Raw genomic sequence first — 144,179 nt, 5'->3', positions numbered from 1 at the left:
CCTATAACACCTTTTCAAGTTGCAATCTTTCTGTACTGGGTGGTCCACCAGCCCCTCATGATCCAGTTTTATGCAACTTGCCACTTTTGCTACAATTCTGAAACACATTGGTCCCTCTCCTAAACCAAGTAATATAACGAGATGTGTGGTTACGGGCTATAAGACTGCAAGAATCATGAGTGCCACTATTAATTCATTATGGGTACCTTGAATGAACTGTGAAACAAGCACAGATACAAAGAACATGTTGTACCTTACAACAGGAGGTGGATACACAGACCAGGAGCAGGTATTGCGGATAGGCTAAGAATTGTGCCCTGCATGTCAAGCCTCACAGTAGCTCATATGGCAAGGTGGGAGCTGTGATAATGGACAGTGTTCAAAGATTTGAATGCCATACAAATGTTTTTTCTAAACACCAATTGTGTGGGATGTGGTAACGTTGCATACTTCATAGCTTCCACAGACTGATTTGTTTATTTGGCCTGATAAAGAGACATATGTCTTGTGGCATAGGGTATGGAGCCAGAGTGGATGAGGATAAGGAAGTGATGGACTATGGCTAGGACACAGGCAACCAGTTAACTACATCGTACGTGTTCCAAGCTTCATAGACCACAGGTGGGGCAAAATGTGCCTCATTGGAATAATAAATACATGCGATGGCAGGTAGGTATATAGCTGCATGAACTCCCCCCTTTGAGGCAAGTCACACCACAACACAAAACTTACTCACTGCCTCAGGATGTTTTCCAGTAATGAGTATGTGGATATGTTACTCATCTATGGAGAAGCTAGACAAATAGCACACCAGGCACAATGTCTGTATCTAGAATGCTGTCTGAATAGACGACAACCATAAGGTATTACATTTCAGAGTGTGGAAAGACATCTGGGGGCTAATGCATCCCTGGGAAGGACACGACTGTTCAAGATCATCCTGTGATGTCTGCTCACAATGAAGAGGACTTGGACGCTATCCAGCATAACCGTACACTAGCACATTGGCCATTGCACAGGAGATGAACATCACCCAGGCATCTGTTATTCAGATATTGCATACCCAGCGGTTTTATCCATACTATTTGTACTTTATACCAGGAGCTCCATGGTCATGATTTCGAAGTCTGAGTGGCGTTTTGACAATGGATCCTACATGTGGACACTGATAATGCCTTTATGGCAACCATCTTATTTAGAGATGAAGCATGGTTCCACAAGTGGAACCATTAATTGCCATAATATACATTACTGGAGTGTGAATAATTCCCACTGGGTATGACAGGTACAGTAGGGCATGAACGTATTGTGTAGCATCATGGATGATCACCTCATTAATCCCCATTTGTTCGAGGGACCTCTGATGGGAAAACGCTATCTGCGGTTTCTTCAAGATGAACTATCACCGTTCTTGGAACGTGTTGCCACTCCTTAATCGCTGCATGAGTTTCAACATGACAGAGCTCCAGTTCACACAACAGTGCTTGTCTAGCACCATCTCCAAGTGACATATCCTCATAAACAGAGAGGAAGGGGAGGGCCTAACCCCTGGCCCATCAGATTTTTTCTGGTTTTTTTTCTGTGTAAAAGCAAAGCAAAGTCACCTTCGTACAGGCCATGAGGGCCCTTGGAGGAGTGGAAGGTAAAGGCTTCCACCATTGTTAACCTCGGCACATGATGGGGTAGAGTGGTTAGCTCTACGCCCGGCCGCCTTTGCCCCCAGGAATTAACCTGGTACTCATTTTTGGTGTAGGCTGAGTGAACCTCAGGGCCATATGCACCTCCGGAAGTGGAAATCTCGATTCTTAAATTTTACAACTTCCTGACGGGGATTCGAACCCATGTCCTTCCGGGCGAACTGAGCACGCCTTTACCGCCTCGGCCAGGCAGCCCCCTTTTTTTTTCTGTGTGGCCATGTAAAACAACTGGTGTATGCACAGGAGCTGGCTAATCCTGGTCACCATAGACAGATCATCATTGAAGCGTGCCAATACGTTACACCAGAAATGTTGCAATGTGCCAGATGGTACTTGCATCATCATGTGCAGCTCTGTATCAACCACGGAGATCATCAGTTCCAGCAGGTGCTGTATTAAACAATGTAGGTAACTGCAATCCTGTCACATGTTTCCTAACCTCTTCCAACCGAGCTCCAAACCGCATGCCACCGCACCAATGGCCCTTTTCAGGACCAGATAAACAAATCAGTCTGTGGAAACTATTAAGTATGCAACCTTGCCACATTCCAGGCAACTGGCTGTACAAAACAAAAAGAAAACTGTGCAGGATTCGAACCTCCTGACCCTTGAGCACTGTTCACTTTCAGATCTCCTCCAACTGCACCCATGCCTAGTGAGCTATTGCGAGGCTTGACAAGCAGCAGGCAGTTCCCAACCAATACAGTACCTGTTCCTGATCTGTGTGTGCATCTCCTATTGTAAGGTATATATTGTTCATATCTGTGCTTATTTTACGGGTTCATTCAGGCTACTCATAATGAATTAATAGTGATGCTCATGATTCCTGCTATTTTCTAGCCCATAACCACAGATCTCGTTATATTATCCCGGTTTGGGGAGAGGGACTGATGTACACTGACTGACAGAGCAAATGCAACACCAAGAAGGAGTGGTCAGAACTTTATGCCAATTGCAGGGTAGACTGACGTCACTGAGGTATGCTCATGATGTGAAATGCGCCGCTGTGCTGCGCATGTAGCGAACGATAAATGGGACACGGCGTTGGCGAATGGCCCACTTCGTACCGTGATTTCTCAGCCGTCAGTCTTTGTAGAACGTGTTGTCGTGTGCCACAGGACACGTGTATAGCTAAGAATGCCAGGCCGCCGTCAACGGAGGCATTTCCAGCAGACAGACGACTTTACGAGGGGTATGGTGATCGGGCTGAGAAGGGCAGGTTGGTCGCTTCGTCAAATCGCAGCCGATACCCATAGGGATGTGTCCACGGTGCAGTGCCTGTGGCGAAGATGGTTGGCGCAGGGACATGTGGCACGTGCGAGGGGTCCAGGCGCAGCCCGAGTGACGTCAGCACGCGAGGATCGGCGCATCCGCCGCCAAGCGGTGGCAGCCCCGCACGCCACGTCAACCGCCATTCTTCAGCATGTGCAAGACACCCTGGCTGTTCCAATATCGACCAGAACAATTTCCCGTCCCGTCGATTGGTTGAAGGAGGCCTGCACTCCCGGCGTCCGCTCAGAAGACTACCATTGACTCCACAGCATAGACGTGCACGCCTGGCATGGTGCCGGGCTAGAGCGACTTGGATGAGGGAATGGCGGAACGTCGTGTTCTCCGATGAGTCACGCTTCTGTTCTGTCAGTGATAGTCACCGCAGACGAGTGTGGCGTCGGCGTGGAGAAAGGTCAAATCCGGCAGTAACTGTGGAGCGCCCTACCGCTAGACAACGCGTCATGGTTTGGAGCGCTATTGCATATGATTCCACGTCACCTCTAGTGCGTATTCAAGGCACGTTAAATGTCCACCGCTACGTGCAGCATGTGCTGCGGCCGGTGGCACTCCCGTACCTTCAGGGGCTGCCCAATGCTCTGTTTCAGCAGGATAATGCCCGCCCACACACTGCTCGCATCTCCCAACAGGCTCTACGAGGTGTACAGATGCTTCCGTGGCCAGCGTACTCTCCGGATCTCTCACCAATCGAACACGTGTGGGATCTCATTGGACGCCGTTTGCAAACTCTGCCCCAGCCTCGTACAGACGACCAACTGTGGCAAATGGTTGACAGAGAATGGAGAACCATCCCTCAGGACACCATCCGCACTCTTATTGACTCTGTACCTCGACATGTTTCTGCGCGCATCGCCGCTCGCGGTGGTCCTACATCCTACTGAGTCGATGCCGTGCGCATTGTGTAACCTGCATATCAGTTTGAAATAAACATCAATTATTCGTCCGTGCCGTCTCTGTTTTTTCCCCAACTTTCATCCCTTTCGAACCACTCCTTTTTGGTGTTGCATTTGCTCTGTCAGTCAGTGTATTTCAGAATTGTAGTGAATCCAGCAGGTTGCATAAAACTAGATCGCAAGGGGCGGGTGAACCACCCAGTATATGATTTGTTTGGTTTTAGAGAGTCATTAGTCAAGAATACAGAATTCATTGCATCTTGAATATTATATTTTCTTCAGTACTACTGTACAAGCAAAAATATGTAGAATATAAGACATCAATAGTCAATCCTATAGTATTCCAAACATTTGTGAAGGTGTGTACTTTTAATTAAATTGGTTATTAATCAATCTTAATGCTATACTTATCCCATTCTGTTCCAGGGGCAGTGCTGAGATACCGATATATGGAGAAAATAAAAACTTTTCCCAGTTTTCCAGATTTACCAAACCCTATCTACTCAAAAATGAGTGACTATGGATACTTTGGTATGTAGGCCTATGGTAAATTACTGCAGTTGTTTGTGATATTTCATTTAGTACTTAATAACACTGTGGTGATCAGGCCTTCTATTTCTTCCAAGCCCACTTTTCCAGCTGGATGCCTTTCCTGTTGCCTATCTTATGTGGAGAGATGTATTCACTATTTAAGTGGTCCTCAAACAGTGGCCTTTGGTTCAGAGGGCTCCAAATTCAATTCTTGGCTGGTTTAGGGATTTTAGCTATGGTGTGTACTTTTAATTAAATTGATTATTAATTAATCTTAATGCTATACTTCTCACATTCTATTCCAGGGGCAGTGCTGAGATACTGATATATGGAGATATGGAAATGTTGCATTATTTTAATATCATTTTCAATGATGCAGACACAGCTATTGCATTTCTTGTGATTTGTTTTAAAAATTGTATTTCATTTCATGATCTTGTTTTATATATTCTGTGCATTAAAAAGAATGGTTTTCAATCAATTAAAATTGCCTGAATAATTAGGCAATACTGTACTCATATTTTTTAAACCTATCATCATCATAATTAAAGAAGAAAGCAGATGATATATTCTGACCCTTCAAAGTGTAGAGTTATCTGAGTAGGTAAAGAAAGGACCAATGTTGCTTAAAGTTAATTTTAAATTTAAAAATAATGACATGTTATTGAGGCTAACATTTAACATTCAGTGAAACTTCATACAAACAGGAAATGCTGTGTTATGGATGCAGACATAAACTATTACATTTCTTGTGATTTGTTATAAAAATTGTATTTCATTTCATGATCTTGTCTTATACATTCTGTGCATTTAAAAGAACAGTTTACAATCAGTTAAAATGGCCTTAATAATTAGGATACCTAGGGGTACATCTGAGACTTTTAATGGTGTATGTGAGCAGCCTTCAAGGGAAGTTTTGAAGAAAAATTAAAATATGGAAAGAAATACGAATAAAGTTAAGTATATATACTTTAAAAAGTCATTATATCACTGACCGTGCCATCAAATTTATGATCCGTTTTTCAATAACGTATCCACGCAAGGGCGGGTTTTCATCCATGCTGTACCGGTATCTAAACAATAAGTACAGTGCCACCCATCCGAAAACTGTCACGCCATGCAGGTACACCCATCCCACTAACATTTTGATTATTTGTAATCTCTGAATTCCAGTGTTAAGGTTAGTTATTCATTCTTAGTTATTATTTTGGTATTGAGGATAACGTCTAATGTTTAATCATGAATGAGGGGTAAAATTTTATAGAAGTTTGAGAACCTCTGCACTATTGCATGTCTGTGTGGGGGTTTGTAGTGCAATGTCTTTATCTAAATGAAGATTTGTATGAAGATGAAAACAAAAACCCAGTCCTGAGCTAGAAGAATTAACCATATTTCGCTAAAATCCCTACACCAGCCAGGAATTGAATTTGGAGCCCTTTGAACCGAAGGCCACTATGCTAACCATTCAGCCAAAAAGCCAAACCAGATCGTTTTACTTACTGCAGACTATATCTGAGTTATGTAGGGTGTATCTGGGATTATGTTACAAGTTTTCCAGGATGATAGAGGAGATCAGTATGGACAGTTTTCATAGAGGAACCCATGTTTGGAAATACCTTGTTTTTATAGGTTGTTTTTTTTTTTTTTTTTTTTGCAAGTTGCTTTACATCGCACCGACATAGATAGTGACGATGGGACAGGGGTGGGAAGGAAGCGTCCATGGCCTTAATTCAGTTACAGCCCCAGCATTTGCCTGTTGTGAAAATGGGAAACCACGGAAAACCATCTTCAGGGCTGCCGACAGTGGGGTTCAAACCCACTATCTCCCAAATACTGGATACTGGCCGCACTTAAGCAACTGCAGCTATCGAGCTTGGTATTTGGTAGTTAAGGGCCTTTCCAAATATCATTATGAATTTCTAATTACTAATGCAAAATACACTGAATTAACATTACCGCCGGTCACCACTGATCTGTATATAGGGCAGTCACCCATATGGCAGATTCCCTATCAGTTGATTTCCTTAAGTAATTTCAAAGAATTTGCAAGTTTATCAAACACCTTCATTGGTAAATTATTCCATTCCCTAGCTCCTCTTCCTATAAACAAATATTTGCCCCAATTTATCCTCTTGAATTGAAACATTATTTTCATATTATGATTTCCTTAAGATTGGCGTTCTTTGAAGTTGAACATGTTGAAAAAGTAATTTGTCACAATTTTTCAGAGGGCTGATACTAGACACAATGCGGAGATGTTAACTTCATTTTTTGAAAGTTTTGTATTTCTAGTATAGCTGGTTTCAGTGGATATTCTTACTTTTCTCTTTCAAAAATATTAGCAATTCAATGGTATGTTGTTCTAGGGTACTCGGTGGGATCTGGCGAGTTTGAAAAGAACAGACAACTGTATGTGAGTGGAGCCCCCAGAGCAGCAGGTCTCAAAGGCAAGGTCAGTTGTTCTTTTGATCTGAGGTATTTTAGTATCACATTTGACTCTGACATCCTTGGATCCTTAATCCACTGAAATCTTGTTAAATGATTTGTATGGAGACCTATGAATCTTACTAATATAATAAGAATGCAGGTTTGTCCGTACATTTGTTCTTTAGTCTGTGATCACTTGCATGTATTTTTGTCACACCATCACTCCTGTGTTAGATTTTATCTAACATATTCTGGTCAGAATTGTTTTTGTTTATGTGAGATGAACAATTGTATGGAGCCCATTAAAAACTTCATATTAGAGCCTGTATTGTCAAAATATCAACTTGTGAAAATTTGAATTTATAATTCCACCTTTACAATACTTTAATTGTCTTTATTAAAAAGACTACATTAAATTATACTTGTGATTTAATGTAGTCTTTTTAATAAGACAATACAATTAAAGTATTGTAAAGGTGGAATTATAAATTCAAATTTTCACAAATTGTATGGAGCATTCCTAGGTGTACTATGTGGGACATCTGAATCGGAATTCCTGTCACCACCTGAATAATTGCCCTCGGCATCTTCTTCTAACCACTTCAAAATAAGTGCTTCCAACATAATTCTGTAACACACGAAAGAAAAACATTGCTGTATTACTGCTTATTGTTGCCATCAAGAACATACCTAGAGGGGGATTTTTCATCCCCCTCCCCCATATGGGAGGTTCTGGAGCAAATTGCCACATAAGGCAGTCTATACTTACAACCCCCATCACCCCTCACTGATATTATTTCCTGGGTATGCACCTGGTCGCCATCATTATAATCACTATAATTATCTACGGATGGAAACAACACATCATTAGACTTAAAATTATGTGGACCTACCTCTCACACACAATATGGATTGGAAGGTACAGTCAACACAATACGACCATACTGATAAACAACTTATATCATACTCATAAGGAAACAGTAACTAGAAATTGATTGTATACAGCACAGCACAGCACACCACAGATTAACTTCAACTTGCACCAGACAGTGATTGTTGCAATATAAGCAGCATGAGCAGAAACTGACACCATCACTCCCACAGTAGATTTTATCTAACAAGCCACGCAGTTGTTAGGAAATATTCCTGTTGGCAGCCTAATGACTTCCTGCTATGTCTTGAACCGATAACATACACTAACATACAGGTCAAAGAAAGTATATCAATTACATGAAGGAGGTTTGGCATCAATACACCAATTACTACTAGAAATACACCATTGTTAGATCTTTTCTAACAGCTTAAACAGTCGTGGGTTAGTCACAATTTTTTCAGAGGGTTGATACTAAACACAATGATATCTGTCATTGTTTGAAAGTTTTATATTTCTGTCTCTCATTTTGTTTAGATTTTAAACTCAAAAACTGCTAATCCATTTTTTTATGAAACTTACCAATATTAAAGTAGGCACATGACCTGTATTTCCCTACACTTGATTTTATCTCAATCCATTTAGTAGGAACTGGGGGAAGATTTTCAACTTTGAGAATATCACCTCTCAACCAGTGAGAAGTGAACGATGAGTTAAATGATTTTCCATGCAGCCCTCCGGTATCATGGTTAGGTCCACTGTTGGTTTCTTGCTAACAGCAGCAGATTTCTTTAGTACTGTCTTGCCTTCTACTTGCTGTGTAGAATGCAGAGCCATTTGAACTAAGCTCTTCATTATCTTTTACATGTGCACTGACTGTGAGATGGTGTCTGCTTTACACGCAGAAGGTCTCCAGTTCAATCCCGGGTGGAACCACTTTTGAGATTTTTATACGGTGTTAATAATAAAATATTAGTCCTGATTTCATGTTGTATTTATTGTGTTGTAGTAGTTTGGACCTGGAGAAATAAATAAATCATAATATCATTCAGTTTACAATTTAAGTTTGGAACATTTTATTCCCAAAATGAGCATTATAAGTTTAAAAAATTAATACTGAAGAGCTCAGGGGACCATTTAAATTTCACCTCAGAAAAATGAATAACATTTACAAAGGTATTCTTATAAAAGTAAACTATTTATCATGATATTTGCCATTAACGATAGCCAAACAGTTTTAGTTGATCTCAATAGGAGGAAGAAGAAATATATTCATTTCATATATAGAAAGCTTACATCTCTAAACTTGCATGGAATATTACTGCTATGAGACTTGTTGATAACTTCTCACTATAACACCTGCGGTTTGAATTTCAGTCGATCCTTACGAGTTCTTTTTTATCACTATTTCACTGAGATCTTTGATGGTAATTTGCTTATACTCATACCTACAAAAACTCTAGCGCCGCACAATTTGTGACTTCAGTTTTAATGGTATGCCAGTGAGGCTCCAGTACGTAGCATTCCAATCAATCAATCAATCAATCAATCAATCAATCAATCAATCAATCAATCAATCAATCAATCAAACAATCAATCAATTTCCATTTAGGGCAGTCACCCAGGTGGCAGATTACCTGTCGGTGGTGTATCTAGTCCTTTCTTAAATAATTTCAAAGAATTTGGAATTTTATCGAACATTTACCTTGGTAAATTATTCCAAACCCTAACTCCTTTTCCTATAAACAAATATTTTCCCCAATTTGTCCTCTTGAATTCCAACTTTATCTTCATATTAGGATCTATAGTACCTTTAAAAACACCACTCAAGCTTATTTGTAGACTAATGTCATTCCATATCATCTCCCCACCTACAACTTGGAACATACCACTTAGTCAAGCAGCTCGTCTCCTTTCTCCCGAGTCTTCCCAACCCTAAGTTTGCAATATTTTTATAACACTACTCTTTCATGAGAAAATTCTCTCCTGCATCCCACCCCTTTCCAAACCACAGGATTATTATTGCCATTATAGACCATGTCAAGTAACTGGAATTAAATTTCTGAAAGTTTTTTTCTTTTTCTTTTTTTTTTCCAGCTTAGAATTCCTACATTCTTTCTCTGGTAGTCTGTCCCGTTTTGTCAATTCAGTATGTTAGAAAAAGCATGGCATAACTAGGGCCTAGTGTTAATAACCTCACTTCTTACCTTGCCTAGTTTTCTTTTAGCCACATAACCTTCAGTGATTCTGCTTGAGGATCCAACCTGCCTCTTGCTCTCCACACTACTCCACTTCTGTGCACAACTACTTACTAAGCAACTTAATGCTGAAGTGCATGCGTAGAAACAAAATGAACCTACCTTTACCAACCTTGTGCTGTTTGTAATGAAATTTGTAGCCTTTCTGTTGCCACTGAAATTAAGGTGCGTGAGTATCTGTTCATATATATTTTGTTTCATTGTTTTGGAGCATATTAGGTTTTCTGTGAGAGGGTAAGTTGACCAGTAGCCCAACATGACAATTTTACCTGTGCCATCAATATGAAAAAATGCAAGAAGTTTCTCCATCTCATTACTAGTTACAAAAGTTCACATCATGTTCTTAAGGGATGTTTTAGAAAGGTGGACCATTACTACATTAATTTAATAATTACTTATATTTACCCACTCCTAGACTATGATATATTTAAGGTTCATTTTCCTTTACACACCTGCATAGGAAAATTAACTCAACAAAAAAAATTCTAATGGATGGCTGAGAGGTGTGACTATAGTCTTAAGAGAAATAATGGATAGGAAAAGCTTTGTCTCATTCACGGTTTTGGCACAGCAGTGATGGTATGCAATTAAATTTACTCATCTGTGTTTTATACTTCGTTGTTACAGGTGTTCATATTTGACTTCGTGCAGAAGGTGAAGGGTGATGATTGGAACTACAGTGTGGTACATACATGGAAAGGCCGTCAGTTTGGAGAGTATTTCGGAGCGGCGCTGTGTGTAGTGGATCTCAACAATGATGGACTGGATGACCTATTAGTGGGCGCCCCACAACATTCAGTATATTCACGATCCTTGAGAGAGGTTGTGGGTGATGAGGGGCGTGTGTATGTCTTCATCAATAATCCACAGGTAATTGCTGTTTGTTGTGGAGTTGAGATAATGTGACAACTCTATGAATTCAAATTAACCTTCTGATTTTTAGGCAGGTATTAGAGCAGCCTTTGTTAGCTCAAAGATTACTTAGAACACAAATTTTCTAGCATTGCTTAGCTATAATTCTAAATAGCTAGCATTTTCAGTTAGTCAGCCTGTATTATGATGCACATACCTCACAACAGTAAAATGTCATTCATCTTCCTTTAACTAGAGGCTGCCCGGCAGACAAAGTATTCCAACCAAACATGTCCAATAACAGAGATGGTAAGAGAGAAATATTTTCTACAAGAGAAAAGTCATTTGTTCCACATGTCAGTCATAACTAGACATCGGATTTGTATGCAAATGTATATTTTGTTTTCCGATATGTAGACCTCCAAAACCAGCAAGGACATTCATTTGAAGGTATAAAATTAGATGAATTGTTAAGTTTAATAGTGCATACGTTTCAAATTTCGAATTTATTGTGTATGTTTTTGGACTTCTGTTGTGCATATTTTAACATGTTTTGCAAACAGTCTTCAAGAAAATGTAAAGGTGCCTAATTAATGCCACGAACTCTTTTGGCAGTGAAACGGTTCAAAGAGAACTGGCCCTTATCAAGACACACTTCCAAATCATACCAGAATCAGTCAAGATGTTAGAAACACATGGGTTGAGTCTTTGTGATTCCCTGGACATTATGGAGAACGTGAGGCATGAGCTGGAAACCTTCGACGTGTCCTTACGAAATCCAGGCTACAACATCATGGTAGCTATAAGCGAATATTTGGCTGGTACTGTTAATGTGGATCTACCAGAATGTTTAACACCTACACTCGCTCCTGAATTCAAGTACTATCCTATCACATCTGTAGATGTAGAGAGAGATCATTCTCAGCATTGAAGCTAGTTTTAATGGACAAACGCCACAGATTTATACCAGAAAACTTGGAGAAGACTGTTGTTGTATACTGCAAAGCAAATTATGGGCCAGAAAAGTAGGGTGTGCAGTGTAAAATGAAAGAGGAATGTGTATTTAATCCAAAATTTGAAATGGTTTTCTTTTCGACGGATTTCTTGTAACCTTACTAATTGACTTATCATGTGTATTAAATAACACACTGTGTCTTATCTAGGAGACGTGTACATATTGTTTTAACAGCGAACACTGATAGATTGATATGTGTCACTAAATATGTACGGGTTGTCTGTACTAGTGGTTTAGCCGCAGCTGTAAGTAGTGTGATTTTTTGTTTTTTATCCATTTGTTTATTCATGATAATGTTTTTATGCATTGAAGTCTAGTAAATTGATTTTAACCATGTTGGTTAAATCTTGTCCGTATTGACCTATATTCAATTTCTATGAAACACTTTTCCATCATGTCAATACTTTACATTTTAATATAATTATCTACCGTACATGTTTCGAGAGGTTGTTTATTTTAAAAGGAATTTGACGCTTAAAAATGGCTCGCATGGTTGCATGGGATTAAGAGGAGAAATTCTGATATATATGAAAGGTCTCAGAACTATAGCAGTAAGTTAATTGACAATTTTTTATTGGAATAAATAAGATATTTTAAGGAGAAGTTCAAGAACAGAGCAGAAAGTATTTTAAATTTTAACATATAGTGACTAACTTAATAGGTTTGATTCATTTTATGAATGCTTTCACATGAAATACTCGATCAAATGAAAACCCACACATTTTCTCACTTTTAGTGAACAGTAATACGCTTCCAATCTAACAGTCCAAAGTTGCAGAGCTGGAATGACCAGGCCACAGACAGCCGTGATCCGTGAACTCTTCGTCCTTTTTCGCGGGGTGGGGGGAGAGGCGTCGAATAGTGGAGAGTCGCAGGGCAAAAACTATGCCCTTTTACTAATCTGTTTCCTAGGAGTACCTGATGAGTCGGAAAATCTCAATTCGCTACACTGGCGGTGGAAAAATCTATCTGAATTGGAGGCAAATTTTTCCTCCAAGTCAGAGGAGAAATCCCCTCTTCACTAATAATTTGGAATAAAATGAATGTAGAATTTAATAAAAGTGAAAAGGAAGAAGCTCTTTTTAAGAAACGGCACTTTTCAGGGTTGAATTTTGAGTTATTTAGTGAATTGTGGTGCTATAATTTGGAATATGCCAAAATTGTAATTCAAGACCAGGTCATACTATTACTAAGTGAGCCTCTGCCTAAAGTCTGCATACTGCTCATTCAAAACAGTGCGTCAGAGTAGGGATCGAATAGCTGGAATACTATGATGAACCAGTGTGTTACGTACCAGCAGTACGGTATCAGAAAATGTATGAACCAGAGGAATGACATGCTAAAGAAGAAAGTTTTCTAACTCCCCAGCTATTTCCCGCCAATATTCAGTCAGGCTATTATACTCGTTACGCAGCAGTAATCCCATCTATCGGAGTTGAGTGACAGCATAATAGACAAAGAATATCACAACAAATAATGGTCAATGTAATGTTATTGTTCATCAATGTTATGCGCTTTCGATGTTGTAGGCCTTCGCATTTAGTTTTCTTCCGACTCTGAAATATCAGTCTTATCATACTCGGTAGGTCGCCTACGGGCGTCAAATCAAAAGACCTGCACCTGGCGAGCTGAACCCGTCCTGGGATCTCCCGGCACTGAAAGCCATACGCCATTTCATTCCATGGTCGGTATGTTTGAAGTGAACAAAAAACATAAATGGTCAGAAATTGTATTCTCTATAACTTTTTTATGTAGTACTTTTCGATAGGACCAATACATAGGTATTTAAAAATTAAATTTTTGGCTCCTTCCCTTACACTACAATTTCATCCAGGGTGAATAAAATTGTTCATAACTTAGAGTGTACTTTCTTATTCCCCGGCTCTATACAGGCCTACCGATTTTCATTAAATTCTGTTAACCCATTTTCTTGTGGCTCGGTGATGATATGGACTTAGCAACAAAAATTCAAATTCTTGAATATCTGTGTTATCAAAGCCAGTACGGTAACAATGTATGACACAAATGATCGGAAATTTAATTCTGTATAACTTTACTGTAGTTATGTAGTATTTATCGACAGGACCATTTATAATATAAATATTTGAGAATTAAATTTTAAGTCTTCCCCTAAACTACCATTCTACTCAGCATGAGTAAAATTATTTACAGCCTAGATTGTAGTGGCTCATCCCCGACTTCACATACCGATTTTCATTAAATTCTCTTCAGCCGTTTCCTCGTGATGCGTGTACATACAGACAGACAGACAGACAGACAGACAGACAGACAGACAGACAGACAGACAGACAGACAGACAGACAGACAGACAGACAGACAGACAGACAGACAGACAGACAGACAGACAGAAATTACGGAAAAGTAAAAAGTGCATTTCCTTGTTACTGTGGACATACCAATACAGAAATACCATCCTTTGCAAATTCTGAGCAATGTACAGACAAAACTCTTATTTTATATATATATATATATTTCTTCTGTTGACGACTGTATTGTACAAATGTATAAGTCCAAGAATTTAGTTTGATGTTTTGGCACCACTGAAGAAGAGAGTATTAGCTCTTGAAACAAGTACCCTACAGTAGATAATTATAATAAAAGGTAAAGTACTGACAAGGCGGAAAAGTGTTTCATAGAAAGGAAAGGAATGTTATGTCTGCATCGTATACAAGTGTTTAACAGCATGAAAATAAGTGCATACTTTAATCCACTTTTTTTGTGCATAGTTGCATGCTTATTTTGGTGATATATACAGCATGTAAATCTGATGTCTACTCATAACTGATGTGCAACTTGTTCCTCAGAAGTGAAACTGAATCCTTCACAACCACCAAGGCCACCATGTCCATAAACTTGTTATCCTATCTAAACAGCGTACAGAACTGTACAAAACTGGTTGTTATTGTGCCTCTAGCTCCAACCATAAGATGCACTACTATTGTAGATGCTCAGGTAAGAAAGCACATAGGAAACACGTGGAGAACAGTGACTTACTTCATAAGCACTCATGGATAGAGTACACCTGAAAGAAACGTATGGATACAAAATATTCAGCTGCAGCAGTCGGTGGATGCATAGTGGGTCTCGGCTCCAAGGTGACCACAGCTGGTCCATGGTCCAGCATCTCTGTGCTCCGACCAACCACCCAAGCAGAGGAGGGGTGGTCGTGGCTCTGCCGTGGTTCTACACCTCTGTATTCGGGAGTCGGGAAAGGCTGGACTTCATGGCTGGCCCCAACCGTCGGCTCTTCTGAGAATGGTTTTCCATGATTTTCCATTCTCCTACAGTAAGGTGAATGCCGGGATAGTTCCTCACATAGGTCATGGCCACCAGCCCCCTCACCTTCTCCGAGCATCTCCTTAATCGTAACAAATCTCCCGACCTGAGAGATGGCTCAGCGTCTAAGAGGCCCGCCTCCCCACCTCAGGGGAGGAATGAAATCATTTTAGTAGTAGTACTAGTAGTAGTAGCCTTCATCAGTGAAGGATAAATAAGAATGGTGGTTATCATTGTTGACTGGTAGACAGTGTTGTGAGGTAAAGGAAGTGAGAAAGAGAATAAGAAAATATAAATATTTATCTAATTTTCATAAATTTGTTATGCAATCTGAACAGCTTACCAACCTGTGCAAATTTGGCTCTTATTATGTCTCTAACTCCAACTCTCTTGGATCCAGTTCGTTCGTTCGTTCGTTCGTTCGTTCGTTCGTTCGTTCGTTCGTTCGTTCGTTCGTTCGTTCGTTCGTTCGTTCGTTCGTTCGTTCGTTCGTTCGTTCGTTCGTTCGTTCGTTCGTTCGTTCGTTCGTTCGTTCGTTCGTTCGTTCGTTCGTTCGTTCGTTCGTTCGTTCGTTCGTTCGTTCGTTCGTTCGTTCGTTCGTTCGTTCGTTCGTTCGTTCGTTCGTTCGTTCGTTCGTTCGTTCGTTCGTTCGTTCGTTCGTTCGTTCGTTCGTTCGTTCGTTCGTTCGTTCGTTCGTTCGTTCGTTCGTTCGTTCGTTCGTTCGTTCGTTCGTTCGTTCGTTCGTTCGTTCGTTCGTTCGTTCGTTCGTTCGTTCGTTCGTTCGTTCGTTCGTTCGTTCGTTCGTTCGTTCGTTCGTTCGTTCGTTCGTTCGTTCGTTCGTTCGTTCGTTCGTTCGTTCGTTCGTTCGTTCGTTCGTTCGTTCGTTCGTTCGTTCGTTCGTTCGTTCGTTCGTTCGTTCGTTCGTTCGTTCGTTCGTTCGTTCGTTCGTTCGTTCGTTCGTTCGTTCGTTCGTTCGTTCGTTCGTTCGTTCGTTCGTTCGTTCGTTCGTTCGTTCGTTCGTTCGTTCGTTCGTTCGTTCGTTCGTTCGTTCGTTCGTTCGTTCGTTCGTTCGTTCGTTCGTTCGTTCGTTCGTTCGTTCGTTCGTTCGTTCGTTCGTTCGTTCGTTCGTTCGTTCGTTCGTTCGTTCGTTCGTTCGTTCGTTCGTTCGTTCGTTCGTTCGTTCGTTCGTTCGTTCGTTCGTTCGTTCGTTCGTTCGTTCGTTCGTTCGTTCGTTCGTTCGTTCGTTCGTTCGTTCGTTCGTTCGTTCGTTCGTTCGTTCGTTCGTTCGTTCGTTCGTTCGTTCGTTCGTTCGTTCGTTCGTTCGTTCGTTCGTTCGTTCGTTCGTTCGTTCGTTCGTTCGTTCGTTCGTTCGTTCGTTCGTTCGTTCGTTCGTTCGTTCGTTCGTTCGTTCGTTCGTTCGTTCGTTCGTTCGTTCGTTCGTTCGTTCGTTCGTTCGTTCGTTCGTTCGTTCGTTCGTTCGTTCGTTCGTTCGTTCGTTCGTTCGTTCGTTCGTTCGTTCGTTCGTTCGTTCGTTCGTTCGTTCGTTCGTTCGTTCGTTCGTTCGTTCGTTCGTTCGTTCGTTCGTTCGTTCGTTCGTTCGTTCGTTCGTTCGTTCGTTCGTTCGTTCGTTCGTTCGTTCGTTCGTTCGTTCGTTCGTTCGTTCGTTCGTTCGTTCGTTCGTTCGTTCGTTCGTTCGTTCGTTCGTTCGTTCGTTCGTTCGTTCGTTCGTTCGTTCGTTCGTTCGTTCGTTCGTTCGTTCGTTCGTTCGTTCGTTCGTTCGTTCGTTCGTTCGTTCGTTCGTTCGTTCGTTCGTTCGTTCGTTCGTTCGTTCGTTCGTTCGTTCGTTCGTTCGTTCGTTCGTTCGTTCGTTCGTTCGTTCGTTCGTTCGTTCGTTCGTTCGTTCGTTCGTTCGTTCGTTCGTTCGTTCGTTCGTTCGTTCGTTCGTTCGTTCGTTCGTTCGTTCGTTCGTTCGTTCGTTCGTTCGTTCGTTCGTTCGTTCGTTCGTTCGTTCGTTCGTTCGTTCGTTCGTTCGTTCGTTCGTTCGTTCGTTCGTTCGTTCGTTCGTTCGTTCGTTCGTTCGTTCGTTCGTTCGTTCGTTCGTTCGTTCGTTCGTTCGTTCGTTCGTTCGTTCGTTCGTTCGTTCGTTCGTTCGTTCGTTCGTTCGTTCGTTCGTTCGTTCGTTCGTTCGTTCGTTCGTTCGTTCGTTCGTTCGTTCGTTCGTTCGTTCGTTCGTTCGTTCGTTCGTTCGTTCGTTCGTTCGTTCGTTCGTTCGTTCGTTCGTTCGTTCGTTCGTTCGTTCGTTCGTTCGTTCGTTCGTTCGTTCGTTCGTTCGTTCGTTCGTTCGTTCGTTCGTTCGTTCGTTCGTTCGTTCGTTCGTTCGTTCGTTCGTTCGTTCGTTCGTTCGTTCGTTCGTTCGTTCGTTCGTTCGTTCGTTCGTTCGTTCGTTCGTTCGTTCGTTCGTTCGTTCGTTCGTTCGTTCGTTCGTTCGTTCGTTCGTTCGTTCGTTCGTTCGTTCGTTCGTTCGTTCGTTCGTTCACATCCGCTGGCTGGGTTTCATAAGCTTCAGTTCTAACAGTAGCATTGTTCTACTCCATGGCTAAATGGTTAGCATTCTGGCCTTTTTGCAAGGGGTCCTGGATTTGATTCATGGCCGGGTTGAAGTTTATGTCCACTGATAACCAGGGGTTACCCCCAAACAACTGCTTGACCACCAGATCTCCTGAAACATGAACTCCTAGATATCGAAAAGGCATACCAAGTGTACCAAGGGAGTGTATCTGGGAATGCCTAAAAGAGCTGGGAGTTCGTAATAGTCTTATTGTAAAAATGAAGATGCTGTATGAAAAACAAAAGGTTGTGTGCAAGTGGGTTGCAGAATGTCCAAATGGTTTGAAATGAAGAGAGGAGTACAGCAATGCAGTGTTTTTGTCACCCCTCCTATTTATCACTGTGATGGATACCTAATAAAAGCACTAATCAGGAAGGAACAGCAGAACTTGCAAGCTTTCATCTTTGCAGACGAAGTGGTCATCTTGGGTGAAACCGAAAATGATGTTGAGGAAAAGCTGCAGAATTAAAGTCAAGATTTTAAGAAATATGATTTAAATATCAACAAGGCTAAGACAGTGGTGATGAAGTTACAGAGGGGAGATGACAAACCACAAATCAGAATAAATGACACCAAACTGGACAGCGTTCCAACGTTTAAGTACTTTGTCCGACGTTTAAGTAGTTGGGTAGTATAGTATCAAACGACAACCTTGCAAAATATGAGGTAGAAAGGCAAATTAGCGAGGCAACTCAATTTTGCCACCAAGTAAAACAACTGCTGTGGGATAAACAAGTACCATTGAAGGCTAAGATGACATTATATAAATCATATTATACACCCATCCTCACATGTAGCTTGGAAACTACCACGTTAATGAGACAAGACGACTCAAAACTCCAAGCTGCAGAAATGAAGTTCCTATGCATCATGATACAGAAGACCAGGAAAGACAGTTCAGGAGTGAAAAAGTCCGAGAGAAGGTGGGAATAGGAGACACTCTACTACAGAGGATCTAGAAAGCAAGGCTGAAGTGGTTTGGCCATGTAAGAAGGATAATAATAATAATAATTTCATGTGGCTATTTCTAGCCGAGTGCAGTCCTTGTAAGGCAGACCCTCCAATGAGGGTGGACGTCATCTGCCATGTGTAGGTAACTGCGTGTTATTGTGGTGGAGGATTTGTGGACAACACAAACACCCAGTCCCTGAGCCATTGGAATTAACTAATGAAGGTTAAAATCCCTGACCCGGCCGGGAGTCGAACCCCGGACCCTCTGAACTGTAGGCCAGTACGCTGACCATTCAGCCAATGAGTCGGTCATGTAAGAAGGATGAATGCAAGGACTGCAAGATGAGAATATGAAGGAAGAGTAAAAATAAAAAGACCAGTGAGCAGACCCAGAGGAAATGAAATGAAATGTCGTATGGCTTTTAGTGCCGGGATATCCCAGGACGGGTTCGGCTTGCCAGGTGCAGGTCTTTCTAATTGACGCCTGTAGGCGACCTGCGCGTCGTGATGAGGATGAAATGATGATGAAGACAACACATACACCCAGCCCCCGTGCCATTGGAATTAACCAATTAAGTTAAAATCCCCGACCCGGCCGGGAATCAAACCCGGGACCCTCTGAACCGAAGGCCAGTACGCTGACCGTTCAGCCAACGAGTCGGACACCCAGAGGAAAATGGACTGATCTGGTGAAGAAAGATGTCGAGGAGAGAGGACAAGATTGGGAGAAGATTACAAGAGAACAGTGGTTCATGGACAGACAAAGACGGAAGGGGCTCGTACACCACATCCGGGCAACTGGAGATGGTCAACAATGATGATGATGGATTCCACCTAGGAATGTTAGACGGAGGTTGCTGTGACGAAGTTCTGGGGTGATTTATAACAGCAACATCAGCAGAACTTTCCTTATATCTAATAATGTACTGCTGTTGTTGCAAGCTGTCAGCCTGCCTTGCCAATGATGATGATGATGATGATGATGATGAACAAGAAAACAATTTCATATCAAAATGTCAGCTCTTTCATCCACTCTAACACTGCCTCTGATTGTATAAAGAAATCAGCCCAGCTACCTGAGTAAAAGTAGCTTGCAGCTGCCAACGATGTGAGCGATGGTTTGCCGTGGGGCACCACAGTCGCAATCCGATGATGTTATGCTGTTCCACTTGTAGAGTAAATTCCTGCATTTTCTATGACCTATCCAAACTCTATTAAGAGTAGCCCACTGTCTGTGTGGAAGATGAAATTCTCTAATAATATGCACACCAGAAAATGTTGTGAAGGGACAGGTCTGTTGAAAATTCCCAGCAGTCTTTCCAAACTTTCAGAGTGTGAAAGTTGGTGAGGGCCATGTCAGCAGCATCACGCAAAGGTGGATGGCGTGACTTCAACCTTCGAAGACTGAGCACAGGGATGTCTTCTTGTACCAGTAGTTGGGGGTTTTTTGTAGATTGTACGGTACTCTCTTAACTCTTTCACTGCACTATTTTTAAACAGAACACTTACAGAAAAAATGTAATATTTTCGTATTTTCCAAATGACCTGAAACTTAAGTTTTTTAAAGGTTAGTGACATTCAACACCATTGCACCATTTTTAACTCAACTTTGGCAAACTAGCAGTGACATCTGACCTTGAAACACCCATTACTGTGATACATCTCAAAACATGGAACTGGACACACTGCAGGCTGTCCTGGGCAATTCTTACACAAAAATATAGTCTGGTTTCTCTTTCACAGTCCCTTTCCTTTATTTGAACATTTTGCTGGTAATGTGGAAAAAACAACACAATTAGGTTTGTGACTCTTGTCCTGCTGCTCCCCAAGAAAGTGCCTCTTTGTCAAGCATGCTTGAGGTATGTAATCAGAAGGTCTTCCTCGTTTCGCTGGTGGACTGCGCTGATACTCTCGTAGAAGTCTCATTACGACAGAATTTCTAAAGTCAGGAGCACTAATTGCCCTGTCACATAATTTCATTTTTTTAATTCTTATGTCATCACTAATATCCCACCAGTCCGATACAAAATGAAGATCTTCCTCGTTGGCTCTTTTTTCCGAACAATCGCTGTGCACATCCTCACTTGTTTCATTGTCCAAATTTACTGAGCAGTCTGAATCAGAATCAGCCACTAAAAGATTGAAAATTTCTTCGCTGTCATTACTAATGTTGTTCCGCGTGCTCATAGCTGCTGAGTAAAGCCTGCTATTAGCCAGACAGCTGGCAGGAATGTTGGCGGGCGGGTGGGTGAAAGATAACAAATAAACATAGGTCCAGTATTGGCGGCAACGTTTTCAAACAATGCTTAGTACATAGTCAGCACATGACTATAGATGTTTGTATTATTAACTGCGCCTTTATTAAAGAAGCATGCGGAAACTATAGCAGGAAAGTACCAAGTCGACAAAAGTCGATTACCGCAGCAAATGTTATAGGGCAGTAAGTCGATAAAAGTTGACTTCCGCAGCGAAAGAGTTAAGAGGGCTTTCAATCTGCGCAGATCAGATCAGGTGACATTATTCCCATGAGCAGCAAGAGCCAATAGATTGACATGGATCTGATCGTGCCCGAAATAAGGCGCATGCTGTTTTTCAGCTGTATATGGGCATATGGGCTACTAAGTCATACAGGAGAACAATACTCTGCATTGGAATAAACCAATTCTGGCAGCCAGTCCATCTAAAAAGATCTCCTGGCTATCACATGATGTCAAGAACATCTACTGGTCCACAAGTCAATGGAAGCACCCAGCCAGAGCATTGGGTAACCACTTTCTTCCTATTCTCTTGTATGTATGTCTGTCTCCGCACACCCTTTCCCTCACACAGTGTCTACTTGTCAATACTAATCTCTACTATTATTACTTTATCTTCCACTGACAAAAGCTGCAACAGAAAATTTTGGACCCATGTCTTTCTTTTGTGTGTATTCTATCCACACATTCTAACACTGTAATCAGACACTGTTCTCCATCTGTTACCTAGATGTATATCAATTCCTTCTAGATTTCACTTTCACTTTGAATTTAAAGTATTCTACTGTGACGTGTAAAGGAACCTTGTCAAGCTCTGCAGGAATTTTAACTTTTCTCTTTCACATCTAGATGGAATGGAGAGAGTTAAGTGATCACACTCCCATCATGGGTTCATTAAAGCCCGGTGCGAGGTTTGGGACAGCTATATCTACCATCGGGGACATCAACATGGATGGCTATCCTGGTAAGAGCTGCAATGAAAACAAAACATATTCTATTTGAGATAGTATCCATTTTCATCTGCTTCTTGAAGGGTCGTCATCATCATCATCATCATCATCATCATCATCATCATCATCATCATCATTTTCCTTATGTAGATGTTGCTGAATCTGGGAAAATATATATTCTTTACCTTATCTCTCCACCACTGTGCTCCACTCCAAATCCCACTGTCTTATGCTATACTTCAGCATGTCCAGTCTTTATAATCTGCCAGTCCCATGGTGTAGAAATAGCATGCCTGTTTCTTGCCTGGAGGCCCTGGTTTCAATTTCCAGCCAGTGCAGCCATCTGATACAAGAGATCATGAAAGCAGTAATTATTTGTTCCTTTTTTTTTTGGGTACCTTTTCTCCTTTTGTGTTTGAGTGGTGTTCTTAGCCTTCTACCACCTGAATTCTTCTTTACCTTTTTGTCTCTTTCCTTTTCCTGTATTTATTTAGCTTCCTTAATTATCCCACACCTCTCAAAGTGACCCTGCCCTCCTCGTGAAGCTGGGAAGCAGAAACAAGCTTGTCAGGGCTGAGAAGAGATGGACATAGAAGAACTGGAACTGATGAGGAGAGAGCCTATCTATTTGAACACAGCAGTTTGTGAAGATGAGGAAATTGTCCTTGTTCTTTTATTATCTTGTCTTCTCGGCTCTCTTTACACAATGACCTTTCATTGTGTTTATTCTATTATGGCTCCTATCCATTGTTCCTATCTTTCTCTAAATACAGTACAATCCCGGTAATCTGAACCCCGCAAAACCCAAACTTTCAGATAATTCATGGGAGAGAAAAAAATTTAAATCCCACATGCAAATGTACAAACAAACAAACAAAAAAATTTAATCATAGTAATGTACTTAAAACTCATTATATTATTTAAGCTAGCGTATAGCAGAATAGAATCCAAATAAACTTACTGTACAGTACATTGTTAATTAAATTCTAGTATACTGTAGTTGATAGAAGTCTTCTTTTCTTCTTAATCCGTTTACCCTCTACAATTGGTTTTTTCCTCAGACTCAGCGAGGGATCCCACCTCTACCTCTGCCTCAAGGGCAGTGTCTTGGAGTGTGAGACTTTGGGTTGGGGTATACAACTGGGGAGGGTGACCAGTACCTCGCCCAGGCGGCCTCACCTGTTATGCTGAACAGGGACCTTGTGAGGGGATGTGATGATTGGGAGGGATAGACAAGGAAGAGGGAAGGAAGTGGCCATGGTCTTAAATTAGGTACCATCCCGGCATTTGCCAGCAGGAGAAGTGAGAAACTACGGAAGGCCACTTCGAGAATGGATGAGGTGGGAATCGAACCTCCCCGTACTCAGTTGACCTCCCGAGGCTAAGTGGACCCCGTTCCAGCCCTCACACCACTTTTCACATTTCGTGGCAGAGCCGGGAATCGAACCTGGGGCAGCTAATCACACTAACCACTTCATCACAGAGGCAGATATAGATAACAGTCAAGCTTTTAAAAACCGGAATGGCAAATACTGTAAGCAATTTTGTATTGTATTCTGTACTGTGAATAATATATAAGTAATAATAATAACAACGTAAACGTTTCCACCTTTTCAATACTACAATATATTCACAAAATTACAAATTACACGGTACTAGTTTCGACCCATCTAGGGGTCATCATCAGCCGTATTGGAGCAAAGATCATTTGTGGCAAAATCCTAAGAAAATGTTATTTTAAAGAATAACAAGTGAAATGAGATGTTATGGTAATAGTTAATAATACAAGGAATATATATACTAAGAGGTTTTTAACAAAGAATAAAGTATAAATGGGGTGTTGTAAAAATTATAATCATGGAAATCAGTAAGTTCTTGTATTGAAATGAAATATGGCTTAGGAAGAGGGCTTAAGGTGGGGATGAAGGGTGCGGGAGAAAGTGTAATTGTCTTGGAAAAGTACCTTTGATTAAATTTAGGATTGAGTTTAGGTTGGCTGCATTATTGTTTCTGAGGAAAGTGATAAATAGATTGAAGAGTATGTTGGGTTTCTCTGAGATTTCATTGAGATTGTGACTGGCATTAAAGTATTGGTCTAGGTGTATGTAGTAATTTTCCATTATGTTGAGTAAAGGGCCCTTGTTTGCTAATACGAGGATGTCCATGTCTTGTTCAATATTGGTGAAATTATGGTTATAATCTTGCATGTGTTGGCCGATGGCTGAAAACCTGTTGTATTTTATTGCGTTAGTGTGCTCGTGGTATCTGATAATGAAGTTTCTCCCGGTTTGCCCGATGTAGGTTTTTTTACAGGTGGTACATTTGATCCTATACCAGATACCACGAGCACACTAACGCAATAAAATACAACAGGTTTTCAGCCATCGGCCAACACATGCAAGATTATAACCATAATTTCACCAATATTGAACAAGACATGGACATCCTCGTATTAGCAAACAAGGGCCCTTTACTCAACATAATGGAAAATTACTACATACACCTAGACCAATACTTTAATGCCAGTCACAATCTCAATGAAATCTCAGAGAAACCCAACATACTCTTCGATCTATTTATCACTTCCAACCTAAACTCAATCCTAAATTTAATCAAAGGTACTTTTCCAAGACAATTACACTTTCTCCCGCACCCTTCAGCCCCACCTTAAGCCCTCTTCCTAAGCCATATTTCATTTCAATACAAGAACTTACTGATTTCCATGATTATAATTTTTACAACACCCCATTTATACTTTATTCTTTGTTAAAAACCTCTTAGTATGTATATTCCTTGTATTATTAACTATTACCATAACATCTCATTTCACTTGTTATTCTTTAAAATAACATTTTCTTAGGATTTTGCCACAAATGATCTTTGTTCCAATACGGCTGATGATGACCCCTAGATGGGTCGAAACTAGTACCGTGTAATTTGTAATTTTGTGAATATATTGTAGTATTGAAAAGGTGGAAACGTTTACGTTGTTATTATTATTACTTATATATTATTCTCAGTTCAATACGGACCAAAAACATGAAATTCATAATCATCAATTCTGTACTGTGTTTTCAAAATATGTTTGTTGCATAAAAATGTAATTACTGTGTTTTATTATATTCTGTAATGCACTGTTTAACAAAATGCCTACTATTTTTCTGTCAGTTAACTTGCACATATATGTATATGAAAACACTTTCATTCAACTAAACAAAATTGGTGATCTTCTTTCGGCATGTGACATGTGCCTGCTGATACTATAGCTGTAACTGTAAAATGCAGAGAGAGAGAGAAATATGATGTATTAAACTATCAACTTAACGCATGTATGAGCTGCCAACAATGGACAAAGTGTACAATAGGCAAATGAAAAATGCAAAGCTACAAGGCTGAGAACTACTATGCATTATGTGTATGCTGATTGAAAGGAGGACAAAAAAACAAAAATGGGATTATAAATGACATTCACAGGTTGTAGATGTGAGACCGCACTCTTCCCACTGAACCGTGTATTATAGATATGAGGAGGTCCAAAATCCTGTCCTTTGGTAAAATGAGCTTTTTCCAGAACTTAATGAAGAAATCTGACACAATACCACAAGTTCCAAGCATTACCCCTATTACCTCCATCTCATCAAGGTGGTATTTCCCTTTATGGTAAGGTATTGTTGGGTTATATATGTCTCCTTTCTCAGTGTTAACTTCTACAGGCTGGCTGAGATGATTTTCAAACCTGATAGTCGGGTCTATTATGCAGCCTTGCTTGTTCTCATACGCAATCATGTCTGTTCGCTTAGAACTGCCATACAGTATAACATACTTTTTGTGGATAATCCAAACATATTTGAATCAAAACAGACCACAGTCCCAATTAGTTCAGATTACCAGGGCTCTACTCTACATAATTCTTCTAATTACTAAAAACTTAATTTCTTATGAACCCAAGTATACTTATTTTCTGGAGGCCTCCATGCTTCTAGGGTGGTAAAACTAACTACTGCATGTTGCTGAGCTACACAATTTATTGAACATTATATGTGTTTGCTTGATTTGTTATAAAACTGCCCAATAACACAATGAGTTCTTAACATTTTCTCTTCTTCTAGATGTGGTAATAGGTGCTCCATATGAGGATGGCCAAGGAGCAGTGTACCTGTACCATGGTAGGAAAGATGGCCTCAACCCTCAATACAGCCAGAAAATAATAGCAAAGGAGATCAGACCATTCCTAAGGGGGTTTGGAATGAGCATATCTAGAGGTCTAGATGTGGATGGCAACTATTATAATGGTATGTAATGTGCATCAGAAGATTTATGGGTATAAACCTAAAGTGTCGTCTCTTTCTGTTTGACCTTTGGGGTTACATTTCCATATGTATTACAAACTATGGTGTACACTTCTGTTCTGTTCTATTCTTCCTATTCTATTCTCTTCTACTCTATTCTATAGACTTCTTGAGAGCACCTTCTCAGTGTTATGCTCTTACCTTCTTATTAATAGTTTCCAAATTTGAACCTTCAGAGGTGCTATTGACAAAAATTTTTGCCATGAGGACTGTCGCGTGGTAATGCTGTTGATGAAATAGTTTGTCACTATGCGCACACCTGTTTTGTTCTAGATTTCAGCTGGTTTGAGGTGCTGTCATTCATTCTCATATCCTCAGTCATATACACTGATCTATTTTAGGGCTGTCAATCAGGTGTTAGATTCCCTATACTGTACAGCTTCTATGATGATGCAAAATGTAAAGTAAATGGTTCTATCACAAGACAGCAGGTAAGTCTATTTTCAAATAACAGTACCTCAAAGAGCAGGAATGTGGAACTAAAAAGGTGCACACATAATGACAAACCATTTCATCAATAAATGGTAGTAGTCATGATGAACCATTTCATCAATGGCATTCAAAGTTCATGTGTGAGGAATGTGATGTGGGTTTGTGCATCAAAAATTGTTTTTAGCAGTACCACATGCTTCTAAATTACTAAATATGAAGGAAACTAATCTGAGTACATGTACCGGTATATAAAATGCAACCTAATATATTGAGACCTGTGCAGAATCTCTTTAGGGAATGTTTACTGTATGATGTGGAATGTTGTTGTAGAATATTTTATTTGTAAATCTTTTTTAAGGAGTGTTTACTGTATGATGTGGAATGTTGTGGTACAATATTTTATTTGTATTCCATTTAGCTACCTAACCTGTATGGTGTAAAAGTACATTGCAGTATATTTTAATTGTATTCCCTTTATCTACTTAAGTAACCACTAGATTGTTCTGTGATATTTGGTAGGACTTTTGAAACAGGGGGTGTTGGCCCCTGTCGATTCTAGAAGTATGTCCTTATTAATTCTGGAAGATGGAAAATTTGCAATTAGTGTCTGTCAATGTTCTGGAACATAGTGAAAACATTGCGACTGGAGAAAGGGTTATGATTGGTGGATCTGGGTGGCGATAGGCAAGCTCCTGTGCTCTGATTGGTCACTCGGTAATCACACTAAGGCTAGACTTCCCTTTTTAAGTGAACGAGGCAGGATTTTGTGGTCTTTCATTCTCTCATCAGTCCAGCGATCAGACACATGTCAGCGAATCCTCGCCCCCGAGATGGGCTACCTTGGGGTAAGTACTGTTGATTTCAGTGCCATGTTAATTCACTTTGGATGTTTGCTTGTATTTCCACATAGGAGTTTGCCCTACTCGCCCAGACTCGCCATTCAATTTCTCAGATGTCTTAGAAAGCACGTTAACTTTAATTTAATATTGTATTTGTATCTTGTGTTTCCTTTTTCCCTCAATATTGTATTGTAGAACTTTGATTATGCTAAGATATATTTAGTTAACCTCTTGACCTAATAGCAAAGCTCTTGGGAAGTACATCTAATTTGTATTACGTAAATTGTGTAACTGGATGGTGTGGATAGATGAATTTTGTTCAGAATTTACCTTGTAATGTTTATTCTGGAAAATAATATCTTGAATCAAGGGATCACCATTGATTTTTCTGGAAACCTGCAATTTTCGTATCTCTATGGCCTTGGTAGGTTTCCCAGACCAGTTCCATGTTCCTTAATTGTAGTCGTCACGTTGCCCAACTTGATATTTATTTGTGTATTGGTGCAGTTCATCTGATGTTTGTTGTGTGTTAAGGTCTTTAAGTGCCGTGTAATTTGATTTATTTTCCTCTTTACTTAATTGTGTACCATGTAACCGCTGGAAACCGGTTACAATATAACATGGAACGAGTAGGAGGAGAGCGAATGTGTTCAATTTAAAGACAACTTGGCCATTTTCTGCTTATTATGAAATAGGACCTGCCTAAACTTCCTCCCATGGCAACAATGTTAACCATTCTGCAAGAATTCTTCAAGAATGGGTGTTTCCGCTATTGTAATCAGTACTCCCCACATCGACTTTGACTGGCAGTGGGCATGAAGTCCTTTAAGAGTGCCCGCCATTATAAACAAATGTACCCATCTAAAATGTGACTGGCATTAGGCATAGTGGCCTGCTATTTTAATGGAAACTCACCAACTTGGTGTGACTGGCAGTAAGCTGGCTGGCATTAAGAAAAGGGGCCCATCATTATAATGATAACAGCACAATGGCAGTAGAGAAGTTGCCAGCCATTATAATAAAATCTCCAACTGTAATCTGTCTGGAAGTAGAAAAGGGGGCCTGCGATTGTAACAAAAACTTTCCAAATCGATTGTGACCCCGCATTAGGCAATGGGGCCTACCATTATAATGTAAACTTCCCAACTCCATTGTGAATGGCAGTAGGCAAGTGAGCCTGCCGTTATCATCACAACACTGCAATTCACACTTTACATTGGAAACAACATATGGGGCCTTCCCATGCTTTCTCTCGGATAACGCTAAGAGAAATGCAATTTAGAAAAATATCTTATTCACTGCATGTACAGTAATTAACTTTGATATCCATATACAATGCAGAATACCATAGTGAAGCACAGGTACATTTGCTAGTATATATAAGAAAACATAAAGGTCCCATGACACTGACTTGAGGAATTCCCTTCTTAATTATTACAGGGATAGATATAGCCTCACCTACTCTAATTCTCTGAGTTCTGTTTTCTAGAAATATAGCCATTCAGTCACTCTTTTTTCTAGTCCAATTGCACTCATTTTTTGTCAGTAGTCTCCCATGATCTACCCTATCAAATGCTTCAGATAGGTCAATCGCAATACAGTCCATTTGACCTCCTGAATCCAGGATATCTGCTATATCTTGCTGGAATCCTACAAGTGGAATAACCTTCCCTAAACCCAAGTGGTAAAATGTTTACAAGGGGATATAGAAGATGCATTAAGATTTCACAGAGGTAAACTACATGCTTTCCTTATAGACTACACTAAGGCCTTCGATCTCGTGAATAGAAATATAGCAATCGATAAACTGGAAAAACTCATTGGGAAAAATTACATCACGAGGATTTTAAGGAACATTCTGAACAAAAATTTCATACAAATAGATGACAATGTTGATATATCAGATCTGATAGAACAAACAAACGGAGTTTTGCAAGGTGATCCACTTAGTCCGCTCCTATTTAACATAGTAACTGCGGACATAACTCAGAGCATTAGAACAGAAAAAGTCAAATTGTACGCATATGCGGACGAGATGGTGCTTGTATCCACTGAGTTAGCAAATCTCCAGGAGGCTTTCAACAAACTTACAGTATTGGCAACCGAGAACAAACTTCAATTAAATGAAAATAAAACTGTGTCAATGACTTTCAGGAAAGGAGGTAAACCGGCAGCTAACGATGTTATAATTTATAAATAAGACACACTATCGATCGTAACACATTACAAATATTTGAGAATCACATTAGAGACTCATGGAAACGTATACAGTATCCATGTTTGGGAGAGAGTTATCGCCGCTTTATCAACTATGAACAGTATACCAAATTTACGGAAGTTATCATTAAATACCGCGTTAAAAAATTTTCAAGAAAAAAATCACCCCAGTAGTGACATATGGTTTGACATTAATCTGGGACCAATTAAGTAAGAAGAATCTGAAGGAAATCGAAAAATTAAAAGCAAGATTCCGGAAAAAGGCCTTGTGTATTTCAAAGTATACACCTTCACGTCTGGCATATGTTCTCACCAGAGAATCCTTCTACATTGAGGATTTGAGATACGACCTATGCCTGCCAACAACAGAAACATACCAGAGCTACTCTGTGAACTGCAAGGAAAAAGAGAAGAAATATTTCCAGAATTTTATGCTACAGATGCTATGGTCAACAGAGAATGGATAAAAGCCAATTCGTGATGCATTTTGCTGTTCATGGTTTTCACCACCACATCTGCACGAGAGACATCTACCACCAACCGGATGAACTATGCGTATGCAAACTTTATGATAACCCATGTGACAGATATCACGTAATGACACGTAAGCGCAGAGAAATATCTCTGACAAAATTCTGTAAAAATGCTTAAGAGTATGTCCTATAATTATGCATATTATGCGAAATAAAATAAAATAAAATAAATAAACCCAAACTGTCTTCTATGAAACCAGTTAATAATTTTGCAAACATATCTAATATAATCAGAAAGAATGCTTTCCCAAAGCTTACATGCAGTGCATGTCAAACTGACTGGCCTGTAATTTTCAGCTTTATGTCTATCACCCTTTCCTTTATACACAGGGGCTACTATAGCAGCTCCCAATTCATTTGGTATAGCTCCTTCATGCAAAAAATAATTATATAAGGACTTCAGATATAGTACTAAATCCCAACCCATTGTCTTTAGTATATCCCCAGAAATCTTATCAATTCCAGCCAATTTTCTAGTTTTCAACTTTTGTATCTTACTGTCAATGTCATTGTTATCACAGGTAAATTTTAATACTTATTTAGTGTTGGTCACCTCCTCTATCTGGACATTATCCTTATAACCAACCAGCTATCCCTTGGAATCTGGAAAGGAAAATCCGCAAGGCTATCAAAATCAAGAAACATCCGAACAACATAAATTTAGAAAAAGGATATAAAATCAGTAATTCTTGGATGCCTATCATTCATAGTTTAAGACTTTCAGACCACAACATAAACACACAGGCCGCAACCCCATTATATAACAGCACGGGCAAGTCCCCACTACCTGGCTGTGACACATACTTTCCAGAATACTCACGAGACAGCCAGGGCTTACGTCAGCCAGAAAGGCTAGGAAAAAAAGGCCAAGGTCTGGGCCACTCTAGTAGTGTAATTTCTGCCTGGGAGACTGATTACCTCGGATCGAGTAGCGGTATTTCAGTCGCCTTGACAAAGAATACTGCAATGTATTCGAAACGTCAGCAAACTGTACGTGATGTGCGTACAAGTACAACACGGTTCAACCCGGAAATTAAATTAAATAAATCTTTACATACTGCTGACTGAATACTTCTGCCTCTTGAAGATCCTCGCAAACACACTCCCCTTTTTCATTAATGATTCCTGGAATGTCCTTCTTGGAACCTGTTTCTACCTTAAAGTACCTATACATACTCTTCCATTTTGCACTAAAATTTGTATGACCACCAATTATGCTTGCCATCATGTTATCCTTAGCTGACTTCTTTGCTAGATTCAATTTCCAAATAAGTTGGAGCATTGGAGCAGGCATTTTTCTTTCCTCTGCCATGATTCTTTGCTTACAGAATGGATTTCTTCTAACCCTCTCCTCGACAGCCTTGATGGTTTCTGGTGCCCTTTGTCTTGCATAGCCCTATCACCAACAGAGGAAGTCTCGAATTGTTTAATAGTTCATTATACAAATTTGCTTGTTATTTACAGAAATCACAAGTCAAATATCTTCATCAGATAGTTGTTTCACATGTGTTACATAATCACAGCAATGTGGTTCTCTTTCAACTCCCACTCCATGTAGAGTGCACAATGACTGACTGTCAACAGCTTATTTTTCCCGGCCCGCAGAATATAATGTTGTCTTTTCTTGCTCCCGCCATTGCGGGTATCCCAACTTAACATATTATATAGATCTCTGTAAACTAGAGCCAGAACTCATGGCACAACTAGCTACTGCAGAATGGTGTGGCTTATTCTTGGAGTAAATGAAATACTGGTATAAGATTAAGGAATTGACAGCATCTGTCCTCAACATCTAAAAGATCTTACCTCTAAATCAGCTGGAGATGCCAGAAGAAGACTTATTCAATCTATCACAAAATTATGCAATTTAATTTTAAGAGGGCAACTCATTTCTGAAGTTTGCCCAAACTTTTATGGGGCTGTATTAATGGCTCTTCAGAAGCCTGACGGAGGCATTCGACCTATCGCTATTGGAAACACCTTTCGAAGGCTGGTTGCTAAATTATCTTGCATGGCAGTAAAGTGGACAATTAGCCAGTATTTATATCCTCACCAACTTAGCTTTGGTATTTCTGCACAAACTTTCCTACATTTCAATGCTACATCGAATAAAATTTTAGTAAAAATTGACTTCAGAAATACCGAGCTCAATAGCTGCAGTCGCTTAAGTGTGGCCAGTATCCAGTAATCGGGAGATAGTGAGTTCAAGCCCCACTGTCGGCAGCCCTGAAGATGGTTTTCCATGGTTTCCCATTTTCACACCAGGCAAATGCTGGAGCTGTACCTTAATTAAGGCCACAGCTGCTTCCTTCCAATTCCTGGGCCTTTCCTCTCCCATCGTCGCCATAAGACTTATCTGTGTTGGTGCAACGTAAAGCAAATAGAAAGAAAAAAAATACTTCAGAAATGCATAGAATTCCAGAACTTTATGCTTTCCTGTGGCAAGCATATGGATACCCTTCTAACTTATATTTCGTGTTTCATATTATTTCATCACAGTCTGGGGTACAGCAAGGTGATCCAACAGGACCATTACTCTTTAGTCTTGTACTCCAGCCTGTCATCGCAGACTTGAAAAGTCCTCTTAACATATTTTATTTCGATTATGGAACCATCGGCAGTGATCCTGATACGGTTGGTATCGATCAGAAGAAAATTGTCACTGGTTGTAAAAATATCGGTTTGGAAGTAAATCCGCATAAATGTGAAATCTACTTCTGTTCTGCGAGAGATGAGGCAACAGTTTCTGCATTTCAGGACATTATTCCTGGTATTCATGTTACAACAAATTCCAGTCTATCCTTGCTTGGATCACCACTTACAGTTGAGGCCGTGGAGGAAGATGCGAAGCAAAAGCTAACAGAATTAATGAAGCTGTATGATGGTTTACGAGTGATCAGTTCTCACATGGCGAAGAACTGTATTTTTATTCCTAAATTGAATTACTTTCTGCGGACCGCACCTCTATGGTTATTTCCTTCGTTCCTTGCTCAAGCTGATGATTTGACAAGAAGTTGCCTTAAGTCTCTACTAAATATACCATTTGAGGAAAATATCTGGATCCTGGCGTGTTTACCAATAAGATTTGGAGGCTTTGGAATTCATAGATTAACTGATATTTCCATTCCTGCTTTTCTTGCTTCCGCTTATGGAGTATCTGATTTTATCAAGTCTCTGTTCTCTGATTACGGTGATAATGTTGAGATATGCCATATGACAGATGCAACATATCACTGGAATGACATGACCAATAATTTGAGTCCTCCAGCATCCTTGGATTCACAAGGAAGTTGGGATATAGTAAACACCTGTCAAATTTTTGACTATTTGATTCTGTCACGTCCAGCAGAAATTACTCGAGCACATCTCGCTCTTCAAGAAAAGGATGCAGGCTCATGGCTTAAGACTTTTCCGTTGGCCAATATGGGCACACTTATAGATAACATGACATTTAAAATTGCAAGCAGCTTACATCTTGGTTGCAAAATATGCCAATCACGTAAGTGCATATATGGAGCGGAAGTCGACGTTTATGTCCACCATGCTTTAAGTTGCCCTAAAAGTGCTGGTAGATTTTCAAGGCACTGTTCAGTTAGTGACATTATCAAAAGAGCTTTGACATCTATCAATGTCCCTTCTGTCCTAGAACCGAGTAGAATTAGTCGCACAGACAGAAAACGCCCAGATGGTCTGACTTTAATCCCATGGAGCAAAGGCAGATCTCTCCTGTGGGATGCCATGTGTGTCAATACCTTAGCACCATCTCATTTCCCTTGCACTTACAAGGCTGCTGGTTCTGCTGCGGAACTGGCCATGCACAATAAAAGGGCGAAATACAGAGCAGTAACGGACAACATCTTTGTGTTATTCACAGTCGAAATGATGGGGATATGGTGCCAAGAGGCTAAAAGTCTGATTTCAGATATTGAAAAACAGTTATCTGCAATCACTAGACACTCCTCTTCAACAGAATTCCTGAGGCAGTGGATAGGAATTGCTATCCCATGAGGAAATGCTGCCAGCGTTATGGGCTCGTTTCTGGATAACGCTCCACTGGACAAAGTCTTTTATCTTACATCTTAGACTTTCAAGCCAGAGCGAAGCACTAAGGAAATCTTGTTTGAATTATCTCATTTTATAATTAGTTTTCAGTAAAATAAATTACTAGACTCACCACAAGATGTTGTTGTTTGAGTCATCAGTCCATAGACTGGTTTGATGCAGCTCTCCATGCCACCCTATCCTGTGCTAACCTTTTCATTTCTACGTAACTATTGCATCCTACATCTGCTCTAATCTGTTTATCATATTCATACCTTGGTCTACCCCTACTGTTCTTGCCACCTACACTTCCTTCAAAAACCAACTGAACAAGTCCTGGGTGTCTTAAGATGTGTCCTATCATTCTATCTCTTCTTCTCGTCAAATTTAGCCAAATCGATCTCCTCTCACCAATTCGATTCAGTATCTCTTCATTCGTGATTCGATCTATCCATCTCACCTTCAGCATTCTTCTATAACACCACATTTCAAAAGCTTCTATTCTCTTTCTTTCTGAGCTAGTTATCGTCCATGTTTCACTTCCATACAATGCCACGCTCCACACAAAAGTCTTCAAAAACATCTTTCTAATTCCGATATCAATGTTTGAAGTGAGCAAATTTCTTTTCTTAAGAAAGCTCTTCCTTGCTTGTGCTAGTCTGCATTTTATGTCTTCCTTACTTCTGCCATCGTTGGTTATTTTACTACCCAAGTAACAATATTCATCTACTTCCTTTAAGACTTTGTTTCCTAATCTAATATTTCCTATATCACCTGCCTTCGTTCGACTGCACTCCATTACTTTTGTTTTGGACTTATTTATTTTCATCTTGTACTCCTTACCTAAGACTTCATTCACCACAAGATATAAATGTCATATTTCATTGTTGACAGCTGATCACTATGACATTAATTTATTGTTAAAGCAATCCTCCTAATCAGTACACAATAGCATAATGTGAATTTAAAATTTAAAACTCACTTTTGTCACATGGTAGCATTTGTCACAGGATAGCTTTAACAACAAATTGTTGTCATACTGGTATAAGACTCGGTCCTATTTTTCTCATGTCATCACTGTAGATGTTAGTCACAATCAAGTATATCAAATTCAACACAGATTTTTCTCCAGTACTAAGGAAGTTGTTTCATTCGTCATGGCAGCTGTGTTATATTGACCAATAATACTGTAACGTGGTAAATTCGCAATGTACGTTTGAAGGCCAAAGCAATGTGTGTCTCAGTGTTAGCATCAAATGGAGTCAAGGTGCAGGCACTAACTGCAGGGAAGCAATTGAAAGATACACAGTATTGTGGACATAAACATGAGTTACAAACAGGTAAAATTATTCAAAATAATCCCCCACGGCATCAACACACTACTGCCAATGATGGTGAAGGTATTAATACCATTGACAGTGTTAGTTACATCAATGTGTACCATCTGTCACCAATATGCCATTACATGCAAAGCACTTCATCAGTTCTGGAAGGAAATTGAAGTCACATGGACTGAAATCTAGTGAACAGGGAGGGTTCATAGACTTTCCACTTTCACCACCGTATAAGGTCACCGATGAGAGCAGCATTGTGGGCTGTAGTATTATTGTAGAGGAGTGTGGCGTTGTCCAGCAGTGCCAAAGATTTCTGCCAAAGTGTACAAAGCTGATGGCCCTACAGAAATGTACTATGCTGGGCATTGACAGTATGGCTTTCACAAACAGGATGGCACTCAAGAACAGCTTGGTGATCACATGCCAAAATGAGCATGACTTTCAGTGGCAGTGCATTCTGTCACAAACTGTGTAGTTGTGGTGGCCCTGGATGTCACCAGCAGGCATTTATACCATGCAGAACTACAATTTTCATGTATGATCTCTGTCCCACTCTACTTACATTCATCTTGGAGCAGAGCCAGATGCATGCTGATTGTGTCGAGCACTGGTACCTGCTACCCGTTTCCATAGTCATGATTTGTTGGTGGTCTTCAGTAGCCTGTGCCATTGGATTTATAAATTTCTAACGTAAAACTGGCCTTATTATGGTGCCGTATTTTAAACAACACAACACCACTGCAATTACTTACAAAATGACCTCCATATTGACAAAAATATGTCTTATGGCTGGTGGTCATCTGAAATTAGCAGCTGTTGATGGACGGCCATGACCGAGAGACATATTTATGATCATTTGATTTTCGCAAAAGAAAAAGTGGTTTCTTTTAACACAAAAGCTTTTTGTTTTCAGATGTAGCTGTTGGTGCGTACCTCTCAGGCCATGCTGTTCTGCTGAAGACCTCTCCTGTAGTAAATGTTCATCCACGCCTTTTCACCAATGTCCGCAAGGTGAACATCAATGACTCCTTGTTTGAAATTGCTGCATGTCTCTGGTACTCAGGAAAATATGTACCTTCCAGACTGAGTGAGTAATTTTTTTTTTTCAAATGAACTTGAGATACAAATTCATGCTTGAACTTTCTTGATAGCATTGATTTTCACATTTACGATATTATCCTCTAAATTCCTCTTCAGTAGTAATTACATTTTATTGTAGCATTTGGAAATTAAATATCACAGGCAGCAAGGGATTAGTACCTAATTTTCCCACATTACTGTCTTCAAACACAATGCATTTTACACATAATACTCACCAATTAATTTAGATCTATTACAGCACCAAAGTGTCCAGTCTTAAAATCTTTGTGACCTTAGTCAGTGGTAGTGTTGTCAGATGTACGGTTTTGCCTGGAACAATATGGTATTATATTGTCTATTTTACTAATTGATGTATTCTGAGCATTCTCAACACTTTAGAAATAGAAGAACATAAAATTACTTGATTTTGCCATTAGTAACAACTACTTTAAATTCCATGATACTGTTTACCAGCAACAAGGCCTACCGATGGGGTCTCCAGCCTCTGGTATACTCGCTGAAATTTACATAGACCATTTAGAGCACACATCAATTAATAAAATAGACAATATATTTTTTTGGTGTAGATTTGTTGATGATCATCGATAACAGGTTCACAAATGAAACCACTATACTAGACAAACTCAACACAATAGACCCCCACATAAAATTTACTACAGAAACCAAAAACAATCGCACCCTGAACTATTTGGACATAACAACAACCATACATGAAGACCACCTATCTTACAAAATATTTCGAAAACCCACGCACACCTCAAACACAATTAAAATAGATTCCGTCACCCCAACACACATAAAAGAGCAGCATACTACAGCATGATACACAGAGCAATGAATATACTGTTAACAAAAGATTTAAACAAAGAATTACAACTAATTCATGACATAGCTAAAAACAATCTATACAAGAAAGAAGTGGTTAACAAAATTATTCACAAAATAAAATCCCAACCCAAAACTAAATTAACAAAAATAGACAAACCCAAGAAAGATTACACACTATTTACTTTCAATAATGCACACATATACCCCATAACTAATGTTTTAAAAAAACACAACTAAAGAATAGCATTTAAAACTACACACAACAGTACCAATATCATACACAACGTCAGGACATTCAATAGTAATAATAAATACAACCACTCATGGGTATACCGTATTAAATGCAATAATTGTGAGACAAGCTACGTCGGACACACCTGTAAGATCTTTCTAACCCGTTATAATGAACACATAAATGCTGTAAAACACAGTCATTATTCCTCAGTAGTCCAACATATCGAAGACCATAAACACAGTTCAACGAACATCGAGAACGATATGCAAATTCAGAACATAAACCCCAAGGGCCCCCTGCTCAACATAACAGAAGAATTTTACATTTCTCTGGATCACTATACCAATCCAAATTTCAACATAAGGGAAATTACAGAAAAAACTAACATCATCTTCAATACAGTCATCCCCACCCTAAAAATGGTTACCTTAAGATAATCAATAAACAAAACATGACACGCGACAGAGAAACATCAAACAACACACCTAGCTCCACCCCTACTCCCACAACAGCAACTCTCCCTACCCCTTCTTCCCTTCCCCTCACAGCAGCTGGTATGAGCCCAAGACGAACACGAAGCAGTACACAGCAAGCTCACATGTCAAACGCAACTCAACCACACCAATAACAGTAGGTACATATTCAAATTAGCACACTTAATCCTTAGACATTCCTCCAATATAAAATATCACTCACAGCTCAATCTTATCTTCCACAACATCACTGCACAGCTACAGATGGGAAAGGAGCCACCATTTTGAGTCTAATGCCACTCAAATTTAACAAATGTCACAGGACAACATGATTCAGTCAGTTTTAACATAAAACAACAAGATTCAACACACAGCAGAGCTGAATATACACATTTTATCCTAATTATATCTACACGCCTGGTACTTTTTTAAATTTGGAAAGCGTTTTATTCTATGTACATATATGAAGACAAAATCTTTAATACAAAAAAAGGATAATTTTACAAGTAAATCATATTATTCAAGCTCCAGATCATCAACCAAGTGTCCAACTATGAAAAAAGATTTGAGCAAAGAAGTCAACCAATGAACTGAATAATACGCAAGACACGAATGTTCATGTGCATGAAGTGTTCCTACATATATTGTTTTGTTACATATACTTATAAGTTAGTTTTAAGTGGAGATAGTGTTTTATAAAATATTTTAAGATCTAAAGCACATTATTATAGACATATAATTGCATTGTCACACATAGTGGCATACATGCCAGTTCTCATTTTGACATGCTCCATTTGGACGTAACCAAACATTTGTTATCATATGGTATTCCCCAGACAAAGTCATTTCAATCATTATTTCATGATCTATATGTGAATGTATTGTTCAGCTGAAGATGACCCAAAAAAAAAAAACAGGGTCAAAACTGGTACTGTAGTATAATAATTACAATAAACAAGTATTGATGAGGTGGAAGTCCTTTCCTATTTATAATTCTTTTTTAAGGTACTCGAATATGCCAATCTCGTGTTGGTAAATTTACTGGTACCTATGTAAAGGTACTTCTGCAAGACAATATTCTGGCACCTTGGCATCTCTGAAAACCATAAAAATAGTACTTGGTGGAATGCAAAATCAATGACAGTAGTAGTAGTAGTAGTAGTAGTAGTAGTAGTAGTAGTAGTAGTAGTAGTAGTAGTAGTAGTAGTAGTAGTAGTAGTAGTAGTAGTAGTAGTAGTAGTAGTAGTAGTAGTAGTAGTAGTAGTAGTAGTAGTAGTAGTAGTAGTAGTAGTAGTAGTAGTAGTAGTAGTAGTAGTAGTAGTAGTAGTAGTAGTAGTAGTAGTAGTAGTAGTAGTAGTAGTAGTAGTAGTAGTAGTAGTAGTAGTAGTAGTAGTAGTAGTAGTAGTAGTAGTAGTAGTAGTAGTTTTTTTTTTTTTTTTTTTTTTTTTTTTTTTTGTTATGGCAGGGGAAAATCTTTTAAAGACACCACTCTGTGTGGGAGTTGGATTTCCACCAACTAAAAACCCCTGCCCTCTTCACTCAGACCATTCTGGAACTGCTTGTCGGCATGACATCAGAATGGAGTGATGTATGTAATTAAGTTCTTCCTTTCTCTTCTTTCTCCTTCATCCCCATAATGCTTGTCGCCATTGCCTTTACTGTGTTCCAGGCAAACGGGCTCTCTAACATAATCTGAACCAGATTCCCTGGCGTGAGTTGTCGGCCAAGTTGTTGGCAGGCTTTTCTTCGTTCTTCTTCCCATCGAACACAGTAGAAAAAGGTGTGTTCTACTGTATCCCTTTCAGAACAGTACCAACAACCATCTCCCTGCGTCTTTCCCATCTTCATGGCGTATACGCCGAATCTTCCATGTCCTGTCAGGATCTGCGACAGATAGTAATCTACCTGCCGATGTCTACATTTAAGCCAGTCTCCTATGTTGGGTATTAGCTTTTTTGTCCATTGGCCAACATCGGTTGTGCCATCCCATCGGTCTTGCCAGTCTAGTAAGAGTTGGTTCCTCGAGGCTTTCTTTTCCTCAGCAGATATAGTTGCACCCCTTTCATGCCAAAGTTTTCTCTCTGCAACGAGGAGGTCAATGGGAATACTGGCAGCTACAACTTGTAAAGCTGCTGTCGAAACAGTTCGATATGCACAGGTAACTCTGAGCAGCATTTTCCTCTGTACTCTTTCCATAGCTCTTCGGTGAATCTTCCTCCTGAGTGCATTGTGCCAGATAGGTGCAGCATAAAGTAAAATGGAATATACTGCAGAGCACATAATCTGTCTCTTAACTGTTCTTGGTCCCCCGATGTTAGGCATAAGTCTGGCTAATGCCGATGCCTTCTTCTCTGCCTTTTGGGTTACTGCCTTCACATGTGCACCAAATGTGCAATTCCTGTCAATAAGAACCCCAAGGTATCGTACAGACTTTCCTGGGATAATCACTGTATCATTTAATAAGAAACGGACATTTTTCCAATTCCTGGAACCTTTCAAAATTACAGCCTCAGTCTTATGTGGAGCCAATCTCAACTTATTATTTACCATCCAAAGGTTAACTCGTCTCAGTGATTCATTTACTCGGAAGGTCAGTTCTTCTACATTCTCTGCTATTACCACTATTGCAAGGTCATCTGCATAACCAATAGATGTTGTCCCTTTTGTCAGCTGCAGGCGTAAGACACCATCATATAGAATGTTCCACAAGGTGGGTCCTAGGACAGATCCCTGTGGAACGCCAGCACTCATTTCAAGATCTTCTAAATCATGAAATCGTATTCTTCGTCCTTTGAAGTACTTAACGATTATTTGTTGTAGATACTGAGAAATGTTCATCCTGCGAAGTTCTCTCAAAATAATGCTCCAAGAAGCAGTGTTAAAAGCATTTTTGACATCTAGCGTTATCAAGGCAGCCCATTTCTCACTGCTTTCTGCCTGTATTTGAATCACCCTCTCAATAGCTTGGGTTGTGGTTCTACCCTTTCTAAATCCAAACTGGTTCGAAGAAAGTCCTCCCTGTTGTTCAAGTTCTTTCTCCAGTCTAGTTTTAATCAATCCTTCGTAAAGTTTGCTCAAGGTGTTTAATAAGCACAGTGGCCTGTATGCTGATGGATCTAATGATAGTTTCCCTGCCTTCAATAACAGCACTAGCTTGGCTACTTTCCACTCATCGGGGAATTCACGCTTTTTTAATAAATCATTGAAGACTGATAAGATCCAACCAGGTGCCACCTCAACTGCATACTTGATGGCTTCTGGTGGGATTCCATCTACACCTGGTGCCTTACCAGTCTTCATATTGCGTGCTACCTCTTGTAACTCAACCACAGTGAACGGTTCTGCAACACAAAAATCTGATTCCGTTTCAAGTCTGTCATTAGTACAAGGGAACAACTCCATTGCTATGGCTTTCCTTCTATCAGCTGGGAGCTGAACTGGTACCCTGTTGATTATTCGACCGGTCACTATCTTATATCCCGCTCCCCAGATATCACTGTCTAGATCTTCGCATAGCTTTTGCCAGAGATTTCTCTTAGAATCCTTTATTAGCTTCATTAGTTGCCTCTTTGATGCCTTATAGTCAGCTTCTAATGGTATTAAGTTGACCTGGCTGATTTTTTTCCTAGATCTTGTAAGAATTCGTCTCTTGCGATTGCAGTCTTTCCTTTGCATGTCTATTTCATTGTTCCACCAGTAAGGGACTCGTGTTTTATATTTTGTTGATCCCCTCAATCGGCTGGTCCTACAAGCATCTTTAAGAGCAGTAGTTACATCTTTTAGAGTATGTTGCACTGTATCTACAGTTTGTGACATCCACTCGATTGCAATTTTAAAGGTTTCCCAATTATAGTTCCACACCGTTTTCGTGATATCATTAAGCTTCTTCGATCCCTTAACTTGAAAGTAAATAAAACGATGGTCGCTGAGAGATTCATCTTCCATAACTTCCCAGTCAACAATGAATGATGCTATACCCTGCGTTGAGCAGGTGACGTCTATGAAAGACTCTGAGTTTCCTCTGGAAAAAGTTGGTAAGATTCCAGTGTTATGAACCACCAGGTCTAGGGTCGCTATCCATTCTGCCCAATATTCTCCCCTACGATCTGCAGTTGGTGCCCCCCACAGAGGCGACTTGACATTTAGGTCTCCGAGAATGATAGATTCAATACCTGACGCCATGCAGTCCTGAACTATTGCATCTACTTCAGCTTTGAAAATATCAAAAGGGATGTTAGGAGAGATATAGCAACAATAAATCTGATATTGCTGAAGTTGAATACACAAATATCCTTCTTCTGCCCTTATGCTTAGCACCTCCAACTTATCATTTAAAAAATATGCAGCTACATCACATCTTTTGTCCGTGAACCAACCACCTTCGGCTACTCGCCTTCTGTTTGGCTCGCTAACAAGCACTAAGTCTACTTTCTTTTCCAAGGCTGTCGCATACATGATGTCATGACTGTCGGATTTCCTCATGAGATTCGCCTGCAGTATGTCCATTATTGGTCGTTTAAATTCAACTTCCTTGCCTCTAATATTAGCTTCCTGTAAGTAGGGCATTTCATTTGATCTGAGCGGTGGCCCTCCACTTGGCACATGGTGCAAAACGAAATGTTCCCACAATCCTTCGCCAAATGGCCTTCTTGTCCACAATTTAGACAGCTCCGTGACCGGTCATCCTTAACGTCGCAGTGTGGCGCTTTGTGTCCAAATCCAAGACATTTAAAACACCTTGCAACTGTAACTTTTTCCTTCACTAGTAGTAGTAGTAGTAGTAGTAGTAGTAGTAGTAGTAGTAGTAGTAGTAGTAGTAGTAGTAGTAGTAGTAGTAGTAGTAGTAGTAGTAGTAGTAGTAGTAGTAGTAGTAGTAGTAGTAGTAGTAGTAGTAGTAGTAGTAGTAGTAGTAGTAGTAGTAGTAGTAGTAGTAGTAGTAGTAGTAGTAGTAGTAGTAGTAGTAGTAGTAGTAGTAGTAGTAGTAGTAGTAGTAGTAGTAGTAGTAGTAGTAGTAGTAGTAGTAGTAGTAGTAGTAGTAGTAGTAGTAGTAGTAGTAGTAGTAGTAGTAGTAGTAGTAGTAGTAGTAGTAGTAGTAGTAGTAGTAGTAGTAGTAGTAGTAGTAGTAGTAGTAGTAGTAGTAGTAGTAGTAGTAGTAGTAGTAGTAGTAGTAGTAGTAGTAGTAGTAGTAGTAGTAGTAGTAGTAGTAGTAGTAGTAGTAGTAGTAGTAGTAGTAGTAGTAGTAGTAGTAGTAGTAGTAGTAGTAGTAGTAGTAGTAGTAGTAGTAGTAGTAGTAGTAGTAGTAGTAGTAGTAGTAGTAGTAGTAGTAGTAGTAGTAGTAGTAGTAGTAGTAGTAGTAGTAGTAGTAGTAGTAGTAGTAGTAGTAGTAGTAGTAGTAGTAGTAGTAGTAGTAGTAGTAGTAGTAGTAGTAGTAGTAGTAGTAGTAGTAGTAGTAGTAGTAGTAGTAGTAGTAGTAGTAGTAGTAGTAGTAGTAGTAGTAGTAGTAGTAGTCAAAAGGTTACCAAAACAAACCTAACAATATGTGCCTGCTGGCATCCTGTGAGTAAGTTGACTGTGCCCTCTAATCTCTAATGCCCTCCTAAGGGGGTCTCACCGCCACCTACCAGTAGAAAAACAACTGAAACTTTCACAAGGGATCTCAGGTCTCTGACTGAAGTTTATCAGTTCCTACATATCCACTGTATATAGAATCAGAAGCACATGAACATCCTCGAAGATAATAAAAATGTATTTGCTTCTCAAAGAATTCTAGAATTCTGTAAAGTGAATGTAGAAAACATTTTAAAAGTGTCTGAATATTTGTGGGAAATTTCCAAGTAAGTCTTGACAAGTAATTTTAATCAAGATCCATTAGAACATAATTTTGGAATTCTGTGATCATTCAGTTGTGATGGTCACCCATCCTCTGATGATCTCGAGCATTTACAAATGTTTGTAGTCCACTTACATTCCAACTAAAAGAGCTTTATCCTCAGGCAGAAAATGTGAATACAGAACTGAATTGCCCTAATGTCCCTAGTTAATTAAAATTAAATTAAATTAAATTAAAGTTAAAAATAAAAATCTTGCAGTGCAGACAAGCTGAAGATAAAATCAGGGGATAAAAAGTGATTCTTCATGATGAAATTCAAACACTGGACTGGAAAAACAATTTATCTTACTTAAATGGGCAAAGGTTTCGCAAAGAATGTTTAGTGTAACATTTAGTAGGATACATTGTGTATATTGGATGATTTAAATGTAATTACAGGGAAATCCTTGCAATTAGCATGCTATGAGATTGTGTGTTGTGTTGTTTATTAGCCAAACTTGTATTCCACTACTTGGAATGCCTATCTTCTTCAACACAAGGGTTAGGACTTTGCATGTCTCCTGGCACAATGGAGTCTTTCCCCGTTGGTGACATAGGGCTACCCATGGGATACTCAACATTCCGCAATACATCCACATTTCAAAAATCTGCAGTCAATTCATTGACAGAGTTTTCAGTGACCAGGCACCATCGATAACACATAACACTTCATGATATGCCAATGAATTTTCAACTGGATATTATTATATTTTAAATACACCTCTTGCAATGTAGATTCTGGTTTTGATTTCTACATCTAGATCCCATTCTTGAATCAGCCAGCATCCTGGGTACTTGAAATGTGAGACCCTTTCCATGATGTTTCTGTCCAGGGAGATAACAGTGTTGTTTATTTTCTACTTGCTGAAAAACATTATTTTTTTTTTTTTCCTGAATACCTTAAGGCTAAACTCCATGCTTACTTCATTGATCCCATTCCCATTCAAAACGAATTGTAAATATTATCACCTAATATGAACTGGCAGAGGCTTGTAAATACCTGTACCTGGCTCGCTGGAGCAGAGAATTGATCATGATGATTATGTTGATGAATCAAGGTGCCATCTGCATAATAGTCCACTCTTTGGCTGGATGATCAACGCAGTGGCCTCAGGTTTGTATGACCCTTGATTCAATTCCTGGTTGGGTCAGGGATTTTATTCTTAAATGATTCATTCACTTGACTCGGTGGCTAGGTATTTGTGCTGTTCCCAACATCCGTGCAACTCCACACAACACTATCCTACACCACAACAACATGCACTTTCCTCATATAACAGCAGATTCCTCCCATTATTGTCAGAGGTCTGTCTTACACAGGCTACACTAGGCTAGCCATAGCCACACAAAATAATCTGCATAATGGGTAATGTTCATAAATTTCCCATTTATTTTGATTCCTTCACCAACTTCATCAAGGATGATTCCAAAAGTAACTTCAGAGTATGAGCTAAAAAGGATCAGAGGCAGGATACATCCTTGCCTCACTTATTTTGTATCTTGACCTCTTCAGTAGTGGTCTCCAATTTTGATATGAGGAATTACTTTTACTTATCTAAATGAAATGCAGAGGAAATATTTATATCAACACTTTTGATTTCAAAATGTTGCAGGTCTTCAGTTGACAGTGTTTGCTGACCCAGCTCTGAAGCGAGTTGAGATGCTTATTGAAGGAGTAAACAAGGCTGTTTACACATTTTCTTTGGAATTCCTGAATGGAGTTGAACAGTGTAGAAACTGGACAGCCATTATAAGGGTATGATCTTTGAGATGCAATATGGATAATTAAAGAACTGTCAATTTTATCATTTTGAAATATAGTGAAACCGCCAACTGCTAATATTATTTATCCATGTAAATGACACACACTCTTCCCCAGGGTGCTCCTTTTATGCAAGGAAAAATATATTGTAAAAAAATTAGACACATTTGAATGTGCACTATCTTGACTGTGAAACTATCTAACTTATAGCATCACCTGCAATATAGCTAGAGCTACCATCAGCTGTTTATCTTACATAACAAAATGCAGATAGCATACAGGGTATTGCAACATAAAGTTGAAAATAAAGTACAGCAGTAATTATTGGTGAAACAAAACATTACCAACATTTTATTGTACTGCTACATTAAAACTTGCTGTGTAACTTCAATATTACAATTGGCCATTTTTGTGCTGTACTTAACATCTCTTCAACGCGTACTACATGTACGTGACATGACCTAATGGGTTGAAAGTCGATTTCCATTACAATGCGGTCGTGAAAATTCAACATTCATTGACTTCGCCCACAATGGGCAATTTGCACACACTCTACAGTGTGATGGCAGTAGTACTAGACCTGTAGCTTAGATCCTTTCCAATAGAACAAAGATGACCTAGACCACCATAACTCAATTGGCAGAGCAACCAATGCAAAATCTGGAGGTTGTGGGTTTGTATCCCACTGGTGTCTGGTTGGCCATTTTTATTCTGTACTTAACATCTCTTCAACACATACTACCTGTACCTTACACGACCTAATAGGTTGAAAGTCAATTTTGATTTCAGTATTACAACTTTAATCTATCCATTGCAAAGCCTTGTTCAGTAACACAACCAACTACTGGTGGCTTGTTAAGAACACCAAAATATTAGCCAATGAGTATGTTTTGTATGTGTTAAAAATGACCAGTCGTGATTAGAATTTTCATGCTCTGTTTAAAACTTGAATTTGAACATGACTACTCATCCTTCACTCCTCACCAATGCCAGCTAATAGTGTCTCCTTACAAAGGGTTTATCTTCCTCTCTCAAAATGAATATGCAACATCCATTCTTCTCATCATTCTATTCTACTTTCTTATAAGTTTTACATCCTTGCCTAGGTAGATCACTCATCCTCTGTTAATTATAAATAATCATGTTATTTTACTTTACATCCCACTAACTACTTGTATGGTTTTCGGAGACGCCGAGGTGCTGAAATTTTGTCCTGCAGGAGTTCTTTTACATGCCAGTAAATCTACCGACACATGGCTGACGTATTTGAGCACCTTCAAATACCACTGGACTGAGCCAGGATCAAACCTGCCAAGTTGGGGTTAGATGGCCAGCTCCTCAACTGTCTGAGCAATGCAGCCTGGCATCCTCTATTCTTCCCATATTCAGCTTGATTTAAATCCAACCATGTAAAAGTATTACTGTCTATGACATATCAGCCAGCCCCATGGTCTAAGGGTAGCAAGCTGCCTTTACCTGGATCAAAGGGCTGATTCAAGGTCCACTCAGCCTGTATGAGAACAATTGAGGAGCTATCTGACACTGACATAGCAGCCTCAGTTTAGAAAACTAAGAATAATAACTGAAAGGATTCATCATGCTAACCATATATTGCCTCATAATCTGCAGGCCTTCAGGCTGTGCAGTGGTCGCTTGGTAGGCCAATGCCCATCTGTACTGTAGTGCCATGAGTTTTTCTATTTTACACATATCAGTGTGAACATTTCACACCATACAGCATTTGAATGGCAGTGGTGGTGGTGATTATTGTTTTAAGAGGAAGTATAACTATGCAACCATACTCTCTGTTAACACTAATCAAGAGGGAAAAGGGAAGAATATCCATTCTTTCGAATAATGAAGGTATCAGGAAAAGAAAGGGAAGTAAAAGACTCCTTAAGCCTTGCAATCCTAATACCAATGAGGTCAGGAAAGAACAAAGATTGGCAAATGCATTTAAGATAGGAAAGATGAAAATGAGCATACCACGTAAGTGGAAGCAATGTTTGACTCAGCTAGAGGCCCCATAATCACGGACCCATGCTCCCAAGATGAGAACTTTTGGGGATCCCCTTTTAGCTGCCTCTTACAACAGGCTGGATGTGTTCTATGACCCTCACTCACAGACGGTCAGCATTTGAACCTTTGCAGACATAGCGTATTTCATTTTTCATTCAGCGATTTAATCACTTCGATGCTATGGAGAATAATGGCTTAAGGATCTCATCGTCAATTACTTTTGTTTCATTACAGAGCCATCCAAACTTCACAAAGCCAATCGAGTTCACCATGGAATACAAACTGATGACACAGTCTAATCAGCAATTACCATACCGGAGGAAAAGACAAATTGTGGAGGATTCCAGTAAGTGAATTAATTTGTCTGTGACCAGAACTATTGAAGTCAATCTGTATGTTAGAGAGTAGGCAGATTAACAGAGTTGAGCGAGACAAAAATAGGGAAGAGTTTAAAATCTTATAAAAGATAAACTGCGCACAGTACAGTCAAGTTCCATATACACATACAGAGGGCAAAAATGTACCCATCCACCAATAATAAAGGTCCACAAAAATTTCAAGGTCATTGTACTGGGCGGTACACCTCCACAATGCAAATTCAAATATTGCGCCAGTTTAAACTCCTCTACAGGAGAACGCCTGAACTTTAACAAACTATATTAATCCGATGGTTTCTCGAAAGATGTCACCTCAGTAAATTTGGTAATTTCGCAGTGTCAGAACGGTGTCTATTTTGACTTGTGTTTGTTCCCTCCGGATCAAGAAAGTTGGACGTTCTCTGACAGATGTCTCTATAAAACTATAATAACGCACTCTGGTGTTAAGGAATGAACTGTCCTGAAGAAATTTAACATTCATAAGTTTTGTTTTTGCTAAATTTTGTTCTGTGGTTTGAGAGTTGGCAATGTTAATCCTTTCTTTCCGCCAGTTTTGAAATTAGCCAATCCCGAATTTCTTAAATTAATTTTCGGCCAATCGGGGCTTTCTTCCCCAACCTGCTCTGTAACTGTGTTCTGTAACCAATAAACTGCTGTGGGTGTGTCTTATCATTCATGAAAGGTCTCGAATGTTCCACAAGCATATATAAACTGCTGATTTTCTGGTCTCCTGGCCACTTCAGTAACATCTATCCGTGTGTGATTATGTAGCAGGGGGCGGGAAGCGCCTCTTCCTTCGGGCAGCAGTTCTTCCATCAGGTAATGGCCATTTTATAACTTCATTTCTTGCTAGCTCAGCAGTTTAACCCTCGGGGCAGGTTCGAAACTTTTATAATGTAACTTTCCTGTAAAATGTAAAAGACACTTGGTCTAGATCCCGTCTCTTTAACTACAAATTGGGATAGAGAGTGCTAAACCCTCTCGAGCTCCCACTCCTATTGTTTTGAGGTGACTTTGTTTTCACAACCATTTCTTCCTTTCTTAATGTAATAAAGTCTTCTTATACAAGTCACCTCTTTAGTATGGGATTAGCCCTTGTGTATGCGGCCTAGTGCCAAGTAGGTTTTAAAAGTGTATTAGGAGTGCAAGTTACGCCTCCAGTCAAGTTGGTATTTTGGGCCATGTAATTAACCTGCTTCTTTACTGAATACGCCCAGTAGGTTGGGTATTTATTACCCCTGTTCTTGGTATGCCTTGAGGGCAGTTTGAAGTATAGTTTATTGTGGCCTTTGATGGGCTTGAACCTTGAGAGCGGGTTTGCTCTTTCTTAAATTTGGTTTCTGTGTGCCTCGAGGATGCTTAATATGGTAATCAGGAGCCAGTGCTCCTTGGCATGATTGGGGTTTTCTGCCCTTTTGTTTGAACTCGGTATATAGGTAAAGTTGGGCTTATAGCTCAAGGTTCGTGAGTGTCGGGCTCGAAGCCCAAATTTTGTAATGAACTAAAATTGTACTTTCTTAATTTGTTGATCTGCTACTTGGTACCTGTTATATTCTGTTATTTATTTATCTTGAAAAGAAAATATAACCTTTGTTAAAGTTTTAAATTAACTTTAATTTCGTAAGTTGAGACCTATTCCCACCCAGCACCTTCTTTCACCTCTGCTGTTCCACAGATACCTCGGAACAAGTGGTAGCAGAGCGTGGTTGAATGGGTCTCAATTTAGCCCCTTTTGACGGCTAAACCTTGTTTTCGATTCGAACTCTAACGATTTTCTCAGTTGCTGGAATTTTTTTCTCTAAATTTGTAATATCTTTTCTATCATGTCGGACCCTCGCGAAGTCCTCTGTCCTCGCCACTTGAGCAAGGAGGAATTTTTCTATAAACTCCCCATTACGAAGGTTGAATATGGTGGCATGCTTGTTCAAGGGTTTGTGAACTTAAGGTTCCTTCTGGTTGCCCCTTTCAAGTGGTTTCTTTTGTGTGATAATCATTGTTTTGGTCATGTGACGTCAACCTTGTCATTTGTTTCGAGTGCTTCTTAACTGCACTTTTCCTATCGGTTGCCCCTTTTAGATGTAGTTTTTGGGCGAGGTCGTTGGGTATGTTCATGGGCTAAATTCTTTGCGATAGACCTACTCTTATTGTATAGGCACTATGCCTTCTGGGCAACCTCTCCTTATCTTTCCTATTAAGCCTTGCTGGATGTCGCGTCTAATGTTTGTCTGCTATGGTAAAATGTGTATATTTTATTTGCACGTCTTATTTTTCGTCTTGGGTCGGGCATTTCTTTGCCCAATTCTTCCTGTTTATCAAATGAGCCTTGTGGCGTTCAGGGGTCGCTTACGTCCTAGTTCTCTGTAATCGAAGCCTTCTATGTTGTGTGGAATCTAAGTTCCTTGGGACCTGTAGCCTCCTCTAGGCATGATCTGGATCTAGGCTAATTCCTATGCTAAATTGTAGGGTTCTCTGATTTTGCGGCGCGTATTGGTTGGTAGGGTAGCGTGATGGCGAGGTATGCAAATGAAGTATGTGTTCCTGTCGCCCAACATTCTGTTGTGTCTTCACTTTATATATCCCTCCCGTTGGTGATGTGTCAGATGGGGTAAAGCTTCCAACATACTTCAAATCAAATCAAATCAAAATCTCTTTATTTGCAAATGAGGTGTCTACCTCGGTAGCAAATGGTACACTAAAATACATTATTGTCAAGCACTAAATATTAAATTAACAAGAGAAGAAAATTTTTCCTATAATACAATATTATACAATTTACGCTAACAATGTTTTCTATTAAACACACAGTTCATCCTTAATAAATTTATATTGTTTACAAAATTCTAATTATAATATCTCCTGTACTACTTACAAATATAGTCAACTGATATACAGTATGTGGAATTGCTTCAAATGATACTATAAAACTGGTATAACATTAATATTTACATTGCATTTATTTATTTACTATTTTTTTTTTTTACCCGTTCTGGATCCTAAGTAGCATAACGACCTGCTGCGTCTTAACCAGAGCCCCTTTTGCCACCACTTTTCAGAGTTCCTGAAGGGCATTCACAGCTACCGTAGCGGTCCCAGGGCCCTCGAAGTCCCCACTGTACTTCACCCCTACAGGCAGTCCCCTACTTTGGCTGTCCAAACTCCTTAGACCAGGGGATGGAATTAATTTATTCACACACATTTTTTTTATTTACAATAACCTGCACCGGTCGAATGCCCTCTAACACTTCATTTATTTTCTCTGTTGCTGTTTATTCTCTTCTTGAATATCTGTACAGATTTTGGAAAAGGATCAAACACTACCCCTGGTAAACTGTTCCACTCCTTCACACCCTTCCCAATGAATGAAAATTTACCCCAATCGCTTCTGCTAAAATTCCTTCTAATTTTATATTTGTGGTCAGTCCTGCCGATATAATTATTTTCCAACTGAAGCCTCTCACGGATATCTCCCCATGCTGCTTCTCCTGTATAGGCTCTATATAATCCTGTAAGTCTAGTTTTCTCCCTTCTCTTACTTAAAGTTTCCCACCCAAGTTCCTTTAACATTTCTGATACACTACTCTTTCTCCTGAAATCCCCTGTTACAAATCTTGCTGCTTTCCTCTGCACACTATCTATTTCTTTTATTAGGTATTCTTGGTGAGGATCCCAAACACTGTTTGCATATTCCAATAATGGACGAACCATACTCAAGTAACTTTTTTCTTTTAATTCTTTGTTGCATCCTTTAAGTAGCCTCATTATGACATGTAATGATCTGTATGCTTTCCCAACAATATCATCAATATGACCCTTCCAGTGCAAATTACTTTCAAATCTCACACCTAAGTATTTGCACTTGCCATCTTTTGGGATAACTACCTCATCCAAAGTATATTCAAATTCAGTTTTAAAGCTCCTGTTTGTAAAAGTTGTAACAGTTGATTTGCCTCCATTAACCTTCATATTATTTTCTTCAACCCATTGTTGGATACTTTCAAGGTCCCTTTGTAATTCTGAACAATCCTCAATGTTGTTTATTTCTCTATAAACAATTATGTCATCTGCATACAATCTTATTTTTGATGTTATATTGTTCCCTAAATCATTTGCGTATATTAAGAAAAGTAACGGACCGATTATACTACCCTGTGCAATTCCCTTCCAAACTTTCTCTTCCTGCGATACATTATTTCCTACTTTGACTTTCTGAACCCTTGAATTTAGAAATGTTTTTATCCAACGTGTAACCCTTACGTCCAATCCTATTCCCTCCAATTTCTTTAATAATATTCCATGTACCACTCTATCAAAGGCTTTGGAAAGATCTATGGCTATGCAATCTAACTGACCTCCTGAATCCAACTGATCTGATATGTCCTGCTGAAATCCACCAGTTGTGCCTCACAAGAAAATTTCTTTCTAAATCCATACTGGCTCCTCATGAACCAATTTTTATCATCACATATCCCTCTGATGTACTTCGATATTAAACTCTCCAGAATTTTACAAACTATACTGGTCAGGCTGATTGGTCTGTAGTTCTCTGGTTTCCTTTTATCACCCTTTCCTTTATAAATTGGTATTATTATAGATTCCTTCCATTCCTTTGGTATTACACTATTATTTATGACATAGTCAAAGAGAAATTTTAAATAAAGCACTATGTACCACCCCATTGTCTTTAATACCTCCCCAGTAATTTGATCACTTCCTGCAGCTTTTCCTTGCTGAAGCAGTTGGATTTCTCTGAAAATATCTTCGTTTGTGAATGAGAAGCTTCTTGTTTCCCTCTGTCTCTCTCCCTCTCTATCTTCTGTTTCGGTTTCCAACTCTTGACAATCATCGACTGAATCTCTAAATTCCCTACTAAATAGGTTTGCTTTCTCAGTATCTGTTAAATAGTGTTCACCCCCTTCTCCCACCATTGTAGGAATTTGGACTCCTTTTCCTTTTTGATTCCTGATATATGAATACAGCTTTTTCCATTTCCCTTTGTGGTCATTACCCTCTTGAAGTATGCCATTCATATAATTCTCTTTTGCTTCCTTTTTCACTCTATTCAGTTCCCTCATTAGCTGTTTTCTAGTTTCTCTACTCTCCCTACCCTCTTTGATTTTCCTGTTTACTATTCTACATTTTCTTTTTAATTTTCTTATTTCCCTTGTATAATAAACAGGGTCTGAGGTCATTTTACCCTTCTTAACAGGTACAAATCTCTTCTCTCCTTCCCAAATAATTCCTTTAAATTTAGCCCAAAGTGTATCCACGTTACTCCCTTCACTTATCCAACAACTGAATTGTGATTTAAGGTAAGTCCCAAATTCATCAACTTTAGTTTTTCTGTACAATTTCTTGTCTTGTGTAACCCTCTTATTAAGCCTTTTTGGTACGAGTCCTACATCCATTATTACAGCCTTATGGTCTCCTATTCCTTCAATTACCTCAGTTTTATCAACAATTTCCCATGGTTTAACCAAGAATACATCTAGTAAGTTATTGAGACGAGTCGGTTCTTGTACTACTTGTGTAAATCCTCCCTCCCAAATTAACTTATTTGCCAGTTTCTGTTCATGGGCTTCACTTGCAGCTCCTTTCCATTCAACTTCAGGCAAATTTAGATCTCCCCCAATTATTACCATATCATTATTATTGCTTTTATGAGTATAATCTATTATTTTTTCAAAGATTTCCATGTCTCTTTCCTCTCTTCCAGGCCTGTATGTTCCTATAATTCCCACCTCCTTCATATTATCACAAACTAATTTTATCCCTAATATTTCATCCCTTTCATCGGTAAACCATTCATGTGAACAGTAAGTTTCCTTCACCAGAATAAACACACCCCCTCCCTTTTTATCTCCTCGGTCTCTACGATAGACTGTGTACCCTTCTGGAAATACTTCTCTATTACCCACCCCTTCTTTCAACCACGATTCCACTCCTATCACCACATCAGTCTCATAAGATTCCATCAATGTACCGAATTTTAATTGTTTATTTACTACACTTTGACAGTTTACCAAGAGCAATCTCAGACCCCCTTCCTCCCTAAAACTTGACTGTTGCAATTGGGTAACTTGAAATTCCTTACTATCCTGAGTTTCTTTTTCTAGTTAACTGAGCCAGCTTGAAGTACAGCTGGCTCTTTCTACTAGTTTTCCTGGTCAGTATTATAACTCAAGGGAGTTGCCTGTTTTACAGTACATATCTTAAGATTAATAAAATCTAGAACAATATTTGCTATCTTTCGTTTACCTGAATTGTTTAGATGGAGGCCATGTTTTGTATAACAGTATCTCTCAAAACTGCTGCATTCAATAACCTGAGTATTCCAAAAATGTTTACAAATTTTAACAATATCTGTATTGACCTTGTCCACTTCAATGTTCACACACGAGTCTCTACTCAAATCATGCCTGTGGGGCACGTTCATTACAAAAACGTTAGTGTGGGTCAGCTTCCCTAGTGTATGTTTAAGTTGTGATCTTACATTCTTGGCGTCGTCGCGAGCTACGTCGTTCGTCCCACCGATGATAAGCACTGCATCGCCGCTCCCGAAGTTCCTAGTTGCTGCTTCTACGTTTTCCACAACACTGCTGATAGAAGCTCCTGGATATATTTCTCCGGTTGCTGCTATATTCTCGTCGTTAATCACTCCCGCAATTCCCCTTCCTTGGCTATCACCAAACACAGCTACCTTCGCTGATTTAGGCCTAACTGGGTCTTGAATCTGAATTCTAGGCCTAAATTTTAAACTCGGCACGGCAACGGATCGCGATGATTTGGTTTCACACGCGCGATCACTTTCTTCCAGGATTAAATTATTTAGGGCAGAAAACCTATTTCTAATGTTTATTTCCGGAAATTCAGTTGTAGATTTCTTCTTAGCCGGCCATCCACGAACTACTTGACACCACGTGCTCGAGTTTGTTACTTGTACCGGTATATCACTCGAAGAATGGTCAGTCCCAAATTCTAGCGATCGCAGTCTTTCTTTTAATTCTTGATTTTCAACTTTAAGAGTCTCATTGTCCTTTTTTAGAATGTTTATAATTTCTAATGCACTTTTATATTCCTCATCGACTGTTTTCGGTGCTTCGTCAACGCCGTCCCCAACAACAACATTCCGAACACACTGCTCACAAATCCAGTCAACATTTTCATTAGTTTTTACGCCTCTAGGGCAATTTCCGCACTTATAATGCCACCATCGATCACATGAATCACACAACATTCCATTTTTCACTAATTTTCGACATTTTCCGCACTTTTCGTCACATTTTACGGTTAATTTACTCGGAGAATAAAACACTACGTCGTCATTACCGGGCGCCATTTTGAAAAAAAGTGGTCTCCATCATGATTTTTGATCTTCCTGTTTTCGTCCTCATGACGTACACATTTCTCGGTCTCACTTCTCTATTTTTGACAGTGCCTACTCAGTTGAGGAATTTTGCTTTAATTCGAGATGTGTTTCTACTCTTTTGACCCGCTATCTGGTCCCCCTGCTCAAGTTCACTCATGATGTCTTTTGTATTTTGATGCTTTGTAGGGTCATATTTTTGTGTAATAGGGGATCTTGTATGGGAGTTACAGGCTCCTTTTTGATATACATTTTCACTTTTGTGATTTAGGGTATTTATGATGTAAGAGAATGGGAGGATGTATTGGGAGTAGGTTGCTCCTTTTGGGTATTGATACATCTTCTCGAGAAGTATTAAAATTTACCTATGATAACAATGATATTCACAGAAAGATAAAAAAATTGAAAACTAGAATGATGATGATGCTTGTTGTTTTAAGGGGCCTAATATCGAAGGTCATCGGCCCTGAAAACTAGAAAAGCGGCTGGAATTGATAAGGTTTCGGGGGATATACTAAAGACAATGGGTTGGGATATAGTACCATATCTGAAGTACTTATTTGATTATTATTTGGTTAAAGGAGCTATACCAAATGAATAGATAGTTGCTGTAGTAGCCCCTTTGTATAAAGGAAATGGTGATAGAAATAAAGCTGAAAATTACAGGCCAGTCAGTTTGACATTCATTGCATGTAAGCTTTGGGAAAGCATTCTTTCTGATTATATTAGATATGTTTGCAAAATTAATAACTGGTTCGATAGAAGGCAGTTCGGGTTTAGGAAAGGTTATTCCACTGAAGGTCAACTTGTAGGATTCCAGCAAGATAAAGCAGATATCCTGCATTCAGGAGGTCAAATGGACTGTATCACGATTGACCTATCTAAGGCATTTGATAGGGTAGATCGTGGGAGACTACTGGCAAAAATGAGTGCAATTGGACTAGACAAAAGAGTGACTGAATGGGTGGCTATATTTCTAGAAAATAGATCTCAGCAAATTAGAGAAGTCAAAGCTTTATCTGACCATTTAATAATTAAGAGGGGAATTCCTCAAGGCAATATTATTGAACCTTTATGTTTTCTTACATATAAGTTATAAAGATATGAGTAAAGAAGTGGAATCAGATATGAGGCTTTTTGTAGATGAAGTTATTCTGTACAGAGTAATAAATAAGTTGAAAGATTGTTAACTGCAAAATGACCTCGATAATGTTGTGAGATGGACAGTAGGCAATGGTATGATGATAAACGGGGTTAAAAGTCAGGTTGTGAGTTTCACAAATAGGAAAAGTCCTCTCAGTTTTAATTACTGCATTATTGGGGTGAAAGTTCATTTTGGAGATCATTATAAGTACCTAGGTGTTAATATAAGGAAAGATCTTCATTGGGGTAATCACATAAATATGACTGTACATAAAGGGTACAGATCTCTGCACTTGGTTATGAGGGTATTTATGGGTTGTAGTAAGGATATAAAGGAGAGGACATAGAAGTCTCTGGTAAGACCCCAACTAGAGTATGAAATGAAATGGCATATGGCTTTTAGTGCTGGGAGTGTCCAAGGACAAGTTTGGCTCGCCAGGTACAGGTCTTGCAAGTGATAAAAATCATTGTTATCCGTATTGAAGATACTGAATGTAGGATGCTAAAAGGTTTGTTTTGTCACCTATTCAATACATATAAATTTTACAATTTAGGAATTTATTATTGATTCCACTTGAGACATGTTTCGCCCTTCATTGAGGGCATCATCAGTCAAATTATCTCCTCAAGGCAAAAATCAGGTACCTGGTTAGTAGTTAACATGCACAAATTAATACATATTATTAATACACATTACAAAAATTAAGTATGAGAAAGAGTTGTACAATAGTGATGGTTGAACATATAGGTTTATAGAATAAGAAGTCAGCACCAATGCATAAAATTAAAATAGTAGAGTTCGGCAGTGGTGCTCTGGAGAACAGTTGATGCAATCATAGGAAAATATAAAGTTTTAAAAATATTTACATTATAACTATCAAGGGAGAAAGGGTGTAGTGCTCCATCCACACTGATCAGTCTCCGTACCGATCTCGGTGTTGCAACCAGACAACTTTCAGCTTGATGCCTATAAAACCTCATTTGGCTATGGAATATTTCCCTACCCCCGGTGATTTTAACTAAGATAAACCACTCTGCATATTTCTGAAATGTCAATGCTACATTCTTCTTCCAACCTTTAAAACAACAGGACGCACTTGGTACTAGATTTTTTTTTTTTTTTAATATCCTTGCTTACCAAGCTGCTCTTGTGTAAATATGTATATAAATTGTAAAATTCTCAACTGTTCAATTAGACAATGTAAATACTGTATAGTTACCAACCATTGACATTAATTTTTGGTTACAAACATTGACGCCGAGCACTACACCCTTTCTCCCCTGATTGTTATAATGTAAATATTTTTAAAACTTTATTCTCAACTGTTCAATTGGACAATGTAAATACTGTATAGTTACCAACCATTGACATTAATTTTTGGTTACAAACATTGACGCCGAGCACTACACCCTTTCTCCCCTGATTGTTATAATGTAAATATTTTTAAAACTTTATATTTTCCTATGATTGCGTCAACTGTTCTCCAGAGCACCACTGCCGAACTCTACTATTTTAATTTTGCGCATTGGTGCTGACTTCTTATTCTATAAACCTATATGTTCAACCATCACTATTGTACAACTCTTTCTCATACTTAATTTTTGTAATGTGTATTAATAATATGTATTAATTTGTGCATGTCAACTACTAACCAGGTACCTGATTTTTGCCTTGAGGAGATAATTTGACTGATGATGCCCTCAATGAAGGGCGAAACATGTCTCAAGTGGAATCAATAATAAATTCCTAAATTGTAAAATTTATATGTATTGAATAGGTGACAAAACAAACCTTTTAGCATCCTACATTCAGGTACAGGTCTTTCAATTTGACGTCCGTAGGCAACCTGCACGTTGTGATAAGGATGAAATTATGATAAAGACAACACATACACCCAGCGCCTGTTCAGAGAAATGAAACAATTATGATTAAAATTCCTGACCCTGCCAGAAATCGGACCCTGCACCCCTATGACCAAAGTCCAGCACGCTAACCATTTAGCCACGGAGCCGGACAACTAGAGTTTGGTTCCAGTGTATGGGACCCTCACCAGGATTACTTGATTCAAGAACTGGAAAAAAAGCCAAAGAAAAGCAGCTCAATTTGTTCTGGGTTATTTTCGACAAAAGAGTAGCGTTTCCAAAATGTTGCGAAGTTTGGGCTGGGAAGACTTGGGAGAATAGAGATGAGCTGCTCGACTAAGTGTTATGTTCTGAGCTGTCGGTGGAGAGATGGCGTGGAATGACATCAGTAGATGAATAAGTTTGAGTGGTGTCTTTAGAAGTAGGAAAGATCACAATATGAAGATAAAGCTGGAATTCAAGAGGACAAATTGTGGCAAATATTCGTTTATAGGAAGGGGAGTTAGGGATTGGAATAATTTACCAAGGGAGATGTTCAATAAATTTCCAATTTCTTTGCAATCATTTAAGAAAAGCCTAGGAGAACAACAGATAGAGAATCTGCCACCTGGGCAACTGCCCTAAATGCAGATCAGTAGTGACTGATTGTGGTAAAACTAGTAAGCTTAATTCCCCAGCCTAACTTCATCTGTCTTTAATTTATGTGATACTTGAACTGGTGCATACAGCGATTCATGAGTGGCCAAATGGCATGAAGGGATTGACATTTTAACCATCATTGGTCTCTATGGTCATGGTCACACCTGAACATTTTATATAAGTCAGGTGTAAATATATGTAATACACAGCTGAATGTTCATGAGTGCTAACTGTAAAATGATATAACTAATCATGAACCTACAAATGTTTAGTACCACTTATGATAATTGACTTGCCTGACTCATTTCATACACTCAAATACATAAAGTATTAATATAAATTAAGCATTTGACAAAATTTTTAAAGAGGAAGATTGTCACGCCACAGGTTGCATGATGAGGGAAAAGCTCACACATCCTCTCCAACTAAATCAAGTACCATTCTAAAATTCTTGTATACATTTCATACTTATACATTTTCTACACTTACATGTTTATTCAGCAGTCCTGACAAAATGTTTATGCTATATTTACTCCTACATGATCACATCTAAGTCCCCGAGGGCAAAATACATAGTTTATACATTTACGATGGTTCCATCTTTAAAATCACCAGAAATATTCTAAGGACAAACAGATCGGGAAAGGGTAGCACTGATGCGGATTCGGAATTATTTGATAGGATAGTCAGCTATGTGGGAAACGACATGGAAAGAAATGTGATTGTTGCGGGAGATCTGAATTTGCCAGATGTAAATTGGGAAGGAAATGCGAACGACAGGAAGCATGACCAACAAATGGCAAATAAGTTAATATGGGAAGGACAGCTGATTCAGAAAGTGATGGAACCAACCAGAGGGAAAAATATCCTGGATGTGGTGCTGATAAAACCAGATGAGCTCTATAGGGAAACTGAAGTAATAGATGGTATTAGTGATCATGAAGCTGTTTTTGTGGTAGTTAAAAATAAATGCGATAGAAAGGAAGGTCTTAAAAGTAGGACTGTTAGGCAGTACCATATGGCTGATAAAGCAGGTATGAGGCAGTTTCTAAAAAGTAACTATGATCGGTGGAAAACGGTAAATAAAAATGTAAACAGACTCTGGGATGGGTTTAAAGAAATTGTTGAGGAATGCGAAAACAGGTTTGTACCTTTAAGGGTGGTAAGGAATTGTAAAGACCCACCTTATTATAATAGAGAAATAAAGAGACTAAGAAGGAGGTGCAGACTGGAAAGAAATAGAGTTAGAAATGGCTGTGGAAGTAAGGAGAAATTGAAGGAACTTACTAGAAAATTGAATCTAGCAAAGAAGGCAGCTAAGGATAACATGATGGCAAGCATAATTGGCAGTCATACAAATTTTAGTGAAAAATGGAAGGGTATGTATAGGTATTTTAAGGCAGAAACAGGTTCCAAGAAGGACATTCCAGGAATAATTAATGAACAAGGGGAGTGTGTATGTGAGGATCTTCAAAAGGCAGAAGTATTCAGTCAGCAGTATGTAAAGATTGTTGGTTACAAGGATAATGTCGAGATAGAGGAAGAGACTAAGGCCAAAGAAGTAATAAAATTTACATATGATAACAATGACATTTACAATAAGATACAAAAGTTGAAAACTAGAAAAGCGGCTGGAATTGATCGGATTTCTGGGGATATACTAAAGACAATGGGTTGGAATATAGTACCATATCTGAAGTACTTATTTGATTATTGTTTGGTCGAAGGAGCTATACCAGATGAATGGAGAGTTGCTATAGTAGCCCCTGTGTATAAAGGAAAGGGTGATAGACATAAAGCTGAAAATTACAGGCCATTAAGTTTGACATGCATTGTACGCTACTTTCATGTCTGTTACTTCTAACTTATGAATAAGATATCCTGAGTCTACCCAGCTTTCGCTCCCGTAAAGCAAAGTTGGTCTGAAAACAGACCGATGTAAAGATAGTTTCGTCTGGGAGCTGACTTCCTTCTTACAGAATACTGCTGATCGCAACTGCGAGCTCACTGCATTAGCTTTACGACACCTAGATTCAATCTCACTTACTATATTACCATCCTGGGAGAACACACAACCTAAATACTTGAAATTATCGACCTGTTCTAGCTTTGTATCACCAATCCGACATTCGATTCTGTTGAATTTCTTACCTACTGACATCAATTTAGTCTTCGAGAGGCTAATTTTCATACCATACTCATTGCACCTATTTTCAAGTTCTAAGATATTAGACTGCAGGCTTTCGGCACAATCTGCCATAAAGACCAAGTTGTCAGCATAGGCCAAACTGCTTACTACATTTCCACCTAACTGAATCCCTTCCTGCCATTTTATACCTTTCAGCAGATGATCCATGTAAACTATGAACAGCAAAGGTGAAAGATTACAACCTTGTCTAACTCCTGTAAGTACCCTGAACCAAGAACTCATTCTACCATCAATTCTCACTGAAGCCCAATTGTCAACATAAATGCCTTTGATTGATTTTAATAATCTACCTTTAATTCCATAGTCCCCCAGTATGGCGAACATCTTTTCCCTTGGTACCCTGTCATATGCTTTCTCTAGACCTACGAAACATAAACACAACTGCCTATTCCTCTCGTAGCATTTTTCAATTACCTGGCTCATACTGAAAATCTGATCCTGACAGCCTCTCTGTGGTCTGAAACCACACTGGTTTTCATCCAACTTCCTCTCAACGACTGATCGCACCCTCCCTTCCAGAATGCCAGTGAATACTTTGCCTGGTATACTAATCAATGAGATACCTCGATAGTTGTTGCAATCCTTGCTGTTCCCTTGCTTATAGATAGGTGCAATTACTGCTTTTGTCCAATCTGAAGGTACCTTACCAACACTCCACGCTAATTTTACTACTCTATGAAGCCATTTCATCCCTGCTTTCCCATTGTACTTCACCATTTCAGGTCTAATTTCATCTATTCCTGCTACCTTATGACAATGGAGTTTATTTACTATCCTTTCCACTTCCTCAAGCATAATTTCACCAACATCATTTTCCTTCTCCCCATGAGCTTGGCTGTTTGCAACACCACCAGGATGATTTCCTTTTACATTGAGAAGATGTTCAAAATATTCCCTCCACCTCTCCAGTGATTCCCTGGGATCTATTATGAGTTCACCTGAATTACTCAAAACACTGTTCATTTCCTTTTTCCCTCCCTTCCTAAGATTATTTATTACTGTCCAGAAAGGTTTCCCTGCTGCTTGACCTAGCCTTTCCAGGTTATTACCAAAATCTTTCCATGACTTCTTTTTGGATTCAACAACTATTTGTTTCGCTCTGTTTCTTTCATCTACGTACCAATCCCTGTCTGCCTTGGCCCTTGTTTGGAGCCATTTCTGATAAGGCTTCTTTTTACGTTTACAGGCTGCTCTCACTTCATCATTCCACCAAGATGTTCGCCTTTTCCCATCTTTACACACAGTTGTTCCTAGGCATTCCCTTGCTGTTTCTATTACAGCATCCCTGTATGCCACCCATTCACTTTCTATATCCTGAACCTGCTTACTGTCTACTGTTCGAAACTTCTCACTAATCATATCCATGTACTTCTGTCTAATTTCCTCATCCTGGAGACTTTCTACCCTTATTCATTTGCAGACAAATTTCACTCTCTCTACCCTAGGCCTAGAGATACTTAGTTCACTACAGATCAGATAGTGGTCTGTATCATCAAAAAATCTGCGAAAAACTTGTACATTCCTAACAGATTTCCTGAATTCAAAGTCTGTTAAGATATAGTCTATTATGGATCTGGTACCCCTAGCCTCCCATGTATAGCAATGAATAGCCTTATGCTTGAAGAATGTATTCGTAACAGCTAAACCCATACTAGCACAGAAGTCCAGCAAACACTTCCCATTCCCATTAGCTTCCATATCTTCCCCACATTTACCAATCACCCTTTCGTATCCTTCAGTTCTGTTCCCAACTCTCGCATTGAAATTGCCCATTAGCACTATTCTATCCTTGCTGTTGACCCTGACCACGATGTCACTCAATGCTTCATAAAACTTGTCAACTTCATCCTCATCTGCACCCTCACATGCTGAATATACGGACACAATTCTTGTCCTAATTCCTCCAACTGACAAATCTACCCACATCATTCGCTCATTTACGTGCCTAACAGAAACTATGTTGCGTGCAATGGTATTGCTGATAAAGAGCCCTACCCCAGACTCTGCCCTTCCCTTTCTAACACCCGTCAAGTACACTTTATAATCTCCTATCTCTTCCTCATTATCTCCCCTTACCCGAATATCACTTACTCCTAGCACATCCAGATGCATCCTCTTTGGTGACTCAGCCAGTTCTACCTTCTTTCTTCCATAAGCCCCATTAATATTGATAGCTCCCCATCGAATTCCATTTTGTTCGCCAAGTAAACTTCGATAATTAGGAAAAATAAGTTCAATTTCTTATAAATAATTAAAAGGTTGGCCTTATTATAATAAAGTGGTACTTAACATACCACCTGCAATCAGTGATATAATATTGTTGATAGATAGAAGAAACTCTGAGTAATTATATCTTAAAAGCCAGCTGTAAGGACAATACATATATAGAAACACTGGAATAGTTATTGATTTAATTGCATTTAAAACTCACGTTTTGATGACTTAGGAAGTTATTGAAGAAGCTGAAGCTCCCCACAGTTGGCTCTTTTTCGCTGAATACTTCATTATAGCATCTATATGATGTTTTATGTTGAGGTGACGTATTCTAATGAAAAACCTAGTCCTGACGTACAGCGATATAAAATTCTCGTCAAGTTCTGAACATTTTGATTTTATTATAGAAGTCAAAGTCTGCATTACTCTTTTACATTTAGAAATATAAGGCCCGTAAAAACTAACAAACAGTGCATAACTTTTTGATACCATTCTTCAGTTTGAAATGATTGATAACCACTCGTAAGGCACTTCCTGTGGCAAGGCAAACATTTCACCTTTATCACCCAAGCTATCATCAATGCCAAGTAGCCTGCAAGATATTTAATTGCATCCTGGTTTACGTCTTCAGTTTCGCAGTCCTGGCTCAAGTCTTCCATCCTTAACAACTCCAACATTACTTCCTGTTCATCTACGGGTACAGGTGTTAATGGCCCCTCAAAAACATCTATACAAAGTTCATTGCTTATGAAGCTCAAGAAATCTTCCTCATTATCAGCATCAGGAAGAAAAATACCCGTATCACTCGGCGATGATTATTTTCAACTTCCACTGACACATTACATGACAGAGGGATTTCATTACTTCCTGTAATAGAAGTCAAATTCTGTTACGAACTTCAAAAGGGGACGGATTGCTATAAAAAACTTCTAAGCCATGGACACGTGGAAAAAATCTCCAAGCAGTCTTAGTTTAATCTGGCAGTTAAAATATAAGACACTAGCAAGATACCCATGCTTCGCTACGGTAATATACTGAAATTTATAATTGAATGTTTATTGTTTTATATAAAATCCGCCGAAATTCGTGATCTGACTTTTTTCTGAGAGAATCTGCCAAAATTCGCTATCTGACTCGTTTTCTAATAGATTACGGCAAGTTTCCTCCCATTTTTCAATCTTTCTTCCCAGCAATGAATTTCGTACTTCCCGGGCTAGGTCCAGGTATTCCACCTGGTCAGTTGGGTCCCTAAATCTTTGCCATCTTTTCCTATAAGCATTTTTAATATGGATGAAATCCTTCAAGAGATCCGGCGTGGTGTCGTCTTGGGTGCCTTGGCAATACTGAACCCGCTGCTGGACTGCATTCTTAGTCATTACCCGTCCAGGACCCGTTTCTAGCATGGTCCGCATATTTGACGACGGTCCAGAACATAATTATTGTTATTGTTATTATTATTATTATTATTATTATTATTATTATTATTATTATTATTATTATTATTATTATTATTATTATTATTATTATTATTATTATTATTATTATTATTATTATTATTATTATTATTATTATTATTATTATTATTATTATTATTATTATTATTATTATTATTATTATTATTATTATTATTATTATTATTATTATTATTATTATTATTATTATTATTATTATTATTATTATTATTATTATTATTATTATTATTATTATTATTATTATAGAAGATGTTCTACACCCCACAGCAAGATGCAATACCGCTACTTGGCGGTAAATTACATCTGCTGCCATTGTCATTGTTGACAATGTGACTGGCACCATTGTCACGCGTAGGCACGTGTGCGGGATTTCTGGAGATACATATGACATTCTCTACTTCCGTGCATTATTCACCTTATTATAGAGGTGAATAATTGGACGGTCAATCTCATTCCTATCGTTTATTTCAAATGTGTTAAAAATTTTATTTATATGCCAGGAGAATCTACTGTAATCTAAGAATGTTCTCTGAAGGAAAAGGTGGCTCTTGTAAACGAACCCAGGAAAGATTAAAAAGGATTGGTTCATGATCAGAATAAGTACATCAAAAATCTACAGACTGTTTCCAGTCATTTGACAGGGTCAGGAATGGAATGAATAAAGCCCCCAACTAGCGGCGACAATAGGAATTGTGCCAGCTGCTGAAGCCTGTCGCACTCCTCTGGGGCAATGATTAATGAATGGCAAATGACATGAAATCATATTGGACACTGTTGCTGGAATGAACGATGACAGGGAAAACCGGAGTATCCGGAGAAAAACCTGTCCCACCTCTGTTTTGTCCAGAACGAATATCACATGGAGTGACCGGGGTTTGAACCACGGACCCCAGCTGTGAGAGGCTTGCGCGCTGCCGCCTGAGCAACAGAGACTCCTTATAAGTACATTATGAACAGTAAAATCAATTGGTCTCACCTTCTTTTACATCCCACCACCATTTAGTTTATTTAGGCCCCCCCCCCAAAAAAAGAAGGCGTGTTCCTTTATGTTTAAAGGAGATTCTAAACACCAATGTTCACATCTATTACCTTCACTTTTGAGATATAAGTATCCCCATAAAGATAATTCACTTTTTTCACTTCCTTTCACACTCCTCCCCCTCCCCCCCCCCCCCAAGTTAATTTTCCGAAAAAAAAAAATACTTGTTTCTTTAATAGTAAAGGATCTTATAAATACCAATTAGCATGACTCTAACTTCTTCAGTTTTTGATTTATGTGTCATCATGAAAGGAATTCAACTCCTTTTCACTCCTGCCCCCCCAAGAGGGTTCCCCCCAACCAAAAATGTTTTTTCTTTGTTTTTAAAGGAGATTCAAAAACCAATTTTGATGTCTGTAACAACTATAATTTTTATTATATGTAAGTATTCTCATACAATTAAGTCAATTAATTTTTCAATTATTTCACCTCCCCCCCCCGCCATTGGATTTTCCGAGAATATATGTTTCTTTACTTTTAAAGCAGATTCCAAATATCAAATTTCAGATCTGTAACATCTTCATTTTTGAGATATCAGTAGCCTAATTAAAATCATTCAACACCATTTTCAGTCACTTTTAACCCCCCCCCCCCCCCCCCACTCCACCCAAGTGGTATTTTCAAAAACTAAAAATACACGTTTCTTTATTTTTAATAGAGATAAAAAAATTACCATTTTTTTACTTTTGTATCATGTTAAGTTTTTTAGATATACCAGTACTGTATAAATTCTCATTTTAAAATTTCACCCCCTTTTTAGTTCCCCTTAAGAGGAGTTTCCAAAGACAAATCACCTATCTTCCTTTACATTTACAGGAGATTCTAAATACTAGGTTTTACGTCTGTAACATTTTACGTTTTTCACCAATTTGTCACTCCTGTTTAACCGCCATTAATTGGATTTCCCAAAAACAAGAAAACATGTGTTTTTATATTTTTAAAGGAGATCCCATACACTAATTTTCAGTTCTGTAATGTCTTAAGTTTCTGAGATATATATATCCTCATTAAAGGCATTCAACCCATTATTCATCCTTTTACTCCCCTCCTATTGGGATTTACAGAAAACAAAAACTAAGAAACATGTGTTCCTTTATTTTTAAAGAGGAGATTCTAAATATAAATTTTTACATGTGCAAACTTTTAAAGTTTTGAGATATAGATACACTCATTTTAAAAATTCAACCCCTTTTCACCCCCACCCCTTTAATTGGATTTTCCAAAAACAAAAAATATGTGTCTCTTTATTTTTAAAGGAGATCCCAAACACCAATTTTCAGGTCTGTAATATCTTCAGTTTCTGAGATATAACTACTGGTATCCTCATTAAAGGCATTCAACCTCTTTTTCACCCTTTTTCACCCCTCCTATTGGGATTTTCAAAAACAAAACATACGTTTTTACTTATTGTTAAATAAGATTCTAAATACCAATTTTTACATCTGTAAACTTTTAAAGTTTTGAGATATAGACACACTCATTTTTAAATTTCAACCCCCTTTCCACCCCCTTAGCGATGGAATATTCCAAAATCCTCTCTTAGTGAGCACCTACATCTTAATATGAATGTATCCCCAAAATTTCATTTCTTTATGCCCAGTAGTTTTGGCTCAGCTATAATGAATCAGTCAGTCAGTCAGTCAGGACAAGTTATTTTATATAATTATAATGATACTAGCAAGATACCCGTGCTTCACTGCGGTATTATACTGAAATTTAGAATTGAATGCTTATTGTTTTATATATAATCCACCGAAATTTGCGATCTGACTCATTTTCTGAGAGAATACGCCGAAATTCACGAACTAACTCGTTTTCTAATAAATTATGGCGAGTTTCCTCCCATTTTTCAATCTTTCTTTCCAGCAATCGATTTCGTACTTCCCAGGCTAGGTCCAGGTATTCCACCCGGTCAGTTGGGTCCCCAAATCTTTGCCATCTTTTCCTATAAGCATTTTTAATATGGATCAAATCCTTGAGGAGATCCAGCGTGGTGTCGTCTTGGGTGCCTTCATGATACTGAACCCGCGGCCAGACTGAATTCTTAGTCATTACCCATCCAGGACCCGTTTCCAGCGCAGTTCGCATATTTGACGACGGTCCAGAACATTGTTGTTGTTGTTGTTGTTATTATTATTATTATTATTATTATTATTATTATTATTATTATTATTATTATTATTATTATTATTATTATAGAAGATGTTCTTCACCCCACAGCAAGATGCAATACATCTGCTGCCATTGTCATTGTTGACAATGTGACCAGCACCATTGTCGCACATAGGCACGTGTGAAGGATTTCTGGCGATACGAATGACATTCTCTACTTCCGTGCATTATTCACCTTGTTAAAGAGGTGAAAAATTGGACGGTCAATCTCATTCCTATCGTTTATTTCAAATGTGTTTAAATTTTTATTTATATGCCAGGAGAATCTACTGTAATCTAAGAACATTCTCCGAAGGAAAAGGTGGCTCTTGTAAACGAACCCAGGAAAGATTAAAAAGGATTGGTTCATGATCAGAATAAGTACATCGAAAATCTGCAGACTGTTTCCAATCATTCGACAGGGTCAGGAATGGAATGAATAAAGCCCCCATCTAGCGGCAACAATAGGAATTGTGCCGGCTGCCGAAGCCTGTCACACTCCTATGGGGCAATGATTAACGAATGACAAATGAAATGAAATTATATTGGACAGTGTTGCTGGAATGAATGATGACAGGGAAAACCAGAGTATCTGGAGAAAATCCTGTCCCGCCTCCGTTTTGTCCAGCACAAATGTCACATGGAGAGACCGGGATTTGAACCATGGAACCCAGCTGTGAGAGGCCGGCGTGCTGCTGCCTGAGCAATGGAGGCTCCTGAAAAATACATTATGAACAGTAAAATCAATTGGTCTCACATCCTTTTACACCCCACCGCCGTTACGTCTAATACTCCCCCCACAAAAAAATAATAAAATAAGGTGTGTTTCTTTATGTTTAAAGGAGATTCAAAACCCCAATGTTCATGTCTATTACCTTCAGTTTTGAGATAAAAATAACTAACTTTTTTTTCACTTTCACACTCCCCCACCGCTAAGTGAATTATCCGGCAAAAAATACTTGTTTCTTTAATAGTAAAGGATCTTCTAAATACCAATTATCACGACTCTAACTTCGTCAGTTTTTGATTTATGTGTCCTCATGAAAGGAATTCAACTCCTTTTCACTCCCGCCCCCCAAGATGATTCCCCCCAGCAAAACGGTTTTTTCTTGTTTTTAAAGGAAATCCAATTATCAATTTTCATGTCTGTAGGCCCTAACAACTTTTAAAGTTTTGAGATATAGATACACTCATTTTAAAATTTCATCCCCCTTTTCACCCCTTAATGATGGAATATCCAAAAATCCTCTTTTAGCAAGCACCTACATATTAATATGAATGTATCCCCAAAATTTCATTTCTTTATGTCCAGTAGTTTTTATTATATGTAAGTATTCTCATACAATTAAGTTAATTAATTTTTCAATTCTTTCACCTCCCACCCCTCATTCATCGTATTTTCCGAGAATACGTGTTTCTTTACTTTTAAAGCAGATTCCAAATATCAAATTTCACGTCTGTAACATCTTCATTTTTGAGATAACAGTAGCCTAATTAAAAGAATTCAACACCATTTTCAGTCACTTTTATCCCCCTCCACCCAAGTGGTAATTCCAAAAACTAAAAATACATGTTTCTTAATTTTTAATAGAGATTAAAAATACCATTTTTCACTTCTGTAGCATGTTAAGTTTTTTGAGATATATTGTATAAATTCTCATTTTAAAATTTCACCCCCGTTTTAGTTCCCCTTAAGAGGAGTTTCCAAAAACAAATCACCTATGTTTCTTTATACATACAGGAGATTCCAAATACCACTTTTTACGTCCGTAACATTCTACGTTTCTCAGATATTCTGTAGATATAGTCTTTCAAAAAATTCACCCCAATTTGTCACTCCTGTTTAACCGCCATTAATTGGATTTTCCAAAAACAAAAAAATACGTGTTTTCTTATTTTTAAAGGAGATCCTAAATACCAATTTTTACATCTATAAACTTTAAAAGTTTTGAGATATAGATACACTCATTTTAAAAATTCACCCCCTTTTCACCCCCGCCCCCATTAATTGTATTTTCCAAAAACAAAAAACATGTGTTTCTTTATTTTTAAAGTAGATCTCAAATGCCAATTTTCAGGTCTGTAATATCATCAGTTTCTGAGATATAAGTATCCTCATTAAAGGCACTCATCCCATTTTTCACCCCTTTTCACCCCTCCTATTGGGATTTTCCAAAAACAAAAAAATACGTGTTTCTTTATTTTTAATGAAGATTCTTAATACCAATTTTTACATCTGTAAACTTTCAAAGTTTTGAGATATAGATAAACTCATTTTAAAAATTCACTCCCTTTTCACCCCCACCCCCTTTAATTGGATTTTCCAAAAACAAAAAAATATGTGTTCCTTTATTTTTAAAAGAGATTAAAAGTACCAATTTTCAGGTCTGTAATATCCTCAGTTTCTGAGATATAAGTACCGATATCCTGATTAAAGGCACTCATCCCATTTTTCACCCCTTTTCACCCCTCCTATTGGGATTTTCCAAAAACAAAAATATACATGTTTCTTTATTTTTAATGAAGATTCTTAATACCAATTTTTACATCTGTAAACTTTCAAAGTTTTGAGATATAGATAAACTCATTTTTAAAATTCACCCCCTTTTCAACCCCACCCCCTCTAATTGGATTTTCCAAAAACAAAAAAATACGTGTTACTTATTTTTAAAGATGATTCTAAATACCAATTTTTACATCTGTAAACTTTTAAAGTTTTGAGATATAGATACACTCATTTTAAAATTTCATCCCCCTTTTCACCCCCTTAGTGACGGAATATCCAAAAATCCTCTCTTAGCGAGCACCTACATCTTAATATGAATGTATCCCCAAAATTTCATTTCTTTATGTCCAGTAGTTTTAGCTCGGCAATGATGAATCAGTCAGTCAGTCAGTCAGTCAGTCAGGACAAGTTATTTTATATATGTAGATTTGCATGTTTCATGTCTTCAAAAAGTCCTAAGAGAGAGTTTATGGATATTAAGAACCCCTTCTGAAACAGAAGTAAAGTTTTCCGTTTATCAAATCTCACTTGTGTAATCACCACCAGAAAGCACTTCAGAATATTTTCCAGTCTCCTTAAGTTTAAGCTGTATAAGTATACCGCACTGCCAGAGCTGTGCGCCTGGAAAATAACTGCGCAACCATTCTCACATTCTGACGGGATCTGTCTGTTACACTCAGATGAGCCTCATTAATATGATGTGTAGTTGATAAGTCCCCTGTTTGAGTTTGTAATAGGTGTTCTATTGTCTTCTTCTGAAATTCTAAACCATCAGCTAATGTCAAACCTTCCTCTAAAAAGTGGTTTCTCAATAATTTCAAGAGGAGGGGTATATCACAGAACACCCAAACCTTCCTTTTCTCATCCACTGGATTGGCAAAAAAGCTCTTGTCCTTGTGTACGTTTAGTTCCTTCCACACTTTGGTATTTTTGCCCCCCATGTCACAAGTTACTGCAACAATCTGAAAATCACAAGCCTCAAGTTTACTAATTATGTTTCTTAACAACTCTGAAGTCATTGTCACATCGAAATCATAAAAAATGGGTTGCTTCCATGCAGCAAAGAGCCCTCGAACCATCGCTACCTGGATGTTGCTGTGAGGCCCTAGTATGCAGTCATCAGATGAATCGTATGAAATATGTCCATCTTTATTCGTTTCATCAAATGTCAAAACCGCGATCTTTTCAGACTCCTTGTAATTTACTGCGCTCCACACGTTGTTTTGGAAATCTGTGGTACAAGACACCAGTTGTTTTCGATCCCCAATTAGTACAATTAACTTTATATTTAAAAATCTTACTCATCTTTAACACAACAATCAACACAATACGGAAAATGTTACAAGACTGCATACCGCAAAATAGACCTATACTGAAAGCGAGTTCCTTATCGTTCACCGCAATAGCTGCCGACAGGAGACCTCCACATGATGTCAGCATGAGGCGATGTTACACTGGAAGCAAAGCGCGGGAGTTGGAATGCCCCCCCCTGGGGTAGCGAGAGCAATCTTAAAGCTATTTTCAACCAAAAGTTGTGAAATACCAAACCAAGTGAACTGGCAAGTTGGACTTGGTGCAGAACATTTTAGTGCTTCATCAGGCTTGTTACATAAATTATTATTATTATTATTATTATTATTATTATTATTATTATTATTATTATTATTATTATTATAAACGGTGATGATAAAAGTGAATTTCCTTGCCTCTGCTCTAATTTCTGTTTTAAATCATTCTCTCTCTCTCTCTTTAATCCACTTCAGCCTTAGCATAACAGCAGCAATATATTGATTTTACCATTAACATATCCTTTTCCTTTCCATACATTTTGTGAACTAGATTTTTCTACATTTATGTCCTAGGGGCAATTTTCAGAATGAATAAATTTTGTTATACAGACTTAATATAATATCCTCATTAATGTTTGTGTCTAGGTGAATATTTCTGCAAGGACTGCCCTATACTAGATCCAGCTCATAAGCATTCTATCTTGTGGAAGGTGCCATACTCCATAGGCTGTAACAATGGCTCCCTCTGCATGACAGATCTCAGTCTCTCTGCCAACTTTGTTAACATCACGTAAGCTATTGAACATTCTTATTTATCTATAGAAATAAACACATATAGATATATACATAAGTGTTGTTCAATTGAAACATAGACTTGTGCCTAGAACATTGCAGTGTAAGTATTGGACAACATAGTCCATATCAAAATGACGGCATACTGATGATAGTTTGAAAGAGTCTACAGATAATCACCCCAGCCACCTGGTTGTTGATTGAACCATTCTTCCATACCATCAGGAACTGTTTCATTTGACTGGATATGCAATTTATTTTTAATTGACTTTAAATCATTGTGCTTGTGTGTCTGATGATATACAGAAGGGAAAATGGAAATAGCAACACCACAATGCACTACCAGTATTTCTGAAGAGACGTGTGCCTCAGAAAACAAGCGCAGGAAGCTATCATCATCATCATTCCGTGTCCGGTCAGCATTTCCAAAATGTAGCAACTCCGATGGCCTTGTTATTCGCCTCGATTAGGTCCTATGTAGTGCAGGGATGTTCTAGTAGGGGACAAATGGTCAGGTGGTTCGGATCTTGTGTTACACCACACTCGCAGGATGCGTCTCCATCAGCTGGAAGTATGGCCCATTTTTGCATGTTGGTCTTGCAAAGAGGTACGCCCACCTAAGACGATTAAGTGATCTCCAAATAGGGTAGGGCAGGTCATTTCCTGGAGCTAGCTCTTCCTTTGCAGGAGTATCAGGCGGCAGCATGTTCTTCCACCTGGTGATGCGGTTATACTCAGGTGTTCCTACCAGTGGTTGAGTCCTGGTGATGAAGCTCTTTCTCGACTTCAGTCGACAGACTACAGCCTGGTGATCATGCAGTGGGTGGCGAGAATCATTAGTCTGCTTTGTCCTCTCTGCATCAGCAGCAACAACCCTTCTGATAGCGGGGGGAGCTATTCCAACAAGTGGGTAGAGTTTGTCAACTGGGGTTGGCTTCAGACATCCCGACAAGATACGTACGGTCTCGTTGATTGCAATGTCAACCTCCTTGGTGTGAGTGGATGCACTCCACACAGGTGAAGCGTACTCTGCAGCGGACACACACAAAGCAAGAGCAGAGGTTCTTAGGACGTGAGGGCTTGCTCCCCAGGTGGTGGCTGTGAGCTTTCTCAAAATACTGTTCCGTGAACTAACTTTCAGCCTGGTGTTGTGGCAATGTTTCTTGAAGGACAGTGTTCGGTCAAGAGTAACACCTAGATACACAGGTGTTGGACAATGTTCTAGTCGTTTGCCTTGCCATACAATGTCCAGTTCCCGCCGAGCTTCTCTATTCCTTAAGTGAAATGCGCACACCTGGGTCTTGTTGGGATTTGGCTTTAGATGATTGCCTTCATAGTAAGAGCCAAGAGTATCTAGTGCAGAAGTCAACTTTTCCTCCACCTCTTCAAATGTCTTTCCTTGGGCAGCCACTGCAGTATCGTCGGCATAGATGAAAAGCCTGGTATGTTCCATAATGGGTTGATCATTAGTATAAATGTTAAAGAGCACAGGGGCTAGCACACTGCCTTGAGGTAAACCGTTCTTTTGTACGCGCCATTTGCTCTTCTTACCATGGAGAGAGACTTGGAATCTTCTATTCTGCAGGAGAATGCCAATAAGGGATGTTAGTTGATAATCATTAGTGAGCTGGTAAATTTTCCTCAGTAACTTCCTGTGGTTGATGGTGTCATAGGCAGCTGTTAAGTCAACAAAGGCAACTCCAGTTACCTTACGCTGTTCAAAACCATCCTCGATGTGTTGGGTAAGGTTCAGGATTTGACTGCAGCATGACTTTCCAGGTCGAAAACCAGCTTGTTGAGGAATGAACTTTCCTTCGAGGATGCCACTAATTCGGTTAAGGATAAGGCGCTCGAAGATCTTGAAACAATGGCATAACAATGATACTGGGCGAAAGTTTTTAGGATCGTTTGGCTCCTTACCAGGCTTAAGTAGTGCAACCACTCGAGCTTTCCTCCAGAGCTTGGGAATATAAAGCTTAGATACACACTCATTAATCATTGTAAGCAGCCATTGCAGAGTAGTCCTGCCGAATTTCTTGATCTGTTCTACTCTGATATCATCGATGCCAGCAGCCTTATTTAATTTCAAGGTGGAGATGACAGACTCTAGCTCATCCAAGGTGAAGGGTTCTTGGAGATTTTGGTTTTCACTTCCTGGGGTTCGTTCCAGTTGCTCCCGTGTACTCCGACCTTTAATCTTCCCGTTCATGAGTAATTGGGTTGCAATCTGGTCAGCTGTAATTGTGGTGACGTTTCTAGGTTTTGTTGGGTCACCGCTGAGGTTTTTCAGGAGATTCCAGGCTCGCCTACTGTTCAACTTCATGTCCAGATTCTCAACCAGTGAGGTCCACTTAACTTTGCGATTTGCTGAGATAGTTTGCATCAATTCCTCACCAACCTGGATAGTTTCATCAGCAAATGGGTCAGCCTCAAAAAGATCTTTGTAATGGTTCATCAGCTGTTTGCTGTCATCAGTCATTCCTGGTATGTAATTTGTTCTACAACCTCTTGGAATGGTCCTTCTAGAGGCTGTCTGGACGCATTTGACAAATGCCTCGTACATCTCAGGTTTCGGTGGGATCTTGGCAACTTCTATATCAAGCTCGTTGGTGAATCTTTCCCAATTGGCCTTCTGAAAATTAAACCTTCGCTTGAAAGGTACCTCCTCTGGCACTACCATGGCATTCACTTTGCAGATTACAGGTCTATGTTGGGTAGATGGGATAGGCTTACCCATCATCTTCACACAACTCCCAGCAACTTTTGATGACACGAAAATATTGTCGGGTTGTAGCCTCTCTTCCACCGACCGCTATTGAAGGATGCTGGTAGTTTTGGATCATGAATTAGATGAAGATCATGATTCTCTGCCCAGGTTTCCAGTTTATCTCCATTGGTATCTGAATCTGGGTATCCCCAAGATGTGCTTCGACAGTTGTAATCGCCAAGGATGAAATTTATGCCCTGGTACTTAAAGTTAGTAGGTTCTTCAAACGTGAAGTCAACATTAGGAGGCTTGTATACAGAAGTAACACTAAAGTGTGGCGTACATACAGAAAGAATCTCAATATCATCCCTTTCAGTTAGTGAGGTTGATGTGATATTTAGGTTTGGTCTGGTGAAAATGGCACTACCGTATTTATCATGGGGCCTTTCCAGAACAAGCTCCATGCCTGCGATTTTCGGTCGATGGCTGTTGTAGCCCCGGTGAGTCTCTTGCACTAGAAGAATGTCACATTTACATTCCTTACACAAGTCAGCCAATAGGGTCTCTTTGGCACTCGAAAAACCCTCAATGTTTATCATAATTTATAACTTTCATTTCCATGTTGACGTTTAACTTGTATAATAGGAATCAATTGAGGGATGTTCCACCATTCAACACTTTATATAATACATAATATTTATTAAGTGAAAACTGGTTTCAATTCCCTAGGAATCATCATCAGTACAGTTCATCATCAGTTATTTATTATATAAAGTGTTGAATGATGAAAGCTATCATGTCGGCGTACTGATGCCAATGAAGTGTGCAATCGAATAACACATGAGGCTCATGATCACTTCCAAACCTTGGATCACCTGGAAGGAGCAAAATTAGAGTCCACCAACTTTGAACAATTTTTCAAAATGTTTCTGGATAAAGAACTTTGTGTGACTGTCCAGCCCTATAGCATGCTAGAAAAGAAAAGACTTAGAACAGAACTGTTGGTTCTGTGTTGTATGCCAGATTTTAAGAATATTGGTGAGGCAGTCCCACTTCTGTAGTTCATAATTTCTAGTAATCTGCAAGGTACATTATACCAAATAACTAAGCTTCTGAGGATATTAGTAATAACACTCATGACTACTTCAGAGCCTGAGAGGTGTGACTCATCACTGAAGATGATCAACACCTTCCTGCGGAACACCATGTCACAAGAAAGACTAAGTGAGAAGAACATGGTCTCCAGCATGGAGGGGTTCAACGCCAAGATGATTGACAAATTCTGCAGCAAGAAGGAGCGACATATGGACTTTATTTATCGTCATTGAATGAGTGTTTCTATATGTTTCTAAATATTTTTATTCTTGTTGGGAGGATGGGTTATAGCACACAACTGATTTTCTGTGCTAGCCACTACTGTATTCAAGGTTGTGTCAGCTGTTTGCAGTGGGCTGAGTTCAACCATATAAGAGAGGTATACTCAGCTGCAGAGTGCTAAAGCAGCAATATGTACAGTAAATGGACATGCATGACGTTCTTTTTACCTTCATTGCAACAGACTGGCAATGTAATTTGTATATTAGGGAAGAATAAAGATCGACTAGGTAGCAAATGACAGGGATGAATTCTAATTGATTTTCTTCCCCTTCAACATTGACCTCATGGTGGAAAAGTGCAATCCAGATCAAATACGCTATAGACACACCTGGCGGCCCGATCTTAAACATCAGGCGGCAAAATTTGTTTGTTTCTCTGTCTAACCCTTGTCCCGTTTCTCTGGTCGGATATGAGGTGAGATGAATCTGTTGTGGCAGTCTTTTTTATGACCAGATGCCCCTCCTGACGTCAGCCTCATCAGAGGATTTAATGAGACGAAATGAATGACGTGATATATGATAGTAGGAAGGGAGAGGGTGCAACCCGGTGCCAGCACATAGCCCACTCCTGTCGAGTAGCACAAAGGGGTCTGCTCAAGGCTTAACTTCACCATATGACAGACGAATCACCATCAACAGCATCATATGCCTCACTCCATATTAGCATTGTGGAGAGGTTTGGAATTTAATCCAGGCTTTTGGCATGCAATCTAGTGATTAGAAATTGTATACCATCACCTCTCCTACCCTGCCGGCCAACATTCTGATGGTAAAAATTTTTTCAACCAGCGAGATTTGAGCTTAACCATGGTGTCAGACCTCTTAGATGTCAATGCCTTAATGATCATGGCCACCAGGTGGCAAGATTAAAACTGCAAAAGTTGCATGTTAAAACTGATACAAATAATGAAACTCAACAATGATTTTGTTTTGTCTGAATCCTTAGCTGAATGGTCAGCATTGAGGTCTTCGGTTCAGAAGGTCCCAGACTCTATTCCCGGCTAGATCAGTGATTTTAATCGCATCTAATTAATTCTTCTGGCTTGGGGACTGGGGTTTATTTTGTTCCAACATGTTTCTCTTCATATTCAGACAACACACTAAACTTCCAACCATCACAGAAACAGAGTTTTAGGTGCTTAAATGTTATTTTGGTGCCTAAAATAGACTGTCAAATAAGTTCTAAAATATTTTTAGGCAGCTTCTATTTTACATATTTTATTAGGCATCAATAACAATACCATGTGTATTTTTCTAAATTGATAATAACTCGTTAAGGGTAAATATAAAATTCACTCACCTCTTTGCTGCAAACATCACAGAATATTTTTACCATCCGATGTGAAGTGGGGAAACTCCTGTAACCACTTATTAATTAAAGACGACTTGGAACCTAACACTTTTGGCATAATTCGTAGCATATAGTGTACTACTACACTTAGTTTGAAGGCCGTCCTGCTAGGTGAGCTGGCAATCAATGTCTTGCGATATCTCGCAAAGTAGCATGTATTCTCTATAGTGTATTTGCCCAGATCTTGTTTGGATTTGGATTTAGGTAGTTGGCATTGTAATATGTAGTATTAAACTTGTCTGAAAAATATTATTTTTAACACCATTTAATAATTGAATTCTTTTACATGTCCAGATTTCCATTTGTGATTGGCAGTCAGCAAAGCATCAAGATTCGTACGGATGTTCTCAATAAAAAGGAACCAGCATTCCAAACAAAGTTAGCCATCCTTATTCCAGTATTCACTCTGAAGCGCAATCCTTCAGGATGTCCGGAAAAAATAACAGACGAGGAACGGGGCATCCTGGAGCTACGGTGTGATATAGGCAATCCACTGAGGCAAGAAGATGGCAAGGTATTTTCAATTGCACACTTCTCTGTTATTTATTGTTAACTGTGTCTATTAGATTACCTATTTCTACAATGCTTACACAACAGTAAACACAAGAAACTTATTACACAGAAAGCATATTCAGTCCCTTGCACATTCTGAAGAAAATTAAGTTATCCATTACAAGGATATTTTTAGAGCTTACGATGGAACGAAAGGGGACTGGAACAAGACTGACGGGAAACTACGGAAGAGTTGGATAACCAAAGTAGAGGAAGCAGTGGAGAGTAGAGTTGTGAACTGGCCCAGAGTGTTCAGAGAAGATTGGTGGAAGAGTAGGCAGGCGTGGTGGTCACTGGTCCATTAACCCACCTGGCAGGGAGTCAGATAGAGGGTATGGAACAAGAATAAGTTATATTGTGGTAAAAATGGGTTCATTTCTCAAAGAAGTACAGCTTGTAATATATACATTCTTCATTGCTGATAGCCATTAGAGTTATGATGACTAGCAAAGAGAGTTGCCTGTGCAGTTCATGCTGTATAGCAGCTGGTTTGCATTTAGGAAATTGTGGGTTTTAACCTCACTGTCAGCAGCCCTGAAGGTGGTTTTCTGTGGTTCCCCATTTTCACACCAGAAAAATGCTGGGCCTGTACAATGATTAAGGCCATGGTCACTTTCTTCCTTGTCCTATTCCATTATTGTCTTAAGACCTGTCTGGGTCAGCATGGCATAAAACCAATAACAAAATAAATTATATATATTTTAATTGTAGTAAAACCAGTGATCACTGAAGTTAGACCATCACACAACAAATACTTACTACCCTTCACTGCATCACTCGACACAGAATACATTTCTGACTTCTGAATGGAATGCGAAATACAAGCAAGCACAAACAGGCTTGCTGGGTTATTCAGCAATACCAATTAAAACCGGAGAGCAAAACTGAACTTTCCTAAAGCTAATGGCTTGCTTCCTGAAGCTATAATTTACTCTCTAAAGTTCCAGAATTCAAGCCCATTTCCCATTTTTGTGTAACTTTCTCCGACCTGCCTCCTGTTGTGAGGGATCTAATCTGTGTTGGAAATCTCCTTCCTTTTCACAATGGATGACAAAGAACAATTTCAGGGCTGGGAAAACTGTGATAGTATTGAGCAGTAATAATGAAATTTTGTGACATGATAATTGAGGTATGTTTAAATAGATTTAATATGATGTAAATTGGGACTTCGAATTTGCAATGTTCTAAATGAGAAATTCTCTTAATGAGGAATGCACTGTATTTTCTCATATCTGGTTAAATTTCTGAAAGGCTATTCCCTAGTAATCTATAGCGAAAAGTTTATCATTACTCTACTGGTGCTTGAAATATGTTTTCATTATACATATGAGATTAAGTTAGGTTAGGTGACTCTGAATAAAACTGAAACATTTGTCACACAAGCCACTGGAGTAATACTATTCCAGTTCTTCAGAATTAAATTGAACATCCACGTTCACGTTGTCTCGGAATTAGAAAAATAACTTACGAGTAAACCGTAGTATGAAAATCTGCAAAAGTGCAAGTTTTGAACAAACGAATTGCTGTTACATACCGTACAGTAATGTGTGAGGAGTTTTTCCAACTTTTACGAAAAAATCGGATATACCGTAAGGACAATCCGCTATAACGAGTAAATTTTTTGCCGTTATGATTTCTCGCTATAACAGACTTCTACTGTACTATCTTTGAAATACTGAAGAATCCTAACTCATATGGCTTGAATGAGGAATTTTTTTAAACATATGATGGGGCCTCCATAATGCTGTTGGTATTGCAGCACAGTTTTTAAAGTTATTTGCAGATTTCCATGTCTTTGAGCACAACATGAACAGTTACATAACATTGGAGGACCACAGCTATGACCATGTCACGTAAAACAGGAGGTTCCATGGCTGTGACAACAATATCAACAGTCATTTAAAACTGGAGGACCCATAGCTATAATCATAATATGAAGAGTCATGTAAAAGCCCGTGGCTATGACTACAGCCCTGCTTGGATGCAGATATCCACAAAGCTGGTGTCTTGGCAGATGCAAACTACTATGCCAGTGCAGGTAATTTTGCTGGTAATTTCTAAATAAGGAAGTTTATTGTTTTTCACTCAGGTATACTCTTATTTCGGTCTAGAAAGCCAAGAATTACGGCCGAGAGGATTCGTCGTGTTGACCACATGACACCTCATAATCTGCAGGCCTCCGGGCTGAGCAACAGTCGCTTGGTAGGCCAAGGCCCTTCAAGGGCTGTAGTGCCATGGGGTTTGGTTTGGTTTTTTTTAATACTCTTATTTTTGTTTGTGGTTAGGTGACCCTTGACATTGGTATGGGAGAACGGTGATATATAAAGAGCCTTGAGACCATAAAGCCGTAAATCTGACCTAAGTCTAACTGGAGTCTGCCCGCAATTAGTAGAAGGTAGGAACAAAAGTTGCAAAGGGGAACTGCTCAATACGTCTGTAGTTGTCGCAAGAGGAAATCCCTTATAAACCTGTCACTGTAGGAGGTCTGGCAGGTTGTATTACATTCACAGATCTATCTGTTTCAATATATTGGGTGCAATATAGTTAAATATTTACAATATCTGCAGATAACCATTCGCGGATGTGAATGCAGATGGAGGAAGTATGGATAAAGGAAGTACAGATGCGGATAATATTTTGTATATCCACGGATGGCTCTAGCTATGACCACACTATGAACGTTCATTTAAAACTGAAGGTCCCGAGGCTATGACCACAATATGAACAGTCGAGGTCCTGTGGATATCACATGTTAGTCCATAACACTTCCCCACCTGCTGAAAAAATTTTGCTTACTTTCTTCTTTAAAATTACAATTTTTGAAATGAATACCAGGTCCAGAAAAAAGAGAAAATACTGAAAAAATTATTTCTGGTAATGTACCATCAGAATCATGCTGGTTAGGTCTTTATTGATCAAGTCTTCCCATTATTTGATACAAAAGAATGATAGAAGACAAATATTATAAATGGACCATAACTAATTCTTTGGGGAGAGAATACCAAATAGTGACAAATAATTATAAATTATAATAAATTATTATTTAACTAGTGACAGTTTTAACATACGTGGAGTAAAGTTTCAATCAGATGTTCCATTTCATTTATTTCTAGCTGGTCATTTCTCAACATTACATACACATATTTGGAACATTTAAAAAAAAATCCTTGGAGAGGCACAATTAGACATCACGCTTTTCACAGTGAGTTTTGGTTCTAGGTCTGGCAACTGCTGACAACCAGAACACAAAAATACTGGTAGAAACACACTCTGCAAGACATGCACAATCATTGCAGTCCAGGTTGAAGTGGCAGAAGTGCTGTTACCATGCCAGATTTATTGAAACTAACCTGTATAGTCCTGTGAGTCAGGTTGATTCATTTACAGAATATTGTTGTTATACTTATTTAATTTCAAATAATACCAGTACATAATTGTTTACAATGTGAGATACCCAGTTCTGTTTATTCTACAGGTATTGATTTGATTCAATTGAAACTCATGATCTATTAAAGATTTCCTTTCTTCCTAATAGCAATCCCTTGAACTGGAACTGGACATGAGCAGTATTCCTCCCGACATCACATATCTACAGTTCCGCTTCACTGTCCAAAGTACCGGTGAAGAGCAGAATGTGACTGACAACCACATGCAGCTTACCCTTCCCCTGAAGGCCATAGCTAATGTAGTTGTATCAGGGTAGGTAATACATCTAGAAGATCATCAGCTGGATCAATAGCAATTTGCCACATTGTCACACATTCATCCTAATCTGTCATACTGATCCCTTAGTCTTCCTCAGCCATATTTATCCCATACCCCTCCCTCCAAATCTAAAAGAACAAGTCCTGCATGCCTAAGAACATGACCAACCAGCCTATTTCTCCTTTGAGTCAACATCACCAAATTGTTCTCTTTGCATCTACTTTGTTTGTAATCCAGTCAACACATTTCACCTTAAGCATACTTTTATCAAAGGCCTCTTATCTCTTTCTTTCTGCAGCAGTTATAGTCCATGTTTCACTGACAAATAGTGCCATGTTCTAGACAAATGCCTTCAGAAATGACAGTCCAATAGGTATTATATATAGAGAGATTTACTTATTTATTTTATTTTAATTGTTTAGCTAACATAGGACTACTTAGGTTTAAGGAGGTTTTACTTCTTTTTGTCAGCCCAATACTGTTTCATCCTTTATACAGAGAGATTAATTAAATAAATAAATTATCCATCCTCCAATGACGGTGATCATGTGGACCCAGAATACAGTCAGGTTACAATTTCAATGGAATTTACAAACATCACAAAGTAGAAATTTATAATTTTTTATTCTCTTCTCTCCATGGGGAGAAGTGTTATTATTATTATTATTATTATTCATGTTGCTCTTAAATTCAGCAGGTAGTTTGACTGATATATACATCTTACATATTAAGTGAAATAGCCTGGTCCTTTCCATTTCACATAATACTGCCACCGGGCAAGTTGGTTTCCCATTTTCACACCAGGCAAATGCTGGGGCTGTACCTTAATTAAGGCCATGGCTGCTTCCTTCCAGCTCCTAGTCCTTTCCTATCCCATCATCGTCATAAGACCTATCTGTGTCGATGCGACGTAAAGCCCCTAGCCATAACACTGCCAGTAGCTCTGATGGTGCTTCACTTCCAGGTGCTTTCTGTTTAGATCTGTCATAGCTCTGTCAAATCCTCATCTCAGAACTGGGTCTCCTCTCTTCCCTTTCCAGCATTTGTTCAACTTCCTACCCCTTATAGAGGTGTTGTGTATGTTCCTTCAATCTTTCTGCTTTTTCCTCCTTCCCTACGAGTAGGTTCCCACTTGACCTCTTAATGTTAACACCACTGTTTTTTCTTTCTCCAAAGATCCCTGATTTTCTTGAAAGCAGCGTCTACCTGGCCTACAACCATGCGAACTGTAATACACTTACGTTTCCCTTTCAACCATTCCTCTTTCTTTGCTTTACATCTCTTCTCTACCTCATTCTTTTGGCACCTGTACTCTGTTTTCTTATTCAGTTTTCAAATTTCTGTACTTCCTTTGTTTTATAATTTATAATACCAATATAATACAACATCTTTATCATCTGATGGCCAGGCAGGCATCAATTTTTGGTAATGAGCCTAAGTCTCTCATAGTGCATTGGCACTGCCAGTGGCTCCAAGTAGCCCACACAGTGGCCTCTACGGTATGCACCAGCCATGTATCTTTGGTAGGTGTGCTATTTACCAACTGATGAGCACAACTTAGCAGACTGGGGCAAAACGCTGGCAACCAGGAATTATGTCTCAAAATGAGAATAGTTACTTGTAACCAGGAATTAGTTAACTGGAAAATTTATAATGTCCAATAATGGACCAACTATATTGGTATTATTGCTCGAAGGTCTTGGACTCGGACCAAAGAACTACAAGAACAAAGACATGTTATAACCAGATACGCGATACATGGCTTCCACCACAAAATATGTGCAAAGGCAAAATACCATAACCCAACGAGTGATTGTGTTTGCACACTGTGCAATGATGTCTCTGATTGTTACCACATCCTGAAGTGTAAAAAATCTGGGCGAGTTGGCCGTGCGGTCAGGTACACACGGCTGTGAGCTTGCATCTAGAAGATAGTGGGTTTAAATCCCACTGTCGGCAGCCCTGAAGATGGTTTTCCGTGTTTTCCCATTCTCACACCAGTCAAATGCTGGGGATGTACCTTAATTAAGGCCACGGGTGCTTCCTTCCAACTCCTAGGCCTTTCCTATCCCATCGTCACCATAAGATCTATCTGTGTTGGTGCGATATAAAGCAACTAGCAAAAAAAAAAAGTGTAAAAAGAGACAAAAACGCTACCTGAATATAGCAAAGAGTGAACTCAATACTCATTTGAGTGCTCATTATTATTATTATTATTATTATTATTATTATTATTATTATTATTATTATTATTATTATTCCTGGCTGAGTAGCTCAGACAATTGAGGTGCTGGCCTTCTGATCTACCTTGGCAGATTTGATCCTGGCTCAGTGCGGTGATATTGTCTGACACTGTGGTTAGCCATTCAAGACCTGTTGGTGGAAAAGTTTTCACCATCAGAATGTTGGCTGGTAGGGTAGGAGAGGTGGTATACAATTTCTAATCAGTGGATTGCATGCGAAAAGCCTGGATTCAGTTCCAAACCTCCCTGCAGTGTTCAATTGTATCTTTGGATTGGGATATTAAGCCTTGTGCAGACCCCTTGGTGTTATTCGTCAGGAGTAGACTATGTGCCAACATGGTTTTCACCCATCACAATCTCACATACAGATGAACAGGCCGCCCATGGGCATCAAATAGCAGGACCTGCACCAAATGTGCCTTAAGTCACTCCCAGCACCAAAAGCCATATGAAAAATTGTTGTTGTTGTTGTTGTCGTTGTTGTTGTTGTTGTTGTTGTCGTTGTTCCGGAAGTTACACCTCAACTCTGCTCATTCAAAAGAAGCGCCAACAAAATGTGAAAATGCTATTACAAGAAGTTGGGACTTTGATCAGAAGATGTCACTGCTGAAGTATTGAGTAATTGTGTTGATGTGAAGTTGCCTAAACTGACTGGCTTTATTTGCTTTGTGTTTGTTTTCTTCAAGAAGTTTGGACATTTCCCCATAGATGTCACCACCAAAAACTATGGTCATGCACACTGGTGCAAGGTAAAAGAAGTTGTTAGTGAAAGAAATTTTGTGTTCATGAGTTTTCTCTAGTAAATCAACTTTCATTTTTTTTCTTATATATTTCAAAGTATGCAACACTTCTTTCTCATTCCGCCAGTTTTATATCTGGCCAATGGGAATTTTCTGTAATTATTTTTCAGCCCATCACAGGCTTCCTTTTGGTTCTGTAGGTGTAACTTTTGAATTTGCCAATAAAATTGAGAGGGTGTGTCTGGATTAGTCCAGAATCCTCTCGAACCTTCCTTTTGGGTATATAAACTGCGGCTGCTCTGGCTACCTTGTCTCTTGATTGTTGTCTTTCTGAGTGTGTGTGTTAAGACAGGAGGCGCCTCACTCTTCGCAAGGCAGACCAGCAGCCAAGGTAATAGTCCACCAGATTTATTTTTCTGTAGCTACATCTGCAGACTTATCCAAGGGGAAGGTCCAAATTTCTAACTATGTAAACCATTTGATGTAAACTTCTTCCTTTTCATGTAAAAATGTCATTTCTTAAATCTGTAAATCGGGGATAGAGAGTGCGTTTCCCTCTTGAGTCCCCCTTCAACTTTGTTTGAGGTGACTACGATTTAGTAACTGTTGTTTTTTCTTTCCTGTAATGTATTAAATTAACTTTCATTCGAGTCACCTCAGTAGCTTGGGATTAGCCCCTGTATCATTGGGCCAAGAGCCCTGTTAGGGTTTTAATACTTCATTATCTAGGAGCACAAGTGTACACCTCCATTCAGTTTCTGTTCGGGCCATTTATTTAACCTGTTCTTTTTCCACAAAGGCCTAGTAGGTTGGGTAATTAATACCCCTGTGTAAAACATTTTGTAAATTATGCCGTGAGAGGCCAGAGATCACAAAGTTTTGTATAATGTTGCCTTAAGTGGGCAATTAAAATTGGATGAATGTTGGAGAGCATGTAAGCTCTTTTCTAGTTTACTGTAATATTGAGGAGTACCTTGGGAAGGCTGTAATTTGTGAGAGCAAAGTGCTCTTGAATTGGGGGATTTATGCTCTTGCCTAAATAATACCACTTTGAAATTGTAAATTAGTAAACTAGGGGCTTGAAGCCCAGAATTGTTAAAGTTCTGAATCTTGAATTTTCCAATTTTTGAAATTGTCATTGTACCTGTAACCTCATTATTTCACTGAGTGAAAAATTTGTTAAGTTTTAAATTCTGAAAGAAATATAACCTTTATTTAAAGTGTTAACTCAATTTCTGATGTTGTAAGACCCATTCAACACCCGCACCTTCTTTCACCTCTTTCTGCTCCACGGATATCTCCGGAACAATAATAATAATAATAATAATAATAATAATAATAATAATAATAATAATAATAATAATAATAATAATAATTAATACCCCTGTGTAAAACAAATTTTGTAAATTATGCCGTGAGAGGCCAGAGATCACAAAGTTTTGTGTAATGTTGCCTTAAGTGGGCAATTAAAATTGGATGAATGTTGGAGAGCATGTAAGCTCTTTTCTAGTTTACTGTAATATTGAGGAATTATTATTATTATTATTATTATTATTATTATTATTATTATTATTATTATTATTATTATTATTATTATTATTATTATTATTATTATTATTATTATTATTATTATTATTATTATTATTATTATTATTATTATTATTATTATTATTATTATTATTATTATTATTATTATTATTATTATTATTATTATTATTATTATTATTATTATTATTATTATTATTATTATTATTATTATTATTATTATTATTATTATTATTATTATTATTATTATTATTATTATTGGCTCAGATGGTAGAAACATTGGCCTTGGGTTAAATTCTAATTCAGTCTGGTGGTATTTGAAGGTGTTCATGTCAGTATATTTACTAGCACATAAAAGAACTGAAGGACAAAATTCTGACACTTCAGCTTCCCCAAAAATCTATAAAAGTATTTAATGGGACCCTAAATCATGTAATCATTAATGGTTAATTCATTTGGCTTGGGAACTGCATTTTGTGCTGTTTCCCATACATGGCAGATGCCACCTACACTTTTTGGAAGGTTTCCTTTAATAGCAACTCAAAATTATAATTATAATAACAGTAATTGGTTCTGTGTTTACACAGAATTACTATTAATTTCCTAACGGAAAGCATTATTTTCTAGGAATCCCATCCAAGATCAGATTGTGTATGGTAGCCGAACTGGCAAGAATGGGACAGAAGATAAAGCTGTAAGCCATGTTTATCGAGTGAGTATATAACATTTAAAGTTACATTCAAACTTGCCAAATGATTATATTTACTGATCATCTCATTTTCATTCTAGGTACACAACAATGGACCCAGTCCTGTCAGGACAGTGAATTTGAATTTCAAAATACCAGTTGGTGTGAAAATTAGTGGTGTTTTTCATGAAGCACTGAATGTGTTTGAACCAGTAGTAAGTACATCTCTTTGCTTATTGAAACATGAATTTCAAAATGTCATAGAATGTTTAATTAAACATCCTCTTAACTCTATGCCCTGCCACATGAAGGATATTTAAATACCTTCAACATCCCAGCAAAACCATTAATGCAATCCTCAAGTGGCATACAAACACTACACATTAAGTAACTGCAGTATAGTCTGAAACAAAATTTTAAATTATTCTGTATTACCATGTAATACTTCATACATTAAACATATTTTTTGACCAGATCAGTAGTTTTTCAGCTGCTCATGCTTGATTATCCACAAAAATTAAGGAATTTCCACATCTGTTTGAAATATCAGAATCCCATATTACCGGGCGAGTTGGTCGTGCGGTTAGAGCCGTGTAGCTGTGAGCTTGCATCCGGGAGATAGTGGATTCGAACCCCACTGTTGGCAGCTCTGAAGATGGTTTTCCATGATTTCCCATTTTCACACCACGCAAATGCTGGGGCTGTACCTTAATTAAGGCCACGGCCACTTCCTTTCCACTCCTAGGCCTTTCCTATCCCATTGCCACCATAAGACCTATCTATTTCGGTGGAACGTAAAGCAAATTGTGTAAATCTCATATTGGGTTGTTCCGTATTGACTGTATAGTATAAGAAACGTGTTCATAATGTGATATTTCTTAAAGTTGTTTTTAATGGGTACCGACACCTTTGAACAACCAATAATGAGATTTTTCAATTTATTTTTTTCAATAAAAATTAAACTTTCCTTTTATCGGTAAGTTTGTTGCTCGTTTCCTGTAACTTTTATTTTCCAGAACCTTTTCGCTGATAACTAAACTTTTAAAGATATTAAGATGAAATTTTGCATGCATGTATATTTCATAGAGGAGAAGAAGATATACTAGAATTATTGAACTGTCACCATTGGTTAAGCTTTTACAAAATATTTTCAAATCAAAATTAATGAAAGAATTAACTACCTGAAAGTAACTTCCTGAACAAATATTTATACTTGATGGACTTCATTGATTCTGGAATATGTTGTACCTATAACATTACTAATCATAATAAGAAAGAATTATAGGAAAGTATTCATGTTATTTGATTACTATACAGTGAGGAAATGTCAAATTTTGGCATAGGAAAAACTATACATAATAGAAGTGATACAAAATATAATTTTTAACCTTTAATGTTTCATGCCTTTTTAACATATGAGGATAAGTAACAGAGATTTATTGTTAGGGTCGCATAGGTGAGAGCTTGCATTCAGGAGATAGTGGGTTTGAACCCCACTGTCGGCAGCCCTGAAGATGGTTTTCTGTAGTTTGCCATTTTCACACTGGGCAAATGCTGCATTGTATCTTAATTAAGGCCACAGTCACCTCTTTTCCACTCCTAGCCCTTTCTTATCCCATCGTCGCCATAAGACCTATCAGTGTCAGTGCAACATTAAGCGAATTGTGACAACAGAGATATTTGTGATTATTATATTTTTCACAAACTTCCAAATTCATTTGGAAAAATTCATTTTATCAAAAGCAAAGCAAAGTCACCTCTGTACAGACCATGAAGGCCCTTGGAGGAGTGGAAGGTAAAGGCTACCACCATTGTTAACCTCGGCACGTGATGGGGCAGAGAGGTTAGCTCTACGCCTGGCCGCCTTTGCCCCCAGGAATTAACCTGGTACTCATTTTTGGTGTCGACTGAGTGAACCTCAGGGCCATATGCACCTCCGGAAGTGGAAATCTCGTTTCTTAAATTTTACGACTTCCTGACAGGGATTTGAACCCACGTCCTTCCAGGCGAACCGTGCATGCCTTTACCGCCTCAGCCAGGCAGTCCTTATTTCTTTTTATCAGTGCATAGAAAAACTATTTTTCAATCTTCTATGTCAGATAAAGTTTTACTGTACGAACTAGAATCACCATCATTATCTTCGTCATCATTTTCCAACTCCATTTTCCCACGTGTGGTGTACAAGTGCTCACTGTCTCCTCTCTTCTTTCTTCTGTTGCTAGTCAATTCCATTAGGTGGCATTACTTCTGCCATTGTCCAAAAACTAACCTGTCAACAATGGATATAAAAATTCTGTATCTGCTGTTTTCTCTCCTAAGTTTTAGGACTTCTGTGTACATGTAGGCAGTGTTTACCATTTTGTTGTAGTTTCCACCAACCCCTGTCAACAAAATGTAGGACACTGGCAATACAATATAAAATATAGTATAAATTGTCATTATAATTGTGGGATTTAATTCTACTGAAGTCATTCCCACATCCACTTCCTTTACATCTAATTCTGTAATTTTATAGTAATATTTCTTTTATTAAATGCAGGCTTACTTAGATGAACAGGCCTTCCGATGCGAGTCCGAATTTCACTTCTACGAAGAAGTTAGTGAACTCTCCATGCCCCAGCCCCATCCACATCAGTCAACAACACAGTCTCACGACCACGTGCCTAGTAACCGTAGTCTGCAACTCGACTGCTCCCATAAGGATATCCAATGCATGATGGTCAGCTGCTCCATTGGACCCTTAATACCAAAGAGGGATGGTATCAAAGTCACACTTAATATGCTAGCAAGAGTGCGAGCACTGGGTAAGTTTGTCCTCATATTTTAATAACTGTGTAAGAAGCTGGTTTTCCCTGTCATCTTTCATTCCAACAACACTCTGCAACACTCTCCAATATCACTTAATTTCATTTGTCAGTCATTAATCATTGCCTCAGAAAATTGCGGTAGGCTTCGTCAGTCAGCACAATTCCTATCCTTGCTGCTAGATGGGGGCTTCATTCATTTCCTTCCTGCCTGGTCGAATGACTGGGAACAGGCTGCGGATTTTCATTTTCATATAAGAAGCTGACAACTAAAGTACAGTAATTCAAATAACACAAACATTATTATAAAATTTTCACTTATTTATTTATTCATATGGTTTTCAATATAATCAATGCCTGCAAATAACAATAAATAACAATTTAAATTTCCTGGTGATTTACCAAGAGAAAGTCTTTTGAGTCCCTTGTGTCGGCATGCAGGATGCATCCTTGTGTGATGTGATGGACAGTTAGTTTATCAGTCCCACATTCACACTGTGGATAAGAATTTATTTCCATACTGTAATAATAAACCCAAGGCTCGTTCTTAGATTGAATGATCAGATACTAAGAGACCTGCAGGTCAGCCTGACCCTGGAAGAAGGGCTGAAAGTTGCATGGCTGACGTGACTAGGACACGTTAAGCAAATGCAGACAAGTTGAACACCAAGGAAGTATCTTGAAAAGATCTTTCCGGGACGAAGACCAATTGGACGCCCTAGAAAAAGTTGGTTATACCAGATAAGAGAAGACCTAGAGAAGAAAAGAGAAACATGGGATGCCCTAGGGAGAAACGAAACATACCAAGACCGTAATAAATGGAGGCACATCGTTCTTAAACATCCTACCCAGCTCACTGGAAGGAATTCATGATGAAAATCATTTATTTCTGAATTCTGCTTCCTTCACCTTGAGGCCGCTATGTACAAAACATTAAAAATTAAAAAACAGAAAAAAGCAAGGATACAGAAATAAAATATAATTAAATATAAGAAAAAATAAGTTTTAAGGAAGTCCCAACAAACTCTGTGCTCTATCCTTAATATGGTTAAGAGTGGACCAAATGCCTCGAGGTAGATTAAATCTAGGAACATATTTCACGATTCAAGGCATACCATGAAGCTCTAGAGATGAAAATATTTCCAACTCACATGATCATTGTTTGTTTAGGTCAAAATTGTTGCCATTACGGTCCTTAGCCAGCTGAAGCAGGGGATGCCTCGAATATAGTCTGCCAAGACAATGTGCCTGCGAGATCTACATGAATGGGCAGTTGCAATTTACAAATTTCATCATTTTGGTTTGTACTGATACAGTTTAATTAAGAACTAATATTTGGTTTAATGATCCAAGTAATCATTACACTTCACTTTATGCTTTACAAGTGAAAATACATTTAATCTTAAATCATTTACACATAATTTGGTACAGGTTTCGTCTTCTAATTAAGACTTCTGCAGCATTAGCATCTCAAAAATTATTTTTCTTTTTAAAATACAGAAATGTCACTGTCCAATGACTTAAAATTGAATGAGAGTCATGTCGAAAAATGAGTATCAAACACTAACACGCCGTGGGTTTTGGCCATTGCTACCATAGCATGCTTGCTGCGGGCCAAGCCTGTCGGCAGGGAGGTCCGTGTTCAAGTCCCTCCCCTGAAACCTGTGCAGCTTTAGCAACACTGCCTCGCAAAGCCCATCTGAATTTGCTCATAAAGTGATCTGATTGGCTAACTTCAGCAGCTGATAAAATGACAACGGCACGAGATATCGACTTTTTTTTTCAAATTACTTATCAGTATGACCAACACCCTAACACTCATATACCCGATTCACATTGTTTCCGACCACCCTGTATATACAAAGATATAAACTTCATTGTTTTTCTGTACTGAAACTGAGATTACTGAGATAACTTTATGTACATGGTCAATTTGTGTAATTTGTATGATTTAGGCTGATGATGACATTTGTATATTTCAAAACCGGTACCACTATTGAATAAATATTGTAGATGACATCTTATACAACGTGTAATTTGTATTGAAAAGGTTGAACCTTACTAAAACTTATCTCTGGCACCTGTATATATGTATGCATGTATTTAGACTATGTAATATACTGTATGTACATTTTTATTTAACTAATGAATTTATCATCATTAATTTCATGAGACATCCATAGAAATTTCTCATTCTAAACAAAGTGTTTTCCAATACAAATTTATACATTAAACTAGACATATATCTAAGCAACACTAGGTGAGGAAATGTGTTAAGAGTCATATTGTTGTAGAACACACAGCTTCAAAACAACACATCAACTAGTGTGACTTAGAGCAAGCCAATGATTCCTGTAGATTAATATTAAGAATGTCCTTGGCTGTCAGTCCTACATACTTTTTGTGTCTTTAGAAACCTGGCTGTTGTGAAGACTGTGGTATTCATATAATTGTATGGACTTTGGTTAACATGGAGACTACATAGATTTTAACATTAATAATGCCTCAGGTTAACAAGTTAGCTGCCACACTACATTTGGTGAACCCCCACTTAAGTGCCATTTTGAATGAAAGGTGGTTTCTCATTATTTCCTGGTTTATTTTGCATGTATACTGGTAATAAACCATAATGGAAGCAAAAATATTAATATTCAGGGACTCATAAGCACCGTCCAGATTGAGTCAGCACATTAATTTTTGGTCATTACAAACACTTAAAACAAAACTGCCAACCCAATCGGGCACTGGCCATTGTTTAGCTTTTCACGGGAGATTTGGCACGGGAACTTCAAGGCACATAGTTCGCTTACTTTCACTAAATCAAAATCTATTGTGTATTAGTGTCTGTGAAAATGAGTGACTACTCAGATGGAACCAGGGAACTGGCTGGCTGCAACCTGAAACCGAACGTCGTAGCCCGCCACCGACGAGTGCAGCCTGCAGAGCTCTGTTGATCAGCCAAGACTGGTCGCCAACTAGAATTTCTTAGGCCACTGAACATGGGTTCCCACCCAGCTCCACAGGGATTGGGTCCCTTGACCATCCATTGTCACATCTCACTACTGAAATACATTGTAATGTCAAATAATTCGTTTGAATTCTCAGTTTTACTTTGGTCATTACTATGTAAAATCATATGCCAACCCGACCGGGCTGATAAGTAACGCCATGTATTGCATCATTTTGTAAGTGTTCTATGCTGTGTAGTGAACCAAATTGGATGACAGTGTTACGTCATCAGATTACCGAAGAATCTCTTGAGATACTGTGATTTATTTTTTCCGCGCTGGAATACATCCAGTTGGTATAAGAATTCAATTCCATATTACCTAGCAACCAGCTGTTGTTGGTCCAGTGGGACCAGTATACTGCCAGACCGATCGGACCACCATGGCAGCTAACGTGTTAATTAATTCCAAGTCTTACTGAATTTCAAAGTTTTAATACTAGGTGGAAGGGATTAGGAAACTCTCTTCTCCTTGATGGATATTTCGAAATTAAACTACACTGAGTGGCCAAAAGTCATGGGAAAACACTGAATGTGATGTTAATAATGAGTTGCTCCTTCACAAGCCCTCAAAACAGCAGCAATATGGCAAGGCATTGACTCTACAAGGTGTTCAAATCGTTGTGGAGGGATCTGGACCCACGCATCTTGCACCGCTACCCACAGTTGGTCTTGTGTAGTTGGTGCGGGGCTCATGGAGCATACACCAGCATTGACAGCATCCCATAAATGCTCAATTGGATTAATATCGGGGGATCAGGAGTGCCAATCTGTGGTCGTAACTTCACTGGAGTGTTCCTCCAACCACCTGCATGCCACCACAGAGCAGTGACATAGCACATTGTCCTGTTGAAATATGGCATCTCCATCAGGGTACTCTAGGGCCTGAAAGGAATGCAGATGGTCTTAAAGAATGTCCATATAACGTGCACCTATCAGCACTCCCTGCAGCCAGACAATGGGGCCTAATTGCAACCATGAGAACTTCGCCCAGACCAGAACTGAACCACTTCCCGCTTGGACACAACCTTGTTGACACGCAGGATCCATAGCTTCACGAGGCATACACCACACTCTCACGCACCCATCAGCTCGATACAACTGGAACCGTGATTCATTGGACCATACCACACGCTGCCTCTGTTCCGTGGTGTATTACTGATGTTCGCAGGTCCATGCACGTCATTGAGCTCTGTGTCGAGGTGTCAGCAAAGGGAAACGAGTTGGTCGTCGGCTGGTGAAGCCTATGCAGTACAGTTGGCTCCTTCCAGACCAGGTAGAAATGGGTTCCTAACTCCCAACATTCAACTGGGTGGTAATCTGACTCACAGTAGCCCGTCGAGCACCCAGTATGGTTCTGCGGAGGTGACGTGATGTCCGTTTGTTAAACACCTGTGGTCTTCCCATATGGCGGTTTACGTGGATGGTAACATTCTCTCTGCTATATTGAAGATCCACCCTTGACACTGTTGACCTCGGAAACCCGAATTCGTGTGTACTCTCTGCAATGGTATGGCCCATGCGCCGATGATCATCCTGCATTCAAAGTCGGTTAACTTGTGACATGTTGCCATTTTCACTACACTGGTGTCTGTGACAGACTGCTCAGCTATGTCGCAGCTAGCCGCAAAACTCAGGGGTTATACACAGCACATTTTCTAATGGGACACCCCTTCACGTGACTTTTGGCCACTCAGTGTAAGTTAACCAACATTTTTATCAGAATACTTTCATAAATGGCTCTCTGAAGTTCTCAGATTCTTCAGTTCAGTTTATATATTTATAAAATATGGACATGTTCTTTAAAGTTAAGTTTCAGTATAACTCTCATTTTACAGAACCACTGCTTGGTAAACGGGACATCATTGTAGTCAGGACTGTGGGCGAGGTGAAACTCATGAATGCTACTGGTGTTATGTAAGTACGGGTCACTGTTCTTTTCTTAGATCTAAAGAAATTCCTAACAACTTCCCATCCTTCTCATTACAAAACTGCCTGTTGTTTCAGCTATTAAAGCAGCAGTTTTTGTAAGCCTGTCTTCAGCAGTCAAAATTACTACGTGAAAAGTAATTGGAAATTTGAAACAAACATACTATGCATCTGAGTTACAAGAATTATTTAGATACAATAGTAAGTCCTTCCTTCAGGATATATACAGTAGTGTTATTAAGTTGCATAAAAATAAGCTATGGCTGTTGAAGTAATACCGGTATCTTCTTTGAAAATTGTACCTAAAATAAATGCAGAAATTTAGAGAGTAAGTTTATACTATTAAGAATAAAACCAAAATTAAAATAGAATAATTGTAAAATTATAATTGATTGTACAAGAATTAAAAACAAAATATTCCTTCTAAGGAAGGAGAGTAAGTGAACATCCCCAGCATTCCCTTTCTGGATAGCAACACCAATGCACTGCCAAAGATATTCAGTAGCATGGGAATCATCTGTGATGTCATGTAGCAGTTTTCTAATTTCAGAGATGAGGTTCTTTGCTTGGGAACACCATGGCCCAAACATTTCAACAACAAATATGACAAAAACTTTTTTAAAGAAAAAATTATTGACAATGGATCCAGCTGCTATAGAAGTGATAGGTAAATGTGTAGCTGCAACAGTATCCATGCAAGTTTCATACCACATTAACGATTTACCCTTCTTCCAAGATCTGACTGATAGCTCATTAACACATTTATCATCGGATTGACTGGTTGCTATACTGTAGGTTCCAAAATAGCTGGAATGCCCCCCAGATGTTAAGGTTCTTTTAATAAAGTAATTTAAGGAGAAATGTCCGGAAAACCTTCCGGTGCTTTTAGGGCAACTTAAACAATGGTGTCCTAGTTTATCAACAATGGCACCACATAGCCTATTCCTGTCGAACAACACTAAGGGGTTTAACATCTCCATTCAACAACGAATCACTATCAGCAGCATCATATGCCCTCACTCCATATGAACACTGCAGAGCGGTTCGGAATTGAACCCAGACTTTTGGCATACAGTCTAGTGATTGGAAACTGTATACCACCACTGCTCCTATCCCACCTGCCAATAGTCTGATTTTTCCACCAGCGGGGCTCAAACCAGATAACCACAGTATCATAGCCACCATCAGGTTCCCTCCATCACAACTTTTGTGAAAATATATTTATAATGCACTTCGTAAGATACAGAGGGAAACCAGTATCATCAAGTGATGTGCCGGTATGCTGCTGACATACTTTGCAACCCAAGCATAAGGCTACAGCAATCTGGAAAGATGTAATGTCCATAAAAGTTCCTATATTGGTTGAAGGAATTACTGTAAGACTCCTTCTTGCAGACTGCATGAATCCTTGCTATATCTTGGGACAAAACCAGTGTTTTATGTATCCGTGTAGCGTTAATCATAACCCACTTTTTCTGGACATCTAGATGTGCTGAAGGAAACTGAGATTTGTTCAGAGTTGACCACTCCTGGAGAGCTTCTGGCAAATGGCACACCTCAGCTTCATCACCGTGAAAAGAAACTTGTGACTTGACAAAGTCAAGAGCTCCATAAGCCAAAGCAATAAATACAGATAAGCATTTGTATTATGGGCAAACTTGCCAAGGTCCAATTGCAGTCCTCTAATGAAATGTTTAAAATAGATTCAAGAGAATTTGTCAATAGACTGTCATCTTCCATGAGAAATGGAGTAAACAACCACACAAAGGGGTAGTTCACATGAAGAATGTTAATTTTGGAATAGCAAAACAATTTTTTAATAGAAAATATGCAGTCTGGGAATTCAGTGCAAGTAAGTTCTTAAAAAGTACCTTCAGAACAGTAAGTTTCTCATGGGCTGATATTTCTATGCCATCAAGGAAGACTGGGCATTTTTGGCCGAGGAGAGTTAGTTTGGATTTAGAAAGCACTTTAATACCGGGCTCATTTCCTAAAAAAAGCTGATACCACTCTGTCATTCATGCCAGAGCAAAGGAATAATTTGCATTTTGGGAGGGGGGTTAATGTCCAAACCAACTGTTTTACAATCTATCATAGTTTGTTGAAGTTTGCAAGGACTCAATCACCTCCTAAAATGCAATCATTTAAATAAAATAAATTGAGAGAACTCTGGAATTTGGAAATGATCGGATGAATTGCAAGGCTAAAACTCAGCAGGTCCAAGGGATCTCTTTGGTGAGCTTCACTTTGCAATGGTATTATTTCAGAATGGAAAAAGAGATTGCTGTAGTATCTATATACCTGCCAGAGGAAAGCATAAAGCTTGGGGATCTTCTCTCTAATGATTAGAAGCATAGAATCCCTTTCTATGCAATATAAAGCATTCTGAAAATCAAACTTGAGCAGTACTTCATTACTGCATGAATTCACATTCAAGAAAGAACAACAGAATGAATGACAGCCCCACATTAATTGCATGTGTTGAATCCAAGCTGATGTGGATAAAAGTACTCCTTCAATTCTTCCTTAACCATGCAGAACATTTGAGTGTTGCTTTACCCATCAGACGGAGGTGATTCAGGTGCGAGCACTAAGAAAATGCAGCGGTCCCTTTAAACAGTTTAGCACAAATTATTGTCAAGCATTTACTGTAAAGACTCAAAAGAATTTAGTTTACATTAATTTACTTTATATATATTACCTTATAGTTTACAAATATAGAAGAGACCTTCCATATTTTACACAGAATGAAAATGTATTTACATAGGTTGTTTCACAATGCAATGAAAACTAGGGTAATCATTGCCTTGGAAACTTTGAGCAGAAGAACTGGGAACACGGTTCAAAGATTCATTTAGCACAAGTGCCAGCTTAATGCAACAATTACCAGGTGTATGCATAAGTTTTTGCCAGTTTTTGTGATTTTAAAAAACACATAATTTTCAAGGGAAATTCATTTATTGTTTATTCAAAACATTGGCCATCAGCTTCTACAATTCGCCCATCTTTAAGGTGAATTATAAATACCATGCCACAAAAACTGCTTGTCTTTTGCGGCAAACCATTCGTCGAGCCATTTTTCAACTTCCTCAAAATTACTGAAGTGTTGCTCAGTGAGCACGTGCCCCATTGATGTCAAGTTGTGATAGTCAGATAGCGCCAAGTTGGAGCAGTACGAGGGGTGTGGAAGGATGTCCCATCCAAGCAATTTCAAGGTTTCTTTCACTGGTTTTGCTGTGTGAGATGGTGCATTGTTGAGTAGCAAAATCACTTTGCAATGTCTTCTGGTCCATTCTGCCATCTTTCGATCAACATGTGATTTAAAATAATCATTTGTTGGCGATAGCGTTGTGCATTAACGGTTTCACTGGGCTTCAAGAGTTCATAATACACAATACCGCTCTGTCTTTCACATTGAAATCACCCTGTTTAAATTGTTGTCATTCCATTCCCTAACTCCCCTTCCTATGAATGAATATTTGCCCCAATTTGTCCTCTTGAATTCCAACTTTATCTTCATATTGTGATCTTTCCTACTTTTAAAGAAACCACTCAAACTTATTTGTCTACTAATGTTATTCCATGGCATCTCTCCACTGACAGCTTGGAACATGCCACTTATAAATGGTCCATTATTGGACATTATAAATTTTCCAGCTAACTCATTCCTGGTTGCCAGCATTTTGCCCCATTGTGCTAAGTTGGGCTGATCAGTTGGTAAACAGCACATCCACAAAGATGCATGGCTACTGCATACCGTTCCCTATGGTTCCCTATGGGAATCAGTATCTATATCATCTGATGGCCAGGCAGGCATCAATTTTTGGTAATGAGAGAAAGTCTCTCATAGTGCATTGGCACTGCTGGTGGCTCCAAGTAGACATTTGTGGACATTTGCCATGTCAAGAAAACAAGGTGAATTTCTTTATGTTTCACAGAGAACTTTGCTCGGTGTCTTCTTAGTTGTTCTCGAAGAAGACTTCTCCAATAATGAAGGTTTGAATTTAAGAATGCTTTGCCATTGGTCTATAGTGAGTACTGGTTCAATGGATGCTAGCACAGTGCTAGCAGTACAAGTGGGAGCTGATGACACCATCTAAGTTCCAATTAAGATGTTTCTTGTTATACAGTATGTGCATTGCAAAGTAATAGCAAGGTCATCAGACAAATCAGGGACAAATGTGGTAGAAGAATGGAAATAATAAAGTGCAAGGAAAGACTCACAAGGTAGAAGAATAGAACAGAACTGAAAAATGAAAAGAAAGTGGGTAGAAAAAACAGAGGCTAATGAGTCTGAGCCAGTCTGGAGGAGGTGGGGAAGCATAACAGGTGTACACGTAGCCTGGAATGAACCATCTTGTGATGAGGAATGTGCACATTTAGAAAACACTGAAATGAATTAGCAATAGTGTAAGAACAGAGAAGAGAACTACCTACGTAAATCCTTAATGGCTGGCAACCAGGTATTGCTTAATTGATAGCCAGTGTCCCTGTTGAAATTGTTAGAATTTTTACATATTTTCACAGCTTCCCATATAATCCTAGACCTGTAGTGTTTAGTGCGGGTAAGAGCTCAGACATCTTGGAAGATGACATCATGACCTGACAATAGGATGTGCTCAGCTATAGCTGACTTGTCTGGCTGGTTGAGATGGATATTTCATTGCTGTTCCTTGATACGAGTACCAATGGACTGCTATGTTTGGCCAACGTATACCTTGCCACAAGTACAAGGAATTTTGTACACCCCAGGGTGTAATAGTGGGAATCATTTTTCCTTACTTTTACCTAAACTATGAGGAGTTTTAGTGACTGTGCCAAACACGGTTTTATACTTTTTTATACTTCGGCAATTCGATCTGTGGTATTGTGATCGTAAGGCAGGTAGGCAGTTCCTTTCAATTCTTCTTTCTGTGAGCTTTGCTTAGTCATCCCTCTGGGATTCAGGGCTCTATGAATCTGCACATCATTGAATGTGACTTTGAGTGTGTCCATCTTCTCCTCGATATATGATGGATCAAAAATTCGTGTCGCCCTTGTGGTGTCATGAGAATGCTCTGGTTTTGTGCTGGATGGTGGTGAGAATCTGCATGGAGATAGAGATTTATGTGGGTAGACTTACGATAGACGATATGTCCTATGGAGCCGTCCGGTTTCTTTATTACTAGAACATCCAAGAAAGGAAGACATCTCTCCGACTCCATCTCTGTAGTGAATTTAATTGAAGGATGCTACTGATTTAGGTAGTTTAGAAATAGATGAAGTTTCTCAGGACCTTCTGTCTAGACCACAAATGTATCGTCAACATGCCTCCATCAAATCATGGGTTTAACGGGCGTTGAAGCAATAGCCTCCTCCTCAAAATGCTCCATAAAGAAATTAGCCACCACCGGCGAAAGTGGACTTCCCATAGCCAGACCATCCATCTGTTCATAAAATTGACCATCCCACAAAAAATAGTTGGAAGTCTTGCAGTGGTGAAATGGCTTAGTAATACCCTTAGGTAACAGATGCTCGGTGAGAGTCATGACCAAATCAGTTGGCACTTCAGTGAACAAGGACTCCACATTGAAAATCATCATAAGTGCATTGGGTTGAAGGGTGATGGTTGACAAATTGATGAAATACAGAGGGTCCCTAATGTATGATTCTGTAAATCCTATGTGTGGTTGAAGCAATTTGCTTTGGTATTTAGCCAGAGTTTACATTGGAGAACCTATCGCACTAACTATTGGTCTGAGGGGAATGTCTTCTTTATGGATTATTGGAAGTCCATATAATCTTGGTGACATTGTGTCCCCTGAAGTAAGATGTTTAGCCTCCTCTTTTTAAATTGAGGATTGCCTTAAGAGTTTCACAGTGGCTTTAGACACATGAGTGGTAGGATCGCGCGAACTCAGTCTGACAACATAGCCGAGATCTTGTTCTCCTCCATCCTTCTTGTCAAATGCTATCAATGAAGCACCATACACAGCAGTGCAAAGAGCATCATTCACTTTATCATCCAGTAAAAGGTTACATAGCCATGTTATGGCCTGGAGGAGATGTTTACTAGCAACATCTGCCAATTTAGAAACTAAATCTTTAATATGCTGAGGTGTAATACTATCAGCCATTGGGAAAACTTCTAACTGCTTGGAAGAACGGACTGTTCAGACACAGACAAATTCTGGACATCAGTAATGGGAGGTTCTGCAAAACAAAGAACCTGAGATGGAGGTGAAAGCTTTTCTGTTAAAGCTGCAGAAATACTGTAGAGTGTGTTTGATTCACTAATCCATAAACAGGTGAAAGTATACACATAGCCCCTCGAATATCACCATCAGAAACTTAAGCCTCAACAAGACGTGATTTGGGAGAAGGAACTTCTTTTTGACCTTGAAAGATGACAATTTAAATTCCTTAAAGTTATGTTTAATGATAGAAACAATAGATGGAGCTTTCTTTTTGGGGGATTTTTCAGGGACCTGAAGAACAGTATAAGAGAAGAGCAGGAGATCTTTCCAACAGTCCTCAGTTTTATCTGAAATGTGTACTCTATAACATGACATAACTTTTCAATGGTGAAATACCCATCATGATTGGAAATATGAACTAAAATATGTATATTATTCTCACATGGAGCTAGTTCCTCATAATACAAATCCCATGATGTGGTTATCATACCATATCCTTTAACAGGTTTATCAAGATGAGCTTTGGACCAATGAATATGAAAAATTTATCACAGAAAGGACAGTTTAATAACACAGTGCCACTGACAGAAGAAGTTTGTAAATTTCTTAGTAATTTACATGATGGACACAGGCATGAGTCAGCAGTAGCAGAAAGAACCTAAACTTCATGACAGATGCCAGCACAAATTCCATGGATCCATGAATGACATACCTCACAGAGAAATAATAAATTGCATGTAGTGTCACCTGATATCCTACATAGATTGCAGGCAACTTATTCATTATCTTTCATTTGACACAGACAATAACAAAGAATTACTACCAGCTTAAACATTGACTATAATACTGGAAATAAATGACGTGTATGCAAATAAAATAAAAAGGCTACTGTTTCCTAGTTGGTGCAGACATCACCTTTGCTATGATAAACATCAATGAGAAATTTCACAATCAATGACAGTCACCAGAAAAATATAAACAAGATGGCTACTGTTGTGTTCACTGCTAAACTTAAGAATTTAGCAGAAACATTATCATAATAAAGCTCAGCCACAAAAGGAAACACAACCACGCGTTAACAAACCTCTCGATCAGTTGATGAACTGTAAATGAAGCACAATTTGATTGATTTCAACAGAGATATTGCTTGACTGATATCAGTGGTCATATCTATAGCCTTCTACAAGTGGAATCTTATGAATAAAAGTAAATATCACATGTTGCGTATACTGCTGAAATAGTTTAATAGGGAGCCATGGTTGTCTCATCCAAATATAATTAACTTAGCCCCACTTCACTGAAAAGTATATTTTATAAAAAGTTCAAATATGATTTTCATCATTGTAATGTTCTTGAAACCTTCATCTGGTACCAATTTTAGCCTTCCAATTTTTCTCGTTTTCTTAGTAACATTGTGAAAGGCAACAGAACTCAGGAGTGAACGTAGTTCAAACTCATGCTGATAGTTGGAGTTGTGCATATCAGCATGGTAAATATGAAGCACTTCGCTGAAAGAAACATATTTTTCTTAAAAACATACAAAATTGCAGGCCAGGGGTAAAACGTTTTCCACCATACCCAATCACACCAGCCAACAATGAAACATAAGATAACAATGTTCAGAGTTGCAAAACGCAGTAGAAATGCTGGTGAAGTAGGCTATATATCGCTCGACATAGAGCAAGCTGGTAAACTGCTTGAATTTGGACTTGGCAATCCTTACTAGTATGAACAGGATCCAGGATCTTCTAACTACAAAGGGGGCTATCTAACAAATGAAAGAGGAAATAAAATTCCAAACTGATTAAAAGCAAAATATGATGATAAAATATTTGAATAAATATGAATTGGAGAAAGAGCAAAACAAAAACATACTGTGAATGAACCAAAGTGTCATTACTGACAGTTTTCAACATTGAAAGCTCATGAGCAATATTGGCAGCACATCATCATTCAACAGCACCCATTGATATATATCTTCTTGAAATATAACAAATCTCCACTCAAACACCTTTTATTAACTGAGGATGAACATGTCCACATCAAACATATCCTTGGCTTTATACCCAAGTGTTAGGGCTCCAAAGTTGCCAAACTCTTGATGCAATGTATATCGATTACTAGAACGTAACAATGACAGTTTTATTTCAAGTAGTAAATTATGAGTACCTAAAAAGTATCGATTACAAGTACATTTTTAAAGTAATTTTTACAAGTAATTCAATTACTGTTATCCTATTACTTCCCAACCCTGGTTACCATATACAGTAATAAATAATTGGGGATATATACAAAATAATATTTCAACAATCATTTTTTTAAATTTTGCTCCAGCTTAAAAGTGTAAGATAAAAGACTTCGTCCAGTGGAGCATTATCAGGAAACGTGCCCATAACGCTGGCAGCATTTCCTTGTTAGACAGTAATTCCTATCCGCTGCCTCAGGAATTCTGTTGAAGACGAGTCTCCAGTGACTGCTGATAGTTGTTTGCCAATATCTAAAGTCAGACTTTTTAGTCTCTTGACACCACATCCCCATCGTTTCGACTGCGAATACCACAAAGATGTAGTTGTCCGTTACTGCTCTGTATTGCAGGTTATAAATTTCATCTTCTTTGTCCGTATTGAAGATCTACTTGTGATACAAATTCTTATAATTTTGTTGATTACCACCTATTCAATACAATAAAAACATAGTACAACATCTTAATAAATATGTAAGTTTGTTCTATGTTTTTATTGTATTGAATAGGTGGTAATCAACAAAATTATAAGAATTTGTATCACAAACTGCTCTGTATTTCGCCCTTTTATTGTGCACGGCCAATTCCGCAGCAGAACCAGCAGCCTTGCCAGTGTGGGGCAAATGCGATGGTGCTAATGTATCCACACACATGGCATCCCACAGGAGAGATCTGCCTTTGTTCCATGGGACTAAAGTCAGACCATCAGGGCGTTTTCCATCTATGAGACTAATTCCACTCGGTTCTAGGACAGAAGGGATATCGATAGACGTAACAGCTCTTTTGATAATGTCATTAATTGAACAGTGTCTTGAAAATCGACCAGCACTCTTAGGGTAACTTAAAGCATAGCGACCATAAACGTCAACTTCCGCTCCACACATGCACTTACGTGACTGGCATATTTTGCAACCAAGGCGTAAGCCACTTGCGATTTTAAACAACATGTTATCCAAAAGTGTGCCCACATTGGGTGACAGAAAAGCCTTAAGCCATGAGCTTGCTTCCTTTTCCAGGATAGCAAGATGTCGTGCTCGATCAATTTCTGTTGGACATGACAAAAATCAAAGAATCAAAAATTCGACAGATGTTTATCATATCCCAACTTCTTTGTTAATCCAGGGATGGTGGAGGTCTCAACTTATTGGTCATGATATTCCAGTGATATCTTGCGTCAACCAGATGGCATATCTCAACATTATCACCGTAATCAGAGAACAGAGACTTGATAAAGTCAGATACTCCATGAGCGGAAGCAGGAGAAGCAGGAATGGAAATATCACTTAATCTGCATATTCCAAGACCTCCAAATCTTATTGGTAAACACGCCAGGGTCCAGTTATTTTCCTCAAATGGTATATTTAGTAGAGACTCGAGACAACTTCTTGTCAAATCATCAGCCTGAGCAAGGAATGAAGGAAATAACCATAGAGATGTGGTCCACAGAAAGTAATTCAATTTTGGAATAAAAATACAGTTCTTCAATAAGAAGTATGCCATGTGAGAATTGATCGCTCGGAGACCATCATACAGCCTCATTAATTCTGTCAGCTTTTGCTTCGCAATTTCCTCCACAGCCTCAACTGTAAGCGGTGATCCAAGCAAGGATAGACTGGAATTTGTTGTAACATGAATACCGGGAACAATGTCTTGAAATGCAGAAACTGTTGTCTCACCTCTCGCAGAACAGAAGTAGATATCACATTTATGTGGATTAACTTCCAAACCAATGTTTTTACACCCAGTGATAATTTTCTTTAGATCCATAAGAACCATATCAGAATCACCACCGATGGTTCCATCATCCAAATAAAGTTAAGAGGACTCTTCAAGTCTGCAATGACCGGCTGGAGTGCAAGACTAAAAAAGTAAAGGTCCTGTTGGATCACCTTGCTGTACCCCAGACTGTGACAAAATAATATGAGCATTTAAATGTAGGAAAGTTTGTGCAGAATGGATAATGGTTTCACATCCCTTTGGAATACCAAAGCCAAGTTGGTGAGGATAGAGATACTGGCTAATGGTCCCTTTTACTGCCATGCAAGATAATTTAGCAACCAGCCTTCGAAAGGTGATTCCAGTAGCAATAGGTCGAACACCTCCGTCAGGTTTCTGAAGGGCAAAATGGCAAACACACGAAGAAAAGATAAAAGAAATCAAACCATTGCCAGGCATCTGATACAATGTCCAATTACTGAGTAATAGAAACCTGCAGAGCCAGGGTTAGCATAAACAAAACAGTCTAAAATAAAAATGGGTTTTAAAAAACTGAAAGGATTGAAATCCTGATGATGATAGGAGTTGGTGACAGAAGATGTACACAACAAGAAGTATACATACTTTTCAAAGAAACTTATCAAAATCAGCTCCCTATTTTACAGGCAACCAACTATGAGTGGAATACAAACCAAATTTAAAAAAACATGGACATGCGAGAGATATAAAAAAGGTCCAGAAGACCTTGCATAGACCAAGATGTGCAACTTGATGTTTTACTAACAGTTCAAGAGAAACTACATTCTTCTCTCAAAGAATTAAAGGCTGTGTTTAATATCTCAAAAGCAAATGCCTGGAGAACAGTGCATAGATATAAAGACCACCCTTATAAATCCAGCCCTTGCAGGAGTTGAGAAAAAATGAACTTGTTCAAAGATTGCAGTTCTGTGAGACATCACTGATCTCTGTGGTAGAAATCTTGACTTAGTATCATATGTGCTATTTTCTGATAGAGCTTCGTATTGTTTGAATGGAGAAGTGAACCGGTAAAATTTCAGATATTGGTCAGAGAAGAATCTACACTGGATGGTACAAATACACATGCAGCATCCTTAAAAAGTAAAACTGTGGGCAGGAATTCCGAGAACCAGAATTTTGGGTCCTCATTTCTTTGACGAGACTCTTAAGGCCACCACACACAGAAATTTAAGATAAGTTGCATCAAGCTATGCTATGCTAAGCAATACCAAGCTATGTTGTGCTATGTCGCGAATAAAAAGCTAAGCTAAACTACGCTAGGCAGCCGTTTAAACATGGCAGATTAATTGAAGAGGACAGTTTTTTATTGGCCGCTGATATGGAAATACGAAGAAAGAGAAGGAAACAGAACGAGTAGAAGATTCTTTATGCATAAAATTGGAAGGAGAATAATTCCTGGTAAATCACATCATTTGATTCAGTCATTGCATGGAAATGATAAAGAATTAAAAATTATTTTCATCTAAATCAGAAATAGTTTCATTAAGCTCCCTCTATTATTGAGGATGATATTAAGAAAACATGAATATGAAGTAGCCACATTATAGAATGTAGGGTAAAGATGTATGTAAAAGCAATAAATAATTCGTACAAACAACTTCCAGAGTTTCATTTATATCTTGCCAATGGTTGTTTTTCATGGTTATCTTTAATAATTTGTCAGACAAGTGTATTTGTTTACCTCTTCAATTAGTCTTTCTTCCTTTCATCTGCCTTCCATGATAATTAACAAACACAAAAACAATTAAGCAATATAATATTGCTGTATTGAGGTAATTCTCAAAAGACTGTATGCTAGATGCCGGGCAAAAAAGTGCTCATGAGCATGCGCAAAGCCAACTACAGCTATGAAAATCGCCTCCTTGGTGATCTGTAAAATTTAGCTTGGCATAGCTTAGGTTAGCATAGCTTAGCATAGCAGTGTTTGTGTGCCATTCCATGTAACTTCATTGGAGTAATTTTTTTCTTTGGGTTGTGTAGCATAGCGTAGCTTAGCTTAGCTTTCTGTGTGTGTGATGGCCTTTACAGGTGACTGCTATTTGGAATTCTTACACGAAGCTCTAACACCGTCCCTTGGTTTCTTGTATCCAAATTTTGAAGATCCAGACATTCCATGTGCTTAAATGAGATGTCAACAAGAAGGTGATCCTCTTCATTATACAGTCTGTGTTCGAGAATATCTGGAAGATGTTTATTCAGATAGGTGGATCAGAAGAAGAATATTTATAGAATGGCCTCCAGGATCACCTGATCTCTCACAATTGATTATTTTTTATGGGGATACTTTAAATGTCGAGTCTTTGTTAAGAGACCTGCTAATACACAAGAGCTGAAAATGAGGATTAGGAAAGATGCAGATTTACACCACCTGAAATAAATGTAAATGTTTTAAAGGAATTCGCACTCCGACTTAGGCATTGCCAGATTTTAAAAGAGGGCCATATTGAACATCTTGTTAAATAATTTGAAATTAATTTGTTGTTGTAGTAATGTAAATTGTGGAGAATGCTAATAAAGTATTTGAACACATTAAATAACTTGAAATTCATTTATTGTAGTAACTCTGTAAGTTGTGGAGAAAGCTAATAAAAGAAGTAAAGAAGTAGCACCAAACCTTTTCTTCTTCTTCTTCTTCTTCTTCTTTTATGACCACATAGGATCACTTTAGTCAGTCCGTCGTTCAGGTCTCTTTGAAGGGATTGTTCGGGCTTTGCGGTCCTCCCAGTACTTCTTCAGACGCTCCGATCTTCGTGCCCTTTCCTCAGTTGAAAATGTGCGTGTTGTTGGTTTGTTTTGTGTAAGGGTAAAGCGGAGGTTTGTATTCTTGAGTTTTGTATTCAATTTTATCTTATTTTTGGTGTCTTCTGTTGTAAGGCCTATTTCCTTCAGATCCTCTCTTACTTCTCTGATCCATTTACATCCTGTTGTGGTATTTTTTGAGACGAGATTGTGTTGTACTAGTTGTTTCAGAAGTCTCGAGTCCTGCATCCTCATGATATGTCCAAAGAATCCCAGTCTCCTCTTACGCATAGTATCTGTAATGGGTTCTAGCTCTTTGTACACGACTTTGTTAGGTATTAACCGCCACTGTCCATCTTCCTGATATTTTTTGTTGATACAGGTTCTTCCAATCCTCCTTTCAATTTTCTGAAGTCTGTCAGTCTTTGATTGTTTATTCAGGTAAAAGAGTGTTTCTGCTGCATATGTAGCTTCCGGTTTTATAACTGTGTTGTAGTGTTTTATTTTTGTATTTATTGATAGACATTTCTTTTTGTAGATATCCCATGTTAATTTTTGTGCTTTAGCTAATCTATTTGTTCTTACTTGGATTGAGATTTTTTCATTTAAGTTATGTGTTATTACTTCTCCAAGATATTTAAACTGAGTTACTATTTTGATTTTATTACCATTTATGGTGACTTCTTTTAGCTGTGTTGGTTTTTGGGGCATAATTTCTGTTTTTTCAAATGATATTTTGAGGCCAATTTTATTTGCAATGTTTTGAAGTTCTGATATCTGGGTTTTTGCTTCTTTTATGTCCACTGCTAGTAATGCTAAATCGTCAGCAAAACCCAGGCAATTTGTTTTGATTTTTCGGCCAATCTTTATTTTGGGGGGACATTTTCTAAACCATTCCCTCATTACCATTTCTAGAGCACAGTTAAATAATAGTGGTGAGAGCCCATCTCCCTGCCGTAGTCCAGTTTTAATTTCAAATGTCTCTGATGTTTCCCCCCCTAAACTTCACTTTTGACTTGGTATTGGTGAGAGTCAATTTTATCATGTTTATTAATTTGGGGTGTAGTCCAAGGTGCCTTAAAATTTTAAACAGAGATTCTCTATGGATGCAATCATAAGCTTTCTTGAAATCTACAAATGTTATCACCATATCTCTGTTTCTTCTCCTGTTATAGTCCATTATCAACTTAAGACTCATGATCTGATCAGGACAGCTCCTCCAGGGTCTGAAACCTCCTTGATATTCTCCTAGTTCTTTCTCAAGTTGTAAACTTATCCTATTAAGGATGATTATTGAAAATATTTTGTATGTTATGTCTAGGAGAGAGATTCCCCTGTAGTTATTAGGGTCGGTTTTGTCCCCTTTTTTGTGCAGAGGATGAATGAGGGCTGTTGTCCAGTGTTCTGGTAGTTCTTCTTTAATCCAGATAGAGACAAGTTGTTGATGGAGGGCAACTTTTGCTGAGGTTCCTGCATATTTCCAGATTTCCGCAAAGGTCTGATCTTCTCCTGGCGCTTTGTAGTTTTTTTAATTTATTCAGAGCTTGGTAGACTTCCTTTATTGTGGGGGGATTGATGTTTTCTGGTGATGTTTTTATCGGGGTGTTGGTGTCCAAATGAAGGAGTTCTGTAGGTTCGTCACAATTTAAAAGCTTGTTGAAATGTTTAGCCAGAATTTCTGCATTGTCTTTATTGTTATGGGCCAGCTTACCATCTTCATCCTTCATCAGTAGGGTCGGGGGTTCATATTTTTGGAGCTGCTTTCTGAAGGTTTTGTAGTAGTCCCTTGATTTAGTTTTACTGAACTGTTCTTCAATTAACTGCAGGGTGTCCTTATGATGTTGTCTTTTTATTCTTCTTAAGACTTGGGTAGTTTCTTTTCTCTGTTTTACTAGCTTTTGATAGGATATTTCTGTCTTTTGGGACTGATGTAATAGCCATGCCTGATGTCTTTTCTCCACTGTTTCATCACATTCACTGTTCCACCATTGGTGTTTTTTACGTGGTTTAATTGGAGCTAGGTCTTCTGCAATTTGTTTAAGGTTGTGTACTAAGTCTTCAAGTTTGTCTGTGATTTTTATTTTTTCAGTTGCTTTCTGGTAATTTTTGTTGTTGATTAGCTGGGTAGGATCTATTTTTCTTTTAGTTTTAAGGGCTTGCTTTTGTTGTCTCCTCTGGGGAGTGAGTTTAATTTTAATTTTAACTACGTAGTGATCTGAACCTGTGTCTATTCCTCGGAGGACTTTGACGTTATAGATCTCTTTGTGGTGGTATTTGTCCATGCAGACGTGGTCCAGTTGCCATTCTCCTTTAGTGTAGTCAGGGTGTTTCCATGTTTTGAGTTTTTGAGGTTTCCTCTTAAAACATGTAGATTTTGAGATTAAATTATGGTTTCTACACAGGTCAACTAGTCTCTCTCCATTTTTATTTGTTTTCTTGTGTGCTGGCCATTTTCCGATGATGTCACGGTATTTTCTTTCTCTGCCTAGTTGAGCGTTGAAGTCGCCTATTAATAATTTTATATGGTGTTTGGGGATGTTATCTATGGTCTGGTCCAATAGGTCCCAAAATTCTCCTGTTTCCTCCTGGTCTTTTGAGGAGTTGTTTTTATCATTAGTGGGAGCATGGGCATTTATTATAGTATAGATTTTATTAGATGCCTTTAAGGTGAGCGTTGAGAGTCGTGGAGACTGTGATCTGAATTCTTGAACTGAGTTTATTATTTTAAGGCTGACCAAAAATCCTGTTCCAAATTGTGGGACATTCTTCATCACTCTCTTCCCGGGTATACCTTTATAAAGTCTGTACCCTTGAGATTCCAAGGCATCCTGGTCAGTGTTTCTAATTTCCTGTAATCCCATGATAAGAATTTTGTGTTGGTCCATTATGTCGGTGATCACTTTTAGTTTACCGGTTTGCATGAGTGAGTTTATGTTGTGTGTAGAGAAGTATGTTATCTGCTTTGGTTTGATTCTTGATTTTGTCTCATTCGTGTATGTAGTACTGGGGTATTTCCGTGCCTCCGACTTCACGGTATCTTTCAGGTATCTTTTATATGAAATAGATGAAATTCTCCTTGCAAATAAAGAAAATAGTAAGTACCTTTCAAAAAAATAATAAAAAATGAATAGGTTGCCATTTAAGAATTTTGTCAATGATGTTAAGTCCTGTACAATAATGACTGAATATTCTGTTTCCTTTTTGTAAAATATTTCTCTTAAATTGTTAAATTTGATATGTCTGAGCATTTGTTTACAAATGAGTTAATTTTAGTTTAATTGGTGTTTTGTATTAGGTGCATTACTTATGATAACCCTCTAACCCTGTTATGAGGTGCTTCGGCACTACTGGAGCTTTCAGATAGACCACCAGTAAGCTACTGGTTTGGAAATGAACCTTGCTTTCATGCCAACCTTAGAGGGTTTGATTCCAGCCATGTTCAGTGGAATTTGAAGGGCTGTAAATGTGACTACTGTGTGCTGTTGGCTTCTTGCATATTAAAGAACTCCTGTGGGATTAAACCTGTTAAGATTAATGGAAATTAGAACAGATTTTAAACATTTATTATTATTAGTTATAAATAAGCCATTTAGGACCATATAAAGTACTTAGATCCATTTGGTTGCCTTTCTTTGTGCCTATATTTCTAAAAGCATGAAAATAAAAGACTCCCTAGGCCTCACAAACAATACCATCGGGGTCATGAAAGAACGATAAATGACCAAGAAAGATGAAAGCATGGAGACAGCACAAGTGGACGCAATGCCAGTTTCAGCTAGGGAGCCCTTGGTCACCAATACATTCTCCCAAGATCAGAGACCCTGGGGAAGTTATTACAAATAGACAGATGCTGCAGCCAGTTAACCCAACATAAGAACATGCTCTGATTATCACAATCTTCTACGGGCATCAAACCCAATACAAATACAGAACCTAAGAATACCTACAGGCGTCAAACCCAAAATACATTAAGTTGTAGAAGGTATCTCCATACATCGTGATTCCTTCCAAACGTTTTGGAGTTAGTTCTCAATTCTCATAAAGTGAAACTATATGACAGGAATAGTTTGGTGCACATAACAAATGTAATATGAATTTAATTTTCATAAGTATGGTGTGCTCATTCAATATGGTCGAGTGAGTGTTGCTTTCAAGAAAGTCTCCACACACATTGCCTGATATTCATTGATGCAGGTTATCAGGGCCCTTAAAACTGATATGCCTACTCAGATGTACCAGTACCTTGTTTTACTATCACCAAATTTATTACCTACTATGTACCCACAGTTATTTACAAGTACACTCGAGGCTAACTCAGTTTTGTCAGGTTTGTTCTTTATATAGGCCCACAGAAGTTACTCATTTCCACATCCAGATCATTCTGGGTGCATTCTTCATTGTTAATCAGCTTCAAGCTTCTTCTATGAGCTTCCTTATCACGGGCCTCAACAGTTCACTGGCACTATTGGTTTGCTTGCTTTTGGCCCTCCCACATTGTTGCTGCTCAATCTGTATTGTTGCCTGTTGCCCCCTTCCCCTGCAATCTCCCTTCACCTTCATTGTTGCAATACATTCAGTTCTTTATCTTTTACGAAAACTTGGAAATGTATTGTCACACTTCAAGAATTGCTTACCACACTCTGGGATTTTTTATAGGCTTATACTGATGGACAAATATGTTTAGAAACACTTCTAGGTAAGCTACTTATGATGGAATAGACTTCTGGTTACTAGTTGTTTATTCTACTCTGGTATTTGTTGTAGGTCTGCACTGATGGACAAGACTGTTCAGACAACACTTCTAGGCAAGCTACCTTATGGTGGAATAGACACCTGGTTATTAATTATTTCAACTGTAGCAGGGGTACTCATCCTGCTGCTTATCATTTCATGTTTGATAAAGGTAAGATCTGCATGTTTTACTACAAGGTAAAATATTGACATATACCCTTATCCTGCTGCTGTCAGATCAAAGTAGATATGTTTCCTCTCGACACCCCTCCATTGTACTTTTTCAAGGTCCCATTTACTTACACTGTTCTTAACCAGGTCCATCCATTATAATCTGCCTCTCCCATGACATCTTTTTCCTTTAATTTGTAACTCCATTCTTTGTTTTGATTTATCCATCCTTCCAATTGGACACGGGTAATTCTGAAAGGAAGTTTAGTGTATTTATATGTTTGGAACTAACGTACGTAGGGGGAATTTATACTGTCTGCTGTTCGAGAACATATATCTGTGTCATACACCATGTCATGTGATTGCAAGAGTTCATACCATGCATGTGCAGAAGTAAGCTGAAGGATGTGGTAAATGTGGAGTGCATGTTGATACCTTAAAGTGCTGGCACCATGGTAGCTGACAGGTAAGTATTACAGACATGGGAGGAAGAGGAGATTAGGGCAGTTGTTTGCTATGAATGGCCACATGGCATGAGTGGCACAGAACCTATACATGGCTTCTTGGGATGTATGGTCCAGAAAAGATGTCAGAGCAAATCGTTCGGTGATAGTGTCAGCACTTCTGTGATGAATCAGAGAATGTGGCAGATGAGCAGCAGTCTTGATGTCCAGCAACTGACCTCAACTACAGAGGTAAACGTTGAACATGTAGATACCATGATTCACACCAATTGGCAGGTCAACGTGAGTGACCTTGCCTCATTGAAGATCAAACGCTCCTAGGCTCACTGCATCATTAGGGACATCTTTTAGTACCATAATGTGACAGCACAGTGAGTATCTACGTAGATAGTTGATGATTCAAAGAATGAGCATCGGTCTGCGACATCTTTGTTACGAAGAGGAAGGAAATTAGTTTCTGTTCTGCAATGTGACAAGGTTCCACCTTTTCAATACAAAATACAATGTTGTTGGATGGTATTTACAACATTATTTTATTACAGAACATGTTTCGGTGTTTCATTTTTACACTATCATCAGCTGTATAGTGAGTGAAAAAAACTTGGCGATATAAACAATAAACAACAACATATTGCTGAACTTGACTCCTTAAAATCTAACTTATCCTAGGTTTGAAAACACTAATTTACAGCAAGAAAAATCTTGTGATGTCATAAATATAAAAAATCTCATCTGGGTGATGAGTTGTCTTCAAATTCCGTAATGGCTATTATTCTGTACACTTGTAATGTTGGATTCAAATACGATCTTAAAATTGAGGAGTTAAAGTTGAATACAGTCCTTTAATGTTAAAATGTTCATTTCCTATATACATTGATGGCCATTTTGTAGATAAAAACTCGTGTACAATAAAATTAGGCTTATAGGATTATATAGAGCCTATACAGGAGAAGAAGCATGGGGAGATATCCATGAGAGGCTTCAGTTGGAAAATAATTATATCGACAGGACTGACCACAAATATAAAATTAGAAGGAATTTTAGCAGAAGCGATTGGGGTAAATTTTCATTCATTGGGAAGGGTGTGAAGGAGTGGAACAGTTACCAGGGGTAGTGTTTGATCCTTTTCCAAAATCTGTACAGATATTCAAGAAGAAAATTAACAGCAACAGAGAAAATAAATGAAGTGTTAGAGGGCATTCGACCAGTGCAGGTTATTGTAAATTCAAAAAATGTGTGTGAATAAATTAATTCCTTCCCCTGGTCTAAGGAGTTTGGACAGCCAAAGTAGGGAACTGCCTGTAGGGGTGAAGTACAGTGGGGACTTCGAGGGCCCTGGGACCGCTACGGTAGCTGTGAAGGGCCTTCAGGAACTCTGAAAAGTGGTGGCAAAAGGGGCTCTGGTTAAGACGCAGCAGGTCGTTATGCTACTTAGAATCCAGAACGGGTAAAAAAAAAAAAAAAAGTAAATAAATAAATGCAATGTAAATATTAATCTTATACCAGTTGTATAGTATCATTTGAAGTAATTCCACATACTGTATAATAGTTGACTACATTTGTAAGTAGTACAGGAGATATTATAAGCAGAATTTTGTAAACAATATAAATTTATTAAGGATGAGCTGTGTGTTTAATAGAAAACATTGTTAGCGTAAATTGTATAATATTGTATTATTGGAAAATTTTCTTCTCTTGTTAATTTAATATTTAGTGCTTGACAATAATTTTAGTGTACCATTTGCCACCGAGGTAGACACCTCATTTGCAAATAAAGAGATTTGATTTGATTTGAAACGTAGTTTCTTTGCTGTATATATAATGGTTGGAACTGTGATTTGATTTGCCCTAAAGTTGTTAGGCGGGCATGGCCTCTTGGTTCAATGCAACCCTATAATGATGAAAGCCTAATGTTAATAGAAAAGCGAGAAAAACTGATAAAGAAACTGATTGAATCAAACTGTTGATGAGGTCGACTCACCTCTATGGCTGTGTAATTCTCGTGACGACTGCAGTACTACGAGTGTGTCTGCTCGTATCGTGTGCTATGTGATGAAGCACTAAGGAGGGCGAAGTAGAGGTCATACTGGGGATGTTTCTAGAATGTTGATGATTTAGGAGAGGGTCCGGGGGGCATTGTGGACGAAGACAGTAATACGAAAAATTGTGACGTAGAGTTCGAAAGACGTTCGAATTTTCTGGAATTCTTAGCTTGTTAAGTAATAGAATCAAGCAATCATGTAATGCTTTGGGTTTTTCCCAGTACCGCCCCTACTTCCCCCTCCTTAGCGCTTCATCACATAGCAAACGATATGAGCAGACACACTCGTAGTGCTGCAGTCGTCACGCGAATTACACAGCCGTAGAGGTGAGTCGACCTCATCAACAGTTTGATTCAATCAGTTTCTTTATCAGTATTCTCGCTTTTCTATTAACATTAGGCTTTCATCATTACAGGGTTGCATTGAACTGAGAGGCCATGTCCATATAACAACTTTAGGGCAAATCAAATCACAGTTCCAACCATTATATATACAGCAAAGGAACTACCTTTCCACAAATTAACAAGCTAAGAAGATGGCACAGTTTAACAATTTTATTGTACACAACGAGTTTTTATCTACAAAATGGCCATCAATGTATATAGGAAATGAACATTTTTACCATTAAAAGACTGTATTCAACTTTAACTTCTCAATTTTAAGATCGTATTTGAATCCGACATTATGAGTGTACAGAATTATAGCCATTACAGAACTTGAAGACAACTCATCACCCAGATGAGATTTTTTATATTTATGACATCACAAGATTTTTCTTGCTGTAAATTAGAGTTTTCAAACCTAGCATAAGTTAGATTTTAAGGAGTCAAGTTCATCAATATGTTGTTCTTTATTGTTTATATCACCAAGTTTTTTTCACTCACTATACAGCTGATGATGGTGTCAAAATGAAACACCGAAACATGTTCTGTAATAAAATAATGTTGTAAATACCATCCAACAACATTGTATTTTGTATTGAAAAGGTGGAACCTGCTAGATTTTAATTCAATTGTGATCTCAGTTCAATACGGATAAGAAATATGAAGTTCCTTAGGTTTAATTGTGACAAGGGTTAAAGTTGTGCCTCCATAGAGAGGAAACATCCAAGCTCCCTGTTCTTATTGCTGTTACATCAGCAACAGTGACATGGAACATACTTTTCCACTTTAGTCCAGGAACAGGACATGAAGTTTTATGACAGCGAGTTTTCCAACCGACCGACCGACCTACCTACCTACCTACCTTTAGCTGCATTTAGGGCTGCTGCCCAGATGGCAGATTCGTTATCAGTTGTTTACCTAGCCTTTTCTTAAATACTTTTAAAGAATATGGAAATTTATTGGACATCTCTCTTTGTATACTTTTTCCAATCCTTAATTCCTCTTCCAGTAAATGATTACAGCATTTACCTCAATTTGTCCCCTGGAATCCCAGGTTTATTTTCATATTATGATATTTCCTACTTTTAAAAATTCCATTCAAGTGTATCTGTCTACTAATGTCAAAATAGGAAGAGGAAGGTGGAACAGGGTTGTGAAAGGGAGAGAAGAGAGGAAGAAGTAGGTTCTGCAACCATCAAGGAAGTTGACGGAGATCAGGAGTGGATGAGATCTAATGAATGTGGAAGAAATGGAAGCGGATAGTTTGTTATCCAGGAATTAAAATTAGGCCTACTTCAGTTTTCCAATGGTTATGCATTGTATGAAATCTTTTAATCTTTAATTCAAACTTTTTGTCTGATCATATTCATGTTGATATTGAGTCTTGTTCTTATTTGACCTGATAGTCATGACTTCTATAATGCCTTCTCCAAATGCTGCCTCTGTATACTGTTGAATATTTCTTTCATTTAATTTTCAGTGTGGTTTCTTTAAAAGACGGAAACAAGAGGATCTGAAGGAATGTGAAAAGCGGCAATTTCCAGTAAGTATTTTCATCACTACTAAACTAAGGAATTCTGGTATTTTATGTGTAATCCAAGTACTCTTCTTGCTTCCATAAACGTAAGAGGACTGTAGAAAGGAAGGACACGTATGTACAAAATAAAGATCGTTGTTAACTATTTTACTAATTGAACTTCTGCATTCTACAACCAGGCACTCAGATGGTAGTGTGCTGACCTTCTAAGCTCAAGTTTTAAGGTTCGACCCCGGCTCAGTCTAGTGAAATTTGAAGGTGCTCAAGTATGTTAACTTCACATCAGTAGATTTACTGCCACATAAAGAACTGTTGTGGGGCATAATTCTGACAGTTCAGCATCTTCAAATACCATAACAGTAGTTTGTGAAATGTAATCACGGGACATATTTATCGCATAGCAGCTTTCACAGGTGGTGGTGGTGATTATTGTTTTAAGAGGAAGTACAACCATCCTCTATATAACACTAATCAGGGAGGAAAAATGGAAGGGATCCAACATTTCAAAAAAGGAAGGTAGCGGCCAAAGTAAGACAAGGGCCACGAAGGGCGTGAAAATGAAAGACTCCCTAAGCCTCGAATGCTCTAATACCGTGGGGTCAGAAAAGAACAAGATTTGACCGAGGGAGGTTAGATAGGGTAGATGAAAGTAAGGAGCCTGGCATAAGTGGAAGCAATGCCAGGACTCAGCTGAGGGCCATGTGGTCACCAACCCACTCCCCCAAGTTAAGAGCCCCTGAGGCCCCTTTTAGTTGCCTCTCATGACAGACAGGGGATACCATGGGTGTTATTCTACTTGCCCCCACCAACAGGGGAATTTTAAGAGAAAGTACAACTGGGCAACCATCCTCTATATAACACTAATCAGAGAGAAAATTGAAAGGGATTCAACACTTCAAAAATTGAAGGTATTGGCCAAAGAAAGACAAGGGCCACGAAGAGTGTAAAAATGAAAGACACCCTAGGCCTCAAATGCTCTAAAACCATCGAGTCAGAAAAGAATAAGAGTTGACCATGGGAGGTCAGATAGGATAGATGAAAGAGGCGAGCTGCCCAGCTCACTTGTTGGTAAAACTTAACTGGTGTTTTCTACAGATCACCAACTATCTCCTGATACTACACTACCAAGATATCGGAATCGGTCTTCTTCCAGTTTTGTTCCATCCAGATTATGTTATTACTAATGTTTGTCAACTGACTGGCAACATGACTGTTTTGGTCTGTCTTATATATTGGTTGTGGACCACCAAAGGCTACAGAGTATACCCTAACAGAAAATAATTTTCTATGTTAGACCCAGCAAGCCAGCAAGGAATACAAGTAATAAATCACTTTCAACAAGTAAATGAGCCTTGGATACCACACTTCTGACCTTCATTTATCAAACCAAAATCTTCCTTATTTCAATACACAGCCAAGTAAGCTCTGATTTCATTTATGTACAGTTTTAAGCCACATTTCAGTTACCACTTGCATATTTGTGAATAAAATTGAAAGAAATATGGAAATCACTGTTCATGATTCAATTAAATTCCTGGGACTTCAGAAAAAGCTCTAATCATCCATTTCTGTTTTAACCCTCTTAATGTTAGGCCATTTCCTGAAATTTGGTAATATGAAGGTCAATCAAATATAAACGGGATTTTTGTTCCTGAACATCAACAGTTGGTAGAACTGGCCCTGTGCTTCTGCTATGCTTAGGTGGGACCGTTAGGAGTGGCAAGAGCATGCTGTTAGATATTTCCTGCCGTTTCATCAGCAATGCTCACCATGTCGAAGCAACAGTTGCACACCCTCCACTGCGCAACGCACAATTATAAAATTTCTTGCTCATGAAAGAGTTACAGCAGCGAAAATTTGTGAGAGATTGACTGCACAGTTCAGTGATCAAACATTGTCAAGGATGCGTGTGTGTAAGGAGTGGCGGAGGAAAGGGGAGGCAGCACCAGTGAAAGCCAAGACTCGACTGTCAGCTGGCAAGGTTTATGCAACCGTTTTTTTTTTTTTTTTTTTTTTTTTTTTTTTTTCCTATCGGCGAGCCATTTTGCTGATTGATATTTTGCATGAGCGATGCGCAATCTATGGCTGTTTATTACTGCACGCTGTTAAACAAGGCAAGGGTTGCATATCACCACAAAAGACGAGACCAGTCAATTCGATAATGCGCGGTCCCTTACTGCAGCTCTGTCTCCAAGCTACAGGAAATGATCCCTGCTCGTAATAATGGTATTGGCTTTATGTCCCACATACTACTTTTATGGTTTTTGGAGATGCCAAGGTGCCAGAATTTTGTCCCACAGGAGTTCTTTTACATGCCAGTAAATCTACCGACACGAGGCTGATGTATTTGAGCACCTTCAAATACCATCGGACTGAGCCAGGATAGAACCTGTCAAGTTGGGGTCAGAAGGCGAGCACCTCAACCATCTGAGCCACTCATCCTGGCTGTACTGAAATTTTCCCTAAAAGTTCCAAGCCATTTTCAATGGTAATCTAGTATTTAAGTAAATTACTCGCAAAAAAAAAAGTCTTGGGGGTATATGCATTATTCATGCATATATGGTATGGTTCATCGGCTAGAGGGCTGAATATTATGATAGTCACGACGCCTCAGTCATGAGGCAAAATGAAGACGAAGAAGAAGAAGAATATTACAAACAATACCTCATGCCTTAATAGCAAATACTCATAAAAGAAAAAAATACATCCAAATTATTTTTAAACTGGCAACAATTTGACAATGTTGATATAAAAATATAATTTCAAGTTTCATTGCAGAAATAAATGTGCATAGATCCAAGAACACAGGTAAAATCCACCCTCAGTATTTAACATAATGAGATTAATGGAAGTTTTTTAACTTAATTGCAACTTCCACAAAATATCATTTTAAAAATATCTACTCTCACCACTTCCTTTTCTGAATATCATGTTCTCCTGTCTGTCATAGCAGGTAATAAACATTATTACACATCCTTCTTTGAGCATAATATGCTAATTACGAAGGTCGATCAAATATAAACGGGATTTTTGTTCCTGAATATCAACTGTTGGTAGGACTGGCCCCGCGCTTCTGCTATGCTTAGGTGGGACCGTTAGGAGTGGGAAGAGTGTGCTGTTAGATATTTCCCGTCGTTTCATCAGTAACACTCATGATGTCAGAGCAACAAGTGCACCTCTCCACTGCGCAACATATAATTATAAAATTTCTTGCTCGTAAAGGAGTTACAGTAGCGGAAATTTGCCAAAGATTGACTGCACAGTTCGGTGATCAAACATTGTCAAGGACGCATCTGTTTGCCTGGCATAAAAAAGTTCAAGAACATGTGGAAAATCAGCAACATGATCGCCATCCTCGGACCAGCTTTACAGACAAAAACATTTGTGCGGTTAAAGACATTATTGACAACGATCGACAGGTGACAGTATCAGAAATGACAGAACAAGTTGGAATCACTTATGGGAGCTGTCAAGTAATAATCACAAATGACTTACAGTTCCGTAAAGCGAGTTCCAGTTGGGTCCCTCGCCTTTTAACCGTAATCAGAAGTTGAGACGTTTGGAGGTCTGTCAGAGGCTTGCAGCAAGGTTTGTTCATCCTCCTTACAGCCCGGACGTATGGCCGTGCAATTTTCATTTGTTCGTACTGTTTAAAGAAGCTCTAGGAGGGCAACGATTTGCAGATGATGAGAGTGTGGAAGACTTTGTGCACAACTGGCTGGTGACACAACCCTGTTCTTTTCATGATGAGGGCATCAAAAAGCTGCCCATACGCTGGGAAAAATGCATTTCCAGAGCAGGAAACTATGTGGAAAAATAAATTGTAATTGCCTTGTGTTTTTCAATAAATGAACTTAAATAAAAAATAAAATCCTCTTTGTATTTGATCCCCCCTTGTAATAAAAATCTGCAACAGTGAGTACATTTCAACAATATACACCCTTAAATTCCATTCTATAGGCAAAAGAAAAATTTGTCACTGCCACCAGACCATCTCATTCATCTACATTTTGTAGTCATGTTCTATATTACAATTATTAATTGAAACTGCAAGACATCAGTGTGTAAAATGATATAGACCACAGCTTTAAGTGTATTTACACTGCTGATTAGAGAAATAATCACTGGTACCAGACGATTTTGCCTACATTCTGGACCAGCAATGGACATAGTAATAAAAACATAAATTGGTGGATATCTCCATTATTCGAGCTCGTGTGGTAAAATACATCAGATACAAATGATTGGAAATTAGATTACCAAGCATTGGCTATGGGGTTTGGGTCACATATCTGCGAGCTTCCATACAGAAGATGGTGGGTTCAAACACCACTGCTGGCAGCTCTGAAGGTAGTTTTCTGTAGTAGCCCATTGTCACACCAGGGAAATGTGGGGATGTGCCTTAATTTAGATCATGGTTGCTTCCTTCCCACTCCTAGTCCTTTCTTATCCCATCATCGCCATAAGACCTTTATGTGCTGATGTGACGTAAACAAATAACATAGCAAATTAGATTTTCTGTAAATGTTTTGTTTACCATTTTAGAAAGAAGTAATATTTCCATAGTTACTTGGAAGTTCATGCCTCACTCGACTGCCTACATTTAACATCCATACGATCACATTATCTATTGTATCCACATCCATTATTGTTGTGAAGGTACTCTTTGTCTTTGGGCAACCTGCAGGTGTTGCAGGAAGATTGTATAATAATAATAACATACAAAACATTTGTAAAAAACATCATTATCATCATCTGGAGCAGTTTCCAACCACTCTCAAAGTTATTAAAAACTATTTAAAATAGTATGTACCAAGCTCGATAGCTGCAGTCACTGAAGTGCGGCCAGTTTCCAGTATTCAGGAGATAGTGGGTTTGAATCCCACTGTCGGCAGCCCTGAAGATGGTTTTCCATGGTTTCCCATTTTCACACCAGGCAAATGTTGGGGCTGTACCTTTCATAAGGCCACGGCCACTTCCTTCCCACTTCTAGCCCTTTCCTGCCCCATCGTTGCCATAAGACCTATCTGTGTCAGAGCGACGTAAAGCAACTTGCAAAAAAAAAAAAAAGAAAAAAAAAAAAAAAGAAACGTAGTACCGGGATGTGATTGGACTTCACTGATGAAGGGAACTATGTTCCTGAAACATGTATAAATAAATAATTTTCAGTTATAAAATGTGTATTGACAAGGTGGACCAAACACATACAATTTAAAATAGTTTTTTAATGGCTGTAGACAAGTCAGTACAGGATCAAATCAAATATCTGTTTTGGTTATGTTTATCAGCAATAAGCCTCTCCATCATTTTCTGTCCATCCACCACTTCCCTTCTCTCACTGTCATCCAGTTCCCTCCTTTTGCCTTGATGCTCTTCTTTATAACTTTAGCCATCTTTCCCTGAGTCTTCTTCTAGGTCTCCTTCTCTTCATCTCCATTTCTAACATCTTTCTTGGTAACCTCTCTTCTCCCATTCTCTAAACATGCCCATACCACTGGAGCCTTGATTTTTCTATCTTTTCCTATACGGGTACATCATTTACCATTTCCTGAACTCTCTCATTTCTTACTCTGTCCATTCTTGTTAAACCTACTTGACACCTTTGAAACTTCATTTCAACTGATTGTATTCTAGTTTTATCCCTCTCCTTCATCACCCACATTTCTGATCCATATGTCAAAATTGGCACAAAATAAATCTTATAGATAATTCCTTTACATCTTTGTGGTACAATCCTGTTCCATATCAATCCTCCCACACTCTTAAAGAATCCATTTACACACCTTCCTCTTTCATTGATTTCCATTCTGTTTCCTCTATTTTCTTCAACTACACATCCCAGATATTTAAAACTTTCAGCTCTTTTCAACTGCTTGCCTTCTTATGTCATGCCATTATATGCTCGGTTTTTGTTTCGTATCGTTACCAGCACTTCACTCTCACTGTTTCCCTATATTAGTAGATGATCTGCAAACAACACTACTTTTATTCTTCTCTCTCCAACAGTCTGTGCTACCTTCTGTATTATATCATCCATCACCACTATAAATAGTAGAGGTGAGAGGACACTTCCTTGCTTTACACCATTTGTTAAATTAAACCATCCAGCTCTTTTGGTTCTTTCATTTCCATCATACATATTTTTCACCCTTGTCATTATCTTCTCATTTACTGCTTTTACTCTCATAGCTTCCCAGATCTTGTTTGTACAGACACTGGCATATGTCTTTTCTATGTCCATGAAGGCCATCACCAAATTTTCCCCATACTCATAGTGCCGTTCTTGTAGCTGTCTCACTGTAAATACGAGGTCAATAGGTGACCTTCCTTGTCTAAAGCCATACTGTTCTTCTCTGAATTATTTTTCCACTGAATTTCTTGTGTTAATTATCAGTGTTCTTTCATTTTATCCTGGATGTTTTCATAACCCTCCTTTCCAGCTGAAATATACATTACTGTACAGTTGTGGCTAAGATTTGAACTCCTAACGTGATAATGCACCCTAGGAGCATAACCACTTCCAGCTGGAGATCCGGATATCCCCCCCACCACTACAATATGCAAGTGAAAATGTATGAGAGATTGATGGATGGTGCCAGCAGCAGCAGGTAGGGGTAAGCAGGAGGTGTGTTTGTGGTGAAATCAGACTGATGAAGAAAAATCTGCATTCACAGCCTTCGTAATCAAACATAGTATGATGACAAATATAATTTTATTTGTCTGATAATAACAACACTTTGCATACAGGCACACATGTATTCACTTTTTTCAGCAAAACAAAGAACAATGTGATCTGAGATGGGATGTGGTATACTTCATTTATGTTTGGACTGTACAGTGTGTTGTATGTTTGAAATGAAGGGTCACAATACATTCAACCGCACAAAATTATACGTACCATAAAAAATTCTTTGCATACATAGAAGGAACTAAACAGTCATATACTTTAGCAGCTTGCCTTGTGTAATCAAGGATATTGTGATCAGTTACAGATTGCAGAAATTTGTCCTTGAGTCAGATTGAGTCCTTTGAAGTCTTGAAACCTCTTAGAAAATAGACTGACTGGCAAGGCAGCTGTGCTGCAGTCGGACAATCAGACTGCTTATGTTTCCCTCCTCTCCCCTCTATATCAAGTCACTTGGTGGGCAGTAGAATCACAACTGGAGTACTGTTTGACTATTGTCGCGGCCACCAAATTAGGCGGGTGAGGAAAACTGCGCTGTTGTCAGATATGGGAACGGCGAAGCGAAAGAAGGTCGAGAGTCGCTTACCTCCGAGCACGGATTGGCAACGCTGATCGTGCAGTGCTGTCTAGTTGAAGCCCATCCGCTCCAGGCCACCTTTCCCGAGTCATTCCCTGTCATGCAGCTGTTGAGCTCGCATTGTAAGTGCAGTTAAAATGGATAGTGAATGTGAATTGATTTGGGCTCAAGTCAAGAGAGAAGTGGTAGAGAGGACCAAGACATTCAAAATAAAGGACGTAGAAAAATTCATGTCAGAAGCCATCGACCGTGTGACTGCTGCAGATTGGGAAAAGTGCTTCAGTCGTGCAGAAAATCTTCAAACAGATGATTGGGCCAAGGAAATAATAAGGGACAAAAGAACGGAGCCGTTCATCATCAGTGTAAATGACGACTCGACAGATAGTGAGATGTGTGATGACAGTGACTAAGAAATCTTAGACTGCCTTGAAGCTAGAAACCGATTCTTAATTCATTGTAAATTAATGTTAACCTATTCTTTAAAGTAGTTCTTTTTCCATATTACTGAGTACAATATACATTATCCAAATATTTAAAGTTATAATTTAATGATATGGATTAATATGTAATCGGAAAGTATTTACGGCGTCCTGCAGCCTGTGCTGGCACGCACGCACCTCGAACTGCCTCAGCCAGCGACATTTACATGATCGCTTTCCAGGCCAATTTCCAAGAAAACTACAAAACTCACGGAAATATGTTTCAGATAAAAAACATAAGTCAGGCAGTTTTTTTACATTTTTCCCGCAGACAAAATTTTATTGGCTGAAGAAATAAAAACTTGGCTGCTTACTGAAATTTTCAATACATGATTCTACGGATTTAAATTTACTTGTTCAAGATTTTATTTTTAATAGTTATTTGAAGTGGTTTATATGGAAAATAGTTATACCACTGAAATCAGCAGTCTTTTCTGAAGCTTGTAGTATAATTTGTTTTGAAACATTATATGAAGTAACATCAGGAGCTTGAAAGTGAACAACTTGCCTCGCACTCCGAAATGATGTGTTCAGTTAGACATTTCTTCGCCAGTTGCTACATAACCTTGGCAACAGCGTAATTCCTCTGACCCGGCTAATTTGGAGGCCGCGACAATAGACCTGCTGTATAGTTTTATTTATTCTATTTACTTTTGCCTTGAGAAGTTCATTATTAAGATTTATGTTATTTTCTTCTCTTACAGACTGAAAACGTTTTTGTATTCGATAGCATTGGAAAGGTGAAAAACAAACTCTGAGAATGTAATCTTCAAAAATCAGAAGACTGGACTGCCGAGATGAAGACTGATGTCTGCTGTTGTGATGCCAGCATTCAATTGAAGGTCTGAGAGGAAAAGAAGATACTGAAAGTAGTTCTGTATCTATGAAAAGGAAGCTTGGTTTTAAGGAGGGTACATATTACCTAAACATACTGTATGTTGCAATTAAGTAGAGGAATAATCTTGATTGCAATATACAGTATATATAATTGATTTAGAATAACAGGAAAGCTTAACAAAGACTGTACTGTAATTTATTCATCACCTCTCACAAGTTTCTCACTGGCACAACCAGTTTGTTACAATGTTTGTTGTCCAATAATATACTCTGTTAATTATATATTTATTTCAGTTGAGTGGTAGATGAAACTGGCATGATCTCATGAAAAACTAATTGTAGATATTACTGTGATATTGTTAAGTTATAGGAAAGCCCACCAGCCCCACAGTCTAGGGGTAGCAAGCCTACCTCCTATCCAGAGGCCCTGATTCAAATCTTCAATTCCCAACCAGGTCAGGGATTTTCAATCTTTGGGCTGGTTTGAAATCCACTCAGCCTACATGAGAACATTTGAAGAAATATCTAACAGCGTGATGACCCATCAGATATGTAGCACCGCAGAATTTTTTTTTTTTTAACCCATGCAATTATGAATTTCTGAATTGGCAGAGAATGATAGTTGGGTAGCTTTATCTCTGGCTTTTCATTAAGAATCTCAGCTAATGCAAGAGGACTTTTGAACTGGAAATTCAAATTCCTGTGACTTTAATTTCATTTGAAATTGGAGGTCCTGTGGCTATAATCATGACATTGACAGTCGTGTAGAACTGGTGGCATGCTTGCTTAATTCCCAAAGTAATCTTCAGAGTACCAGGATTTCAGAGAGCCTGAAAAATTTGTATTAGAATGCTGGAAATTTTATGTTGTAAAATTCAAGGACTCTACCATTACAAAAAGGAAAGAAGAAACTGAAACTTATACTGTTTTGATAAAAAAAAATGGTCTTTTAACTCCCACTTCCTATGATTGTCCAACTACTTTCTCTCATACCAAGGCTGAAGATATTTCAAGAATATCACTCATTAAATGGATGCTGTCTATCTCCCATACTATTCAACGTTTACCTGGAAAATGATATTGAGAAATGCCTGGATGGAAAAAGAAGAGTACATATTGGTGGCAGGAGACTAGAGAGTATTTAATTTGCAGATGACATGTTGCTGTTAGCAGCAAATGAAAGGGTTCTAAATGGAATGTTAGAAAACCTGAATGCAACCTGTGAGCAATATGGTATGAACATTAATAAGAACAAGACAAAGACTATGGTGATAAGTGCAAGAGGGAACAAAGCAAACATCACAATAAACCAGAAGGATATTGAACAAGTGTCAGCTTTCAAATATCTAGGAAGCATAATAACAGATGATATGAGAAGCAGTAGGGAGATAAGAACTCGCATTGCCATCACTAAAGAAGCCTTCAACAGAAAGAAGAGACTCGTATGTGGATACTTGGACTTGAAGTTACGGTAGAGGCTGGCAAAATGCTTTGTTTGGAGTGTGACATTATATAAAGCAGAATTCTGGATGCTAAGGAAGGTAGATGAAAAGAGACTAGAAACATTTAAGATGTGGTTATGGAGAAGGATGGAAAGAATATCCTGGGTGTAAAGTGTTGGGAACGACCAGGTATTGGAGAGAGTTGGAAAGTTATTACAAACCATCAATACAAGGAAGAGGAAATTGCTTAGGCACTGGCTACGAAGAGAGTGTTTACTGATGGAAGCTCTAGAAGGATCGGTAAATGGAAGGAGAAGGAAAGGATGGAGAAGGTACCAGATGGTGGACAGTGTCAAAATAGCAGGAAATTACAAAGAAACTAAGAGGATGGCTGCAGACAGGCCTGCATAGGGAGCGGCTATGTGAAGATCTGCATAAGGGCAGAACACGTTATATATATATATTACTAAGCGTAGGTACAGTAGACTCATTATAACTCTGTCACTGAGCGACCTCAGCCTTTCTAAGAGTTTAGAGGGTCGCATCCTTGCTATTCCAATTCGAATTATATTTCTTGTGCAGAAGTATATTATGGTCGATCTTGCATTTAGCTCAAGAGAGTAAGCTTAATGTTTTGCTGTCATTCTGTGGATTTGAGAAACATTTATGTTGAGGCTAGTAGAATATCATCCTGTCTTCACTATTTTCCAAGAACCAGTGATGTTAGACAGAGGCAGTGTATAATCGACTGCTGCTGCTGCTGCTAGCAATGTATAATAAAGATGTTGACATTGAAGGTCGAGTTTTGTGCGCACGGTGGGGGAGTGAAGGGAAGCAGTGTGATTACTGTGGTAGTTGCCAGAGGTGTTCATTACTGTTAAGTCGTGAATGCAAGACAACCCTTGATTTTTTTACATGAAATTCTGAGAAAAAAAATATAATTTTTGATTTAGAGAAACGTGGTATATAAATTAAACCTTACGCCTTAACCAAACTCTTCACACTCTGGGACATTTAGTCATCTGTCATACTTTGAGACCATGACCAGATTATACATTCCCTCAACAAAGAACTTAGCCACTTGTTGCTTTATCTTTTCCTCATATATCCAATCCTCAAATTATGAAATTGAAAACATGTGGAAATTTGACAGGACCCATTCCGGATGAATACAACAAATCCTTTGTCTTCCTCATTGTATACATGTGAACACTTTTATGGAGAAGAGCAAATTCATTTTGGAGCATGCCTTGGTGGTAAATATTGTTTTAAGGAGAAGTGCAATTGGACAACCATCCTCTCCTAACACTAATCAGAGGAAAGAATGGAAGAGTTCTGACCCTTTGAAGAATGAGAGTATCGACAAAACACAAGATGGAAAAGCTAGGCCCTCCACACTCCTCAGAGAGAGTCCCTGGGAAGTTTTCCCTTAGTTACCTCTTACGAGACCCAAGAGACACCATTGATGTATTTTACCATCCCCAAACACTGGGGGGTTTGTTAAGTACTGGTATGGTCCCAGAAGCAGATGCTTTGATTTTATATTAATTTAGTGAATGAGAATGATGTCACTTAAGTGATAACTGTTTCCTTTTGGAGGTTTTGTGTAAAACGCAAGTTTCAACCCTTGTGATGAATTCATTGCCGTAATGTTGATAATGCTCTGAGAAAGCCAATTCATTCAGATTTGTGCATCGGTGGTACCCATCTTCAACACAGTTTACGACACTGAAAATGTTCAGGGGCAATTTTATACACAATTCTACAAGATCTTCTGGTCATTGTGCATAACTTTGCTTATTACACTGCTCTGCACCTGAAAGAAAAAAAAGGAAAAAAGAGAATTCTGATATAGTTGTACAAGATTTTTTGGACATTGTGCATGACTTGCTTATTACACTGCTCTGCAGAATCTTGATACTTTTGTTTTGAAATAATTTTAGACTGCTGAGAGGGAATATGTTACCCGTTTTTTACCATCATGTAACATTTTTCTGGAGATAAGGGGTTTTTTTTTTTTTTTTAAACAGAACTTTTCATTATACTTCAAATGTTGCAGTTCGTATTGCTTACAAATTGATTACAAACTGTCAGTAATTTAAAAGAAACACTTCACTAATGAACTTCACTTCTGTGTACAGAAACAAAACAACGTCTTACTGTAAATTCCTGAAAAATGTTGAATGTTTGTTAGTGGAAAATGTGACGTAAAAGAAATTAATGGATTGCAGTTTTGAATTGTATGGGAAAAAATCCATTTAGGATTAGACATAGAAATACATGCAAATACCATCTTACTGTATGTGACGTGACATGACTCGATAGAAAAAGGTGTTGTATTTTTTAATTCTGTGTCAAAATATGCAGAGCAGTGTTATAAAGCGCAAATTCTCTCAATGATGTGATCAACCCATCATCTCAGTTCATTCTTGAGAACAAAGGGATGACCTGATCTGTCTTTGTCATGAAAATTTGGTCTCCCATTTTTTTAACTTTATGTACGACTTTGTAACATTGGCCTTATTCATAACACCTTCTTCATAGATTGTTACAATCCTCTGATAAATGTTAATTGGTATAACATTTTCAGTATTCAGAAAACTAATAACTGATCGATCTTCACATCTGCAGAATTATCAATATGTTGATTCATTTTCAAAGATCACAACACTTAACATTTCAACACATTATGAATAACAGCTGCACTAGGCAAATGTGCACATCATACCAAACACAGTTGATGAAAGACAGGCTGCAGCATCACAAATGTGCAATAGTTCTTTGTTTTATGAATTCCAAATTTATACACTATACTGTATGTTGAACTGAGGAATGTGATAGCTATTTTTATATGAATTGTTAAGAAATATGACTGAAGCCAAACAATAAGAATGTACATCATAATTACATGAAATGAAATAACTTTTTAATATTTTGACTTTAAAAGTACCTTCAATTTAACTCAGTATTGTTAAATCTTGTAATTAACAGCTAACAAATGAAATTCAATAACAGACCATTGGACTGAAATGCAAGATTTTATACAGCTTTGAAAATAAAGTATATTGTTAACTATTGTACCTACTCATTAATAAAATATGTGATGTATGGATTTTGTTGTCTGTAAATATACATTCAGTTCATAATGTTTCATGTTATTTTGTTCCCTGTTTCTAACATATTGCATTTAACAGGTCCTTAAATTGTATCAGTGGTTCTGAAATACAGTGACAAACATATTTACAAGGCTGCTTCTTTGTTTCTATATTATTAACATCTATACAATGCTGATAAAAATGTAGCATCCTACTGATGCAAACTTAAAAAAAAAAAAAGAAAGGAAAGAAAGAAAGAAAATAATTAAACTGTCAATTAAATTTAACTGAATTTAGGATTTTTCCAATTATTCAGTTTGAGAAGTTAAGAGATCACTTTTTTGGTAGCCTAAAGCACATAACAATGTTTTTATATTTAACAGAACACTGCTTTGATAAGGTGTGGTGGTATTGATTATTGCTTTAAGAGGAATTACAACTGGACAACCATCCTCCTGTTACACTAATCGGAAAGGAAAATGGAAGAGGGCTGTCCCTTTTAAAAATGGAAAGAAAGGCAACAGGCATGAAGGGAATGAAAACGAAAGACTCTCTAAGTTATAAATTTCATTTTTGTTCCGTACTGAAGTGCAATTATAAGAAACTAGCTGTAGTACCCGGGGTTGCCCGGATAGTTTCTGAATATTTCCCTTTACAATTTGCATTACCAGTTAGTTATGTGTGAAGTGAATTTTTATAGAATTCCTTTTTGACTTGCAGATTGATATGTTACGATCTATAATGTAGCTTTAGAATTATTTAGATGTGTTTGATTTCAAGTTTTAGATTATTTAATTTTCACGTAAAACTTCGTCTTTATGGAAGCTCGAATCAACTGGGAAGTATTTGATCCTGTTAAAAATTAATAAGTGATAACTATATGTATTTAGCCATCACACTATAGATACGATGTACATGATTTCAACTGTCAATGAGACTGTCCCCCTCTCGCCCCCCACCCCTAAGAGATAAAAAATCTGGATTATCACCATTGATCTCAGTGACCCCTAAAACTGTAGATTCAACACTGTTTTGGGTTATTTTTATATCTCACTCCCCCTCCCTCACCCTCACCACAAAGGGGGGTGAACATGAACTTTAAAAAATTCGGAGTGTCACTATTCATTTTAACGATCACGAAAACTATGGATTTGATACTATTCTAGATTATTTTTATAGCACCTCCCTTGCCCCCTGCCCATAAGGGTGCTAGGGGTGCCTTATCCCCACACAGTTTGTCTCCTGATACTAATTGATAAGTGTACCAAGTTTGGTAAAATTGCTCCGGTGGTTTAGGAGGAGATGTGTCATTTACACACCCACACATACATCCATTTTTATATATAGTAAGAAGAAGAAAAGATTTTATATATAGTTTTTCGAATATTTTTATATATCACCCCCTTCGTCCCTCACTTGGACCTGTAAAAAATCCGGAGTATTACTATTCATCTCAGAAACCCTGAAATCTATGGATTCGAAACTGTTTTTAATTATTTCTATATCTCACCCCCCATTGGCTCACCACCTGAAAGGGGGCTGAACTTGGTCTTAAAAAATTCTGGAGTATTACTTTTCAACTCAGCGACCCCGAAAACTATGAATTCGACACTATTCTCGATTATTTTTATAACTAACCCCCCTGACCCCCCTCCCTTAAGGGCACTAGGGATGGCTTAACCCCACAGTGCTTGTCTCCCAATAGTAAGTAATACATGTACCAAGTTTGGTTGAAATTGCTCCAGTGGTTTAGGAGGAGATGTGTCATTTACACACACACACACACACACACACACACACACACACACATCCATTTTTATATATAGTAAGATAAGATTATTATACTTCACCCGCTTTCCATCCCCGCCCAAAGGAGTCCTATGAATGCCTTACACAACAGTATATTTTTTCCAGGCAGTAAGTCTTATATGTACCAATTTTGGTTGGCAGCTATACCCAAACGTACATGGATAATCTCGCTGCTCTAGAATCCTGGAGCTGATGTTGCCACGGTTACGGCAGTTAATTTCTTTTATCCGATTCCTACAGCAGGGGCAGTGTGGTGCCAATATCTCCGTAATGGTTGGTCTTAGGGCCTTAAAACATGGTTTTTGGGCCCGTAGGGCTTACAGAGTTTTATTCTTTGCGTCAAGAGGATTAAATTGAGCTTTGTCTCGTCCTTATACGACAAATTCAATATTTTGCCTATATTAGCCTATTATTTTTATACCTCACCCCCCCCCCCCCTGCCGTGCCCCCACCTCGAATTGTTTTGAAAATAAAATACAGCCCATGTTACTCACTGGCAATGTAGCTTTCTATAGGTGAATGGCTAGGATTTGAATACAAAAGAAAATGAGTAAAGAAACAAGCTACACTTAGGCTGTTTTTCTGGAACTGCATTTAGGCCGGAAGTGAAATTTTTAAAATCGGTTCAGTAGTTTTTGAGTCTATTCGTTACAAACAAACATACAATTTTTTCCTCTTCATAATATTAGTATAGATAAATTGACAAAAGTAGGTCCACCTTTTCAATACAATATATCAAGATGAGTGTTAATATTTGCCATATACATGTTCTACCAAGCAGGTCTGAGACTAGAATTCAAACAAATTGCTAGCACTGCTGTCAAAAAAAAAAAAAAAAAAAAAAAAAAGATTGTTCACAATTTGAGAACCTGATCTTTCAGAGGCACCCTCGTCACCACACAGTTAGATTTTTAATCAGCCTTAAGAGAGAGAAACTGTCAAGTAAAGGTAGGGGTACATGACCTCACAGTGTATTGCTCTGCAAGGATCACTGATAAGCACACCAGACAAAATCCACAGTTCTAGCCCTTTAGGCAGGCAACTCAATGTTTAAAACATCCCAGGAATATGAGCTATGAATTTTAGGTAAATAAAATATGATAAAGTATGAAAGTATATTCTTTATTTATTCCTAAACATTACAATCATTTTCTTAATTATCATTATCCGGTCAATTAGATTAGCAGTTTGCCTTCTTCTACCACTACAAGCACTAATGTGAGTCATTGCCCTTGTAACTAAATTCGGTGTGGACAATTTTCTAAAAATCAAAAAACACATGAGGGTATTGAACCAAGGAACACATTAGAGAAAGAATTATGTAATTAAGCTAATTTGGCTAGGATTTGAATAAAAAAGAAAATGAGTAAAGAAACAAGCTACACTTAGGCTGTTTTTCTGGAACTGCATTTAGGCCGGAAGTGATTTTCAAAATGTGTTTTTTTAATTATTTTTTTTTGGTTTTTTTTAGAGCTATCCAAGACTCTCAGTTTGAAACCTTTCCTGGCCCTTTAGCCCTTCAAGTTTTGACATAATTGGGACCCGCACCCACAACCTCCCGATTTCGCGTCAGTTGCTCTACCAATTGAGCTATGGTGGCCTAGGCCATCTTTGTTCTGTTGGAAAGGATCTAAGCTACAGGTCTGGCACAACTGCCATCACACCGTAGAGTGTGTTTAAGTCGCCTGTTGAGGGCCAAGTCAATGAATATTGAATTTTCATGACCGCATTGTAATCGAAACCAACTTTAAACCTATTAGGTCATGTTACGTACAATGCGGTTGTGAAAATTCAATATTCATTAACTTTGTTCATCTTGCTGCAGCAGTGGTGTCTCTCTTACCTTCCCTGCTCTCTGTCCTGACTCCAACCACTACTTCATACAGTGATGACTCCTCAATGTGGCTCGCTAAACAGTCCACGTTGATATATCAGTAAGTGGCTGGAGAACAGGACTCGTTCACCTTTTACTGTATTCTCCCAGTTTTGGGGGATTTTTGAAGCTGCTGAAACTCCTTCCTTTCTAAGTGGAGATTCAAGGGGAAAGAACATAATATAATGAATATATTGTCAGGCCAACCTTGACCTTAAAAACTTGCCTTTATATGTGCACTGTGGTTTCAATCTTGTGAGCGCTGGTCACTTAAAATTTTATTGATGATGGTGATGATGATGATGATGCTTGTTGTTTTAAGGGGCCTAACATCTAGGTCATCGGCCCCTGATGGTGCAAAATGAAATGACAAATTAAAAGTTCATAATCATCCACTGACAAAAATAAAAAATGGCACAAAGAATTAATGGATGGATATGAATTTAAAACAATCAGTGGATCTTACCCCAAAACTACCATAAAAATTAGTATTACTGACCAAGAGACCACTTCTAAAGCACAATCCTGAATCGAGGATGCTTGTTGTCTAAAGGGGTACAAAATACAGGTCAACGGCCCCTCATAATAGTACTTATCACTAGTAAAGTAGAACCATGGTATTTGTCATGTTGGGGTACTAATCAAAAGTAGCATAGACTCACGGTGTTCCACATATGATGGTACTACTCACAAGTATTGGACATCATACAGGTAATGCAGACCTATGTTGTTTCTCACATAATGGCACCACATATAGGCACTTTACAAAGGTGAAAAAATGAGACTATCCTCCTAATTCAATACATCATATATTCCATCATTAAAACGGAGTAAACAAATTCAAACATGTTTTGGCTCATTTGAGCCATCTTCAGTAAAAAATGAGAGGGGTTGAAATAATTTACATAATACAAGATAAAAATGTGCAATGCCCTCAAGCAATGCAAGAAAATGACAAGCGTCATTGGGACGTGCGCATACAAATAAACAGTAAACAACATCAACAAAAGCAAAAATGGAAGTGTGCAGGACCAAACCCAAAGAAATAAGATTAGAGGATGGGATCACAAGGAATTGCGACAGGCATCGCCCAAATAACACCAACATAAAATGTTAAATTAATTTATACTTAAAAGAAAATTCATTCTTACATATTATTTAAAAATAAATGAAAAATCATTAGACCCCAATTAACGTAATGAATTTTAAAAAATAAATTATATTCCTTCTGGCATCCATGAAAATAAAACAGGTAACAAATCTAGATATAAATAAAATTAATATTCTTTAAAATAAGTCTTCTTTGTAAAAATAAAATTCTGGTGCACCAGTGAACAAACATAAAATATTAATAAAATTTACAATGAATTATTTAATAGAGGGCTTCGACACGTCCCAGCCGAAGGATTATTCCTCACAACTCACATAACGTAAATAAACAATGCAAGAAAAATAACGGGACTTTACACTACAACCGACCAATATGAAAACACGAGTCGTACAATAGTTAAATGAAATCAACACAAATACATTATAAATAAAATCACTACACATAGTAGATGTGGTAATCGGTAACAACAAGACCAGAAGTGTGCAATTTAATGAGGCGGAACCCACATTACAAGATAGAAAAACACACGATTTTTCCACAATACCGCAAAACAAAACATCATACTAATGACAGCGGTATGCGACAGCCGACGCTAATGCCCCAAGACAATAATGAACAATGACCGTTGCGTAACTGCCACGCGGTGATAAGATAAGATAAGCAACAATACCGAGAAGAGAAGATAAGCCCCAAGCAACAATCACTCCACACTAGGGGTGCCCAAAACCCTCAATTAAATCTTCAAACCCTTTGACATTGTTAAAGAATTTCATCGTAGTAATAATGTAGTTATCCAAATATTATAGGGCAATAATAAAATAAACCACCCGCAAAAATGCAATAAATATACAATCCTATTCCCTAGTCATATGTATGAATTAAAATAAAATCTATGAAAAATCCAACTAATAATAATAATAAAATAATGATGCCCTTAAAAGGAAATGGGTGGCTTTCAGTGCAATCGTAGTAGTTAGGTCGTAACACGAGTAACGGAAGGCCGAAACACGAACCGAATCACAAAACAATAATATGGGAACCAAATATCAGAGAGAACAGACGAAAGAGTGCATCACAATAAACACGGCATAATGAAGATGCAATTTATCAAAAGAAACAGCACACGAATCAAATAATACACCAAAACACACGTAGATACATCAGAAACAAGAATTAACCAAGAGAATCACAAATTTAGAAAAGGCAGGAACGGATTTTGACTGTTACCTAGAGCACACTGCACTTCGCCGTTACGCAGCACACACTTCAAATATGAACTCATCACCAAGCCGTAGCTTACTTCACTTACAATAAATACACTGATAGAATACAGAAAACTACATCAAACGGTATATACACATTAAGAAGACCTAAAGGCGAACTTTGAGGTGATCAGTAATGCTCAGGTAACATCCTCGTGCTACAACCCACTATCACGGCACTTCACAAAAAGAAAAATTTACGAAAGACTTACATTCTAAAAACTAATATGATTAAATACTAAATTCTACATATTAACTTCCTTGTTAGGCGAGGTGTACTCCCCTTATTACCCGATACCTACAGTTTGCATTAGAATTGTTTTAATTACAGAGCAGCTGTTAAACATGGCTTCGCTTCCAGCCACGAGTGAGTCCAACAGCTAAAAGACGACTCTCACACACCATCACTAGGCGCGACACAGTCTCGACCCCGCTACACACTCTGGCGGAGACCGCTGAACCACCAAGATAAGTTCCTAGCCACTCTCACAGATGGCGTAGGCGTTCATGTATCGTTCCACTATGTAATCATATTATGCAGAAGTATTACCAAGCACAAAACAATGTTCCGAAAGGTCACCATAGCCACGTTAGACAGGAAATATGACCAATATTCCAACAGCTCACAGCGCTCATGTTTTAAAATAATTAAGTCTACCAGACTCAAGGTTTATTCTTTCCATAGAGTAGAATAACAGTTCTATATGAACGGGAAAATCACGGCTCCATACAGTACTTAGCCAGTGAACATAATGTCCGTAGAGGAATTAGCTAATTGACCATTTCCGATGAGAGACACCATACAAATGTATGTCGCGTAGATAGTAGATAGTTCACACACATATATATATATGTATCACAGGTAGCGTATTTGTTAATAACGCTACAGTCTCCCCCGCCAAAAGAGGACCACCGGGGCCCACGATGAGCAGGTAGAGTTCAGTCGTATGCACCAGGAGAGGTACCACACAGTCACAAGATACCAGAACCTTTCAAAATGTTCGGCATGTCTTCACATGTCAAGTCCATTATAATTTAGGCGTCACCAGTTTAGGGTCAGAATTTCTCGACGTTGAGTATGTTTCCATTCATGCATTTAGAATAACTTTGGAATAGTCTTACTTGGTAATAGGTGACATAGAAGAAACAACACTGGGCACACATGGACTGTTCAATGTGCAAGAAGACGGTGTTCAAATGGCCAGTAAGGACAGCGTACAATGCACCAGGTGGAAAACAGACACATGACTTGCAATCATCAGCACCAAATGTTGAGCTTCCATGACATTCTGTGATGTACCAGTCCTCGGACGCTTCAGGAAACAGCAGCTTCAGGATGAGTTTGCGCGCACAAGCTGCAACATGAACGAGGAAGCAGACAACGAGGGAACAAGCACGCCACACATATACTAATAAATGCAAAATGGTCCAGTCACATATATTTAGGGTGTACATTTAATACAAACTGGGTTCTCATGACCCGGAGTAACAATAAGGTTTTAGAAAAATCACGGGGCAATAGTAAGTTCCAACACATACAGGGACATGAGATTTCATCTCGAAATTTTCATTAAAAAAAATACGTGCACACAGCACGGGAAACAGTTTTAAAATTTGACAAGGTCTACCATAACAGGTACCGACCCACAAAATTATTGCACGGAGTGATAAGGAGCACCTAATCCTCACTAGTTACATAGGAAATACTTCTGCCATCAAGGCCATACACATTAAATGTTACATATTAAAACATACAATTAGAGTCTAACATTTACAACGGACATAAATTAATAATTTAAGCTGGTTTTACTTGGCTGAGATGAACTCGCCTGATTCTTTTAGAAATGGGATCATTTACCAAAACAGAAACAGGGGTCAAAAACTCTAAGATAGTACAAGGACCATGGAAACGGGGAGCAAGCTTACGACTGAACTTATCAACCGCCTTACTTTGGTAATGAGTCTTGATATAGACTTCGTCACCAACAGCCAGGTCAGTGGGTCGACGGCCCTTATTATACTGCTTTTCCACTTTAGCATGTGAAACTTTTAATCTATCTTTAGCTTTCTTCCACACTCTTTTAATCTCCTCAGGATCCTTTTTCTCAGGAAGCAATTCATCAATCCTCAACAGATTAGAAATGGGTGAAAAGGGGGTGAAGGAGAACATCAGTGACATAGGAGTTTGCATATGAGACTCATGAACAGCAGAATTTAATGCATATGTTAGCCAGTGCAGAGAGGAATCCCAGTTTTGATGATCCTTATGATGGAACGCAATCAACGCAGATTTAAGATTCCTATTCACTCTCTCAGCATACGATGGGGCAGGATGGTAGGGAGAAGTAGTGACATGGGAGATAGATAGCTCAAAACAAAATTTCTTGAACAGATTACATGAGAAGTACTTAGCATTATCCATTACCAAAAATTTAGGAGGCCCAAAAGAACTAAAGATGGAGTTTAAACATTTAATAACCGTAGGAGCGTTAGCCGACCGAGTCGAGAAGGTCCACGAAAAACGGGAATATCCGTCTACACACACAAGTATGAATCTGGAGCCTTGCCTCGAACGGGGTAACGGACCAACGAAGTCCACAAACAGTCTTTCCATGGGGGAGGAAGCTTGAGATGATGCTAACATACCAATTTTAGTGTTCAACGCCGGTTTGCTAATCGCACACACACACGACAAGACCTTACCATTTCAGCAATTTGAAAATCCATGCCCTTCCAAATGAAGAAATGTCTGATCTTTTGACGGGTTTTGAAGATACCAAGATGTCCACCAATAGCAGAATTATGGTAGTATTGAAAAACAACCGGAATCAAGAGTTGAGGACATACAATTTTCCATTTCTTATCGTTACGCGCCTTGCAACACAAGATACCATTACGCATACTATAGGGTTTTACCATTTTACCAACTTTAATGTCATTGATGATCAAATTCAACTCAGGATCATCCTTCTGATGCTTACTGATGTCTTGATATAACAGAGGGCAGTCGGATAATAGAGCATTGACACAACCGGAGACACAAGGACATGGTTGAGGGAGATCGACAGTTACAGGATCAATATTCTCAACAGGAGAGTCACCAAACATACGACTTAGACAGTCTGCAACAACATTATCAGTACCTTTTATGTGACGTACTTCAAACTTGAAGGCAGAAATGCGAATTGCCCATCTAGTAAGACAACCAGTACGACCCGGGCGATTCAGAACCCAACTTAAGGCCATGTTATCAGTTTCCAAGAGAAAGGGGGCATGCTCAATATACATTCGAAATTTTTCTAAGGCAAAGATGACTGCCAAACATTCAAGTTCATACACGGAGTACTTAGATTCTAATAAACTCAATGCACGAGATGCATACGCAATGGGGCGTCTTCCCAGTTCAGACTCCTGAAGAAGAACACCGGCAACAGCCGAACAAGAAGCATCAGTCTGTACTATGAATTTTTTGGAGAAATCAGGAATGGCCAAGACGGGAGAGTTAGCCAATGCGGTTTTCAATTTTTGGAAAGCTTCTTTTTGGGGCAGGTCCCATATAAATTTGGCATCTTTGCATCTTAACGCATTGAGAGGGGCAGCGATTTCAGTGAAATTTGGCATAAATTTCCTAAAGAAGTTAGTCATACCAATGAAACGTCTTTTTGGTTTTTGGGAGGAGGGAAGTCGTGAATGGTTTGAGTTCGACTTTTATCGATAGCAACCCCTTCGGGAGATACAATGTGGCCGAGAAAGGACATCTGGGGTTTTGCGAAGGACACCTTAGCAATTTTGACAGTCAGGCCAGCTTTCTTTAACCTAGTAAGTACCTCATGGATATGTTGGACATGTTCCTGGAAGGTTTCAGAATAAATTATCAAATCATCCAGATAATGATACACGTAGTGAAATTTAATGTCCGAAAGGATGGAATCTAGGAGGCGTGTGAGAATAGCAGCACCAGTCAATAGGCCGAATGGTACACGACAGAATTCATACAGATTCCAGTCCGTCGCAAAGGCAGTAAGATGACGAGACTCTTCAGCGAGAGGAATCTGAAGATACGCGCTGTTCAAATCAAATGAAGTATAAAATTTAGCACCATGAAACCAGGAAAAACAAGAATGAATGTCAGGTAATGGTACAGACTGCAGAGCCACCTTGCGGTTTAATGCACGATAATCCACAACAGGACGATAACCACCGTTAGGTTTGGGCACAAGAAAGATGGGGGAGGAATAGGCAGAGGTGGATGGACGTATGACACCCTCATTCAACATATCTTGGATAATATCTTTCAGAATTTTCATACGGGGAGGAGCCAAGCGATAAGGAGGGGATCTGACAGGGATATTGTCGGACACATCAATTTTATACTCAAGGACGTTAGTTAACCCAAGCTTATCGGTGAAAACGTCGGGAAATTTTGCACACAAATTGCGGATCTGTACAGCTTGGTCATCAGGTAAATGCTGCAAGTTAATTTGGGCGATTTCAACATTAGAAGCACTCTCAACAGAAGAAATTAAACTGGATGGAATAATACGCCTGCCAATTAAAGGAACATTCAAATCAGGAGAAAACTTGAAAAATAATTTTCTTTCCTGAAGGTCAATCACTAAACCAACATGGGTCAAGAAGTCAGCTCCTAAAATAAGATCACAGCACAATTCCCTAACTACTATTAACTTAAATTTCCACATGAAGTTTACAATTCTGATTTTGACAAGTATAGATCCAACAACACATACGGTAGAACTGTTAGCTGTGACACAATTTATAGTTACCGGTTGGAGTTCAGGAAGGTTACAAGGGGATTTATACCTTTCATACCAGGACATGTTGACTAAGGAGTACATGCTCCCAGAATCCACGAGAGCAGACACAGGCTCTCCGTTGACCTCAGCTGGAATAAAAGGTAAGTTAACACATACATGGGCAGAAATACACTGACAATCAACATGACACAGGATATCACTATACTGATTACCCAAGTTCACATGTCTAGTTGAAACAGGAGACAAATTCACAGGTTCTTTTGCTTCGGCTAGTCATATTCTTGGTTGATTCTGAGGAAAATTTGTTAAAGGACTGGGCTTATTTGGACAATAACGTTTAACATGTTGTTTGGACTCACAAATGAAACATGTACGATAGTTGTTGTTAAAATTCTGAGATGTACTTGATTGTTTTAGACTCGGGCACTTGTCCCGAAGATGATCTCTGGCACCACATGCATAACACTTCTTAACGGGCTGTACAGCCGGAGGTAATGTTAGAGAAACATCCCGAGTGCAAAGCGAGGGTGGGGGAACGTCCGCCACACGGCACGAATCCTCATAACGCACACTCTCTGCCTCAACACAAGCCGCCTCCAGTTCCTTAAGGGTTACAGGTCTCGGAGTAAAGCACATGTAAGAACGGTACTGCGGCGAGATACCCCTTACCAAATGATTCACCAAATTCGTTTCAGAAATGGATTGCCTGAAGACCTTGCAATAGTATTTCACATCTTTTATATAACTGGACAATTTCTCATTTAAGGATTGCCTGCGGAAAAAACAACTTTGAACGAGAGACTGTTGTGCAGTCCAAGGAATATACTTATTCAATATCATGTCATGAAAGTCCTCTACAGTGACGTTTTCAGTAATGGCATCCCGTAGCTCATCCTTCAGCATGCCCTGACAGTGAGGGAAGCAGACACGGAAAACATTTAGCGAAGTTAGTTCAAAAACATGTGCAGTTTCCAACAATTCTATCCAGAATCTTAAAAATCGAATCGTTTCTTCGATAGAGTCCACCGAGAAATCAGGCAAGCCTTTAAATAACTCTAAGACAGGAGGAGGTACAACAAAGGAGTTCACCGGTAAACATAATGTCCGTAGAGGAATTAGCTAATTGACCATTTCCGATGAGAGACACCATATAAATGTATGTCGCGTAGATAGTAGATAGTTCACACATATATATATATGTATCACAGGTAGCGTATTTGTTAATAACGCTACAAATGCCAAAAAACATAATGAAGGAACAAATGAAAAAACAAACAAAAGAGAGCCTAGATGGAAACAAAATTAGCACAAATATACAATATTTACATCAATATGTGGAGCAAAAAACAACTCCGACAAAATTCAGTGAAACAAGTGTTAATACACAAAAAAAAAATCATTGAAACTAAAAACTGTGTTAACCTAAGAAGAAAAGAAATGAAAAACAAATGATACAGATGGAAATGAACAGTAGGTGCGCGTGGTAAGGTTGTGGACCTCATAGATTACAAAATATTGGTTTTGTAACAATAACAAAACAGGTTGAAATCACTGTCGAAAATTCAGGCAGAAAATCATCCTTGTAGAAACCCATCACATCAAATTGGTCAGGAGGGGAGCAGGTGTGAACATTTTTGAGAAACCAAGCCTGATATAGCATGCAGGCAAAAAGCCTGTAACAAAAGGAAAAACACCAATGAAATTTAAAGCTTTAGAAACAGCAGCATTCTCAATATCTTCTCAATCTAGCTCCCTTTCTTGATTATCGTTGGCTGGTTGGTTTGCCTTATTATAAAGGGGCAGAAGGGCTGTGACATAAAATTGAGAAGCTGTGTTAGGTAGATGATAGATGCATGGTAAACTATAAGTGTCCTAGTGGAAACTGTCAATGAAATTTCAATCTGTAATGGGAAAAAAATGAGGTTGTGGGAGAAACGTGGGCTGATAAGTAAAAAGTATGGAATGGGTGTGTAGAAAGCTTAAACTTACGGTGTTTAGCAGGTGGTTTCTTCTTAGGTTAACACAATTTTTAGTTTCAATTATTATGTTTGTATTAATACCTGTTTCACTGAATTTTGTCGCAGTGAGTTGTTTTTTGCTCCACATATTGATGTAAATATTGTATATTTGTGCTAATTTTGTTTCTGCCTAGGCTCTCTTTTGTTTGTTTTTTCATTTGTTCCTCCATTAGGTTTTTTGACATTTTTTAACTTGTATTATGTAAATTATTTCAACCCCCCTCATTTTTCACTGAAGATGGCTCAAACGAGCCGAAACATGTTTGCATTTGTTTACTCCGTCTAATGATGGAATATATGATGTATTGAATTTGGAGGATAGTCTCATTTTTTCACCATTGTAAA

The 144,179-nt window shown here is 38.5% G+C and overlaps 1 protein-coding gene across 1 annotated transcript; it reads left to right on the top strand.

Annotated features, from left to right (window-relative positions):
* Nucleotides 1–35,761: 35,761 nt before the first annotated feature.
* Nucleotides 35,762–129,794, top strand: LOC136872295 (integrin alpha-PS3). Its single transcript, XM_067146115.2, has 14 exons — nt 35,762–36,011; nt 36,554–36,727; nt 45,760–45,902; nt 48,162–48,273; nt 72,838–72,982; nt 78,713–78,932; nt 82,506–82,669; nt 87,831–87,897; nt 87,993–88,106; nt 90,431–90,695; nt 95,541–95,619; nt 113,308–113,446; nt 117,815–117,877; nt 126,317–129,794. Exons 1-14 carry the CDS (start codon nt 35,762–35,764, stop codon nt 126,368–126,370), a joined length of 1,989 nt encoding a protein of 662 aa, XP_067002216.2. The 3' UTR covers nt 126,371–129,794.
* Nucleotides 129,795–144,179: the final 14,385 nt, after the last annotated feature.

Source organism: Anabrus simplex, chromosome 4 (assembly GCF_040414725.1).
Source record: "Anabrus simplex isolate iqAnaSimp1 chromosome 4, ASM4041472v1, whole genome shotgun sequence".
Lineage (NCBI taxonomy): Eukaryota > Metazoa > Arthropoda > Insecta > Orthoptera > Tettigoniidae > Anabrus > Anabrus simplex.
This window is presented reverse-complemented; position numbering and strand designations above follow the sequence as displayed.

Coding starts and splice junctions, on each gene's coding strand:
- LOC136872295 (XM_067146115.2), top strand. CDS start 35,762: ATGCCATTACATGCAAAGCACTTCATCAGTTCTGGAAGGAAATTGAAG. Junction 82,670..87,830: donor GCTAATGTAGTTGTATCAGG/GTAGGTAATACA, acceptor ATTATTTTCTAG/GAATCCCATCCAAGATCAGA. Junction 113,447..117,814: donor TCATTTCATGTTTGATAAAG/GTAAGATCTGCA, acceptor TTTAATTTTCAG/TGTGGTTTCTTTAAAAGACG.